Source organism: Excalfactoria chinensis, chromosome 3 (assembly GCF_039878825.1).
Source record: "Excalfactoria chinensis isolate bCotChi1 chromosome 3, bCotChi1.hap2, whole genome shotgun sequence".
Taxonomy (NCBI): domain Eukaryota; kingdom Metazoa; phylum Chordata; class Aves; order Galliformes; family Phasianidae; genus Excalfactoria; species Excalfactoria chinensis.
In genome coordinates this window covers 102,559,073-102,701,618 of record NC_092827.1, presented here as the reverse complement: position 1 = coordinate 102,701,618, position 142,546 = coordinate 102,559,073, and the positions used below count along the sequence as shown (strand labels likewise).

The 142,546-nt window shown below is 40.1% G+C and overlaps 5 protein-coding genes across 21 annotated transcripts; 2 read left to right on the top strand and 3 right to left on the bottom strand.

The window, feature by feature from the left end:
- Positions 1-1,907: 1,907 nt before the first annotated feature.
- Positions 1,908-17,526, bottom strand: CFAP36 (cilia and flagella associated protein 36). 2 transcript variants are annotated; one of them, XM_072332625.1, is made up of 10 exons: positions 17,268-17,526; positions 13,511-13,575; positions 12,513-12,614; positions 11,473-11,587; positions 10,428-10,515; positions 9,213-9,264; positions 8,099-8,228; positions 4,979-5,124; positions 4,448-4,603; positions 1,908-2,411 (listed from the first exon to the last, which is right to left on the bottom strand). In XM_072332625.1, the coding sequence occupies exons 1-10, from the start codon at positions 17,386-17,388 to the stop codon at positions 2,325-2,327; spliced, it is 1,062 nt and encodes a 353-aa protein (XP_072188726.1). In that variant the 5' UTR covers positions 17,389-17,526; the 3' UTR covers positions 1,908-2,324. The 2 variants fall into 2 exon arrangements, with proteins under 2 accessions (XP_072188726.1, XP_072188727.1); XM_072332626.1 differs by lacking the exon at positions 12,513-12,614.
- Positions 17,527-44,710: 27,184 nt separating this feature from the next.
- Positions 44,711-115,995, top strand: CCDC88A (coiled-coil domain containing 88A). 14 transcript variants are annotated; one of them, XM_072333679.1, is made up of 34 exons: positions 45,053-45,566; positions 45,679-45,779; positions 60,915-61,023; positions 69,626-69,695; positions 71,128-71,186; positions 72,741-72,824; positions 73,400-73,540; positions 74,012-74,181; positions 77,640-77,721; positions 78,714-78,872; positions 80,535-80,681; positions 81,628-81,772; positions 82,387-82,574; positions 83,452-83,589; positions 84,961-86,031; positions 86,514-86,641; positions 89,028-89,166; positions 89,786-89,962; positions 90,513-90,674; positions 93,024-93,301; positions 93,489-93,632; positions 94,206-94,392; positions 94,742-94,887; positions 95,527-95,619; positions 95,812-96,026; positions 100,713-100,796; positions 101,816-102,019; positions 102,323-102,394; positions 103,029-103,115; positions 103,463-103,543; positions 104,417-104,679; positions 106,236-106,722; positions 111,948-112,047; positions 112,614-115,995. In XM_072333679.1, the coding sequence occupies exons 1-33, from the start codon at positions 45,504-45,506 to the stop codon at positions 112,010-112,012; spliced, it is 5,739 nt and encodes a 1,912-aa protein (XP_072189780.1). In that variant the 5' UTR covers positions 45,053-45,503; the 3' UTR covers positions 112,013-112,047; positions 112,614-115,995. The 14 variants fall into 14 exon arrangements, with proteins under 14 accessions (XP_072189774.1, XP_072189780.1, XP_072189779.1 ...); XM_072333678.1 differs by having other exon boundaries at positions 104,414-104,679; XM_072333673.1 differs by lacking the exons at positions 111,948-112,047; positions 112,614-115,995 and adding an exon at positions 44,711-44,880 and having other exon boundaries at positions 45,211-45,566; positions 104,414-104,679; positions 106,236-107,308.
- Positions 115,996-116,477: 482 nt separating this feature from the next.
- LOC140250749 (prolyl-tRNA synthetase associated domain-containing protein 1-like) lies at positions 116,478-119,451 on the bottom strand. The gene is made up of 2 exons (XM_072333687.1): positions 119,270-119,451; positions 116,478-118,834 (listed from the first exon to the last, which is right to left on the bottom strand). Exons 1-2 carry the CDS (start codon positions 119,354-119,356, stop codon positions 118,397-118,399), a joined length of 525 nt encoding a protein of 174 aa, XP_072189788.1. The 5' UTR covers positions 119,357-119,451; the 3' UTR covers positions 116,478-118,396.
- Positions 119,452-119,521: 70 nt separating this feature from the next.
- On the top strand, positions 119,522-130,841 carry MTIF2 (mitochondrial translational initiation factor 2). 3 transcript variants are annotated; one of them, XM_072331951.1, is made up of 14 exons: positions 119,522-119,771; positions 121,172-121,403; positions 121,862-121,967; positions 123,127-123,298; positions 123,775-123,935; positions 124,871-125,047; positions 125,574-125,713; positions 126,958-127,082; positions 128,025-128,229; positions 128,646-128,898; positions 129,458-129,598; positions 129,734-129,898; positions 130,073-130,213; positions 130,544-130,840. In XM_072331951.1, the coding sequence occupies exons 2-14, from the start codon at positions 121,179-121,181 to the stop codon at positions 130,711-130,713; spliced, it is 2,181 nt and encodes a 726-aa protein (XP_072188052.1). In that variant the 5' UTR covers positions 119,522-119,771; positions 121,172-121,178; the 3' UTR covers positions 130,714-130,840. The 3 variants fall into 3 exon arrangements, with proteins under 3 accessions (XP_072188052.1, XP_072188053.1, XP_072188054.1); XM_072331952.1 differs by lacking the exon at positions 121,172-121,403 and having other exon boundaries at positions 119,634-119,771; positions 130,544-130,841; XM_072331953.1 differs by lacking the exon at positions 119,522-119,771 and having other exon boundaries at positions 121,181-121,315; positions 130,544-130,841.
- Positions 130,842-131,777: 936 nt separating this feature from the next.
- Positions 131,778-133,648, bottom strand: RPS27A (ribosomal protein S27a). The gene is made up of 5 exons (XM_072332409.1): positions 133,469-133,648; positions 133,205-133,259; positions 133,028-133,113; positions 132,274-132,405; positions 131,778-131,965 (listed from the first exon to the last, which is right to left on the bottom strand). The coding sequence occupies exons 1-5, from the start codon at positions 133,514-133,516 to the stop codon at positions 131,816-131,818; spliced, it is 471 nt and encodes a 156-aa protein (XP_072188510.1). The 5' UTR covers positions 133,517-133,648; the 3' UTR covers positions 131,778-131,815.
- Between the last annotated feature and the right edge of the window lie 8,898 nt (positions 133,649-142,546).

Below are 142,546 nucleotides of genomic sequence, written 5' to 3'. Positions count from 1 at the left end.
GGTTTCTGCCCATGAATCCCTCCTGCTTCTGGGTTTTGGCCCACCAAGGCCCCTTCCTTCTGGGTAACAGCCCAGCAAGACACATTCCACTTGGGATTCGGGACACCAATCCCCCTTCCATCTGTATTTTGGACCAGAAAGCCCCATTCCTTCTTGCACTTTGCCCAGCAAGCCCCATTCCTTCTTACGCTTCACCCAACAATCTCCCTTTCTTCTGGCTTTTGGTCCAGCAAGCACCCTTGTGTTTGCATTTCGCACCAGCTAGCCCACTTCCATTTGGCATAGAGCCCAACAAGCCCCCATCCATCTGGGTTTCAACATATCAAGCCCCCCTCCTTCTGAGTTTCTGTACAGAAGACTTCCTTTTGGGTTTTGGTCCAGCAAGCCTCTTCTGTCTGTGTTTCACACCAGCAAGCTGGCTTCCTTTTCTGTTATGGCCCAGCAATACACCTTCCTTCTGGGTATTGGCCCAGCAAGTGTGCTTCGTTCTGGTTTGCAACCCAGACAGCCCAATTCCTTCTTCATTTCAGCCCAGCAAGCAACTTTCCTTCTGGTTTAGGGTCAGCAATCTCCCTTCCTTCTGGCTTTCTACCCTACAAGACTCCTTCCCTCAGGCTTTTGGCACAGAAGTCCAATTACTTCTGGGTTTTGTACAAGCAAGCCCCCTTTCATCTGGATTTCTGTCCAGCAAGACTCATTCCTTCTCGGTTTCTATCCAGCAATGTCTGTTGCTTATGGATTTCCATGCAGCCAGCTCCATTCCTTCTACATTTCACTCCAGAAAAAATCCCTTCTTTTTGGTTTGTGGCCTAGCAAGCCCCCTTTCTTCTAGTTTTGGACCTAGCAACCGCCCTTCATTTTGCTTTGTGGCACAGCTTGCCTACTTTCTTCAGGGTATGGACCAGCAAGCCCCCTTTCTTACTGGGTTTGGGCACAGGGAGTTACATTCCTTCTGCCTTTGGGCCCAGCAACCCTTCTTCCTTGTTGAGTTCAGCCCGACAACCACCCCTAACTCGAGAACAGTATGGTGATTAGATGTCCACAGAGCAAGCTGGAACCAGTTTGGGGGTGCTCCTCCCACAGGGTTGAAAGTTTACAGCGAGGAAGACGATGAGCCTTCATCCCACAACCACCCCCACGACTCACTACACAAGCGCAAGGGGGAGGAACTGCATGCTAATGGAGTCTCAGGAATGTAATGAATATGTATCCAAATTCCTGCAAACTATTGATTATGTATTAGTTCAGCCTATATCTGTTGCACACTTTCTCCTAACAGTGTGAAAGTGAGGTGGAGCTATCCCCCTTGCACCAGGGTGTATGCGCATCACTCATTAAACATACCTGCTTTATAACTACTTTGTGGTTATGGAGTTTGATTCCGCAAGTCAATGGCACTGCTGGATCCTGGTGGTGACTTTCCCTGCTTTATGCAATTCTTGCCTCTTTCTATCCCTTCTGTCACCCACCTTTCTATCCCTTCTGTCACCCCATCACCCTAAATTGTAATAGCATCCAACCTCCCCTTCCCTTTAGTCTCACACCAGGTATACATATATCAGAGAACCTCCTCTCCCTCCTATGAATTGGAGCAAGACCACAGTGTGCTAAAGACACCCTCTCCTGTGCTCCATTTTAAGTCTGCCGTCTGCCATAGACAAACTGGTAAATTATTTGTTTAAAGACTTGACTCTGGAACCAAATTGCTCTGGTCATGTTCCTAGCTCTTACTTGGCAAGGGAAGCTTTTGTTTTGTTCTTTAATTTATTCATAGCAAACCTGGATTTAAGGAAGGGGAAACTGCCTGGAAGGAGAGTACTGTGGTGTAACCTCCAGCTCTCCTCACTTCATGATCTGTTTCTTCAAATACAAGATGGTCACAGTAGCACGTCCATGTGAACTCAGACTCCATTACAGCCCAAATCAGTAGTTTATTTCTGATATACTAATGAACCAAGTTCTATAATCTTTAGAAAAAGTTAAAGTTTTAGGTTATTCAAATCCGTTCGTTCATATTTTTAGCTATTATTTTAACAGACACGTTTGCTTTTATTGTATTTTTGACTGGCTGAGTTAGTGAAGCCGCCTCACTGTTGAGCACATTCCAGTAAAAATCAGTGACTTTCCAGCACTCTGGAAAATCCATTATTGATGTATTTCAGCATAATTTCAAATATTTTATACCAAGTACAGAATGAGTTGTCTGAAAGCTCTACAAAAACAAATGTGAGATACTTGAAAACAAACCCGTTCCATTCTTGGTTATGTAATTTATTCTAAAAGATGCCTGTGCTCTTGAAAGATCTGCAATGAGCTTCTCAAAACTACCGCTTATTAATAACTTCTTCTTTTAGTTTTTCTGCGAGCACTTTCCTCTTCTGCAGTAATTTTTGCTTCTCTTCTGAAATTTCCTACAAACAAAATGGAAAAAAAGAATACTGCAATAAATAAGCTGCATGACTTCCTAACACCTATTGCGGCTCCTAACACTCACTGCTACCCAGGCAGGTGAGCCACAGCAGGCAGTGCTGGCAGAGAACTTTTCTCCAAACAAAGAACAGCCAAAGAGCATCACTTTCAAACCTGATGCTGCATGCCCACTCCTTCAAACTCGTTTGCAACCCAGAATGACGGAGAAAGTTCCTTCATTTCTTGGGAAGCAGACCCTGCAATGTGGATGACCTTATGTAAGTCTGCCTCCTTTTCCACTGGAAAGAGGCTTAACTTTACTGGTGCTGCTCAGGACTTTACCCATCAACACTATGGGCACATCCTGAGCATATTAAAATGCTTAACAATTACGAAACACTCCTGAGAGAACAAAGTTTCTTACTTTAAGTGGGTTCCCTTTGCTAAGGAGCAGTAATTCACTTTCTAATAGCATTATTTTCTTGTTTAATGTTTTCAACTACCGCTCTTTTCCACACTGAGAGTTTAAGCTTTTCTTCAGACCCTATTGTCTGCAACAAACACATTACATCACATTAGCCATAATAATGATTAACAGAAGGCAGGACTTCTTTTTTTTCTACCCATGTCTGACCTATACCGATAGCTTTATCCTGAGTCTTTATGGCTGTACTTGCTCTCCTTAGTGTAGCTGACTATTTTTCCCAAATGGGATTTTCTATCACAAGGATTTTTGTGATTACAGCACCTTCTTCTGTAAGCTACACTGACAGGTAATTTCCTTGAGTTTATCTCCCTGCACTGCCCAGAAGACTGTGTTTTATACATAGCATTTGCCTAACAGACTGAAAAGCAGCACAAGCTCTTTTTTTTTCTTCTTTTTTTTTTTTCTTTTTTTTCTTCCCTACCGTGCCTGATGGAAGCAGGATTTAATACAAGAGTGGCTCTGTTGTTACCACTGCTGTTTCTCCTTGCACTGAGAACTTACTGTTACTATCACAGGTTTCACCTCCTTGCACTACACTCACATGGACAAAGCCCTCTTTAGGAGAGCTTTGCTGATTATCCAAGTTGTAAGGTCAGCACTGTGATAAATGCTTCAGCCATTACTGCAGATGGAACCAGGATGGTTTGGTAGTGACAGGATGACCTGCTGAAACAGTAGAAACACGCTGCAACCCAACCTGGTGCTGCTGCATTTCAGTTTTAACTAACTAGAATAACAGGATGAGGAGTCCTCTCTTGAGGACACGGTCTCATTATTACAGTCACAATTAAATCTTCCTTCCGAGGTGCAGAACTATCCCAGAGAGCTCTCCTTGCCCTTGATGCATCTGAACAGAGAACACTCTTTATAGCTACCAACCAACATTGTTGGGAGACCGATCACGTTTGTATGTGGGACAAAAACACCACAAAGAATGGAATTACTCTCTCTTGTATCTCTACAAGTTTACCATTCCCTTTCCTATAATTCTTATTCTTCCACAAGTATTTTCTTGTATCAGAGGCAGCTGGATAGATGACAGCAGCATCTATTCCTCAGAGTGCCTTGTTTTTCTAAATTGCATTATCACATCACTTCTACTCCAGTGGCTGACTTGTTAACTGAAGATTTATTTATTTAAAAAAGGAGTAAAACCTCTCTGAGATCAAGAGAAGTAAGTAAGTTTTGCATGTAAAAGTAAGTAGGACTTTGCAAAATAATTTTTTTTTTCCTGTCTTAGCTGGAAAAAAAGTCCCAGAGATCTAAGGAAGCCCAAACAGTTGGTCAAAGGATTAGAAGAAAGCCAGCACTCTCAACAGTTCATAAACGTAATCAAGAGGATTTGATCATACAGAGGTGAAATGTTAACTTAAACATTAAAACCTTTAACTTGTACTCTTCTGCAAAAACAGTGACTTGAAAATAGTTCCGCTGCTCCCACCATACTTTCATACTGCTACAACAATCAACTAAACCTTCACTGAATCTGCCTGACCCTTAGAAAGCAATCAGGATGATTTTAAGTATTTAAGGGTTTTAAGAACCCTTTACCTCTTTAGGAGATGGTTCCTCTTCCTTCTGGTCTGTGCTGAGGGGTGGTATTATATTATTTCTTGACTCTTTCTTTGCAGCTATTAGCATATCTCGTTTTTTCTTAAGGTAGTCCTCCCGTTGTTTCAGCTGCTGCTCATCAAGTTCTGGTGCACTCTGGATGTTTTTGAAGTACATTGGGAAATAATACACACAACAGAATTAATTTATGTATTTGTGAAATAAAAGCCTTTCCATCACCTTTGCCACTAAACTTAGTAGCTTCTTTTAAGAAGCCAAGTGAAAACTTCAAGCCACAGTTGTCTTACTAAGAACTTATCACAAGGTTAAAGGCTGAATGCTAAGTTCTAGGATTCTACTCTTAAAAACAGAGTGCTGATCTTAAATTCATGCAAATTAAAGTGCTGCATTCCATAAACAGTGCTTGCGTTATGAAATGCATTACAATAATAAAAAACAATATTATGACTTTCTGTCATTCTAGTTTATGTTTTGGGGCAGAAGGCATTGCTGGTTGTTTTAAAAACTTACTTGCCCTTCTGTTACAGTTTTCTGTGCTGTGTTTTCTGCACGTTTTCCAGCTGCTCTTTTCTTTGTTTCTTCCTTCCCTTTCGCAGGCTGAAGTAAGCTCTCTGGGCCTCTCTGTAATGGGCGGACTGCAGATTTCTGAGATTCCTCTAAACAGCAATTTCACATTAAAAAACAACAACAACAACAACAAAAAACAACGTCATGCACTATGGTATTTTTCAGTAGTGTTTAGAAATAATTGGCTTGAGTATTGTATGAAGAATTGTATGAAGTATGAACAGTTTCCCTGGCCTCTACCAAAGCATAGTTAGACACGGCATCACCTTGCTTCACTGACACTAGTACAGGGAAAACAGTTGTTCACTCAATTTGTGGGTTCTTTATTGTAGGAGGTTGCTGTTGTTTTAAGTGAAAGCATGGAATAGTTTAGTTCTTCAATACTGCTGCTTTCTTTAGTACAGAAAACAACAATAGCTGAAAAAAACAGCGGGAAAGACAAAGAAGAGAGAATGTTTGAAGTACCGAAAACAAACCAGGAGAGAAATGTAAAATAAAGATGAAGAATTTGTGTTTCAGTGAAATATGTCTACCTTCTTGTGATAAATAAAATTCCTTACAGGTACAGTGAGAGCTAAAAGTGCTAGGAAAAAGACCTCACACCAGGGCTGCCTTCTTTAAAAAGCAGAGGGGGGCGGGGGGGGAAAGACACAAAGAACACACATTGCATGCCAAACACCTACCCCAGAACCAACACCACAAACAAGGAAAACTACTTACCAGGAAGTAGTTCTTTGAAATGTGTTGTGTGTATATGCATTTACGCTGTTGCTGTCCATACTGCAAACACTCGAGCTGGAGATTTTTATATCCTAGCAGTACCTGTAGGATGTGATCATAGGACCCACAGTTTCACTTAACCCATGAACCTGAAGAGATGCTAAGAAGACAAGCGAAGGAGAGTTGACAGCAAATGTGCAAATAGGCAATGTCCCAAAGAATAGTAAGTTACTGGCATATAATCTGTTTTTTCCTTTGAGAATTTGTCTGTATTTACATTCATACTGTGGGTGACTAAGCAACACTGTTCTTGATACAGGCAATTACTTTAGTCTTCTCAAAAGACAAGCACACTGGGCCACTCTAGCAGGTGCTGCATCCTTATCTGTGCTGGGTGAAACACAATTGCAGGTATCAAGAAAGGGAGGTGTTCTTCAGGAATGCTGGAAAGGTCATCTGCACTCCAAGGTGCTGTGTGTAACCATTATTATGAACTTACCTTTCTATATCCTAGCAGTACAAGAAGTTGGGTGGTCAGTGTACAGGATGAATGGTTGTGCAGTCTCTCATTTGTAAACCACTAATGGGGTTCATTAAAGTGAAATCAAGAAAATTAAAGCAACTGCCATTAGCTTCAAATTCTTTATATAGTAGAAAGCTTTTAGAGGGCCACCAAATGAAGTTTTGGATCTTAAAGAGAAACTGCAAAAGATAATGAAAAGGCATGTGTCTTTAAGAAAAGAAACACATGCCTGACAAAAGGGGTGGGCGGAGTGAGGGAGGCTATTTTTCCCTGAGTGAGGACCCTTTCGAGTAAGGGGTCATGTTGCCAAGGCAGTTGATGCTCCCTTGCTATGGGATACCTTCCTCTTCTCAGATAAGAAATGCAAGCTACTCTGTTCTGCAGTGTTGGGTATTGGGTAGGTGGTGCCTGCGTGCACCTGGGGTGGAGTCAGGGAGGTCACAAGTGTCTGACAGGGGCGGTCACCTGGACCACTATATAGGGTTTGTTGCAAGGCATTAAACTTGTACTTTTGGCGTTACGCACTGTGTGTGAGTCCCGTCTGTTCCCCGTGCGCTGAGGCACGGTACTTTCACACGGCAGCCTTAACTTGTCGCCGGATCCTGATATGCAGTAAGGTGACTCTTCAAGTGAGAATACAGCCAGGATCTGAGAGTAGGTCTGGTGGACAGTGAGGGTCTGGGACCAACCACACTGAAGAGAAAACAGAGAGGCACAAAGTGCTGTGCCCTTTCCCAGTGTTGTGTGAATCCACGCAGAAGAGATTCAGGCTAAAGTTATGACCTCATTGTCCAAGATGAAGTTTCAGATGGAACCCCATGCTTTGCAGTTAGGTATTAAGAGACTGACCTGAAAGGCAGTCCTCAGTTCTGTATGAGAATAATCTGGAAGAAGATTAATGGTATGCACTCTCCTTGATTTCTGCTCTCAGTATCCACTTTTCTAAGAGGTTATACTGGAAGGTAAGCTGTGACAAACTTTTATAGTAGCCTCTTGGGACAGATATGTTGTCACATGATGCCAGTTCTACAAAGCAAGAAGATTCTCAAAGAGCTGTTTGTAGACTTGTCTCTTCTTTGGAGTCTAAGGAGCATAGAAATGCGCAGCTTCAGCTGAGTAGACATGTGAACAGCAAATAAGTTTTGACTTCCAGGCTCCAAGATCCCCTGTCTCTCAAATACAGGATTAAGTCCTGCAGATCTGTAATCTAATGGTACCATTGAAGGGTGGCATAACTATGCAAAAATAAGAGGAATCAAATTAGGCCAAGAGAAGTATACAAGCATACCTGCAAGTCTTCTGCATTTTTACAAGAGCAGAAAGTAGAAAATCAGAGTTTAAACAACAGTAACAAAACTTTTCAAGAAGGGCACAAAAGATGAAGGGGGGGGGGGGAAAAAGAGATATTTTAAAAGGTGACACTTTTTTCTTTTACATTTCCTAACATGAAGGACACCAATGCAGTTTTAAATAACTGAGGGTCCTACAATGACATCATGTATTAACAGCAATAAAATGGAAAGAGCCCAAGGATGCCCCACAGGTACTACCAAGGCTAAAAGTATCCAGCTCAAGTGTCTGTGATATGAAAACTTAGTGAGAATGCATACAAAGACAAGGAATGGACTCATGGAAAAATAACTAAGGACAGTGCAGACTTTAAGAAATAAGTTGGAACTATGTTATCGGAGAATATCAAGCTACAAATCTTTCACAAACTCTCTTAAAGAGTAAATCCCACTGAGATACAATGCCTGTTTTTGAGGATCACCTGTGTGTGTATGTTGTACATTTATTATTGAACTTCCTCATAAAATTACCTAATGATAATTTTGGAGTTTCTTCAGAACCATCAGCTCCATCAGTAGACTCCTTAACTTCCACGGTTTCTCTTGAATCTCCTGGAATACTGGTCACAGTTGGTGACTTGCTTTTAGCACGTGCCTTAAACTGAAACAGCAAACAAAACCAAGCCTTACAATTCCTATTGCTGTATTCCAGGTATGAAACTACTGATACACAGGAAACTCCTAAAAACTCCTAATTAAAATGGTGTTGTTTACACTATGTATATTGCATTGTCAAAGTGAAAAAAGCAAACTGCTTGTTTTGTTTTACCTGATAGAAGTGTTTGTGCTAGCTTATACCTATAAACGAGCTTCATTGTTTAGGTTCAAAACTTATTCTCTACTCAACAACCAAAATCAAGAACATTAGATAAATTGACATTTTGTTCCCCAGCTACAAATGGGTAACTTGGGCATTTGGGTTTTTTTTTCCATGCTTTGCTTGCGACTTTCAAACACATTTTCACTGTAGAAGCTACAGCCATTGTAATTGCTGCTGCTTCCTCAGAGAAACCTTACTCAGACTTCAATCTGCTTTTCAGTTGCTTAACAACTGGCAGTTCAGTCAGTCCCCATTTACATTCAGTTACCTGAGTGATGGTTTAAGTTGGAAGGGATTTCTAGTTCCTGGTGATTAAGTTTTGGCAGCGCTGGGCTGACTTAATGAATAACTACACTGTCTATGAAGCAATTCTTAACATTCCTGAAAGATTAGGAATGCTGTAGTCACTAAGAAGCTTACACTTTGAAGTTTCTTTGATCTTGACAAAATTGGTAATTCAGATGTTCTCTAAATCTGAAAGGCTGATAGCCATTGCCAGAATCTTACAATTCAAATACTAAAGGAATACACTGCACCAAATGACTGGTGGATACTGGTATTATACATGGCATTAATGTCAATGATACCATCAAGAAAAATGTAAACAGAACAGACCCTTCAAAATGAAGACCTTATTGACAGCTCTTTTATTTGCTTAGGGTGGCATGTGCTGCCTTGGAGTAACACACCTGATGCCTGGGACAAGAATATTCAAAGTATTTCTCAATCCTCAGCATAAACCATCTAGAAAGATAAGATACTCACTTCTTCTGTCCTTCTCCTTTCTTGCTCTATTTCATATTCTTCCTTAGATTTCCTGTAACACAGGACATAAGTTGAGACTTCTTTGATACCAATGACTTTTATGGAAGTTTAGCACTGCTTAAATAGTTGGGGACTATCAAATCAATTGGTGGATAATGTGAACGTGTTTAAGTGTCCAAAATACACAGGTTGCACTGAAAGCAGAGTCTCCTATTTATTTCCATAGAAATGACAACAGATACAATGGAGCCAAATGACACAATTTGATAGAGTAAATTCTTACCTACAAAACAGTATTTTTCAACACAATCACCATTAACTAAGCATTTTCACTGGAAATGAACAAGATCCTATGTTCAGTGCTCCTAAAAATCTCTGTGGCTGTCTGGAGCAGCTGAAGGTGTGTTGTTAGATTCCTTTATCCTTTATGCTGGAAAAAAAATTGCACCCATTGACATTTGTAGAGTGTTTATGGAGACCAGGCACTGGGTATTAGCACAGTGAGGTGCTTGATGATGTGTTTCAGAAGTGGTGACAGCAGCATGTTCTGGACAGCTAAAGACAAAGTACTTCCAGAACACAGAGGGCAAATATAATTTAATATAACCCAAATGGATTAATATGTTATTATTTATGATTCTTTATACATGGGTGAACTGGGAGTGGAGGAGAATCTATAGAAGTTGTATCAGTTCTCATGCATTTTAGATCACAGTAAGAGTCATTAAAGACAGCTAAGGAGGCAGCTGTGGAAACTAATAAGGACTACTGCAGAAGCAGAGTTTGCCATTCCAAGGTTTTAAAGGACACAGAACAAAGTATGGTATCCTTGTTAAGGAGTAATAAAGCTGCTTCAAGCAGTGTTGGTCGTATATCTTCAGACCTGGGTTTCGGGTGCTCACAGAACAGCTTATAGCTAGTGTGCTTCTGTTGTCCAGAGTCACTGAACACAGTTCTGCCTTGGGATTCAGAGGAGAATGGAACCAGTGGGGCTTTTAAAGTTGAACATCATTCCACAAATCACTAAGATGGTTCCACCATGGCAGAGTGGTAATTCTTATGTCTTCAGATACCCTTGATCACATCCACTGTCTAGCATAATTCATTTTTCTGATACCATCTGAAAGCAGTTTCTTAGAAAAGACTAGAAGCATTAGATCCTACATCCTTTTCTTTTAAAGGAAGGTGGAAAGTAGGACTGGTTTCTTATTTTACCTTAGAACCTCCCTGAGTATTTTCATTTCTTCTTGTTCAATTTCACTGAATACATCAGAACCCTCTGTCAAACAGTCAGGCAACACACCTACCAAAAATATAAAAGTATGCATTACTCTAAAGGATGTTATTTTGTACTCCATTGGCATCAGTCTTCCGCCAAAGATGAGAAATAAATCTTGTTGGTAAAGGAAAGAAAAAAAAAAAAAGAAAAAAAAAAAAAAACTAATTCTTCCTTACTGTAAATTATTTACAAAAAGATTCTAGATCCTCAGCATCAAGTAGAAAAAGGCATAAGTTTCTGAAACAAAAAAGGTTTTGATATCTGAGGGCAAACATTAAGCAAAGTCTGCATTGATTGTTACATGGTATTTCCAGCAGGCTACAAAACAACCATGGTTATTCAAACCATTTTCTAATCTAGGTGTTGCATCAAACTTAAAATTTAAGAATTATTCTCTGGAAAAAACGTGCATGGTAAGACAAAGCAAAGTAATAACAATGAAGACATGGATTAAATGAAGGAGAGGATAAAAATACTTCTAGAAACATCAACAGAGCAGTAGAGTTGGGTGTAAAACATGTTTTCCTAACAGCACTATCTATTACAATGACAGAGACCAAACTTCTGCTCTGTCCATAGATTTTTCACAGTGTGGTAGGCATGACAGACAGTACACCAACACCACTCTGCAAATAGCGCAGCTCAGCTACTGACACTATCACTCCTGATGAGCTGATGCAATTAACACTCAGCAAAATTCTCCAGCAAAAAACAGACCAAGTTTCACACAAAATCTTATAAAGTTCACAATCTGTTACTTTAGAGAGGAGATTGCTGTGTCTGAGAATACAATCCAAAAACTAAATATTGAAATCCTGGTCCCACTAAAACCAGCTCACTGTTCTCCCTTAACTTCAACCAGACCAGCATTTCATTTCTAACTGGATTACACAGTCTTTGAAAAGAAAAAAAAAAGAAAAAAAAAAAAAAAAAGAAAGAAAAAAAAAGAAAGAAAGAAACCTCACATTTACTACTTCTTACCATTTCTTTCTTTCATGACTCTAATGGCTTGCAACTGCATTTCCATATTTTTCTGCACCATCATTTTTTTAAATAGTCTAAAATCTTCTGCTGCCAGTACCATTTGCAAAATGGCCTGTGGGAAGGAAGATACACGCAAATTAATTAAGCTACAGAAATCAAAACCTTCTCAGTCTGCTTGAAATTATATCAAAATTTAAACTTTGTGGAACTTGTTTTTAGTAACTGTATTTCATTATTTTATCTGTCTACTTTTTCTAGCTGTACAAGTAGAGCTTACAGGCAAGAAACGAATTTGAGGGTTTATTTCCTTGCATCATCATGGCTACAACTTTATCACAAAGCCTGGATGTATGTTTACAATCACAATTTGTTAGATTTCTTGAACAAATCTGTAAGCTTGAGCAAGGAATGTGCACTCTGACAAATCTTGCTAAAGGAAATATTTCAACAAAGCAAACTTCACACTGGCAGGAGAAGCTCCCACTTCTCTGCCCCATATACCTGAGACAGTTCCTAAAGATAACTTTCAGCAGGTTAAGCAGTGCAGAATCATGCCTTGTCTTCTCAGGGTAATCTCTGTCTTACAGATTTTACTGGTTTTGTGTTTGTTTGTTTTTTTACAAAATTGGAGGAAAACATCTTTTGCTTTTATGTCTGTTTTTTGTTTTGTTTTTTTTTTTTAATCCTCAAGTTTTTATGCCACTATAAACAGACTGAAGGCTACCATAAAGCTGACAAATCTGCAAATAAAGGTGGCAGGCATACCTTTAAGCTTAGAGGTTTGGTTTAGAAAGTACAAAGCATGGATGACAAATCTCAAAAGAGAGACTCCAAGCAAGTATCTGCTGCTGTTTTAAAGACGCACATTTTGCTGGTCAAAGTTGATAATGTAAACAGATACGTTAGGTTTTAGAACATGAAAGTTTTAAAAAGAAAGCTTTTCAAATGTGTATCTGTTTGCATGTTCAAACATGCATCTGTGGAAAGACAAAGCTAAAAAACTAGATCTGTGCATTCCTTAGCAAAGGAAAATATACCTGAGAAGTGTGAGTCTTTGCAAGGGGAGATGAAAAAGCTTCCTGGAATTTCTCTTCAGTAATGCCAACTTCTGTTAGATAACCTTCTAATAATTTTTCAACCTGTAAGAAATATAAACCTTACTTTCTAAGAGATTTTTCCCTAAGAATCATGGTGTATCTTCTTTCTTGCTGTCATTGTGGTTTTTAAAACTCACAGAGAAATCACTGCAATAACACAACCGATTTCTCCAATACTTCTTTCTGGCTTAATTGCTTTTATAATCCATTCTAAACCAACACTAATTTTTTTTTGCTGACAACTGGTTATTGCTTAACTGAACCTCTCCAGCTTCCAGGGACCCCACCTCTCCACCTTCTCTCCAGACTCCCAGCTGATATTACTCAACATTTGTACTTACTATGTAAAAGGATTTTTTTTATGCCAGTCCGTGTATCCAATATGCTTCAGGATCACAGAAGAAATCACTGCTGGCCTATATTCATTCCACTCATGGTTCCTGACATCAAGTACCACCAAGTTTTGTCATAAGGAAACACTTTAGAAAACTGCATGCATTGATTTATAAGTATTTTCAGCACGCTCCAAAAACATTTTGTATTTTGTTCTGATACTTGAAATAATTCAATAGGTTTACTGGTCTCATAAAGAAACAAGTTTTACATGTTTTCTAACATTGTGCTGTTTGTCACTTTAACTTTCCATAACGTGTGAATACTCTCCAGCTTATAAACACAGTGTTCTAGCTAGCCAGTGCGCTAACATTAAGGAAAAATAGGTAACTGTGTAAGAAAAAATAACGTTACTGCATTTCTGTGCTTAAGCCAAAAATGCAAAAATGACTATGGCTCAAAGGATACCTAAATAATATTTATGGCATGCAACATTAGAAAATTCTGAATAACAAATATAGCACAACTAGAAATTTATCTAAATACTACTTTAACACTGCATATTATTTCTTAGAAATCTACCACTTACAGCGAATAACACTCACCAGCGCTTGGTATTCCTGATAAATTTCTGTGTAGGAGAGCTTGCTTTCTTCTTCATCATCAAAAACTGAAAAACAAACATCTCCAAGTCAGTGTTACAAGTACCAGTACATCAAATACCAGTGCCACAAAATAATTCAGAGTAAAACTGATCTTTAAAAGTTCATACATTTAATCATGTGACAAGGTAAGACATGACCTATAATAAAAACTTATTTTTCACACATTCAGGCTAAGCCACGTACTTGTGGTAATTTTTTAAGACTTCTAATTTAATACTAAAAAATGCATCTTCACAACAGAAGCAATCTCTAAGCAAGCTGAGGATTCAGCAGATAGATGCATTAAGAAGTAAGACTTAATGTAAGAGCTACCATGAGAACTTGCGTGAGGTTGTTCTAATACAGCAGATGACATTGAACTGGGTTATCTGTCTCTGCATACGTTTAAATCAAAGCTGTGCTAATGACTTGAACCTTTATTTTAAATACTGTTTGCTTAACAAGAAGCCAGTGTGATGCAGGAAAGCGAGATCCTGCTTGCAAAACTATTAAGAGAGAGTCACAAGGAAAAGATCTGGTGCTGGTGATTTACTATTATTTGTTAAATTGTTATCTACCCTGCTCCAGACAAAAATGGGAATCCACGCAGCAGACACTATGATTATTCATATGGACTAGCATTAACAACTGGAAATACCAAGCTAACAATCTCTGTACCATAGAATAGAAGCAGCAGAAGGCAAGAGGAAGGCCCAGGAAGACTGGGCGTTTTACACTTATATTTACAATTTGCATTTTTATCATGTCAGCATGAACAGAAGTAATGTAAAACCTAGCAATTAAAGCAGAGGCTTAGGAGCTAAGGCATCATCAGTTCCCTTCAAGATTAGCCACTCCACCTTGGACACTTCCCATTTGCATGCTTTGAAGTCATTTAAAGAATGGGAATTCTGTCTTACAAATTGGTGAACATACAGTATCTGCAGTGGTGGTGGTATTTGTGTGACAGAATTAGTGCAATTCTCTCAAAAATTTAGAGTGACTCTTGGAAAGATTAATTTATTATATTACATTAATTTATTACAACCTACAGCCAACAAAAATCTAAACAGAGAGTTCTGGCCCTCCAAATAACACAAGGAAGCTTGCTTTTCAACAGATAGAATTTGGAAAGCCAACAGTTGCTTTTGTGAGAAAATGCTTGTTCCACAAAAAAAAGTACCATAAATCCTTATATTAAAATAAGCTGTCAGTTTCTATGTTGACCACCATATTACACATGCAGGTGAAGATTCTTAACCACCTCTGTTGTCTTCTGCATGTCTTCCCTCTGGAGATATCTGTGATAGCCTATGTAGGCCTTAACCTTTGTGGCTATGCCTCCCTTCCCTTCTACCCCCTCCTGTTCCTTAACCCGAGTACCCCAGGAGGAGTAACAAAGGGATCTCACTGCTCCTGCCTGTGCTAAAGGGACTGCCTTCAAGTCCTTTTCCTCACACAGTTCCAGGACAACACAGAAATGTAATGGAAAGCAGAATGGAAAGCTTCCACAAACTGCTGTTTTCAGAGTCTGAACAAAAAGGACAAAGCTAAATGTCAAATAAAGTAAGTAAGGGCCAACAACCCCTCTGTGTTAAACTGCATTAAGGAATACTGTGTTTGAATGGGGATCCTGGATTTTCTCCAGTTACGTCTTTTGATCTTTTTCCTCGAGGTTTTGGCTCTGAGCCTTTGGTCATCTAACAGGAGAGACCTGAAGACCACTAAATCACAACAAGACAGGAGACCCAGATGCCCTTGGAGACAAACTCAGCATTTTCCTGCTAAAACTGAAAACCACTGCTAGCAAACTCCTCAAGCAGGGTGACATCTATTTGAGTCTGAGTCTTCCCTGCTGGGACTGAACTGACTAATCTGAACTCACAGACAAGAGCCAGTAAGTATGAGAGCTCTTCTGTTCCTACCCCCAGTCCCATCCCCAAGTGAAGTCACGGTCGCCTGCTGCTTCTTTTTGTACCCTGTCTTTACTCTCCAGTCTTCCACATTATCATCAAACTCATCTATCTACACACAGTATTTCAATTTATACCTTAGAGTAAAACAGAAAAGCCCCCGCCCTTTAAGGCAAGCCCACAGACTGAACTTGAATTCTGCAGCCACAGAAACGGAAATTAATGAAGCCATGAGAAATCAGTCAAGTCCCCAGAAAGAGGGAGAGAGAAAGCAAACCATTAGCAACAGATGCAACAATAGTGGGATCAGTTCTACTAAATGCAATGTAAAATAAATGTGCATAATTTAGTAACATGCAACTAAATATGGAAAATAATAATTGACAGCTAATTGAAATGATGCCTTTTTTTTTTTTTTCAGTCCAAAGGCTTTGAACACATTGAGAACAGAAAAAATTCTGTCCTGACAAAACACTTCCAGTAGCAGTGGTGGAATTAGCACATTTATCAAAAGAAAAAGCAAACAAAAACAGGACTGCAATTAAACGTTTGCATTTTCTTCAGCTGTGCTTCTTAGCAACCCTAATGCTGCAGCAACACTTCCTCAGCCTTTTCTTTTTTCTCAACAGCTGCTGGGAGTTGTCCAATGAAACCCTGGAAGACCACTTGCTCCCATTTCTCTTCTTTGCTCTTCTAATTTCTTACACAGCAACGAACCGGCAGGGGGCCATTATATAAGCCTGCTTCATGCTACATGGAAATTTACAGAGGTTCCATAAATCTTCTTACTGTCAGTAAATTCCACTCAACCTTCTAAGGAGAGATCATTGCTACAAAGAGGAATAATGCACACCCTGATTCCTAAAACAAGAGAGGCAGCTCCCACCTATCCCACTTCCGTGGCAATCAAAACACCTGAATGGCATGAAGTCTGAGCAGATATTGAGGCAAAAACTCCAGCTATGCTTTCTCTGTTGCTCCCTCGTGGCTGACTCTGGTAACTTTACCCAGCCTTCTCATTTACCACTGTACCAGGAAAAGGTGTGAGCTCCTACAGTGATCTTGCTTCAGAGGTCACAAAGAGTGGAAACAACTTCCAGACTCATAGCAGCACGAGCTGCTGCACAGCACAAGGTTACAGTGCCAGGAAGCCTTCGTGTCATAATGTCCATGTTTTAACATTGAAGCACATTGACGAAGGCTTAAATGACTCTCCTTAAAGAAATCACTCCTTTTATTTCACGCTGAATAACTCATGATAGGTGTCTGCTACCAGGTTTTTATTTTATAATATAACTTCAACATCACTGGGGGCTTTCTACACGCGTGCTTGAACAGAGCATGCCCAGCCCTCCCCACCCAGGATGCTGAGGCTTTGGGATGACAAAGAACGGCCCATACAGCTGATCAGCTGCCATCAAGCAGGCTGCTTTCACCCAAACCGCTGACAGCTTTCCCAGCCTCTTACCACTTAAAGCAGCTGCTAATATGTCTTTGTTTTCTTTCATATCGTCCTCCTACATAAAAATGCCCGGTTCTAAGATACAGCTGACTTGAATGAGGGAGTAGCTTAAGCACAGATGCGACCCGGAAGGGCCACATTTTATTCCTCGTACCACAGAATGATGCCTTCAGCCCCTCAGCTGATGAGGCCTCCCTGGTAGGCCGGCCTACCTCAGCAGCGCGATGCTTCCCTGAGCCCACAGCAGACAGCCGCTGCTTTCCGCCCGCACCGAAGCGGGCCGCCCCAGCCCGCCAACCCGGCTCCTTCTCCGCCAGGGAGGGCCTCAGCACCCGCCGCTCACCCTCACACTTCTGCTCCATGAACTCCAGCACGGGGACGGACCAGGCGGGCCCGCGCAGGAACCCGGCGATGCTGTCTACCACCCACTCCACGTCGGCCTCCTCCTCCTCCGCCGCCGCCATGGCCGAGCCGCCTAGCGAGGCGCTGGGGTTGGGGTCGGGCGGGGAGAGCGCGCGCGCCTTGCCACGGCAACCGGCGTCACGGGACCGCCGAGCGCTCCCGAGGAGGGGAGCAGGGCTGGCTGCGGGGGGCAGAGGGCTGCTCTAATGGCCTCTGGCCGTAATCAGATCATGGCTTCAGGGGAGGGGCGCGGCATTAATAGATAGACTGGAAACGAGGCCTGGCGTGAGGTCATCGTTTCACGCAGAGCCGCGATCGCAAAAGGGACTGCGTGTGCGGCGGGGCTGAGGTGAGATGAGATGGGGGACAGAGGGCGGGCGCGGCGCTCGTGGTCCCTGACAGCCTCATCCGGCCTTGCGGGTGAGCGGCTGTAAGCGGGAACCATCTCCGAGTCCGCCTTTTTTCCTTTAACTTAAGTTAGTATCCTCCCCACGACGTGGCTGAAAGGCTGAAGTGCTCTCCTAGCGTTTAAATGTATTCCCCTCCTGATGTTTTGCTGCTTCTGAGTAACTGGGAAGTTGGGTTGCTTTTGCAGGCAAGCAGTTTGTTTTTGTAACCCAAACACCTATTTAAATGTATTTACCCATCATTTTTGTTTTTTTTTGTCCAAGTGAGGAATGAGTACATCCTGGTTGCCTCATGCACTATTCTTGTTCTTTCTTAAGGATATCTCTTGTAGTCCTTAATGAGATTTTACCTGCACATAGAATGCAGCACTGCGTGCCAAGTAATTTAGTATCATCTCAAAGAGAGGTAGCAGTTCTATACTGTCTTCGCTACAGAGCTATACCTGATGTGGTGCACGTAGCTCCTTTAGGTAGCCCACCAGTGCTTCCATTTCTGCAGTCAGTTTGATGGTCTGATACCATCTGTAGCATAAAGGTACTGCTTGCCTCCTGTAGAACAGCCCCTTTAGATTTGATGGTTGCATAATTTGATTACTAACTCAGACTTACATGACTGTACAGTATGTTTGCCTCTTGCACATGCAGTCTGCTATATAGGAACAGCATCATTTTAAGTTTGCTCAGTAGCTGACAGAAGTCACTTATGTTAGACCAACTTATGTTAGCTCTGTTTACACCAGTAGAAAACAATGTCATTTTTCTGCAGTCTTTTTCTAAAGCCCTTTCCACATCTTGCAATGCTGAGCGACTACTGTCTCTAGAAAATAAGTCGCTTTATGAGGAGTGTGTATTGCACCTTTACTGCAGTAATTTCTTCCCTTAGCATCCTCACTAAAGCCATGATGAAGGCAGCCCTTCCAGATGGCTGCATGGGTGCTAGAAGTGTCAGGTAATGGAGAATGTGATGCCACATCCCCCCTCTCGGCTCTTGGAAGCCCTTCTCACCACCCACATGGTGCCGGCAAGTCCCTGTTTGGCGCTTGATGACAACTTTTGCAAGGCAGAGGCAATTCACACCCAACATGAAACAAAACTGGAAAAAATGAATAGAGTAGGGCTCAGACCATAGCCTGGAATTTTATATATTTCTCTTACTTTGAATGATGTATGTTAGAACCCTTAACATAAATGTACACGTGGAAACTCAACAGTATCTAGCATTCAGAAGTGACTTTGTAAAAAGTGCAGTATGTATTTCAAGGCACTTATTGATTTGCCCATCCTATCAGAGAGCTCACAAGTATACCTCATCAGAATTAACTCAAAATCTCATCATCTCTCAAAAAGCCACTGACACAAATTGTAATAGAGATGTCATAAAGCTCAAACACTGTGTGCATCCCTCAGCTGTGCACATATTAGTGCACATGGGTGAGTTGTATCATGTGCCAAAAATGTTTTTTCTCGCTTATGCTAACAGTATACTTGCCTCTACTGGTATCAGCTGAAATGTTTCTAATACACAGTGAGAAAAATCTGCTTATACTTTCAGCACAGATAATCTTATTTTTCACTTTTAATTTGTTGCATAAAATTTAAAGCGTTTCTGAAAATTGCTGGAGTAATTATGAGGGAATTCTGTCCGCTGTAATCTAAATCATTCTCCCTGCCAAATATTATGTTCTGCTTTCAGATCTCAGGGAGCACTTAGTGTTCTGGGGTTTTTTTGTTGATGATAGCATGAAAGGTAGAGGAGGAAATGCTCTCCTGAAACAGCTATTGCTTAATTTTCTGTCTTCTCATTGCTTTGGAAGACATACTCTTGGGTCACTGCATTATATATACACTGATGAACAAATGTGACAAGCCTTTCCAGTCTCTGCATTCCACTGAATTCTTTATGTCAGTGCCCAGTTCTGTTCACTTCCAATAGGTTCCACTCGTATCCATAATGCAGCAAATCACAAAAAGCCCAAAGCATCTTTTCTTCAGTCATTTAGTGGAAGAATTCTTGCACCAGTAGCTACAATTTTATTTACTTTTACTATGAGTATTGGCGAAAAAAACACGCAAATACATAATTTCTATTACTTTATTAATGGCACCTTGAAGTTATTTCTTACCCTAACATGCTAAGTATAAAATTAAGCTTATCAACAATTGTTCTATGTCTATAGAACAAGAATCGTAAATAATCACAGTCAAAATATAGTCCAAATCTGAACATAGTCTGTCAATCCATGAACGTGTTGTTAGATTGCATCTTGTGGGTCTAATTGAAGCATTTTCCTCTGAACAAAAATGGCCTTGAAAAAAGCCTTAAGTCCAGGAGAAAATCAGTTTGGTTAGCAGTTCTGATTGAATCTTGACATACCTATTGCTGTTGGTCTCTTTGCATTACATTTAATGCATTTAAAATGCAGAAAATACTGTAGTGTTCTCCTGTGTTGCTTTTTAGATTTCTCCACAAGAACTTGAGCTCAAACTGTGACTTCTTCTAAGGCTTCTATATTTGTGCCGTTCACAAATACTTAAGCTGTTGTTTTTGCTTTAGAGAAGATGGAGCAGAGCTTATGATGACTGTGAGGCGGCTCTGAAGCATTAGTTTCTAAGGCTATGCTGTATGACTGTTAGCTTGCGCACTCAGATTTTGTGCTTGCATGCACTTCATCTTCTATGTGACCTCTCCAGAGAGAAGCAGCCTGAAGTCAGCCAGAGGATTTAAGAGTAACGCGTTTCTTTTGTCTGAGAACTCAATCAAGACCTGCTTCTTGACCCACCAGCTGCAAGATATTTACAATACAAAGAGAAGAGGCACGGTAGTCTGTTTTATGACAGCAAGCCTGTGCTTCCAAAAAAATTTGTATGTAAAATAAGGGAAAAGCTATCTATGAAGCGCTGTCTTCTCACGTGTTTTGGCTCACTGTGCAAACATTATAGTCTAAAGTTCCGCATCCTGTTTGCCATAGAATCATGGAATCAACAAGGTTGGAACAGTCCAACTGTCCACCTATCACCAATAGTTCTCATTAGACCATGTCCTTCAGCACAACATCTAAATGTTCCTTGAACACCTCCAGGGTCGGTGACTCCACCACCGCACTGGGCAGCCCATACCACTGCCTGACTCTTTCAGAGAAGCAGTGTTTCCTAACATCTGACTTGAATCTCCCCCAGCACAACTTGAGGCTACATACATCGGTCTCATGTTCCTGGCATGTATTTTTTCACGGTCACTGTTATTTTGCCCCAGGAAGAAAGAGTATGTTCTAGCAGACATGGGGGGGTTTGTGTGCATTGTTTAACATGCACTTAGGAAAGTGCTTTGTCTTCATATAAAATGTTTAATTAAGCTGTTTGCCGGTATCATTATGTTCGTACAGTAAATGCCTTTGGTACCTAATTTAGCACATGAACATTCTCATCGTCTCCCCAGCAATATTCTTCAGTGTGATAGGCAGCATTAAATTTTACTTTTGAATAGGAGGTAAAAAAAAGAAAAACCCTAATTGGAGTGGTTTTGTTTTGCAGTTACTTATGGATGAGGTTTCTGACAAACATTGTATACTTTAGTGACTTCACTGTGCTTCAGTTAAAGGTAAAATAGAAGCGAAACTGGTTCTAAGGAAGGCAAAGTAAAAAAATACGCATTAAGGGAAGATGACCTAGGGCAAGGTGAACTCTGTTTTGATTTGAATCTATGTACTTTGTATTCTAATTGTTTCTGGCACCAAGTTCTGCAGCCCTGAAGAAGTTAATGAAATAAATGAATAAATACACTGAAAAAGAAAAATCCCTGTCCTTTTCATTTTGAAGTAGATATTCAACAAGGCAAGAAAGGTAGCATGGGAAGTCCTAACCATGGAGCCTGAAGCAGTGCCAATAAAGGTGCAAGATGCTTAGAAACCCTATGTGCAAAATGGTGAAATTCATTTTCCACTACAGACATAAGCATGTTGGTTGTTCTTCCACTTGGATGTGGCAAAAATGGAAATCCTCTCAAATAACTAGCAAGTTACTATGGTTACTGTGGTTATTATCTGTACAGAAGAAATCTTCTGGTAGGAGGCTACACAGCTAGAGATAACTTAGAGATTGGTAGAACAAAATAAGCCATTTCTCTCATGACCTCTCCCTTCTCTATTTACCATTCCTTCCTGGAAAAGCAATACTGTAAGACAAAAGGGCAAAAGAGCTGGCCTTGGGAAATTGTGCAAGTGACAAAACCTGGCACACGTATACACTCACAAACTTTTGACATGCACCAGCATTGGAAAAGGAAGATCTAAGAAATATAGCTCTTTAAAAAGATTGCTATATTGCTACAGACTTACGTTTTAAAATTGTTCAGAAGAATTCAAGGACCTTCAAAGCAGCTGTTAGATTAAGGTCCTCACTTCAGCTGATACTTGTTTATATGAGGTAAGCCAGTAGGAAGGACCTAGCATAACACAGTCAATGGTCCCACAGTTAGGCTACATGAAACGTGAGACATGGCTGATCAAACTCCCTGCACTAGATTAGGAAAGCTGTTTTCCTACAGCTCTGGACCATGTCGTTACCAGTAAGATAGAATCTCTCACCTGCCTTGACAAAAAATCCCCATCCTAAACCAGAATCCTCTTTTCTGAAGTTATGGGGTTCAAACAAATCGTTATCTTCTGGTTGTTTCTATGGAAGATTAAGAAGTGGTTCTTTAAACTGTCAAAGGCTTCTGACAGAAGCAGGCAGTCATGAGAGTGCAGGGAGAAAGGTGTGGAAGTTGGCAAATGTGCAGTTAAAGCCAGGGCCAAGAATGAAACCAAAGAGTAAATAATTGACCCTGCAGTTGTGACACGGGGCTGTTTTATGAATCAGACAAAATTTCCAACATCAGTGCTCTCACTCCTTTGTACTGTTGCCATATTCCAGTCTAAATATTATACTGTGTGTGATCATGGCCAAGTCTACATCTAAATTCTAGAAAAACACTGTGTTCAAGCTTACTGTGGTAATAGTTCTGTGTGTTTTGAAGCGTTTTACTCTTCTCACGAGCAATTCTTTTGTTCAAAGGTTATTCTTGGACTGTTTTTTCAGCCAACAACTCATTTCAGTCATTAACAAAGCTGGGAAATGTTTTATCATGACTCTCCATTTTTAATTACAAAGAAAGGCATGACCTTCAGTTAGTGTACAGGTGGAAGAGGAGGTCAGAAGTGCCTGTCAGCAGGTTGTTATTGACTGCACAAAGGTTTCTACCTCAACAAACAAAGCCACGTGGCCCAGGACACACTTTTGTGTCATGCAAACAGAAGCATTTTCTGCACCCACTTTAATGTGGTTGGTACAGGTTCATAACATGAAGCAGTGTATCTAGTGGTCTTAAAGGAATTCCTGACATTTACTATTTCTCTCCATGCTTTGAGCTGCTGTAAAATAAAGTAGAACTTCTCAGTAAAATAATACTGTATTTCAGTCTGACCAGCAATTTTGCATAATCAGTATAATTAGATTAAGGTTGATTATTGCGTAATGGGTCAAGGGCTCTGAAGATCGCTCTGACCAGAGTTTTGTCATTTTCCTTGTGAGCTGAAAATAAGCACGCATGTTACCTGTGACTTCAGAATTTTAAACATCAAGTAGGGTGCTTTTCTTCTCATAGGATGCTGTTTCTTTCAGCAAGAACTTGACTGTCCGTTTTTCTCTGCCATAGAAAGGGTAGTCAGAGATCCAGCAGAAAGGCATTCATAGAATCATAGAATCATAGAATTACTCAGGTTGGAAAAGACCTTGAAGATCATCAAGTCCAACCGCAGCCTAACCAGTGGCCTATCTCTAAAACAACAACAACAAACCTCTGCTAAATCATATCCCTGAGTACCACATCCAAATGGCTCTTAAACACATCCAGGGATGGCGATTCAACCACCTCCTTGGGGAGCCCATTCCAGTACCTAACCACCCTTTCTGTAAAGAAGTTCTTCCTAATATCCAACCTAAACTTGCCCTGGCGCAACTTGAGGCCATTTCCCCTCGTCCTGTCACAAGTCAGTAGTGAGAAGAGACCTGCCCCACTCTCACTGTAAGAACCTTTCAGGTACTGGAAGATGGCAATAAGGTCTCCCCTCAGCCTCCTCTTCCTCAGACTAAACAGCCCCAGCTTCCTTAGTCTCTCCTCATAGGGCTGATTCTCCAAGCCCTTAACGAGCCTCGTTGCCCTTCTCTGGACCTGCTCCAATTCGGTAAGAATTGCTTTTTAGAATCCAGGACCTGAAAAATCACAGGTCCATCCCAAATCTAGTAGAAGCAAAATGAGACAGTTCCAGCAAATTCAAACTGTTTTGCTGCTTTTAATGAATAATTAAAATGAAAATCCAGAATGTATGTAGAATGTTTTCTTGATAAAATTTATTCATGGCATCATTTCTCTGCTGTGGTTGATGATTTGACTCAGTTTTGGGAGGAAATATGTTGCACAGTGATCTACAGTCTCTGGATATAGCACAGTGTGTACACATCATACATATTTATACACACACAGATACATGAAACTCAGCAATTTATCATATTCTGTTGATTAAGAAATTTTGGCAGTAGCAAACTGCCTAGTTTAGCAAACTGCAAACAGGTATGTAACCTTATAACTTTAACCTTATAACCTTCAAGTCCAAACATAACACATTCAAACACTTTAACATCCTTTTGCTTGAAGTATAAAACCAAACTGTTGTCCTTGTGTGTTGTAGGACTGTGCCTTGTCAGGTCAGGTCCCTGTCCCCTGTTTATTATATTCCAGAAGCCTTTTAATAATGAAGATGTATTGTGGTTTGTTTTTTTTCCACTCTGATGGGATACATACATGCTCTATGGCTCTTCTCTGATACTTGTATAATGCACATGAATGTGTCTTCTGTGTTGTCTAAGTTCCTCCTGCATAAGGGATTGAAGTATTGTAGTTATGAAGTTAATTTCCAGCAGTTTGTCACAGTTGAACACTGAATATCTTCTTCTTCCTATAAAGTTCCAGAACAATGGCAGTTCCATGGGGTGGCTTTGAACCAATGTGTGAGCTGGTTTAGAGGACCAGCCTAAAGCTACTCTCAGCTACAGTTCTTGAACTTGATATATGGTATTCTCAACACCATTTACTGATTTTATTCTATTCTACTGGATATGTGACAGATACAGCTTTCATTTTGGTCAGAGACTGAACTGTGAATCTTACTGATAACAAAGTAATATTTAAACTCCTTCAAAGCTGAGGGGTATGACTGTCACACAAGATAAACAGAATTACTTCCTTTATATCAAGTGACATTTCTCTTCAGTTGCTTACACTTAGGAACGGTGCACTTTATTTTCTTTCCAGAGCCTCCCTAAAGAAAATACTCAATATTAGCATCACTGAAGTGTTACTTAAGAATATAAGGAGAGTGAAAATTCACAGTAAATCTGAAAGCTGCCCAGCCTTCAAGTTTCATAGTCTGCATAGTGTGAAGAGGCAGTGGTTAGGGACATTAATTTGTCTTGAGCCATTTAGTCTTACTGCAGTTTTCACATGTGTAGGACTTGTAATTTGCTAATTTACTTTGCACATTTCTTCCAATATCTTGTATTGTCTTCTTCAATGACTTGTAACAGGTTCTATAAGATAAGATGGAACCAGTGTCCCTAATTCTACTTCTCCTAGTATTAGTGTTAGGCCTCTCAATTTGCAAGCTGGGAAGCTGCATTGCTATTCTGCTCTGGCAAAGTTTACTCATGAGCCCACATCACCTAATACAAATAAAGGTGACTGAGAAAAAATTACTTGATTCTGGCATCCTTGAAAAAAACTTGTTACCACAAACAGCACTGTGAATAATAACTATGTTATTAGTTATTATTAGTTTAGTTTTTATTATTTAAATTATTTATTAAATATTTTTATTTTATTATTATTATTTATTATATTTTTATTTATTATATTTTTATAATTTTATTAAATAAAATTATTTATTTATTTATTAGTTTATTATTTATTATTAGTTATGTCCAAGCTCAGGATCCACTCTTAAGATGTTAATAATGATTTGACTGTAGTAGCTGTCTCTCTGCAAGGTTTTATGGTCTGCTGCTGATTTGCTTATTACCATTATGGGTTGGCAAGCAGGGTATTGAGACTCATAGGGTGAAGCTAATCCCTGCTTTTGCACTCTTGCAGAAATCTTGGCAGGATTTTAGGCTATGAAGAGAAATAGATGGAGAAGGGTTGGGGAGAGGCTGGAAAGAGCATTTGAGACTCTGCTGTGAGTCTTAATACTGGCAGTTTGTGTTCAGTGCAATAAAGTGCTAAAAGTGCTTGTTTAGGAAAGTGGACAGGAGAACAGAAAGGTAAACTTTGCTGCTACAGATCCAGAGCTCCTTCCTGACACTTTGACTGGATAGGTTTAGCTTACTATTTTAGAGCAAACAAAGCAACATTGTGTTGTAGTGCCAGAGAAGTAATAGAGCGCTTCCTGTACTTAAAAATCAATTCTACATTCCCTGCAGAAATGCACATGGTTTTCTGTGAAATAAATACAGTTCAACATGTTTGGTTTTAATATTGTTGGCTTCTTGCTGTTTGTATGCATTTTTGTGCCAGAATAATTTTATACAAGAAAAACATGTCTTGAAAGCTTTTGTACAGATGAAAAGCAGTACTTTTCACTTGGAAAAGGCCTCCAAAAGGCCTTGTGGGGCATTCTGTGCTGTATCTCAGTCTATAATATGACCTTCCCAAAATATTTAGCTCCTTGGCATACACCCAGTAGGCACCTTCAGTGGGAGAGCTGGCATCCAAGATGCCAAAGGAGGTCTTTGATGGGAAAGAGAAGTCTTTTGAGTGGCAGATTGTGAAGGTGAATCTACATGAAACTAAGTCACTAAGCAAAAAGGTACTATTTACTCCTGAAGATAACAATGATATTTTTTTTATTTATTTACTTTTGACAGGCCTTTGATTCATTCACCACCAAATATATCACAAGTGAGTAGATTTGGCACTAGGAGGTCAGGACAGGGAGCTCATAAAGATAATGTAATACATTGTGACAAGATGAGCACTGTTTGGTAGGTTAGAAGCACATTACTCTAGATATATAGAATAAAGGTGAGTCTAAACAGAACCCTTTGCAGTCACCAATTTTGCACGCCTGATTAGGAAGGGGAGAAAAAAAAAAAAAAAAAAGCTTTTACTGATACCTAACCAATATGTCATTATTGGACATGATTCTTTAAGATATATATTATGTCTTTATTGTGAAGTCTAGCGTTCATGACATACAGGAATGGGTGTGTAACATGTCAAAAAAGATAAATGCAAACAAGCCAAGGTCTCAACTGTAGGTCAGAATGTTTGGGTGTCAAGCTATTGGTATCTGAATCTAGGAAGTCCCACAAGCACAGAAGATGACAGGGCTCTAATCACGACAGTAGATCTCATAAGGAAACCAGATAGTTTTGTGAAAATACAAGACATGTGGGAAGGCACCTGGAAGACTGCGAAGTAATATATCCCTCAGAGGCATCCGCATGAAAGTTAGTACCAGCTTGCTGTGCAGTCAAATCACTACTTTCTAAAAGAAGCACACATGCAACATATCTTGGCTGAGCATCGCTTTGGCGGAGGCTGGCATTCAAGGGTGCTTATTAGTTGTGAAGGTGTTTTAAATTTATTTATTTTTTTTTCCTATTGTCCTAGGTTTTACACTTCATGGCATTGCAAACATTGCAAGTGGGGGGGAAATGATTCTTCTAAGTGTTGCCTGTGTTTCTCTAGTGGTGTCTACACATAGTTATTTGTCAAGGTAATTATAGCTTGAGTATGTATTAGGGAGATGTTGTTTAAATTAGCCTGCTCAGATAGGAGTAGAAATTTAGCTGGAACAGTGTAAGCTGTGCAACATACCGAGGACTCTCAGTAGATGAATCCATAGTCACTGTGGCTGTGCTGCTAACAGCATAACCAGTATACTGGTTTCCAGTCTGGACAGATCTTCTTGAGCTGCAGTCACACTTGGGGTTTGCAGGCAGCTGTGTGTATGCCTGGGGTGAGGTGAGTGTCTCAGCACTAGCAGGCCAAAGTGCAAGGCATATGGAAACTGTAAAGGTATTTTCTTAGAATTCTGAGGTAGCAGAGGTTTCAGTTTGAGCATCTTGGCCACACTAATGGTCCTACAAGCATCATCTTCAATATAACATTGCAGAGTTAGTCCTTTAGGTGGGTTCAACAATGCATGGTGAGGTATTAACAAAACTACAGATTGGTTTGGGAGCAAAAAGGTTTGTTTGTATGTCTTAGCAGAAATATTGTGAATGTGTGCCACTTGCTTGGCTCTTACTTTCAGTTCGCCTTGTGAATGTGTTGTCTACTCCTCTGCACATAAAAGAATCTCCTCCAGAGGGCATCATTGGTTCAAGCACGATGTCCAGGGTGCAGTTTCATCCTCTTTTTTTTCTCCTTTGTAGTCTATTGACAAGAAAGATTAAAAGCCTAATGATTTTCAAATCCAGTTAAAACGCTATAGAAGGTAAAGGATCTTCAATTCTATAATTTTAGTATAAAGTAATACAGCCAGTACTTTAATTTTCACTTAAAATAGGGCCGTCGTAAAACAAAAAGTTCATTCAGAAATTTGCTTGGTTTACCTGTTTCATTGCCACTCTTATTTCTAGCTACTACTTCTAGCAGCTACTATTTGTGTGTGTGTCAAATTTGCATGAGTAAAATTAACTGTCACCATACATCCCATCATGGATTTCCTGCTGTTATGCACTGTGGTACGTAAATTGAGCAGATTCATTCTAAGAGTGACAAATGTGATAATTCTCAGGAGATTCCATCTGGTACTTTACAGAGAGCTTCCTGTCTGCTGCTATCTTCTCAGTTTCCCAAACCCACGATAATTAAATGAACTGCAATTTATCTCTAAACCCGTATACTACTAAATTTCTCTTATTCCTTCTGGAGGAACAGCTGTATTTTTCTATTACTGTACTGTTAATAAGCACTGGGCTAATGATTAGTTCTTCAAAGAGTAGGCATATAAATATGATGATATAACACTGGCATCAGAAAGCAAGCCAAGAAAGAAATGGCAATAAGAAAACAAAGTCACATTTAACCCCCATTTTTACTTTTGTATGATTGTCTTGCTGCAAGAGGATTTAGTAGATAGAACTGAACTACATCCTGGGTCCTGGAGTGAGAAATTCCTTTGAAGAACCAAGCCTTGTATTCCTCACAAAAAGGAATAACAGTCTCTGAATGCCTAATTTCTTAAACATGGTTCATGCGGCTATAATGAAAACTATAGCAATTCTAATACTCCACTGCTGTTTGCTTCCTCAGAGAAGACAGAGGCAGAGAAAGAAAGAACTAGATGGTGCAAAAGATCCGAGACAGAACAGTGCTGAAGTCAAGTCAGCTCATATCATTTGCAGAATTGTACATGCACTTGGTGTAGAAGGATCAGTTCTGAAATGTGAATTAAAAAAATAATACCCTTCAGAAGCCGGAGGCACGTCAGTTATTTCTAATGGAAACTGTGGATAAATTGGATAAAGTATCAAGGGTTCGGGTGCTAATAATTCCTGTGTAAGAGGTTACTTGTTTGCTATTTGCACTATTAGTGCTTGTGCCCTCTGCAACAGCTTCTGCTGTCCTGCCAGCTGCTGTCTGCTCCGTGCTGCACATGCCTGGGGATGGAGCAGAGATCACATCGCAGTCAGACAGAGATATTTTGAGATAATGATTATTATTAGTGCCAACACCCCTTTCAGGGGGACCATCACACTAAACTATTGCACAAAATTGGCCATCCCTATTTGTTAATTAATTTTGTTTGTAAAATACTCCTCTGGGGGAGAGAGAATAAATGTTCCCATTAAGGACTTTAATAGACTTTCAGATGAAATACCACAACCAGCTGCAGGTCAGCAACAAACCATTCTTTGTTAGGTGTTTTCCTTTCACAGAGATACAGACTTAACAAGCTGAATAATCTCATCCTTTTAAGGTAGACTGTTAAGGTGGACTATGTCTGTGATCAAAAATACCCTACAGCTGAGAGCAGCAGAAAGGAACATGCAATAGTTCTTTCCAACCAGACATTATTTTTAGTACTAAATGTTCTGAAAAGAACTGTGCAGAGGGCTACAATATCCTCCTGCTTGTGGTTCATATCTTACACCTCTTTAGCTGCTATTAACATTGTAAAGTAATCTTCAGCAAAAATAAACCCTATCTGGCCCACACAAGAGCACATAAAGTATAATCTTACTCAGGTTATTAAATAAATAAATAAATAAATAAATAAACACAACCAAGTGAACAGAAAACCTTAATACTTGCTAATACTACAAGTATTGTGAAATCAGTAGTGTGTGAAATTGCCTTAGAATAACTCCCCCTACAGCCCCCCCCCCCCCCCCAAAAAAAAAAAAAAAAAAAAAAAAAAAAAAAAATCAGCTTAACACAAGCCTGAAATCTTGAAATTACAAGGAGAAATTACTTTTTGGCCTAACCATCGTCTGACCTTTAAGCCACCAGCACGCCCTGCTATGGCCTTAACCCAGATAACCTCAGGCACTCTGTTAGAGCACTGTTTAAATATCCTTAAGAACCCTAGTACTGCATAAAAACTTACAAAAAATATGGAGAGTTTTGTAGGTATATCAGGCACACAAGAGGAATCTTCATAGGGAAGATGGAAAAATATTTAGACATTGGAAAGGAATATGCAGGAAACAACTGTTGACACAGTGGTTCAGAGAAGTCTGAACAAAATAAGCAAATACATCACCGTAGGTTTACACACACAGAATCACACAGAATGACCCGGGTTGGAAGGGACCTCAAGGATCATGTAGTTCCAACCCCCCTGCCTAGCAGGGCCACCAAACATACGCCTTTACTAGATCAGGTTGCCCAGAGCCCTGTCCAACCTGGTCTTGAACACCTCCAAGGACGGGGCATCCACAACCTCCCTGGGCAGCCTGTTCCAGGACCTCACCACTCTCCTAGTAAAGAACTTCCCCCTAACATCCAACCTAAATCTTCCCTCTTTTAACTTAAAACCATTTCCCCTAGTCCTGCTATTATCAGCCCTTTCGAAGAGTTTACTCCCCTCCTGGGAGTAAGTTCCCTTCAGGTATTGAAAGGCTGCAATGAGGTCACCCCGCAACCTTCTCTTCTCCAGGCTGAACAAACCCAACTCCCTCAGCCTGTCCTCATAGGGGAGGTGCTCCAGCCCCCTGATCATCTTCGTGGCCCTCCTCTGGACCCTTTCCAAAATCTCTATGTCCTTCTTGTACTGAGGGCTCCACACCTGGACACAGTACTCCAGATGGGGCCTCACAAGAGCAGAGTAGAGAGGGACAATCACCTCCCTATCCCTGCTGACCACCCCTCTCCTAATGGAGCCCAGGATCCCATTTGCCTTCCGGGCTGCCAGAGCGCACTGCTGGCTCATGTTAAGTTTCTCATCTATTAGGACCCCTAGGTCTTTCTCTGCCGAGCTGCTCTCAAGGACCACTCCTCCCAGCCTGTACAAGTGCCTGGGGTTCTTCCGGCCCAAGTGCAAAACCTTGCACTTTGCCGTGTTGAACCTCATTAGGTTCACCCGAGCCCAGCTTTCCAGCCTGTCAAGGTCCCTTTGAATGGCATCCGTTCCCTCCACCATATTGACTGCACCACTCAGCTTGGTGTCATCAGCAAACTTGCTGAGGGTACACTCCATTCCCTCATCGATGTCATTAATAAAGATTATAACATTAATAAAGGTTATAGCAGAAGAAAACCAACTCTCATACAAACTACCTGGATACAATTCTTAAACTAAAAAAAAAAATAAATAAATAAAAAATAAAAAAAAAATCAGAAGAGAATATGAAAGGGGAACAGCAATGACATCAGGTTGTTTTTCACATGTGGCAGCAGTTGTGCAATTTTTAATTGCTTCAACTCAACATCATTCTTCTAGTTAGTGTAGTGGCAGAAACTGCACTGATGGCATACATAATAGGAACCTTGGATTTCCCTCTCAAGACAAGCAATAATTTACAGAAGATAACTATACACCATTAGTAGACATAATACAAGAGAAGATATAAATGTGTCATTAATTGTGTGTGACCAAAAACTGCCCCTGCATTTACTGTGATTAACTAAACCTACTCTGAATCGATGATCTAGATTTTTGAGGTGCCTTTACAAACTTTTGTGGTACAACATTTCCCAGACATGGACAGAAATGGGTAAGAATTCCAATTTTGTATTCATCTTCAAATAAATGGAATTCACAATTAAACTGGTGACACAGTACATTGAACTATCTGGATGTAATGAAAACAAAGGGTCCTTGCAGCTAACTATGGCCTCTGAAAGAGGTGTGAATGAGCAGGCTGTTCCCATCCTTGCAAGGAGCTTCATCAGGAATGCTATCTAGTAATTTTATTACCTTTTTTTATTATTATTCAGCAGTAGTTTTCTTGACATTTTAGTTTTTATATTAATTAGCACTAATGTTTTAATATGCCTTTTTAATGTAGCAGTGTAAAAGAATAACTTGTGTTTTCTTATTCCACAAGCACCTTGACAGATTTTTTCCTAAGTCAGAATAGGTATTTCTTAAAAGCTTTTAATTGTCTCATTAGTTGTGGGAGTTGGCAGGAGAAATGCAAACGACCAGACCAGTTATTAACCTGTGATCAGCAAATCTCATTTGTTTGGCTATGTGTACATTTATAATGCAGATAATTAGCTCATACGTAGTGCAAAAGCAGAACTCATCGTTGGTTCCCAATTACATGTCATCCCAAGCATCTTTGCAACTTGTAGTTATCATCCAGATAGCTACTCCCTTTCTGAGTTCCCAAAACCATGGCTAGTTTCTCATCATCATTAGGCATCCCATTGTTCTCATTGTCCTTGCAGGTGGCACGGCTGCTTGGTCAGCTGCACAGTGTCTATGTGACCCTTCTCAGCTAGCCAGTTGTCAATAAAACTCTCCACAATTAGTACCTCATAAAGAGAAAAGCTGTTATCAGAGGTAAATCATTTTACACGTACCCAGGAATACAATCAGATATGAAAATTTTTAGACAGTCCTGAGGAAAGAGCTGAAAGAAGAGATTTGGATGGAGTACAATTCTACTAACAATTAAATTCTTAGCATCATGTATTTTTAGTTCTTATGTGCATAACTAAGCCTGAAAGCAAATGAATCAAACACAAAGTACTCCATCCAATTCGTTATTTACTGACCTTGGGAAGATCCTGCAAACCAGTTTTAGCTGATGAGGAATGCCTCTCTAATGAGACATGCTAACATGAAAGGTGACCCAGGGCGACCCATCTCTCTGAGTGAGATGGAGCTAATAACTTCTGCTGAGCTGATAAATAGGGGTTTCACAGCAGCATTGCCCAAGCTAGTGGGGTCAAGTGATGCTGTGGCTGCAAAAATATGGATGAAAGAAAGGAGGCACCAGCTAGAGTTCAAGGGAAAGGGTGGGGAGGCAGTTACCAGTAACCTGGTGCTGGATGAAGCAAAGTAAAGGGTGTCATAATAAAATGAAACTGAGGTAAATGGATTTTGAAGAGGTAAATAAGTCTTTCACTGGGAGTACAAAACCCCTTCTGTTTTGTTAAGCTGAATGGTGAGAGTGCTCTATATGGAAGGAAAACACTAGAGAAGAAAATCAGCCCAACATTTCTGTGCATTAGGGATCTAAAATGGCATAGCACTATTATAATTACGTTGTCTTGCTTTTCTAGCTATCTATCTGCATATAGTAGCGGTAATTGCCAACAATTATGAGACTGGGCTGCACTTTGCTGCTTCTCAGAGGGGATGCAGAACATGCCCTATAATTCATCTTCCTGACCCAGTTTAGAAGAAGCACTGGCAGGAACTTCTTTGACAGACGGCATGTCAGAAAGAGCTTTTTGCTCTGTCTCACTCCACTAGCCATGACCAAAGCTACTGCCCTTGATAAATGCTGTTCTTGCCATAATGCTTAAGGCTTGAGTTTTTGTTTGTTTTCAAGTATTTTCTAAGGTGAAGAAGATGGATGACATTAGTAGACGTTCTTGTAGTTAGGTAAAAGTCTAAATGTTCACAGATAAAGGTTTTATTGGCTAAACCACAAAAAGACCTGAATTAATATAATTCTATGTTCAACTGAATTTTAAAGTAATTCTAGTTGTACATTCTTAGCTGTCTAAGCCTACTGAAATACCTATGAATGGTAAAGCAATTTTAAAACGCAGAGAGATGTGTTGCTACTTCTGATTGAGGAATTCTGTTTTTTTTTTGACCATGGGACAATTTATTCAGCACCTGGCATGATGGCTGCAGATGGAAGCAGCCTGTCTCCAAGGGATAAGAGGATCCTAGCTGAGGAACTGGCGGGGCTTATTGAAAGGTACTTTATACTAGGTGCGAAGGGGGAAGGGGACAAAAGGAGGGCCACTGAGGCTGAGTGGGTAGTTCAAAACAGAGCTTGATGGGTGAAGAGGGTTGAAGTTCAAAGGGATGGAGAGGGGCAGGGGGATGCTGCTTCCCTAAAGTCTCTGTACACTAATGCGCGCAGCATGGGAAATAAACAGGAAGAGCTGGAGATCTGCATGTGGTCACAAGGCCTTGATCTCATTGCAATCACGGAGATGTGGTGGGACAGCTTGCATGACTGGCAAGGTGGTGTGGTGGAGTTGCTCTTTTTGTGACAGAGCAGCTAGAATGTATTGAACTCCACCTGGGGGAGAGTGATGTAGCAGTGGAGAGCTTGTGGGTGAGAATCAAGGGGAAGGCTGGTAGGGGTGACACAGTTGTAGGTGTGTACTACAGGCCCCCTGATCAGGAGGAGGAGGTTGATGAGGCTTTCCATAAAGCAACTGGAAGTAGCATCACGATCCCAGGTCTGGTGCTTATGGGGGACTTCAATTATCCAGATATTTGCTGGATGAGCAACATGGCCAGGCACGCACAGTCCAGATGGTTCTTGCCGTGTGTTGAAGACAACTTTCTGATGCAGGTGGTGGAGGTGACGAGGTGAAGGGTGTTAATTGGGCCTTATTCTCACTAACAAGGAAGGACTTGTTAAGGAAGTAAAGGTTGGGGGCAGCTTGGGTTGTAGTGACCATGAGACGGTGGAGTTCAAGATCCTGAGTGGAAGAAGCAAAGCAAAAAGTAGGATTGCTACCCTGGACTTTAGGAGAGCCAAGTTTGATCTCTTCCGGGACCTACTTGAAGCTATCCCGTGGGCTTCGGTGTTAGAAGGCAAGGGGGCCTGTGAGAGCTGGTCAGCATTTAAACAGCTCTTCTTCCAAGCTCAGGATCAGTGCATTCTTGTGAGCAAGAAATCAGGAAAAGGTGGCAGGATACCTGTGTGGGTGAGAAAGGAGCTCATGTGCAAACACAAAGGGAAGAAGAAAGTCTGTGAAATGTGGGAAAAGGGTCTGACCACTTGGGAAGTATATAGAAACGTCGTCAGGGCCTGCAGGGATGTAACAAGGAAGGCTAAATCCCACCTGGAATTGAATCTGGCAAAAGTGATAAAGTATAATAAAAAAGGCTTTTTTAAGTATGTTAACAGTAAAAGGAAGACTAGGGAGAATGTGGGTCCCCTACTAAGTGAGGGGGGGTGTTCTGGTAACCGAGGATGCTGAGAAGGCAGAGATACTGAATGCCTTCTTTGCTTCTGTCTTCAGTGGAAAAAGCTCTCCCACAAGAATCTCAGACCCTGGAGGCTAGTCAGAGGGTATGGGGAATGGAAGACTTCCCTTCAGTCAAGGAAGAGGTGGTCTGTGAGCACCTAGGCAACACTAATGTTCATAAATCCATGGGACCCGCTGGAGTGCATCCACGGGTGCTGAGGGAGCTGGCAGAGGTGATTGCTGAGCTGCTCTCTATCATCTTTGAGAGGTCTTAGAGAATGGGGGAGGTGCCTGAAGGCTGGAGGCTTCAGTCTTTGAAAAAGGCAGGAAGGAAGATTCAGGTAATAATAGGCCAGTCAGCCTCACCTCTGTCCCTGGAAAGGTGATGGAACAGCTTGTGCTGAATGCTATCTCCAGACAATTGGAAGAAAAGGAGGTTATCAGGAGTAGTCAGTGTTTGTTCACCGAGGGGAGGATGTGCTTGACCAACCTAGTAGCCTTCTATGATGTTGTCACTGGCTGGGTGGTTGGGGAGAGGGCGGTGGATGTAGACTACCTTGATTTCAACAAGGCATTTGATACTGTCTCCCACAGCATCCTTATAACAAAGCTGAGGAAGTGTGGGATAGATGAGTGGACAGTGAGGAGGGTTGAGAACTGGCCGAGTTCAGTTGGAAACCTTTAACTAGTGGTGTTCCCCAGGGGTCAGTGCTGGGTCCAGTCTTGTTCAACATCTTCATCAATGACCTTGATGAGGGGACAGTTGCCACCCTCAGCAAGTTTGCTGATGACATGAAGTTGGGAAGATTGGCTGACACGCCTGAAGGCTGTGCTGCCATTCAGCAAGACCTGGACAGGCTGGAGAGCTGGGCAGTAAGAAACCGGCTGGAGAGCTGGGCAGTAAGAAACCGGATGAGGTTTAACAAAAGCAAGTGTGGAGTCTTGCACCTAGGGAGGAATAATTGCATACACCAGTACAGGCTGGGTGAAGACCTGCTGGAGGGGAGCTCTGCAGGGAGGGATCTGGGTGTCCAGGTTGGCCATGAGCCAGCAGTGTGCCCTTGTGGCCAAAAAGGCCAATGGTGTTCTGGGGTGCATTAGAAAGAATGTGGCCAGCAGGTCAAGGGACCAAGGACCAAGGGATCATCCCCCTCTACTTTGCCCCTGTAAGGCCACATCTGGAGTACAGTGTCCAGTTGTGGGCTCCCCAGTACAAAAAAGACAGGGATATCAGTCTTTTTTGTGTCCAGTGGAAGGCCACAAAGATGGTGAAGGGCCTGGAGCATCTCCCCTGTGAAGAAAGGTTAAGTGAACTGGGTCTGTTTAGCCTTGAGAAAAGAACACTGAGAGGGGATCTGATCCAGGTCTATAAATATCTAAGGTGTTGGGGACAAAGCGTTGAGACCAGACTCTTTTCAGCAGTGTGTGGAGACAGGACAAGGGGAAATGGCCAGTGGGGTTAGACTTGATAATCTCTGGAGGTCCCTTCCAACCCCTGTGACTCTGTGATTCTGTGATTCTGCAATTCTGTGATCAGACCAGCTGACCTGCCACAGTAACATCCTTCCTGCCAGTCCAACCAAATGAACAGGAACAAAAAAGTCCTATGTGCTTCTCTCTATGGATGAAGAAAAGTATTAAATATAATGCTTCCACCAACTGTTCTGCAGTTTGAATACCAACCTAGCTTAAGTAAATTGATACTTAAAAGGATAAAATAAATAGTCCAGGGTGCCACTCAGTGAGTTAAAGCTGACATTAAATCTGTCTCTGATTTTGCAGTTCTATTCCTGTCAACTTATGGCATTAAATTCTCTTGATTTTCTTTAAATGCAGTGCATTTAAAAAATTCTAATTGTAATTTAGTAAAAAATTATAGATTCGGTATCCACATGACTGAAAGAGAATCAGATTGATCTGGATGTGTTACCTACAGATGTCTGGAAATGGTAAATATCTTTTTTTTTTTTCCAATTAGCATTCTGCCCCATGGGAAGTGTTACACATCCATATTGAGGCTGATGCAGAGGACTGTTCTGTATTGCAGACACCCTTACAAAATGTTCTCTGTATTTTGATACCTACTTCTTACCAGTTGGTACAGTTAGACAAAGTTGTACAATGTCTTTTAAGAAATAAATGAAATGGACAGCAGCCACTCTCCCCGAGTCCCACCTGTTTTATTCTTCAGTTTTCATTCAAAGTACTCTCATTCTGAGGTGACTTGCAGTTCTTCCTCTGAAAGTTCCCTTAAAGTTGACAGGAATATTGGTCACTCAAAGATATGAAATCTTGAACTGTTCTGGAATTTCCACTTTATGTTTCATGCCACAGAGGACTTCCCCTTCTTTTCACTCCTGTGAAACTGAAAGCAACTTAGTCTAGTGTAGATTCTGGGATCTTTGGGAATTCCTAGCCAGACTCAACCCCTTACTCTTCATGGTGTTGTCCCACCTGTTCCAGAAGCCTTGGTTTGATCAGGTAACAGATTTCTCTGAGCACAAGTGTGGGAACCAGCAAGTTGAATGTCCTCGTTACTTTTCAATGTTCAGTGGCCACAGTTCTACTAAATCGGCCCAAGCATCTGACTTGCGGAATCAAACTCTATAATCCAGAGATTGGTTATAAAGCAGGTATGTTTATTCCAGCGTTGCGCAGCACCGGGTGCAAGGGGGATAGCTACTCTAAACTTGCACACCGACTAGTAAAATCATGACACAGATATAGGTACATTTAATGCATAGTCAGTGATTTCTCGGACTTCTAATACATAGTCAATAGTTCTCGGAATTCTGATACATATTCAATAGCTCTTTGGCATACAGACCCCGTCTTGTCTTTAGCATACAGACCCCCTCTTGTCTTATCAGGGGGAATGCAACTCCTCTTCTGGTATTTACAATATCTATTCTCCTCCTTGACTGATGTTCTCCGTGAGGTCTCACTCCTTATCTGCATCCTCCCTGCTCTCCTAGGCCCTTTGTTTCTTTTACTTGTTACCTTTAAGTTTCCTTTACTTATTTCTATAAACTACCTTTAAGTTTCCTTTACTTATTTCTATAAACTACCTTTAAGTTTCCTTTACTTATTTCTATAAACTGCCTATAACTATCCCCCTTTTAGCCCCCCTTTGTTCCAAATTCCTGCTTCACTGTTCACATCCACGCTTGCTTCCTATTTTTACTTAATCTGAAGTTTTGTGAGGTCAGACAAAAGCGTAAAAACCTGGCAGTGCAGATCCATGGGGGAAAGCAGCAGTGAAAGCTCTCTCTGCCTCCTTCCTTTGCTTATGCACGACAGGAAGAGAAAACCACCACATCTTGCTCTGAAGATGAGCATGTTGTTTACATTCTTCTCAAAAAGCAGTCCCCTCCCTTAGCTCCACGTGGGCAGGACCCACCAGAAATCTTTTGACAAACTCTGATAAGGTAAATGAGGCAGTAAGCAGATAGTTATGCTATCATGCAGACTGCCTGCAGGTCTGAGGCCTCGCTTTGTGTTTCTGATGCTCTCTTCTGTTTTTTTTTTTGTTTGTTTGTTTGTTTTTGTTTGTTTGTTTGTTTGTTTGTTTGTTTTCAACAAAATGCATAGGAAATTAAGCTAAAAAAAAAAAGAAAAATCAACACATCCTGAAACAATACTGCAGAATTGGCAGAACTGGGGTCTACATACAGATATTTTTGTAATTTAAGTGTCCTCAGTGTAGAATCTTTGATGTGGTGTCAGAGGAGATGCAGTATAAGTGGGACAGGGATAACTTTACCGGTACAAGAACAAACAGTACACTTCAAGTATAGAGGTTAATCTCTGTTGGATATTGTGTAGGTGGTGCCTGCGTGCACCTGGGGTGGAGTCAGGGAGGTCACGAATGTCTGACTGGGGCGGTCACCTGGACCACTATATAGGGTTTGTTGCGAGGCATTAAACTTGTACTTTCGGCATTACGCACTGTGTGTGAGTCCCGTCTGTTCCCCGTGCGCTGAGGCACGGTACTTTCACACGGCAGCCTTAACTTGTCGCCGGATCGGGAGGCGATAATCGGTGACCCCGATCGTGATGTGGTGAGAATGGTCCGGACCGGTGTGTGTGAGACAGCAACTCCATTATAGTTCTGATTATGGGACAGTGGGTGAGTATGATGTGGGGGATGGCTTCACGGGTGTGGTGTGAAGTGCATGATGAGGACCTCGATCCGCTTATTAAGTGGGTGATGCGGAGAGGTCTGGCTGATGAAGTTTCTCACTGTGTGAGTCGGTCGGCAAGAAAGCAAGCAAGGAGCTTTTTGAGCGAGCTTGTGCAGGGGACGAGGAGGCGCAGAAGCTGCTACCCGCCTTTGGCGCTCTTAGAAAGTTAACTAGATCGGCCAAAGGGGAGCAGGAGCTATGGCGAGCCGTTAACACCTCGTTGGGGCCTATTGATTCCGAGGGGGAGGAGGAGAAGACTCAGCAACAGGAGCTAGGTGATCGAGAGGAGACAAAAGAGGGAGACTCAGTAGAAGAGGTAGAGAAACAAAGGGCCTCAGTAGCTGAGGAGAAAACCCCATTATTAGCCCGGTTACAGATTCCAACAGCCCCCTCCGCTCCCTCCATGGGACATTTGAAGTAGGGGGAGGATGAGTCGGGAGGGCTCTGGGCTATGGGGGGGGTGAGGGTTTATCTATTTTCCGGGGGAGAAACCGCTAGGACTGGTGGAGGACGCGGCTGCCCCTATTCAGCCGCCTGTGTTCCCCGCTATGCCACCCCCGTACCCTCAACAAAAGGTCTCTGAGGAAACAGAGAAGAGAGGGGAAGCAGAACGGCGTGGCGCCGGGGAGTCCTTGACTAGCGAGGAGGAGGCAGACTTTGAAACGGAGTTAACGCAGATAAAAAAGCTGTTAGCCTCAGGTAGTGAGGCATCCTTGGGCTCTCAAAGTAAAGCTGCGAGCGATCGAGATCTGGGGAGGGAAGCAGCCGAGGCTGCTGAACGCTGGACCATCAAGGCACAAGACTGCATTCTGACCGGGTGCGATCTGATTCCTGAGATAAATGCTTGTAGATTGTGTTATTCAGTGCTAGTAGGTCGGGGAACTGGAGGTCTACGGGTCTGCCTACACATTGTGGGTTTGTTGATCCCATATGACCCTGGAGTTTCTGGTGGATACTGCTGCAGACGTTGCCACACTCCCATTGTGATCTTGGCCTGGAGATTGGGGTTGTGGGAATCAAATGTTGTTTCTGCCTTTGGAATAAGATAAGAATATTTTATTTCAAGGTCTCATTATATGAGTGAAGCAATTTGTAGTTATTAGGTAGAAGTCATAGGTACAAAGACTGCAGCTCCTGTCTGTCCAGCTGTCTGAAATAGAAATACTGATTTTTGGTGCTGGACAAATAAGACCTGAGTAATAAAGGATCCAAAGAGGAGAAGTTAAAATAATTAACAATATACCTGTAGAAACTAGCAACAATGTATGTTTTGATGTTTTGTTGTACACATTGCAAAAATATACGAGTCGTGACATACCTAAGAGATATCGAGTACCTGAAGAGATATCGGGAAGGATTGGAATCACCCCCTCCCCCCGGGTTCTTTGTTTAACATAAAGGCCTCTGGGACAGAATGGAAGAAGCTTTGAAGGGAATCAACATATCAATACGATAAGAGTACCGAGACATCTTGGAAACAAAAACAGCAGGATGGCGACTGACTGGCACAAGATAGTACGTGAACTAACAAATTTCAGAATGTAATTAACAAATGCAAACCTCAGGTAAAATTGTAACCTGGAATACCCAACCAAAGGGGAAAGGGGAGGGGAAGACATATGGGAGACAAGGTATAGAAACGGTAACATCGTGTCCGTAGGTGCACTTCTGCTAGCAGGGCTCCCGCCATTGCAATCGCGAATAAAAACTGCTTTTATCAGAGATACCGTCCTGACCAAAAATTACTGAGGATATTTCCAACAGGGTAGTCGGGACAGCGTCCGGGGTTGTGGGGGGGGGGGGGAATCAGCGTGCTGGTGCTGCTTGCTGCATGGCTGCGGTTGGTCTGTGTGCCGCTGCTGAAGTGTCACGTGGGCAGTTCTGTCAGTCGGCGTTGTCACTACACAGCATGTTTCACATTTCAGTTGTTGTTGCACGTGATGTTGTACAGAGTTGCCCAGGTTGCCATTCGGCTAACACGTTTCCTGCAGGGGTGAACCCCAGAGGTTTGAGTTGTCATGGGTGCACCTCAGGAGTTAAAGACTGACAATGGCCCAGGATATAGAAGTGCATGTTTTGGACACTGGTGTACAGCTTGGGACATTAAGCATACCTTTGGTATTCCTGGCAACAGCACCGGCCAGGCTATTGTGGAGCGTGCACATCAGACCTTGAAGGGGTGTCTTCGTGCGCTTAAAGATGGGGTGAGCTGGAGGGGCCTGAGCTGTGCCCAGACGCTCTCCTCCTGTGTGCACTGTTTAGTTTAAATCATCTAGAGAATCGGATGGGAGACCATCAGCTGACTGAATGGACTCCAATAGGTCAGGTCCTGATCAGACCTGACGGAGGGCCATGGCTCCCAAACCCTATGCCACTCCTTGTCATGGGCAGGGGATACGCCTGTGTCGGGACCCCAAGTGGGCCCTGCTGGCTGCTGGCATGTTGGCTTAAGCCGGCACCAAACGACGAGCCATCCTGCACACCGTGAGGATCCGAACATTTCAGCACTGGTTTTGGTCAACATCTCCTTGGTTAATGTTTCCAGTGCAGCCAGTGATCTGACGTCAACACTGGCCAGCAGCTTGCTGGTAATGGCACATGAGACAGCGTTGCTCCCAGTGTGCCTGAAGGTACGAACTGGGAATCTAGCCTTCATCTAGCCGGACTGATAGTTTGTGAGCGGGGGAGACCTTGTTCCTGGATAATCCCCCAGCAGTGGACATTTGGAACGATTCTGCACAACCAATATGTTTGTGTCTTGTTATTTGGTTATGGAGTGTGATATTTATAATGCATGCTGGACTATCTGGAATGCCATGAAGATTCTGTACAATAGTGCTACATTACATTGAACTTGGAAAAAATTGTAACTCCACTGTGTACTGTGCTGTTATCTTGAACTTGAATGCATTGTTCTCTTCAAGTTGACTAAGTGCTGCCATACAGCATTTCAAAAACTGATAGGCAGGTAGCTGTTGTTGTGTGTTTTCAGGTTTGTAGGCACTGCAGCTGCATCTCTTTGGTATGTTATTGTGACGGCTTAATTGTTCTTTGCATATGTTTAATGTTTGATTTGTTTGCGGAATAGCCTTAAATGTGAGAATCACCTTTGGGGTAACAGGGAGTACGCGGGGGAACCTTTACAGGGGTGCCTGCGTGCACCTGGGGTGGAGTCATGGAGGTCACGAGTGTCACACAGGGGTGGTCACCTGTACCACTATATAGGGTGTGTTGTGAGGCATTAAACTTGTACTTTCGGCATTACGCACTGTGTGTGAGTCCCGTCTGTTCCCCGTGCGCTGAGGCACGGTACTTTCACACAGCAGCCTTGACTTGTCGCCGGATCGGGAGGCGACAATCTCTAAGCTTGTTCTTTCAAATGCAGTGGGCCACACACATATTTAAATACTGATGGGTCTGTTTCAGAGGACAGTTGCAGAAACACAAGATTGTTCCCTCTGTGTATGTAAACATACTGTTAAAAATATGAATTTTTACAGTTCCAAGATATTACTGCACACATACTTCTGGAAAGATTAGAACAATTTAATTGTGGTAATTTAGTATTTCTACCTTTTATTCTCTCAAAGTCTAATAATTATTTAAACTATCTTACCAGATCTATTGTAGCCAACATATATTTGACTTGGCAAGGAGAGGATTGAGATGAATTTTCAAACTCAAGTCACTGTAAAGGAGAGCTGTAGACATCCCAGTTAAAGCTGAAAGCTTGGAGCCTAATCTTTATGAGGTGTGCAGCGTTGATAAGGTAGTTTCAAACTTCATGTGGGCTGCTGGTTTGCTGAGGGAGTGGTACAAGTCTGAGTTATGCCACTCTCAGAGCTGCAAATGGGTCAGGCCTGGCTACACCTGTTTGTACAATGAGCATTCCTAACATCCACAGGCATCCTGCAGGTACCCACAGCTAGGCATGCAGGCGATGGACAATGAATGCAAGTGAAGAGCTGCTAACTCATCCAGTTTCTTGTAGCTATTACTATATGGCGAATAGTTCCCCAATCAGCAATTCATTGTGATTGCAGTGTATACCTGAAAATGAGGCAAGTACTCTCATGCTTAGCTTGACAAAATGTAAGCTACAGAAACAATAAAGCTATTGTAACTAAGGGACGTTGTTTTGTGGGAAAATATTGGTTGGACTGAATGGTTAAGGTGTTCTTTTCAAACCATGGTGATTCTATGGTTCTAAGTGAAACGTTCCAAAAGCGTTTAACCAAACCATTACTTCAGTGTGTGTTGTTTGGGAATTCAGGAACCAGCTGGTGTTATTAACATGGGAGCACCATATTGGCTGCAAGCCTCTTCTAGCCAGTCACTAATTTATAGCAACTGCTTTAACCAAAGTCATTAATGACTAATTAGAGCCCACAAGAAACAAACTGATGAGCCAGGGAAGTTCCATGGCATTGCACGCACAAATGCATACCGCAGGCTGCTGCCAGAGACTGGGAACGTAGCAGTTGGGTATTCAGGCTTTTACAGAAATGCTTTTCTAGCTCTTTTTAAGGGCTGGTAGTTTGCTGGCAGTTATTCTACCCATGGATCACCAGGTCCTTGTTCTGATCCAAGTCTGCGGATCTTCCCTTGCTCACTCTTTGTTTCACAGGAGGACTGAGTTTCCTCTGAAGACCTCATTTCTTAGGCGGGGGAGGGGGGAGGGAGAAACACCCCGCCCCGATTGCTGTTGAATACATACACATGAAAATAAAGCCATTCAACTCTGGAAGAAAAAAAAAAAAATGGGGGTGGGATGGGGGTAAGGTCATCCTTGGAATAGAAGATCGCATATATTGACAGCTCAGCTGCCACCGGCAGCCCGCAGCGCAGGACAATGGCTCGGGGCAGCCCGCCGCCTCTCCCCTCCGCATCCCCAGGCGGTGCGGCCGTGTCTGCGCTTCACCTCTCCGTGCAGAATCCCCGTTCCTCCTGCTCCTCCCGAGGAAGCGCTTCATCCCCCGATTTTTCTCCGCAAAGGCGTTCGCGATTCCCCCCCTCCTTTCTTCCCCCCACCGCTTTTTCCTCACAGGCAACTCTCTATCCTCCCCCTCCCGCCGCCGAATCCCCGCCCCTCCTTCCAGCGGCGCGGCCCAGCCGCAAAGGCCGTGCGCGCGCTCCGGAGGCGCGTGCACGTTCCCTGCCGCAGCTGTCCCGCCGCGGCCCCGCCCCTCTTCAAATCGCGCCGCCATCCAGCAGCGACGGCTCGAGGGGCGGCCGGCGAAGGGAAGGGAGCCGAGCGGCGGAGGGATTCATACGCTGGAGCCGCTCAGCGGCAGGGAGGAGGGGGTGGGTGATGCAGCTCGTAGCCGCCGGCTGAGGCGAGGCGGCCGTTATCTGAGAGCGGGGGGAGGGGTCGGCGGCGGGGCAGCGGGGGGAGGGGTCGGCGGCGGGGCAGCGGGGGGCTCGGGGGAAGGGCGAGGCCGCGAGGTGCGGCCGCCGGGCCGGGAGTGACGGCGGCGTCACCGCACTGCGTCACTGCGCGGCCGGAGGGGAACGGGCGGGTTGGGATCGGGAGTCGTGCCGCCCAGTAAGCACGCGGGGCTTCGCCGCCCGAGGAGCGAGGGGTTTGTTCCGCCCGTTGTTTTTGTCTGATGCGAAATCCCGGGCGGTGGGCAGGCTCCCTGCGTGCTTCCCTTCCTGCTTCTCGGATCTTCAGCATGTAGCGGGCGGACGGCGATAGAGGGACCGAGATACGCACGGGCGGCCTTTCAGACACACCGCTGTTGGAAAGAGGAAGGTTAATCCTGGCAGCTGACGCGCGGGGTTCTCGGCGGCATTGGCGCCGCGTTGAGAAAATGGGGCTGGCTGGCTACAGCTGAGTTCCTCCGCTTCTGGGAGCTGCTGCGGCGCAGGGCTTCGATAGTTCTGGCATCAGGGAGCCACGCCGATGTCAGCCTGTCGTATGTAAAATGGAGAACGAAGTCTTCACCCCCCTTTTGAAGAAGTTCACACGCAGCCCTCTCGTCACATGGGTAAGCGTTCATTTTTTTATTATTATTTATTTATTTATTTTTGCTCGCCTAATATTCATCGACTTCCCTGTTGTTGGCATTGTGTCCTGCTCACCCGCTGATTGCATTTCAGGTTCGGACGTTCGGACCCTTAGCAGAAGAGAATGGGACCAGCCTGGAGGAATACATGACGCTGGTGGATGGAGTGTTTCTCAACGAAGTCATGCTGCAGATGTAAGTGTGTGCAGCACTGTCTGCCTCTGTTGCTCTGCTCGTCTGGAATGTTTGGCTTTCTTACCAAAACTGCTTATTTTTCCTGTGGTAGCAGCATGTGTAAATAACTTCTGTCTTTGATGCCTTGAGTAGTCATGTGGTCAGTGGCAGGGGAGACTTTGGAGCAGTTGATGGTGTAACATCCAAGTGATGTGACTCCAGGATGCGTAGTGCAGTATGGGCTGATGAGACAATCTGGAGCTTGCTGGAAAACGAGACTGCTTTAAGTGGTTTCCCAGATTTCCACTGAGAAGCATAACGGTTCATTCCGCTGTCAAGTTATGATCATAAACAACATTTTGCATTAATGCACTTGGGTAATAAGATTCTGGTGCCTATCTTGGTTGGCAATGTACCTCTTGAGGATTTACCAGTCACATCACGTTTGCCAGCAGAGTGGTCTGCTTGTCAATGGCTTCTGCTTCTTTTCCTGCAGTTCAGAATTTAAGTAGATAGCAGTTGTGCAATAAAGCTGAGGCTGAGAGTGTGGAGCATTTTTTGGCCACGAACCACTGAACTTTTTTACATAGTCTTGTCAGTTGTTTATTGAAAGCTGCTTAAGAAAAAAACAACTCCATCGTTATGAGGTGGCATAAAATCACACATGAAGAAATGCATAGTTTGCTATTTAGAAGACACATAGCTCAGAAAGTTCCAGTTAGAGAAATACCGGCATATCCAACTGTGTGTTGTGATTATTATTTTTTGTTAATCATAGTTCTGACTGAAACATTGCCCACTATTGTAATACTGGTGGAGTTGCCATCCCTTGCAGTGTTCGAGAAGCATCTGGGTAGGGAGACAGGAGATACGGTTTAGTGGTTTTCTGTAGGTATGGTAAAGGGAGGATGGTTGGACTAGATGATCTTGTAGGTCCTTTCCAACCTTGTGATTCTGTGACTCTATGACTAGAGTGTGATACTTCTGTGAAGAGCGTAGCAATGTAACTTAAAAATGTTAACAGTGGAAGAAAATACTCAATTTTTTTTCTCATATTTACAGAAGAAGGCAGCAAGCCCATTTGCTTAGGTATGAAAAAATACAGGCTTATGAATGATGAGATAGATACATCTATCTGCATCTATCTCATCATTCATAAGCATGCATCTGCACGAGCAGCTTGTGATAACAGCTGTAGAGCACTGCACTCAGGATGGGCATCCTGTTACTCCACTTAGAGTTTTACTTGTACGCACATACTTTTAAAGCTTTTTCTGTTGGTATTGAGCTCATATGGATAACTTGTATAAAAAAAATTCTACTTGCCACATTTAATTTGAATTATTCTCCTCTTGAAATCAGTGCCTTCTTTGTCACTGCAGCTGATTTATTTTTTCTTGGGTTTCATATACATGAAATAGCTTGTCAATTTTAACTGTGCAGAAGCACATAGAGCTTCTGTTTGATTAGAAATGTTTGGCAGCTGGAGGTAGAAGGCAAATTTGGTACTGGAACAAAGTGATTTTGAAGAATATCACAGTATCACAGTATCGTGTGAGTTGGAAGGGACCTTAAAGATCATCGAGTCCAACTCCTGGGATTCGAGCCCTTTGTGTAGCAGAGCGGCACTTCTACCACTTGCGCCACAGGGGGATTTGAACCCGGGCCTCCGGTGTTGCAAGCTTTCTCGGTAAGTTTTTACAATATTAAGAAAATATAACCCAATTGATGTATATGTCGTGAATGTGTAGAGAGAGAACAATCCTATGCTTGAAGCATCAGCATTGAACTTGGCTTTGACAGCATACTGGGATGGTTGTAATTTACTTGGAAGAGGTTGTATGTATATGTGTAAACAGAGGAGAGAGGTAAAGAAAGTAAGTTTGGCAGTAGGAACAATGGCAAACTACCTTAGAGGAACCTGTAAAAGCACTGATAGTAACGGTAGTTTTCCAAATACATAACTACTCTGGAAGGTGTGTATAATTTAAAATACATTTTTGGGGAGTTGAGATATGTTCAGATTGATGACTACTTAGAAATGGAACTTCTTCCAGAACGGTATTTTTTTTTGGGAAGGGATGAGGGGGAATATGTTTATTTTTCTTCTGCTGGGATCGAAAGAGGGGGGGAAAAAAAAGTGTTTTGTGTTTTGCAGACAGATTCCATCTGGTGAAGTCAGTGGAAACCAGTGTTAACTTCTGGTCCTTTTCAGGATCCACATATTAAGAACTCATCTTCATTTGTGGAAAACATTTAAAGATGTCAACTAGCCATTAAAATCACATTTTCAGCATTTTCCGTTTTATTAGGATTTTTCTTTTTTTCCATTTCGTGTTAACTAACATATATTGAAGAATATGGAGCAGAAAAATCATAGTTTTCTTTGGAATTTTTTACATTTTCTGTTACTTATTTCACATTAGACATAGAGATCCATAGTTACGGGCTATGATACACTTAGTAATTCTAAAGGAGTGTTGCTCTTGCAGGAGTGACCAGGAGTGCCATGCCTAGAAATGCATAGAAAGCACCTCTAGAAGTTGCTATTGACATGAGTTATGTCATTTGGTACTTGCTGCTTACGTTGTTTAGAGACACATGGGGATGCTGGTGAGGATGTGAGGATACAGCTACCAAGCATCTGCTGGGTAAGGACTTTGTGGTGTGTTGTTACTGTAGATTGGATTAGGTGCTTTAAAGGAAGTTAAGGACATGAACAAGCGGAGGCTGCTGAGGTGTTGTGGTCTTGCTGCTCTTATACTTGAGAACATATTTTAGTTTTGTCAAATGTTGTGTGGGGGGGAGGGAAGTTATAGCCTAACAGTGAGGGTTAGGCATGTTTTAAGCAATTATACATTAAAAAAAAAAACAACTATTTCATTACATAGTATAATTTTTTTATTCTTGCTAGTTGTGCTGAGATAGCTGGGTCAGTTGGTTGTTAGTTTTTCTACTGGAATTGACTTTATTAGTATCTAATGCATCAAAAAGAGAAAAACTAATTCATTACACTCCTTGTATGTCTTTTGCTGTTGACTTTTTGAATGTTTTAGTACATAAGAAAATTGCATGGATTCCATTTGGTATCTGATTGGGTCTGGAGAGCACTTCTTTTACTGGAGATGCTACAGGCAAGCTGTTCTTGTTTTATTTTATTTTCCTGTTTTTTAAGGTGAGTTCCAGTCATAGAATATTAGCTCCTGACTAGAGAGAATGTCTCATTTCCTGTTTAAATTTAGGTCAGTTTCTTCAAAAGTATTCAGTTACCAACCTTCTGCTAGGAGCAATCTGTGTCTGATGCATGGATGGAAACCCATCTGTCTTTCTAAATCTGGGCCTTCATCTTTGTGTTCTTTGATACAGAAAGAGGTTATGTATCTTGGAAGTAAATTGTAATGCAGGGGGATCACCTCAGTGGGCTTCTGCCATAGCAGAGAGGTGGAGGAGCCGACCCACAGTAATTCATAGCTTTACATGCTTTGATGTCAGAATGCTTCTAGTGTTGGGAAGTGGGCAGGTGCTTAAGTGACGTACATTTTGTGTGCTGCTAAAATGAAGCAATGGAATTCAGCAGATGAGCCATCCCTTGCACATCTAGTAAATAATACCTGTAGGGATGTATGAGTTGCTCTTCTCAAGCAACTTGTGAGACTTTGCAGTTGTGTACTTTTATTCAAGTAATCACAAGATTGGGAATTCTTTTCCATCTAGTAGCACCATTAAATATTTGTTTAAGAAAAAAAAAAAAAAAAGATTCAAACTGTAGCTTAATTTTCCTGGTTTTATTTTACTCTGCTTTGCATTTGTGGCAATGGATCTGTTTCAGTGCAACTGCTGGATGAATAGCATTTTCAGAATGAGTGATGTGTAGAACCAAACTCTGGAACGGAGTTAGCACAGTCTGGAGTACCTGTCTGTTTTTGTGTCCATGTTCCATTGCTAGCTGTTGCATTAATTTAACACATTCATTGATACTACCCGCATTAGTTACTGCATCAAAACATGTTGAGAACTATTTCAAGGGAAGGAGTATTTTGTTTTTCCTTCATCTTTCTGTTCAGCCGCAGTTTTTCTCTGTCTGGATCCACATGCAGACCTTCCACACCCATAGAATTTTCCAGGTGGACTGGCTGACAGTTTTCTTCCACTTCTGTGATGGTGTGTGCCTTGAGAGTGTAGACTGCTTCAGTGAGTCATTTTCTGCGCTCTCAGTCTTCAGTTGTAAGCTTTTTTTCCCCCCAAGCAGTTGAGCTTGTCAGCCCATACTTCTGGCTTGTTTATATCTTTTTCTGAAAACTGGACTCCATCTCCAATGCTTCAACCAGCTGCCTGGCTCTGTGAAAGAGTGCAGGGATGTGCGCTCCAATCCAATTAACTCTTTTATGTGAAGGCCAAACAGCAAGAGGCGGCTTCAGTCAGGTTTTGACTGGGCAAAGGGATGGGAAAAAATGATTTAGGGGAAATTAAATCGGCAAGTTTGGCAGCAAAAATACAAGCACGTGATATTTTAGACAAATGGCAAATAAAATGAAGTCTGTACCATTCTCATTTGTTGAAGTGGATGGATTTGATTCACGTTTCTCAACCTCACTCTGCCAGGCTTCTATGATGCGCATAGATGTCGCTAGCAGTTGAGAGCTGTTGCTCTCAAAAGTGGTTTTGCAGAAATATCAGTGGCTCACTCTAGAACTTTGAAGGTTAGGAAGCAAATGGCCTAATCTTCCCCTGCATATGTACTTGTGCTTCTCAGCTCTTCATGTATTGTATGAAGTATCCTGTGCTTGTGGCTGCTTATTTCTTCTGTTGTTTTACTTCCTACTGTGTACTCGGTGTGGCTGGTAGCTGAGGCCGAGGTCTAAAAGCCAAGTTTATCTGTGTCTTTCACAAATGGCAGTTTTATCTGAAAGATCTAAGATCAAAATAGCTTGTTTCAAGCATTGAAACTGTCCTGGCAAGGAAACAGTTTATATCCACTATGGCTTTTTAGTTTTACTTTCAGAGTGTTTTTCATTTAGCTCATATTCTGTGTCCTGTTTGAAAGCACTATATAAAGAAGTTAGCAATTGCTGTGTAAGCGTATAATTTGTCTCCTGATTGCCAGGAAAGGTAAAAGTATACCGACACTCCATCTCCTCCTATTGCATAGTTCAGTTAGGGCTGTTTTGTGAAGGCTTCAGGGCAGAGATCCCTGAGCAAGTTGATGGAGGAGATGCATCCACAGAGCACAGTGTAGCAATACTGCATAGAACTGTCCTTATGCGCGGCAAAGTTGGCTTTAACTTGAAGTCACACAACAGTGCCACAGGTGTGGTTTTGTCCAGAGGAATACTTGCTCAGGTTTTGCACTAGTGGCTGTGCTGTATGTTTTAGTGGTTCCGATTTAGATGGATGAGAGGTTCCAGTTCCAGCTGTGGCTGCCCATATTACTGACTGTGGGGGCTGACTTTGCTTTTCCTGTGTCACTTCTCCTGTGCTGCCAGTGCTGTTGCTCTCCATGTAGTAAGGAAGGGCAATACACAAGCTTGTTTTGCTGTGATTTCTGTGGCGTGAAGAGCTTGCTTATGTTGTCAGGGTGCCTTGAGCAGCTCTCCAGTGTTATGGCAGTGTGGCAACAATGAATGCCAAAGTTATAGTTCAGTCAGAAATGTCTTACCTGGGCTGACTGGCTGCCATCTTTCTCTGGCAAGGCTGTGTTGCTTCTGGTTCCATGGCTTGTGTGGGGATCTGTACACTGCAAGCCTTTATGAAATATTGCCATGCTCTGATTTTTCTTTTAAAAACGAATCTGGTTAGCTGACAAGTTGGTTGCAAAATCAAGCATCTTCTCATCCTACGTTTAATTTGAGAATTTGTTTCTTCTGTTAGGAAAGGCTTATTTATTTATTTATTAAGCTTACTGTTGTATTGTATGGTCCATTTATTTATTTATTTATTTTTTTGTTCCTCTTATTTCTGAACTAAGTGCTTTTTATTTTTTTCTCTTCCTTGTCTTTTCATACTGTACTACTTTTCCCTACGTAAATAGTTACTTAGGGATCAAGATGTTTTTCATAATGCTGCTTTGTTAGAACACGTGACTTCAGTGGTCAGAGATTATTTGGTAATAGCTATGTGGAAGCCACTGGTTTTGTTTTGTTTTAAAGAGCCCTATGCTTGTGGCTTGAGATGCTCCAAAGAGGCATGGCCCTTATTTGCATGCCTCTTTGGTAGTTGTTACTAAGCAGGGTTAACAAAATGCTCCCCCTTTGTTTCATTGGAGTAATTGCTGCTTAAGCAGTGAATTGAAGCAACAGTACAGCTTGACCTAAACTTGGTTAGCCTGCTTTCCCATTGGTTCACTCCAAGGAAAAAGTGAGAATTATCTTAAGTTGTATTTTTGGATTGGGATATAGCAAGGGATGAACTCATAGGCAGCTTGTATTATTCCTGGCTTTTTCTGAATCTTTGGATCTGTGTTGTGTGTTTGGATAGACTTCAAGTTTTGCTTCCTTTTATGCAGCAGGGGAAGCAGAAGTCACTTAGGTTTATTGTAGAGGTTTATCTTATTTTAAGCTAAGGGAGAAAATTGCTCATTTTTTTTGTTTATGTGGTATTTTTGTTTTTCTTAAGCAAATCCTTCAGCAAAAAAAAATGTCTGGTGTAATTTCCTGGTACCTTGGGAAGATGCTTGCTGTATGCTTAGGGCATTGTGTATCCCAAACAAAAATAAATTACACACGTTAGCTGATGTATTATAAACTATAGACAAATGTCATACTTACAAATGTTGGTTTGCATCTTAGCAAGGATATTAATATTAGGGTTTTAAGATGAAAAGAATGCAGTTCTTTTACAGACCCTTTATATATATATATATATATATATATATATATATGCCAATCTTGTAGCTTTGTGTGGGTAACGGGTAAGGTCCTTCGTGGACTGCTCTATTTATATCTAAATCAGTCGGGGATTGTGCATTTATTGATGTGCACGGAAAACTGACTGTGTGTCTCAGTTAATGAGACAAAGCAGGGAAGTTGCTGACATCGTCCAAATCCTTACAAAAAACGTAATGTACTTTCTTGGGAAATCCCCATGCATCCAAGAAAGAGCCTTGCACTTGAATTTATTCCCTTCCCTGGGAGAGTCAGCACAAAGGACATCAGTTGGTAGTCAAAAATTCAGTATAAAGAAAGGTAGGGATCTCATATTGCATAGGAGTATTCCTTGCAGATGTTGTTTTTTTTTTTTTTGAGAGGAGAAGCAGCTCAACTTGCTATGTTCTGCATTTCTGTGGCAGAACATAGAACTGTTCTTTGTTCCTTTTTTTTCTTTTTTAAACTTAAATCTGAGTAATCTAAATGCAGACATGGAATTAAATATTTACCCTACTGAAATCATTCAAAAAGCATAACTAAAATCTTAGCCAGGGATCCATGTTAGGTACATTTGGATCTTTATCCCAAGCAAAGCTGTGTTTATCTGAATAAAGCTCTACATTCTTCACAGACGTATATTTTATTGTTATTAGTTTACTCATAAAACGGTCATTATACTTCTTCAGAGTAAAGGGAGTTTTAAGAGTCATGGTGATCTAATTGGAAGTGTGTAACTGGAAACAGCAGATACTGCTGTTGTCATAGGATTGTCATGGATGTGAATGCTTGTGGTGTTTTTAATGGTCACTTCTATTAAGTGTTAATCAGAAAGTTGGGTAATTTTCAGCATTATTCACTTGAATAGTTCTTAACATTTGAACTCATTTGAGAGAAGGTAAAACCTGTTGACCCTTACCTAAAAAATAATACACACTGCTCAAAATTGGAAAGTGAAAATTTGTTATTTGTTATCACAAGATCTTTGTTTCACTCCTGTGCACAGTCTTTATTCATGCTTGCTAGTTCTAGTCTGTGTTCTTGTAGCCCGTGCTACCTTCTTATCTTGGGTATTCTATTTGCATATACTTTGAGCCTTTTTAACAGATCTCTCAGATTTGTTTGTTTCTTGTAGGCTGTTGGGCAGTTGGTTATGGGAAGGTGAATGATAAGTCGTTAGCAGAGTGCTCTGAGAAGAATACAGAGAGATAGAGGCGGACCTGTAGATTTTCTTCTTTCCTGAGGTGACCTCTACTGCAGGCCTGTGTTTGTTAGGCTTTCTGGTTCTCATCTGTTTGCTCAAAGGAGGCTTTGTCTGTATTGTTCCTTTTAGAAGTCTGCAATCATTTAATACCTAGGAGTGTTCATTTTGTGCGACAGTATTAAGTCTTCTGTGATGCTCTGAGCCATAGTGATTTTCCTCTCCTTTAGTGGAGCCGAGATGTGTTGGAGGCCAGCTGAGTAGGGACAGGCAGCTCCAGCTGCGTGTTGTAGAGATTTGCTCATCTGAATTGCTGGCTCAAAGCTGCTTTGTTCGCTTGTTTTAAACATAGTAACTTTTTAGTGTGATAAGAGAAGACTATATCTGATGGTTATGTTGGATCAGAAGTGCTAAAGCTGTTTCCTCTTGTGTGATAAAGACATCTGTTGCTCTGTAAGGTTGACAGCTATTTTTTTTTTTTTTTTTTTTTTTTTTTTTTTTGCAGAGATGTTAATGCAGTCCTATAGGTATTCCTAGTGAATGATAGGTAAACTGTTTTATTTCCTCAGCTTTCTTTGCCTACACTTTGGTTACCTACATGCATCTTTACTATTAATGAGAAGAGGATAGAGAATCAGTCTGTGTGTTATGGGTTTCCCCCCCCGCCCCATGAGTGATGTTTTCAAGCACTTGAAATAACAGAACAGACACTGAATGGGAGTAACAGTTAGAGAATGGGAGTGTACTTTCTGAACACTTGTTGAAGATCTTTAACTAATGCAAATATTTTTATACTTGGCCCCAGCTACACAGTGATACTGTTCTGATCTTTCATCATCTGTTCCTGCAGTAAATGGTCAGAATACCACTGAGCATTGGTTGTCCTTTAATCCTCTGAGTTTAACTGGGTGGATATCCTCCTTAATGTCTCTGGCTGCTTTTTTGATCTTAATTTTTTTTTAAATCTTAATTGTTCCTTAATGAAGATGATTCAGAATGGCTATCTGTTGTCTTACTGTGATGCTATGTTAATGAAGACAGTTCAGAATGGTTATCATCACAGAAGCACAGAGCATCTTCCATCACAGTGAGTAACAGGAAGGAATTGCCTGCGCTGTTTTTCAAAGTTGGTGCCAAAGGTACTTTCTGATTACTAACTTCCTTTTATTTCTATACAGTCTTTTTAAAATATTATTGCCTCAAAAGGTGGGAAAAATTAAATGTCAGACATCCGATCTCTTGGATACACAATGATTTTGTTTGGCTGCTTGCATGTGAACATGTAAACCTAGGAAAATATGGGTATGAGGGGATGCCTCGTCATGCAAATGATACCACTGCTCTGAGATGGTGAGGCTGGCAGGTTCATTTTCATGGAGGAAAGAGATACTGGGCTGCTCTGCACAAAGGCTTGTGGCAGGGCTTCAGGTGCAGTTATTCTAATGTATTTCCACCTTGAGTAATTAGGCAGCTCCTCTGCTGTGAGCTTAAGCACTGTGCAGCTGCCTTGTGAGTAGTTCAACCTGTTCAGATGCTGCAGAGCTCAGGCTAGGAGGAGGGAAGTGATATACGCTTAATTTTGTCTGTGTCTGCTCTTGGCAGTATTTATCCCTGGGATACCCACCAACTAGTTGATTGGTTGTAGGCCACTTGGTTGTGTTTTTTAAAGCAAAAGCTTTGAAGCTTCAGCATCCTAATAGTTTATGACGTTGGACATATGCCTAGGAGATGGAGTTTTGTGCAAGGAGCAAAACACTTTTGATACTAGACCTGTGATGTTGGCATGAGGCAAAAAAAAACTTTAATACAGCTGGTGGAAATTTGGGTGCATATATTCAGTCTTTGCTAAATGTAGAGTTAGCAAAGCAGTCTTATACCGGGGTACTGATAGTCACCTTGTTTTGTGGTAAAGGATAACTTGGTATTTGTAGTAATATCTGACAGTGTTTGAGTATATGTCTGGAGGACTACACAAGCATTTTGCAATGCCACTGATTGATGCCTAAAAAGTATTGTCTTGAGGGTAGAAATGCAGATGCTTGGCAAGAGATGGATTGTAATAGCCTCTCACTAAAAAGGCAGAGAGGAGTGGTTAGTGCTTGGTTACTAGGCACTAACTAGGATTTCAGCTTCCTTTTACTGGATTCCACGAAAGTGCACAAAGCTAAGCAGGATTCAAAAGTGAAATTTCAGCAGCTCCAGAACATACACACCTTGTTTCTTTAGCAAGTCGCACTGCAAATGTTTAGTTGCAGTAGTCATATTGCCGATATTATAAATACATTGCAGCCTAAGCAACGTTTACATGTAAAAATGAATACTACACTGCAGTACCCTAGAACTCTATTAGTAGAGTAACAGTCAATATTTATTACCCTTCAAGATGTGTAACAATTATATTCATTCAGTGACAAATTTAAAATTAGGGTGTGCCATAATACTTAATCATAAAATACCAACAAGGAACAGATGGTGAGAGAGGACGCAACTGATTTGCAGCTTGCAAAGGTTTAACCATGAGGCCATTAAATTATCACATTCCCTTTTCTGATAGGCTTTGGTCAATGAAAAATTAAAGACAATCCTTGACTATATGAGGTCTCAAGCTGTAATTTGTGGCACTGGTAATATTTCAGAAACACTGAAGTTCTTTCTGTATTCATTAGTTTTCAACTGATGCGTTATTGGGGTAGATGCTCTTGTCCTCTTGTCTGTTTTTATTGCTATTGAGATTAATATATCTTGTCATAAGTAGGTTGCTCTTAAATATAAAAGTGCTTAAGGGTATCTTTTACTGCTCTGTTTCCTATTGATTTCTTGACAGATTTGCCCTATTTTGCTGGGCTATTTGCCACTGAAGCAGTTCAGTCACTCCACTTAATAAAAGAACCAGTTCAGAGCATGTGTTGTGTTAAAAACACTCCCAGAGTTAACAGCATGGCAGCCACAAGAGCCTTCTGTCTTTTAAAAACTGGTTTTTAATGTTCATCTTTATAAAAGATCAATTTTAGAAATGATTTATTTAAAAAATTATTTTATTGCTTATTGCATTCCCAACAGCACATCTTATTTCACTGGCACTGAACCAAGTGCATTCGAATAAGTGTTAGTATTTAGTATTATTAAAAATCATCTTTTTCTTAGCTTTAGCAGTTATTTAACAGAGGCATAAATAACTTTTTGTAACTGTAATAAATTGCAACGAAATATAAACAGATTTGAAGATGTGTGTTCTTGAAAGCAATGCAAGTTCTGGGATATATGTTTAGAATGTAAGCTTTCTGCTTGTAAAGTTTTGCAAATTTTATTTAATTAGCCTCCCAGTTATTTGAAAATGCTTGCAACTCTTTCTGGCATGCAGCAGTCTGACAAAATACATCTGTACTAACAGTATGTAATAGAAAGCCAAAGTAACATCGTGCTATGTTTTTGTGCTTTGAAAGGAACAAGTAAAAGAACTAATACTCCAGCTGCCCTTCTGAGAAGGATGACTATATTGACTAAATGAAGATGGTGTAAAATAGTGTTTTGTAGTTCAGGCAGATTAGTGAGTGTTAAAGTTGGTCTGGGTTGTTGGTAATGGGAAGGGGATTTAGTTTGTTTTTGAAAATAGTGAAGCTTCTTTTGAGGGGCCTCATCAGTTCTTCTGGTAACAATGTGTAGTGCAAATAGTGATCTGTCAAGCCTGTTGTTGGGTGTCCACTGTGCTTTGAAACTCACCACTGACAGTTCAGGCATGTTCTGAAAGCCAGAATTTTCCTTGCATGTAATGCTGTGGATTTGAAGAACAGTAACTGACACTTCTTGACCTTAAATTGTATTTTATTTTTTTTTAATCAAAGAAGAAGCCAGGTATTTTCATAAAATGTAAGGAACATCAGCCATTAAGTTGGTGTTGAGAGATGAAGGTGTGCATCATTTAAATGAGAGGGATATATGGGGTGATTTGTTGGCAACAAATCCAAAGGAATGCTGCTTTGCTTTCAACAGCAATGTTAAGTGAACAAGTCAGAAAATCTTTGGCACTCAGTGACATTAACTTCGACACAAGATTAACTCCGTGGAATTTCTGATCATCTTTGTCCAGGCTTAACTTGTCAGAGTTGATCCATACATTGTTGGATTTGTAACGATTAAGGTGGAGAAGATGAAACGTAAGAATGATTTTGTTGTAGTACTGCTGACAAGGTATCTGCTGATACCGTGAGGATATCGTGTGAGGGATGAGCAGGTATTTTTGTGCTGTGAGGAGAAACACTGGTATTCAGGAGCTGGAGACGGGTATAATGGCTCTGTAGGTCTTGATTGTGCCTAAGTGTTATGACTCCTGATTTCAAAAGTGTCTTCATATCATCCAATAAAGCATAAAGCACATGCGATATGTGTGTAAATCCCAGCAGTGAAATACTATGCTTCAAAACAATAAGATATCAGGGTTGATGCAGGCTACATCCTAAGAAAGCTTTGGCCTATATTTGCTTGTGTTTGTCATCCTCCCCACAAATAGCCATGGTACTGATTTTTTTATTTGTTTACTTATTTTCTTCTGCTGTTCAGGAATTTGTTTGCGCGTTCATTTCCCATTGTATTTCTGGGATAGATGTAATTAATTTGCTTTACAAGTGTGTAAAGATTGGAGTTTGTATAACAGCCTCAGCTCTTGACATCTATGTTTTGAATTTGTGTAACTGCACATGAATTTTAGCGGTGGTACTAAAGATTGTGATATTATCATATCCAGGGAACACTGGTTCCCTCTGCTGTGGATTTTCTAAAGGGAGACTCAGTTAAAATGTGTGGCATTAGGAGTGCAGCTGAAGATGATGATAAAGCTTGGAGGTAATCTGATAGTCTTTAAGATTAAAGGTGAAGATTAAAGAGCCAAATCGGCCTTTTGAAGATATGAATGCAGGAATAGGAGATTCCAGTTGATCCCTGTATTCCATCAGGCCATTAAGATTTATCCTGGATTTTCTCTTCTGGTTTTAACAAGTCTGAATGAATTCAGTTTAGAAGGGAGTTCAGTTCTGCACATCCATAAAGCGTAATCTTTTTTAGCCCATTTCTTGGTAGCTTGAGATTGACTCAATAAATTCAGAGTGACACAGTTGCGTAGTAGCATAGTTTTGGTAGTATATTCTATGGCATATTTTATTTATAGCCTTCTTTGGAGTGTGGCAGTGAGCATTTAGTAGCGAAACAGTTACCCCTGTGAAAATCCATGTCTTAATTTTTGTAGATTCCTATATACAAGAAAATAGCAGTCTATGTAGTGTTGTCTTACAAGTGACTGTGTTTCAGAGGTGTTTTTTAAATAAGATCCAACTTGCTTTTTGCAGCAATATTGTTACGTTTTACTTCTGCTCATGCTTACAAGTTCAGCTATTCACCTATTACACCTATTGCCTAACAGTGTGCCCAAGGAACTGGGGAAGGGAGGCAGGTGATGAGTAGCATCTTGGCTGCTCCTCAGAAACCAGGGGTTGTGTAGGGATTGTTCAGTCTGGATGAGTCTCTGGGGAGACCTATTGCTCTATAATGTATTGAAAGGAGGCTATGGTGAGGTGGAGGTTGGCCTCTGCTCCTAGGTAATTAGTGTTAGGATGAGAGGTGATAACCTTATGCTGCACTGGGGGGAAGTTGGATACTAGGAAAAACTGCCCTTCAGAAAGAGTAATGAGGTGATGGGATGGGCTGCACAGGGAGTGGTGGGGTCACCATCCCTGGATGTGTTTGAGAAACATGGAGATGTGGCACTGAGGGACATGGTCAGTGGCACGGTGGGGTGGGCTGGTGGTTGGACTGGATGATCTTAAAGGTCTTTCCTCATTTTGTTTTTTGTATTCCTTTACCTGTGTGTAAAATGACTTCCTCTTTTGTAGACAGCACTTGTCTTTAAAGAAGTAAAGAATCTGTTTCTTCTAGTATTTGGCTGTACTCCCTACAGTATTCAGCTAATTTCCCTTTTAGAGAAGGTTACTCTTCTTTTGCTTTTGACTCCTGAATGTAACCCTTTGCCTGTGCATTTATTGAATGTTGTTTCGTTGCTGTCTGACCACTTTTGCACTTTCTCAGGATGGTGCTCAATTATCATAGTGTTCTTTGAATTACTATTATTATTTATTAATTTATTTTTGTTCATCCCAGTTTTTGCCAATGGCAGTTCTGGTATTCCATTGTCTAAATCATTAATGACTGTTGAACAACAGCAGACCCAGCAGGCACATGGCACTGCAGGAGCCTCCATGAGAAGCTGGTGGGTTGGTTGTGTGCAGTATTGCAGCTAGGTGCATGCTTGCCTTATGGTAATATTATTGAACAGTGTAGTAATAGCATTAAATAACAGAAGATGTGTTGTGTAGCTGCATCGAGTGAAGTGTAACTTTTTCAGATACATTGGCCCATCTCTGAGCATTTTTTGAAGCCTTTTGCAGGGAGTTGTGGGCACGTTGCACTGATTCTGCATTGTTTTCCTTGGAAACATCACAATGACCGTTGGTTACGCTCTTTTGTATGTGGTTAATAACATGGTGTGTTATGAGGTACAGAGAAAGAATGACTCATCTGCATTTCCTCACACCCTTAAAACTTTAGGAAGGAAAAAGGGATTGATTTCCTCTCAGAAGCAGAGATAAACCAGAGAAAAATCTGGCAGTATGTGAGAATACAAGACAAAAACTCTCATTAATATCCCTTTGTTGACAGATTTCAGCTATCTGTAAATACGTTTAAAGTAATTTAGTGTGTGATTCTGTGCCTTACGGTAGTAAAATAACATTGTATAGCTTTTTAGTGTATTCATTAATGAAGCTAGTCTGAATTCTGTTATTCATAATTCTCTGCACAATCAAGAATAATTACTAATGTCTGCAGTGTGTGCTGGAATATTTACATTATATACATTATAGCCCTGTTCTGCTTTCTGTATTCCATAGGGATGGGGCTGCTTATAAAGAAGTGCAAATCTGTGACTGTCAATCACAATAACGTTTATATTCATTCTCTTGTCATTGAGAGCATCTCTTGCAGTTATTAGCTGCATTTAAAGATAAATTTTCATTGTGTTTAATTTTTTGTAATTTTTATTTCTTGCAGTAATCCAAAGTCCACTAATCGGAATGTGAACAAAAGAGTCAACAACGATGAATCATTAAGGATTCAGAACTTATGTATTTTGGTGAAGAAAATAAAATATTTCTACCAGGTCAGTAGTTGTTTCTTACAATACCTTTTGCCTATAGCTCTTTCTGAACTATTTATTTGCCTCTAACTTCATCACTGTAGTAGCTGTACTGTTGTAAACTTTTTCTGATGTGTATGCACACACACACTTTGTTCTTAAAAACTCCAAAATATAGTGAGAATTCCCAGCTGATGCTTACTGCAGTGATACATGGCAGCTACTACACGTGGGGGTAGGTGCTGCTGGCTTTTACTCAGGCATTTCCATTTCCTGATGGTAGTTGTTTGTAGACAGTTATTAGTGCTTCAGGTAACAGGTACAACAGAAGACACACCAGTGACAGAAATTATCTTTACCTGAAAACAAAGAAATCCTTGTGCTTCTTGTGTAAGGTACTGTTCCACCAGATGCATAAGGCCAAACTGCTTCCATTTCAGTGTGATTCAGGATTTTGAATGCTAATTCAAGCCTTTGTCCTAGAAATAACTTACAGTAGATTTTTTTTGTTTTTGTTTTTTGTTTTTGTCTTTTTCATAAAGTATTCTTCAGTAAATGTTTGATTCGGTCATGATGACTTTAATGGTTCAACTCCTCCTGTATAAGTGCAAGCTATATAGAACATCTTGCACCTTTTTTTTTTTCCCCTTTTGCTTGCCAGTCTTTCACATGTCTGATCTTGTGAGATGCCAGCTCCTGCATACAGTACAAGTGAGAGAACTTGTAAACATCGAAGGTCTGGCATTTTAGTAGGGAGTAAAGGTATTTAGTAGCCAAATCAGATATTTGTTCAAATTTATTTGTTTTACTCTGGTTGGTTGGTGTGGAGGGAAATGTTAGAAGATGGGTTGTAGGTTGATCATTTCTGTTCATCTGCTTCCTAGTTTGATGCTGCAGCATGGAAACCTTGCAGAGGCCCCTTATCTACTCCCCCTTGCAGGATCCGGAGGCACCGATCATACTGATCTTTAATTGAATGTGGCACTTAGCAGTATGGCTGCTTCCAGCAGTGTGCCAGCCCTACCTGCCTCCTTTGTGGTCATTCTCTGATTTGCCAGCTTTGCTGGACTTTATAGTGAATGAAGGGCTGATCTGTTATATTGTTAAAATTATAAGAGTAGTTGAGCATGAACATTGGGAACTATGTGGGGCCATTAGTTAAGGGTGGAGTTTGGGGCATGGAATATTGTAATGAAATTCTAGAATTAAGAGTAATAGCCACTCCTTGTACCATGAATATGAACGTATTCTGTCTATAAATAGGGCAGGTACATTACAGGTACAGGGACTCATAAGATTTGAGGAGACATCCTACGCGGTGTTGAAGGAGCTAGAGTGCTCCCCCTGAGAGTGGATTCACAGGTATAGGTTGGGTGATCACAATCAATGTGGGAGCACACCCCCTGGGAGGTATACCAGGTTCCATTACCCAGCAATGGGTACTTTATAAACGGCTGCTATATAGTGTGAATGTTACATACTGGGTCCAAGGTGTGAATAGTATTATTGTATGATATGAGAGTAACTGGATGCTTGTTCCACCTTGAAAATAATTGCAACCCTGTATTTGTTGTTAGATGCCTGACCTGTCCAGGAATTACAGTGAACATAGGAGACTGGGGTTTGAGCTGGGATTTAAAGAACACATATCAGGTTTAACTGATATACTGGCTATAACAAATTTATAAGATTTAATACAGGAAGAGCACAGAGAAAGGAGGTTCCCAGGCAAACCCCACTTGGATGCTTGCAATTAATTCATTAATTGAGGATTCTATAAGATTAGCAAAACAATTAGATCAATTTCTAGGGCCTGATTTCTATCTTTATCATGGGTATGTTGTTTACTAGAGAAGGAAGAGGTGTGATTAGGTGGTCAGCTGTGCAAGTGTGAGAAACGATTACAGAGGGAAGTTTGGGCCCTGGAGGGAGGCAGTGAGAGGAAGTATCCAGAGGATAAATTATACTGATTATTGTCACTGTCTTTGTGATTGTTGAATGTTTATGTTGTGAAAGTGATACCAAAGAGGCTGCTATGGGACAAGGGTGTCTAAAAACATAATGTGGAAACCCACTGGGTTGTATTTTGGCTCACTGGAGAAACATTGCTGGTGAGCCAGAGGGAATATTGAATAAGAAACCAGGAACATAACGGGAGTAATGGGACCAATTTTTTAACTGAGTACCCTAATAGTGAGACCAAGTGCTGGGTGTTTGTGGAAGGTGAAGAATTGTATTGTTTGATTTGTGGATTTTGAAGGGAGTAGGTTGTTTTGATGGTATGTGGAAGTTCAGTTGTTAATGGGATAATGGAAGTTTAATTGAGGGTACAAATAGTGGAATTGTGGGGGGCCGGGGGGAAACAACAAACGGTAAGAGGTTAAGGAAAACAGTGAGTTTGGGACATCATGGGAGTTTGTGCTGGCATGAGTATACATCCCCTGCACTACCCTCCCTCCAACTCAGAGTGAGAGAGAGAGCTAGGGGGCAGAGACTCCCCCGTAACTGTAAAGTGCATATTACTTGTGAATGGGGGTAGGATGAGACACTGGAAGTGAGAATAGCCCTCATGCGCAGAGATCGAAGGAAACCCAATATCCCAGTGCTAGTACTGGAAGCCTGGGGAGGAGAGGGGGGTGAAACTGAAATATAATGTTGTTAATTTCTGTAATGATGAAAGTTTGGAAAGTGAAAAGGGTTTGGGAAGGACGCAGGCTGAAGAATGCAAAGTTGAACAAGGTGTAACAGGGATGTCCTTACAGAGAAGAGAGGTGAGGGATCTGGAAAAATTAATTGAGAAACAGAGATAGCAAGGAAGTAAGGGAATTGGGAAGAATTGCAGCTGTCAATGTTGCTGCACCAGAACAGGGCCTGAGGACCCAGAGATTCCCTCAGGGAAGAGTTAGGGGGCAGCCTGGAAGGGCTCAGGGTGAGTTCCACCCCCCACTGGACCAAAAGCAGCTGGGGAAGCAGGATAAAGAGGTTCTGCTACAGTTGTCTCTTATTCTGTGCTACATCAAGAATTATTATTACCTGTAGATGATTTTTGTAATAGTTGTAGAAGCTACTTGCAAGAGAAGCTGACTTTTTGTGGACCAATTAAATACAGGCTAGGAGAACAAGTAAGAATACAGAAATTCTTGTACATGCCGTGTTCTCCGAAACCATTCCTTGGGCATGACGTGTTAGAACAGTTGAATGTAGAGATGAAATTTTGTAAAGAAAATTGATCAAGCATGGCCAATTGACTGAAAGTTTTAAGTCTGGCTTTAACACAAACAGGGAAAAGCAATGTTGTACCCCCAGAAGTTAAAAAAATCATAAATCAGGTGTTCTCAGGAGTGCGGGCATCAGGGATGCCTGGCAGAGCCAAAAATGCAGCCCAATAGAAGTTAAGTTAAAGATGGGAGCCAGCTTGGTCAGGGTAAAGCGATGTCCTTTGAGGATGTGAGATTGTAGGAGGATAAAAGAAATAGTAAATAACTTTTTGGATTTTGGATTATTAATTGGATAGGAATCCGATTACAGCACCCCAATCATGCCAATGAAAATTGCATGGCAAGAGCTATAGCTTGATACAAGATTTGAGGGCAATTAATGGAGTTGTTGAAGATATACAACCCATGGTGGCAAATCCATACACTTTATTAACCATGTTAAGGAGTGAGTAGATGGGGCTTGCTGATTGTAGGACACCTTTTTCTGCCTGGTTTTGCCAAAGAAAGTCTAAAATTGTTTGCCTTTGAATAGGAAGGCCCCAATACAGGGAGAAAAAGGGAGAAAAAAAACCCTAAACAAAATAAATTCAGTTAACCTGGACAGTGTTACCCAGGGTTGTGAGAACAGCCCAATGATTTTTGAGAACTGGTTGGCTTATGAGCTTGAGACCTGGGTTCCTCCATCCCAAGGTGAAACTTTGCTGTGGCATCCGCGTACTGCAGTAACAAAAGAGGATTGTGTACAATGTACTGTCAGTTTGCTGAATGTCTTCATTTCAGTGGTTATCAAGTTTCTCAACAGAAAACACAGCTGATCAAAGGGAGGGAAGGAAGCAATTTGCCAAGCAGTCAGGACAGTGATGCAGAGCTACCTCCAAACCAGCAGTGTATGACTGCGTGGAGTCTATCTGTGCCAGCAAGACCTACAGGAAGAACCATTGGATGATGTGGAAGATTCTTGGAATCATTGACAGAAGCAGGTTTTTTTGTGAGACAAGGAATAACAGGATATGCTACATGCCGTGTTACGGCATGTAACTGCTACTGACCAGGTAGTTGAAGAGAAACTATTACCTATGGAGACTTCCACTCAGAAGGCTGAAATAACTGCCTTGACAAGAACCATAAAAATATGGACAGATGCTAAATATACTTTTGGGGTGGTACCCACTCATGGTACCATCTGGAAAGAGTGAAGATTGCCTACACATAAGGAAAACATTCAGCATGATGTAAATCTACCAAAGAGCATGGCTGTTCTACACTGTAAGGGACATCAGAAGAGTGACGCTGTACAGGAAACTGGAAGTATGATGGTGGATCAGGTGGCAAAACAGGCAGCTGAAGGAAAAGAAATTGGTGAACTGACCTTAATTCCAGATGGTAAACTTACAATCTCTGAACCGGAGTCAGAACCTATAAGGTATTCTATAGAGGACAATGATCTAATTAATGACTTAAAGGGAAGAGAGCAAGCTGACAGATAGGTGCATACTCAGATGGACACATTGTTGCGTCCTTTAGTATTTTATGGCAATTGGTTCTAAGGGGCAAAGTAATTATATGATCCTAGTACCAGGAACAGGGTACTAGTGCGGTCTGTTGGAAAAGGGAACCTTCCAGGGCAACAATAGCAAATTGATTTTTTGGAACTGTCAGGAAAAAGGAGGGTTTTGTTGTGCCAGTTCTAATGAATATCATTTCAGAATGGCCAGAGGCTTTTTCTTACGGGACCAACAAAACATGGGAAGTAACTACAGTATTGTTACAGGAGATAGTTCCAAGATTTGGGGTTCCAGCAACTATTTCCTCTGATCCTCGCTTTGTAGCTAATGTAGTAGCACAAGGAGGTCAACTATTAGGGATTGACTGGCAATTACATACACTCTGTTGGCCACAGTCAGGTGATAATTGGAGAAAATGAATCATCTGATCTAATTGCAGGTTGTTAAGCTAGGACAGGATGCTGGGGTGACTTGGCCCCAAGCATTACCACTGGCTTTATTGAGAATAAGAACCAAACCTCAAGTGAAGAAAGGACTAAGCCCATTCGAAATATTATATGGTAGGCTGTATATGATTCAGAATTGCACCTCGAATTAAGTAGGTGAAGAGACCTTGACAAGACACTTAAAAGGCCTGCAACAGCAGTTAAAAGAAAGATCAGCTTTGGGTGTAAGGGCAATAAGATTGGATGGACCTGTTCATAATGTTAAACCTGGAGATTATGTATATGTCAAGTCCCTCTCAGACTCACCATTTGAGCCCAAGTGGGAAGGACTGTTTTTGGTAATATTAACATCATAGACAGCGATCAAGGTGAAAGAACAGGTGTCATAGATTCATCATCCTCGAGTCAAGAAGGCGATGAAACCACTGTGGAGTGTTGAAGAACACCTTAAGCTTAAACTCATGAAGGCAACGTGTATATTTACTTTTCCTTGGGATATTTGTATGTTGTATGCTATGTTGTTTCACGTGGATGTGTAAACAAACAGCTGATAACTAATAACAGAATAATTTAGCAAAAAAAAAGGGGGGGGGGAATTGAATGAAAGGCTAATCTGTTATATTATTAAAATTGTAAGAGTAGTTGAGCACAAACAATGGGAACAATATGGGGCCATTAGTTAGGGGTGGAGTTCAGGGCGTATAATAGGCATGGAATATTGCAGTGAATTTCTGGGATTAATTGTAATAACCACTCCTCGCACTATGAATATACGCGTATTCCCTCTATAAATAGGGAAGTTTACCTGCATTCGGTGTGCAGGTTAGGAAGGAGTTTTCCCCCCTGCACCTGACCAACCAAATAAAATGTACCTGCTCTACAACTACTGCATGCTCATAGAGTTTGTCCCACAAGTCAATGGAAGCCTGGCTTTCCTATTTCCCAGTCTCTGCAGGTCTGTTCCTTGGAAGGACTGACTGTCCAGGTCCTTTCCTCTTAATGTAGAGCAGGCTTCTCAGAAACAGGTTATTTTTGTGTGGTATTTCTTTGCTGATTTCTTAAAAGATTGGGGGATTTGTCAAGGTGGTGTGATAAGGGACAGTAAGAGTCATTGTGTTGTGCTGTGTACCAGCAAATTTCCTTCCTGTCTGTCCCAGCTCTGAGTAGCCTACTCAGGATTTAATTCCTGAAGAGATGTTCTGTAGTGGTCCTATGCTTCTCTTCCTTCATTACTCTCCTGAGTAGACGTGTCACATCCCAGGCAATGGCTTGAGGTCTAAGCTCATGGGTAAATGCTGCTTTCCTTTCCCCTTAAGGACTGGCATATATTCATGCACAACTTCTGGGAAGGGGATGAACAGGTTTGTTAGCCCTGTGACTTCAGTGTAGGCCACATTTGTGCAGGGTGTCCTAGTATAAGGGTAGCAGGCTGTTGTGCAGTACACGTGGTGCAGATGTCAGGGAAAGGTCAGAAATGACCCATGAAGGAAAGCAAGCTAAATGAACTGCTGACTGTGTAGCTCCACCAACCGTAGTGCAGCACAGTGAGATAAGCAGTTAAGTTTCTCTTTCACTTGGCACAAACGGTTGTTAATGAAAGTTGGTGTTTTTTCTGAATTAAAAGTATCACTTGAGTTTAAAAAAAAAAACAAAACTGCTTTTTTTTTTTTTTTTAATCCCTTATTCTTTTCTAGTTCATATCTAAAGATAACCATATGTTTAGCTAGTTGCTTGAAGTTTCTGTTCAGTGTAGCATTTGGGCCTAGACTGCTTGTGTTTTTATTTACCATTGATAGCTGGGCACAGAATGGGAGCAGTGACAGCCTAGAGAACCTTTCAAGTTATCCCCCTTTCTTCGTTAGTCTCATCTTCTGTTCTTGCTCATACAACAAGCAGTTCCTTTTAAGTGTGTGTAAATTGAACAAATTGTTTGATTTATACAAAGCTGAAACAAAGCTTAAATTATAAAATAATGCTGTCTATTAAGATATCTAGGTTACAGCTTTCCAGTCTGGGTATCACTGGGGTGTCAATAGGCGTTGCTGTGGGCTGCAGCAGGAATCACAATATCTCAAACCCCATCTGCGTATATCCACACAGATCATTTATAAAGCTTCCTGTATCTGAGGTCATGAGGATAATTCCAGAAAGAGGGTTGTTTAATGCCTGGATTTGTTTGGGATTTGAAGACTGTTGGTTTTGTTCCCACTCCAGCCTCTAGTGCAGCATAGCAGCTGGTGTTTTCCTGCATCCTTGTGTGCGGGTTAGCAAGGCAGCATAGCAAATTGCTTCAAGAAAAAGGGGGGAGGGGGTACTTCAATTCCTGTCACCTGGGAAATTACTTCTCATCTGGGTGGTTCAGGCAGCCCTCTGAACAGGCACTGTGTTTGGTATATGTTCTGAATGGAATGCCTTGGAGTTGGGAGTAATGGAAAATAATCACTGCATTGGCATACAGTAATGTATATTACGTGGGAATAAGATACGGATAATAATCATTATTATTTTAGTTTTTAGCTTCAGGTTATTATAACTCCAAGAACTTTTTGTTGTGAAATTGTGTTAGTTTATTGTGTGTGGTTTTTATAAAATATGAGATGCATTCTCTTGATATAGCACATAATTGCATTGAGGTGTTGCTAATGTATTTGTCCAAAAAACAGCACTGATAAAACAGAACATTCAGTGTAAGTTTTACATTAGATTATAAGGACTCTTATTTCCTGTTTCATTTAGTTCTGATTTATAATTTCAACCGTATCTTCTCAGTTGTTTTACTGTGGAAGAAACAAAAAGCATGATTCCAGAGCTGCTGATGTGACTGCATCTGTAAATAAACATTTGGGAATTGGAGGAAGACTATTCTGCTTGGGACGAATTAGGCTCTGTCTAGACTGGGGATTTGACCTGATTACAGCCATTGCTGGCTGACAGTAACTATCCATGGATACAATATATGGCAAAGCTGCTGCGTGAGTGTGGGACTTACCAAACTAAAACTCTGCTTGATAAGACAAATAGGATTTTCTGTCTTTGTATTCAGGATTGTCACAGCATAAATGCATCAGAAAAGCTGTAATTTCTGTATTTAGGTTTTAAGGCTGTGATCATAAATTGAGGGAAATTCATCTTCTGTTGTTTAATTGAAACATTAATAATTACAAGGAATTTTGCTATATTCTAAGTCACAAAACCGATAAGCTACCTCCTTACCACAAGGGGATTTGACTATGTTGGGGTGATCTTGCAAACCAACAAAACAAGGCTTGTGTAGCAGAAAGTCACAGTTGTAAGCTTTCTACTTAGAGTACAAATAAGTATGTATTGCATATGTGTATGTATTAAGAGGCGTGTAATTTAGAACTACTTGTGTAATACTGATTTCATCTTAGTGCTGGTTACTATTTGATATTTTTGTTCAATACTTGCAACATTGAAAATATTTTAACTTTTATAGGAATGCTTGCAGCAGCTGATCATGATGGCTTTGCCAAATGTATTAATAATCGGCAGAAATCCTCTTTCTGGTAAGTTTATTTTTAACAAAGGTGAAAATTGATAGAAGCATAATCTGTTATCTCACTGGAAATATTTTTCATATATAAATAGCTGCTGTTGCAGGCTATTTTATTAAGTAACACTTTCTTTGTTCACACCAAGGGTTCATATTTGACAAAAATGTGTTCATTCCAAACCTCAGCACTGAATTCACATCAAAGTATGCTTTCCAGCAACCAGTGAGCCACTGATATAACAAAATATACATTTTGTGTGTTCCCAGCTAGTATGTTTTCAGCTAACCCCCTCTTGAGAAAATCGATGGTTTGGTGCATCTCACTTGATCCAAAACCTAATCCTTGTGTTTTGGTTTTTTTTTGTTTGTTTGTTTGTTTGTTTGTTTTTCCTTTCCCCAAACTCTGTTGCACTGTTGCCTGAAAAATGCTGCAGTTGCCTTCTTACTCTCTCCCCTGAACTGACACTGTCTTCTCCATGCTTCCACCTTCTTTGCTTCCAGCTCTGAGAGTTGAAATTTTCAGACTGAGAGAATTAGCTTGTGTGGACCCAGCTGACTATCCACAGCTACTTGTGAATGTCTGCACCATGCTCTCAGTTCCAGAAGCACAGAGCAGATACACCTGGCCTGCATGGAGCCATTATGGATTGGGCAGAATTAATTTACTTGGGTCTAGTGCGTCCCAGGTGTTCTACTTCTGATGTTCTAGTACCTCAACAGAGAGGTTAGGATCTACTCTAACAGGCTATGTAGCTTCCCCTGGCTTTTCTTCTTCTTTTTATTATTGTTTTTTTTGTGTTGTTGTTTTTTGGTCTTACATGCCATGCATCAGTATATATGAGACAAGATTTTTCTCATTAGCAAAAAGAACCATCTGTGTTAGCTCTCATCTCAATTCCAGGGCTCATAACCCTGATACTTTCCATATCTTACATGCATATATACCATTTATGTAGATATTTTGATTTAATTTTCTTGACTTTTACTTTCGGCTCTTGATTGTTGCTGCTTTTGCTTCTGAGGTTGTGGCATTTTTATATGTGTAAGTACTGTAATCTGTCACATGCACTACTAGGTGTGAATGTGGCCTCTTTTGTTCCAACCTTGTGTTTTTAGGCTTTGATTCCAGACATTCCTAAGGTTTTTAAAAGAATCCATGAATTTGCTTAAAAATCAGATTTAGTGGGAAAGCAGGTTTAAAAAACTAAACAGGTTTTGCTCTGTGAAGACCTGAAATGTTGCTTTTTCTATCATGCATGTTAAACTATTTGTAAGCAGTAAATCGGTAGTTAAATGGCAAAAAAGGTCAAAGTTGAAAGCTGGAAAGATGGGGTTTTCTTTGGCTTTGTTTTCTAAGTTGGGATAATGAAATTTATAAGAAAATAGTAAGAAAAGCTCATGTTTTCTGAGCTTCAGTTTACCATTTTTTTTTTCTTTCTACTTAGAGCCAGGTACTATTGAAATAAATAAAATACTCCTGCTTCTACTTGGTTGTGCTGTTCAGGTAAGCTTCAAAAATGATGTTTGTTTGTATGGAATAGTTTGTGTTAACGTTTTCTTATCCTATTACTTTAATACCTGAGGTTGCATGTAACTGTAGCCTACATTTCTCTAATGATGGTATTACTTCCTTTGACAATCAGGATGTTCTGACAGCTGAAGTGGCTACAACTCTGCATCTCCTATGTCTTATTGTATATGGCAACTTTGTAAGATTTGGAATGGTTCATTAATTGTAGTTGTACTCACCTTCGGTACTGTAAAGAAAGGAAGAAACTGATAAATAAAGTAGTGAAGAGTTGCCTTACAGTTATATCTTGCTGCATTCAGTCTTTCTACTCTGTTTATTTTTCATTAATTTGTAAACTAAGCTGAGTGAGGGAATGGCTTTGCATTAGATCTAGATCTAGAATAGATTAGAATAGATCTAGAATATTCTAGCAGGGTTAACTGTTGCTTTGTACTGGTTTTAAACATGGTGGACTAAAACCAAAATTGGGGGGGGCCCACTTAGTCTTTGGAAGTGAGTTCTGAGTCTGTAGCAGTGAACTTCAACTGTAGTTATTTGTGCCTGCTTAGGATTTAAAAAAGAAGAGGCCTGAAATATCAAACCAAAACAGTCCTTTCAAGTTGTTACTCATATTATTAGTTCTCTTAGGTGGGGAGATGATGTATGCAGGTGTGTGTGATCTTTATTGCACGAGGGCACATTGTATCAACTGTGTGTGAAGACATTCAGTTACACTTACTCAGATGTGTCTTGTCAAGCAAGAATGTGTCAATCTTTTTAGCACTGTCTCCCTTTGCACTGTTTTGTTATTGAAGTTGTTACAGGTTGTAACTGTAGCCTTTATCTTCTAGAATGTGCTAACCCAAACTCTGAAGATTGGTTCTCCCTGAGGGTCTGTGCTGTATGTTTAGTAGGCTCAGCAGTGAGTGGTCTACAAGGCACATGAGATATAAATTTGTATCAAGTTAGTTATCTCCTGGTAGTTCTTGGTTCGTGGAGATAGGTTAGGTCCCTCACATAGAGAACACCTGCTTTGTGCACTGAGATGAGTATGAGTAATGACAGTGCAGGACAGATGACAAGGTGGAAATATTTCTAAGATATGCTGCTCCTATGATCACACATTCAGTAGACTCTTCTAATGGACTGCAGTTCTTATTAAGAAGGCTTGCACCATTCAGCTAATTAAGCTGAAAAAATAGATTAATCATGTATTTTTAACAACTTAGGTAAGCGATGTGTTAAAAAGAGGACACTAAGAAAGTGATTGTGGAACAAATAGCTATTTTAAGAAACTTCTTCCTTGCCCCCATAGCAGTGGGTGTTCTTTTTCTTTATCATTTTGTTCATGTTGAAAGTTATTGTAATTATTACAGCATAGCATAAACCAAATACTTACTGATCAAGAAAATTATTGGATAATAATTTAGTGATGTGATTACTGGAATTTCAGCTTCATTACTCTTCGTTCTTAAAAATTCAAAGGAGGAATCAAAATACTTAGGATTTTATATAAATGGGCTTTAATGTATATAAATATTTTTTTAGTGTCAGAAAAAGGAAGAATTCATTGAAAGAATCCAACATCTGGATTTTGACACAAGAGCAGCTGTTGCAGCCCATATTCAAGAGGTATATTGTTATTTTTATGCTTTTCATTTTTTTAGAGGTGGCATATGTTGTAAGAGTGCTTATTATGCTTGTTCAGAAACAGGAAAATCAAATAGAACATTTGTCTGTCTGCTGTTTTTAGTGAGCAAAAAATGTCTTTATATTTCAGCTTGCTTCAGAAAAAGATCTGTGATCAAATTCCTGTGGGTTATGTGTTTAGAGCTGTACTTAGGCGCAAGTATGTCGCTCCAAGAGATTTTTAGATGTCTGACAAACTGAGCTTAATGAGAATGTCACATGGAAATTACTAAATAAAAAATGAATCTCCTATGTGGCAGTATCTCATAGACACTTTTTGCTTTTTATTTTGCCAGAAATGCAAGTTACTACTTTCAGGTAGATAAGAAGCTATTCCAGGGCATACAACCTAATGTATTTTAAACATTTGTCTTTTTTTTTCTATGTCTTGCTTGAGAATTTAGCCCGTATAGTTTCAGCTTTGTTTTTTTTTGTTGTTTTTTTGTTTGTTTGTTTGTTTTTAAACTGGTACAATTGGAAAGGTGTGCCTTCTTTTTCTCCTGTTTCATTCTTTGTAGGTAACTCAGAACCAGGAAAATGTGTTTGATTTGCAGTGGATGGATGTTATTGTATTTACACAAGACTCTGTTGAACCTCTTTTGAAAAATATGACATTACATTTGAGAAGACTTGTAGATGAAAGAGATGAGCACTTAGAGGTACAGATGTGCTTTATTGCTTAAGAGAAACATAAGAAAAGATTTTTGAAAATGGAGAGGATTACTGTTTTTAGAACACTTTAATATCTGTTCCATTAGTGTACAAAAGCAAGGACTCCTTGCTGCCAAGATGTTGCTTTAAGTAGTTACCATCTGCATACTTTTTGTTGAATATTGTGACAAAGCTGAGGAGAAAGTAGCAGCTGATCTTTATCATATCGTCAGTTTACATGAATGTTAGAGCGCTTTTACAGTTACAAGCAGAAAAGCCAGAGCTGCATCTGTAAAGTTGCCAGGAATCAGTGACCCATCAGTGTGCATGGCAGTCACTAAAAGGTTACTGCTGTATTTGATGAGTTTTACAATAGCTAATCAATACTGTTAAGTATCTGTGACTATTCATAATTTGCTTTACATATAGAGGTGTGTAAAGGGCTTATAGCTTTTTTTTTCCTATACTTTATTTTTTAGACTATCATAGAACTATCAGAAGATCGGGACACTCTCCATTTGCTACCTCAGGCATCAGCAGCACAATCACCTTGTGGATCTCCTGGCTTGAAACACACAGAAAGCAAACAGCACCTGTCAGTTGAGCTAGCAGATGCCAAAGCAAAGATAAGAAGGCTTAGGCAAGAGATGTGAGTACCTGTAGGCTGCAGTTATGTGCTGAAAGTTGTTAATTTTTAATCATTTTTGATGTCACATGATAGTAGTACTCTACCCCGGTGGCGCAATGGTAGAATTGCTGCTTGCAACACCGGTGGCCTGGGGTTCGAATCTCCCCTGTGGCACAAGGGGTAGAAGTGCCGCTTCACTACACAGAGGGCTCGAAACCCGGGAGTTGGACTCGATGATCTCTAAGGTCCCTTCCAACTCGCACGATACTGTGATACTGTGATACATGCATATTCTTTCTTTCAGATGTTAGAATGAAGTTTAAAATGCCTTTTTTGTTGTACCCCAGGGGGCATATTTCTAGCACATAAACATGTTTGTGCACAAACAGCTGTGTGTTTTAATATTGCACAGCCTATCTAACGCTGCACTGCCTTTTTCTTTTACACACCGTGTCTGTAGTGTAATTTCTGAGGCAAGGTCCATTTATGCTTCCTCTGTTGTTCTTGAGATATAATCTATGCTTGAGTGTGGCTTTAATGTGTGTGTGTTCATGTGTGTTTTTGAGACAGTAATGTGACATGCTTAAAATTGCCTCAGCTGCAGTTGCAACTCAATTACTGGAGGATTAGTGGCAAAACTTCACATTCACAAGGAGACAGGGAATCACTGCAGTGCTATCTGTTGCATAATTAATTCATTCTTTTTAGAAATACAGTAAGAAATGGTTATTTGTGATTTATTCTTTGTTTATGTCACCATGACAGTTTATGAAACATGTAGTTTGTTGGAGATTAGAAGAATCATTCATTAGAATTTCGTTGTGTGTGTTTGTCTGCACAGCATTTGTTTGCTCACACCTCTTAGAACTCTTCCTTATTCTTGTTTGCGTTGCCAGTCTGTAGAGGAAATAAAACAAACCAAATTCCAGTAAGTCTCTTTACCTGTTGGAAACCTGGATGCAGTTCACTGGCAGGAGGTGTTTGTGGCTATGGAAGATGTAATTTGTAATATGAACAGAATGTTTCAGGTTGAGTCAATAAAGATTATTAGGTTCCAAGTTGTTACCTTCATCTAGTTGGGGATTGCTGCCTTCTCCCCCTAGTGGTGGTTCTAGAGCTGGAGGGTAAATTCCCCTTCACCTAGTCCAAGTGATGTTAAAAAAAAAAATAAATAAATAAAAAAAAAATAAAAAAAAATCAATCCAACTGTAGCAAAGATCTGTTGTCTTTTTCATGAAGGACAACTGCTTTAGTACTTATCAAGATATACTTACTGTCCTTAGAATCGAGGAACAAGTGGAACAAAGCTGAGTAGTAGTGATGTTCCCTAAGCAGAAAAACAGCAGGCCAGGGGGAGAATCTGATTCTGTATAACAGTGTATTTTTGTGGAATTAAACACATGCAGTTTGAACTTAAAATTACAGATGTTAAATTTGTAGAGATTTAATATGTGTAGTAGGTAATTTGCATCTAATGGAAACAGCATAATTAGAGATTTTTAATCTCACACATCAAGTGGAGAGAGGAGACAGGTAAAATTAAATAGAGTTGAAAGTAACATAAGTCGAAATTACAGCTCACTGTTCTGCTTTTACTGGAGTTTGTTGATCAGATTATCTCTAGTTGGCTGGTTTAAGTATCTAGTTGATTTATGCAGAGAATCCCCTTCCCCCCACCACATCTCAGCTTTCATGGAGAACAGAGGACAAAAAGATGTGGCTCTTTTTTCTTTCTGATGTCTGTGTTATTATGTGCCTAGTGAAACGAGCCCGCCCAATATATTCTATAAACAGCTGCACCAAGAAAATTAGTGAAAAAATTGCTGTTATTAGTTTGATTGACGGTTAATAGATAGTCTAAACAGTGAACACTGGTATGTTCTGTATAATTTAGTACAATCCTCTCTAGCCTGTAGCTGAAGCATGCAATTAGGACAATGGTGATGGCTGAGAATATTTCACATTTTGCACTCCAATTCAGTTCCTCAAGAAATTTCCTTTACAAGTAGCAGGACATCTAAAAGACTAGACTTTGATAAATTGACTTCAATCTATAGCATTTGTTGTTAAACGCTGCTGATAAGCTTAAAACTAGATTTATTCCAGGGTTGAAAATAGTAAGCTTTGAATTTATTTATAACCCGGTTTTGGCAGTAAACCTGGTTTAATATACACTGTAGCAAATAGAATTTCATGTGAGAGATCTGTTAAGCTTATTTTCCTCTGCAGTACCATATACCAACATTTGAATCCAAAGAGTGATTTGAGGCATGTGATCTAGAATCTCCAGAATTGAATTGAATTGAATTGAAACACCTAATTTTCCATATTTCCATGTTGAACAATAACACCAGGAATATGAATGTTGATAGTAAAGTTACAGTAACCCAACATAATATGGAATACATTTATACTTCCGTGTGGTTTCTGAACATGTATGTCAGTGGGAAAACTTTGATATCCAGTGTTGCAGCAAGCTGTATAAAATGAACCCCTGCCTATCCAAAGGCTGCTAAAGACCTTGAAATTGTATGGTTGCAAAAAGGTCATTCATTGTGAGATTTACTTATTTTTACAAGCAAGCATTATAGTTCTTTTAAAAACAAAAGTGAGAATTCTTTCCAAAATTATTTGTAGACTGTGCTATATCTTCCTTTATTTCCCAATTTAATACTTCTGTTTCATATTTGAATTCCAAAATGCTTAATGATATAGCTACACATTTGAATATGCAGTATACCTTTAACTATAGGCAGTTTTGGAAATGGCTTTTTTTTTTTTTTTTTTTTTTGTAATTTTTTCAATAGCGAACGCTGTTGGTCTTGACAGAAACGAATATTGAACGTTATGTATTCTGTGTCCCTAAGAAAATGAGATTTCTCTTTTAATTACTCACTGCTCGAAGAACTCATTTCCTGAGCACTGAGAATTGTTAGCTGGAAGTTAAGGATATGAGTCCTATAAGAAAAGGAGTATTCTAAATCAAACTGTTTTTATTATGAGCTTCTGAATAAACTAAGGCCAGCACTGCATTGTCTCCATGGAACTAAAAGTCATTATGCAGGAGGCTGATTTTCATAATGCCAGATTATTAAGTAGTAACTTTTTTAGTGAGTAATGGCATACTAAAACCTCAGTTCTTATTTGCACAAAAATGTGCACTATCTTTTCCCACTTTTTTTTTTCTTAAACAAAAATGCTTGTTATGGGAATTCTATATCCTTTAATCTTTCTGCCCTGCATGAATGAGAGATCTTAGTGAACAAGGTTATTAAGGATGATAAAAAGCCTGTCTAAATTAAAAAGATTAAATACACTCTAAATGCTGGAGAATACCAGAAGCATGGTGGCGTACCAAAGTTTTACACACTGATGTGTTCATGAGATCCTGGATTCAATAATGGAAATATCAGTAAAGAGTGATGGCTATTAAGCTCTTCAGTCATCTTTCACTGTGTTTTGTGTTTTATCTTTTGAAGTGAGGAAAAGAATGAGCAATTTCTTGACTATAAACAAGAACTTGAACGGGTAGAAACTGAACTAAGGAGGCTTCAGCAGGAGGTATGGGCTTTGTCAATCTATTGCCTTGTTTAAACTCCACTCTGAACACGAATAGTTTGCTTCTTTGTTGAGTCTGGTGTGCTGGTAAAAGATTCTGCATTAGGTTACCATTTCTTCTCTGATGTTTTTTCACTTCAGTGTTCAAGATATTTGCAACTAATATGTCCTGTAAGAGTGCCTGTGCTGGATTTCTGATGTTTTGTTTTTTTTTCCCTCAAAAACAGTACATTCAAATTTTGACTGTTTTTCTTTATACCTTGGACCTACGTTGATAGTGAAGGAAAGCATACAATTCCTTTGTTCTTAAAATCTGAGTTGATGTGATTATTGAGGACCATTTGATAATATTAGCTTAGTGGTCAAGGAAGTGTTCTGAAAATTAGAAAAGCTTGAAAAAGGCCAGCACATTTCTCTTGGAAATACGTTATGCTGCTCACATAGCTATGATAAATGTGTGAAGTAGCAAAGCTTACAAGTTTGTTTCTCCTTCTGAGGTACTTATTCTGAAACAGACATAAACTTTGGAGAGTTTATATAAAAAGTGAACGTTTGACAAATGTTTTTGCTATTGCCTCTACTGTGAATTGTCTATATTAAATACCAGATATATCTTTTTCAATGAATTGGATAAGCAGTCTACAGTTGTTTATTTTTATTTATTAAATTGTTATTATTTTATATTTTTGGCAAATAAATATTGATCTAGTTCAGTGCTAGACATTAATTACTCACAACCATAGATTAGAATTTATCCATTTAGGAACGCGAGATTTGAACACAGAAGTGGTCATTTTCCTTTCAAATCTAGGAGCATTTGTGAAAGTATTCTGTGACTGAATTCCTAAATTGTGTACAAATTATAAATAACAAATGGCCTCACTGGCATACCAGCCAACATCAGCTTGGAAGCGAATCTTATGAATCAATGTGTAGGGGGGGAAAAAAAAAAGTTTGTGTCCTATTGTACTGCATGTCATTTCTGTTTTTTCTAGAATAAGAATTTATTCTCAGATGCACGTTCTGCCAGAGTTTATAGAGATGAATTAGATATTCTTCGTGAGAAGGCAATTCGAGTTGACAAGCTCGAAAGTGAAGTCAGCCGGTACAAAGAGAGGCTGCACGATATGGAATTCTACAAAGCTAGAGTGGAGGTATGTTATGTTGCGAAAATACTGACTAGCCATCATTATTTTGTTTGCTATAACTCTTTAAAAGTTGTTTTGATCACTTAAATGTTGAGATGTGGAACAGTCTTGTAGCTTTTAGCTCTGGGATATGTAGTAGTCAGTCTTATATGGTAAAGTACAGTTCTTATGTGAGAGTCCCTGTGTCTAATCCCACACATTTTCATTATGGCCATAAGTTGTGCCAGGGGAGATTCTGTTTGGATGTTAGGAACTTTGATTCTGTGACTTTTATGATTCTGTGATTTGAAGTCAGCAGTATTCACCATAGCTTTAAACTCACAAGACCAATAGGAGAGACTATTTACATATTAGCTGTTGAGAAACTAAGTCGAGGTGCTGATTAAACAGTATATTAAAAATGTAGTAAATTTTTTCTCCTCCGTACATCTCCAAAGAGAAGGTAAGTGTTAAGTGCCGAAGAAATACTGGTGGCACAGCAAACATTAAATGAGTATGCAATGACAAGATCCCATGGATACAATGCACTGAAAAAGATTCATTGACACTGTGCTGGAGGTACTTACCCCCCTAGGAAGAATTAGTTTAGAAATCAAATAATTGTAGCAAATTTATCGGGCAAATACAAAGGTGGCAGAATTTTTTAATGGAACAATCATTTGTGGGAGTCAAAACTTAAAATTTCAAGGTGGGCATTAAAAAACTTGACTCTTAGGAAAGAAGGAAGAACTAAATGGAAGTGAAGATTTGTTTATTTGGAAAAAGTAACATTTGGATACTAGTTTAAAATCTTTCTTTAAGGTAAAAATGACTGAAAAGCCAAACAGATATTAGGTAAAACTACATAGTTGCACAATATTGTTCAAGATTAGTTCTTCATTTAATGTAGACTCTTAAAATTACAGAACTAGATGGGAATCTCAGGATCACATTCAGCCCCACTTTAAACATCCTGAGTATTTCTTACATTTCCATACCACTCCAAACAAAGGTTTGGTGTTCATCTGTTCTTTAAGCCCTCATAAGTAAAGTGTCCACAGCCTTTTGTAGCAGTCTTTTGCTTCTTTGAAGTCTGTGACATATCACATGTTCTGTCACAGTTCTATGTGTTTTAACACCTGACAGCATTCTGCCTTACAAGGTATTTTTTTCCATTCTCTGGGTTCTGTGCTCATTCATATCTTTCTTAAAATTAGAGTCCTAAAACTAAACCTCATCATGCACAAGTAGGAACAGTAAGAATTCCATTTTCATATGCGGTTTGAGTTAATAAAAAAACTAAAATTTGTTTACATGTTCTGTAGCCTGTAATCTGTCTGATTTTTTTTTTTTTAATTTTTATTTTTTCAGGCATACTTGGATAGAGACAGTTGTTAATTAGTTAGGTTTGCTCCATAATAAGCTAATATTTTTGTAGGTAGGAGTTCAAAGGTTAGCATTTATTATCTTCAGTGATCTGTCTTTCAGATTTAGTAGGTGATTGCACGCTTAACTTTGAAATATTGTCTGTCATTCACAGTTATGTGTAATTGCTGTTAATCTGTTTTTAAAGGGTCTGTTACAGCTCTCAAATGAATATTCAGCAGTAAAACATTTCTAAAACTAGGTGTGATGTGTGTCAATTTTATATTAATAACAGTAATTTTATTCTGTTTGTTTTTCATGTAGGAGTTAATGGAAGACAATCAAGTGATGCTAGAAACAAAGAGAATGTTTGAGGATCAAGTGAAGGCGTTGCAATGCCGTTCTGATAAACTACATGTGGTAGAAAAAGAGAACCTACAATTAAAAGCTAAACTACATGAAATGGAGATGGTAAGTGTAACTGGACAATGAAAAAGAACTACTAAAAACCTTAGAGTTTTATTTATAATTTTTAATAAAAGGTGTTCTTGTCACAATGGTGTGGGAGAAGAGTAAGCTATGTCGTGATTTACTAATCTTTTTCTGATCAGGTTTGCTACAGTAGTCATGATTCTGCGTAGGGAAATGAAAATTGCAAAGAGCAGTGCTCTTCCAAAATGTTTAATCAGCTTAAATTACGCTGATGAGACTCATTAGTAAGAGGATAGGATCAGTGTTTTTTGGATGATATGGTATGTTTTTGTCACTTAAATACCTAGATGAGTTTGCAGTTCATGTTTCCAATTCTAGTATTAATAATGTGACTTATTTTCCAGTAGGTTTTTCTCGGAAAAAAAAATAAAAAATCAAGCATTCTGTTTATCATTTCTTCCCTGAAAAAAAAAATAAATGAAAGTTTTCAGAAATTGATAGTGAGTTATAGCTGCGGTTTATTTTCTTACAAGAGTAGAATGTGCTGAAAAGGGGACTGTTGAGATTCTTACATTATGGACCTGTTCCTGCTGCAGCTTTTTTTGCATGGAAGCAGTCTTATAAGAGAAACAAGTGTTGATCTTTAGACTGTCCTTTTGTTAATTGTGAGTGCCACCAAGCTGTGCTTATTGCGTATGCTTCCTTTCCTGATATTCTGAGAGAAGTGAGCTTTAAAAAACAATAAATGGAGTCTTTGCCATAGGTTATGTTGAGAAAAGATTATTCTCTGCATATTTGTCTTTGCTGTTTGTCCACACTCCTGTTCTATGCCCTCCATAATTTTGTCTGGTCCTTCTTGTCTCACTGCGTGTCAGCAAATCAGAAAAGGGACTGTGCTTCTCTCTGTTGCATACTTAATAATAAATAATTTCATGTATGTTGAGATGTAACTTTTTCTGAAGTTACTCATGAAATAATTTTTAAGGAGCGTGATATGGACAGAAAGAAGATTGAGGAACTTATGGAGGAAAATATGGCTCTAGAAATGGCTCAGAAACAAAGTATGGATGAATCACTACATCTCGGCTGGGAACTTGAGCAGATAAATAGGTTTACTGACCATTCTGAAGGTAAGTTCAGTTATTGTTTCTTTTTTTGTGTGGTTGTTGTCTGTTTTCAAATTTAACTCAGGCCTCTATATTCATGCAGAGGTGACCATGTATTAAAAGGGTGTAAAACCCAGAAATACCTTGTAGTTAAATGGTATTTGTATTCAAACATCTGTATTCTGCCTCAGTACTCTGAAAGTTAGGAAAGATTTACTAAGGTTTCTTAATAATTGCAAAAATTCTTGCAGCAAAAATATTGATTCTTCTGTTATAGAATGCTCGGTCATGTTGCTGGATCACATACAAAGGATTTGAGGAGATCTTGGGGAAATATCTATCATGATTATGAACTATAGATTCTGTAGGATGTTTATTGTTTGCATCTGTAATGTTCTCTGGTAAGGAAAATGAGTCAGTAATGCTGTCTATTCAGCTAGAAGGCACTGCAGGATCATCATAGGCTTCTAGATCCATTAAGTCTAAAAATGCCAAGTCTTTTCTTGAATGACTCCAGGTAATGACAAGTTACCTTGTCTCCTTTTTTTTTTTTGTTTGTTTTTTGTTTTTTTTGTTTTTTTTTTTTTGTTTTTTTTTTTAATATTTTTTCTTTTTTTTTTTTTTTTTTTCTGTCACAGTGTCACATAAATCACTTGGTCTTGAGGTAACTGAACTGACATCAAGTAGATTGCTGAAATTGGAAAAGGAAAACCAAAGCTTGCTAAAAACAGTGGAAGAGCTACAAAGTACAATGGGTGATTCTGTAGGAGGCAATAGTTCAAGGATTCTGAAAATGGAAAAAGAAAACCAAAGACTAAACAAAAAGGTAGTCACCGGTCTGTTCTGAGTTGTGTATGAATTGCCTAATTTTACTTGCTATTTTCTGAGGCATAACATAATAAACACTTTAAAGCAACCCATTACTACAGAGTCTTACAAAGACCAGGTAGACAGAGGGATTGTGTCAACCCCACTCATGCTGCCCAGTTTGCACAGACCTGCTGAGAGTACTGGGCAGGCTATGGATAAATTTGTTTCCCAGATGGTGTCTGACTGTGTTCCTGTCGAGGTGATCAAGCCAGTTAACTCTGTGTTGCAAAGTGCCAATATCCTCATAAAACAATACACTGCTCTGCTAACGTAGGGGTCAGGCAATCTTAATCTCAGAAGGAAAATAAACAGAAGACTGGTCAACTATTAGTGTTCTCACCCGAAGTCGAAGTATAATTCATTTCTGACAATCAATGCCATGCTTTTTGCATATTTTCAATCACTAAATTACTTTGTAGAACAGAATTTGTTATTCCGTAGTCTTCTGTGATTGTTTTATTCCTTGCTATTTTTAACAGCAAGTTAGGGTATAATTCAGGTAATTGGCTTCTAAAAGTATTTCTACTGAAGTCTGAGTTGAAGAAGTGATGGAGGTACAGTAGAAACTCCACTTAAAAAAAATATAAAATAAAAATGGATGCTTGGGGGGATATCTAAAGCCATTACCAATACTTTCTATGAAAAAGTAGTTTGTAGGTCATTTTCTCTGCTAATGTAGAAGAATGTCTTGTCTGCCTGAAGTCATTCAGGAGTAGATTGAAATGAATTGTTCCAGATGCAAAACAGAAGGTTACTCTAACTTACCTTATTCATATAAATCAGAGTAAAGGCAAGCCAGCTTTTTCTGAGAGAAAAACTTTCTTTTTTTCTAGATTGAGGGACTGGAAAAGGAAATTGTCCAAGAGAAACAGAGTCTTCAGAACAATCAAAATTTAACTAAGGATTTGATGAAAGAGAAAGAACAACTTGAAATGAAAGTTGAAACAGTTCGAGAAAACTTAGAACGACAAGTGAGTAACAGAATTAAAAGTCTTTATTCTTTTTAATTTTAATATTTTTAATTTTTTTTTAATCTTTTTAATTAAAAGTCTTTTATTGTTCTCTTTTTTTTAATTTCTCTGTAAGCATAAAGGAGTTGTAAATGTAGCTATACCTGCAGTGTGATAACTTGTTTTAGTCCTGCAGCCAGTCATAGTTACGACTACTTTTTAGCTGTCTTTACTGTTAATATTAGGACTTGTTAGTGTTTTCATGGGCTGTGTATTTGCTATAGCTAATTAGAGGGTGTAGCTTAGCCAAAATAGGAAATTGGTAGCTTTGGAGTTAGGCCAAACATCTCTCAGCGGAGAAAAACAGGATTCAGGTGGCTGGTCACTTTCGAGTAATGTTGGAGTAGAAACTGAGAATTGTAGCAGCTGCTTCTTGCAGGGTCCTGTATCTGAGCAGGTCTGCTTCTGAGTCTGTGTCACTTACCTTCGTACTTATCTGGATACAACAGATCCTAAACATCCCTTGCACCAGAACTACCAGCTAGTCAAAGCTCAAAAATGATGGCAGAATTTATTATTTTGCTTGCTAGAAATTGGAATCTGTGTCTTAATGAAAGATGGGGGCTGTATTTGGGAAGGTACTGATATTATCATATGGGTGCAGGCCCTGTTAGAGCTTTTGCAGTTCTTTGCTGAGCAATTCAGAAGACTGGTAGAAAACAGCTAGTAGGAGACAAGTTATGGATACTTCTGGAAATTGTTGTTAGTAGTAATCAAGTCCTTCAAAATTAGAACTGTGGTTATCTTTTATTAATTTCACAACTTCTTGATGATATTTCTTCTGAAGATATGATCGATTGTAAAGAGGACACCCTCATATCCCGAAGATCAGTTCTGCTTTTTCCAAGTGAAATAAAGACACTCGTGTTTATCCCACTTCCTACCATCTCAAGTTTGGTTTAGAACCTGACTGCAGTTTTATTCTTTGTTTCTATGTTTCTAGTAAAAGCTCTCTGGAAATCACAGATTTTAAGGAAAATACAAACTAGATTTGATTAAGCACAAATGAGAAGGAAATGAAGCTAAGATAAAATACAACTTTTGTGTGGTTTTGGGTGCTTTATTTTTGTGTTGTCTGAAATCTAAGAAATCTAAGAGGAAAATATTTGAGGAGTCTCATTGATTTACAGCTTTTTTTGTCAAGCTGTCACCTGTGTACATATGGACTGTCTGTAAGGCTGCAAATAAATAATCAGTAAAGTCTTATTTAAAATCCTGCCAAAAAAAGGCAGTAGGGTGCAGTCCTAGTATCTTAGCAGTGTTCAGTTTATGTATGGGGATAATTATTTGTCGACATGTTGCTTATGAAAGTCTGTTTTTCCCTTAAATTAGATAAGACTGTTAGAACAAGAAAACGAACGTTCAAATCAAACCATAGCTTCTTTAAGACAACGCTCACAAATCGGTGCTGAAGCACAAATGAAAGAAATTGAAAAGGAAAACAAAATTCTTTATGAGTCTATTAAGGAAACCAGCAGTAAGTTAAATAAGCTTGAATTTGAAATAAAACAAGTCAAGAAAGAAATGGAACTCTATAAAGAGAAAGCAGAGAGAGCAGAAGAACTTGAGAATGAGCTACATCGTCTGGAGAAGGAAAATGAATTATTACAGAAAAAAATTGCTAACTTAAATATCACTTGTGAGAAGATAGAGGCCTTAGAAAAAGAGAACTCGGACCTGGACATAGAAAACAGAAAGCTGAAAAAAACTTTGGATAGTCTGAAAAACCTGTCGTTTCAACTGGAGTCCTTAGAAAAGGAAAACTCACAACTTGATGAAGAAAATTTAGAGTTAAGAAGAAGAATTGAATCTTCCAAGTGTACAAGCATTAAAATGGCGCAGTTACAATTAGAAAATAAGGAGCTGGAGAGTGAAAAGGAGCAGCTTAAAAAGAGCCTTGAACTCATGAAAGCATCATTTAAGAAAAGCGAACGCTTAGAAGTCAGCTACCAAGGTCTAGACACAGAAAACCAAAGGCTGCAGAAAGCCCTTGAAAACAGCAATAAGAAAATTCAGCAATTGGAAAGTGAATTAGAAGATTTAGAGTCTGAAAATCAAACTCTGCAGAAAAACTTAGAAGAGCTGGTAATTTCTAGTAAGCAACTAGAGCAACTAGAAAAAGAGAATAAGTTGTTAGAGCAGGAGACTTCTCAACTGGAAAAAGATAAGAAACAGCTAGAAAAAGAAAATAAGAGACTTCGACAACAAGCAGAAATTAAAGACAGTACTTTAGAAGAAAACAATGTCAAAATTAACCATTTGGAGAAGGAAAATAAGTCTTTGTTTAAACAAATAGCTGTCTATAAGGAGTCATGTGTACGCCTGAAAGAACTAGAAATGGAAAATAAAGAACTTGTGAAAAGAGCTAGCATTGATAAGAAAACCCTTGTCACTTTACGAGAGGTAAATAGAAAGTAGTTACCATTCTTGTAATCTGTTTTACAGTATAGAGGACTTGTATCTATGTTTTGGGGGGAAAAAAAGAATGCTTCAATCTGTAAACTGTTAGCATATTTTAGGGGTTGCAGTAGGGACATAGTTGCATAACAATAATAAATGCAGTCATATTTACACTGAAACCTATAAGGGTGCTTATAGACATCTATGGAGCCTTTGTTAAATGAACGTTGATCAGATCCTTCATCTTGGTGTTTGTTTGGACTGATGCATCAACCCCCTTGATTTTGATGTTGAAGATCAATTTAGAAAGGGATTGAATGAAATCCTAATTTTGGTTGAATTGGAATGCCTGATACAATTAACTGGAAGGAAGGGAAAGTTAGTGACACAGACAGATTTTAGATGGTGATAGAAGATTTGTCCCTAGACAGAACTAAGACTCTATTATTTTATTTGTATGATAACACTATCTTTTTCTGTGTAAGGACTTGGTGAATGAAAAACTGAAGACCCAACAAATGAATAATAATCTAGAGAAGCTCTCCCACGAACTTGAAAAAATAGGCTTAAACAAAGAGCGTCTCTTGTGTGATGAGCAGAGTAGTGATGACAGGTAAGAAGTGAAAGAGAGAGTAAAACATGGTACACTCATTGTAATTTTCTTAAAATCTGTGGAAAAAAAAGAAATTGCTTGCTTTCCTTGTTTGCTAAGAGATTTCTAATTCTCGAATGTCTGCATGTCAGCAAAACTTCATACAAGAGCTCTGTCACTCTTCCATGCCTGCCAGCATAAAGCAGCTGCTACCTGACATCTGTTTCAGTTTCCTCTACGATATGTTGTATTCTGTCTTGTCCTGCATGGATTTAGGGAAAACTTGTGACAGAAGAAAAGCAGGCAGATATGGGATTCTGGCTGATCTTTCCAGTCTTTCTTCCAAGATGCTGTTCTTTTCTTATAAACAAAACAAAAAAACCCAACAGAAGCAGGGGGTGAATAGTAGCAGGTGTTGTCGTGATCATCTGTTATTGCCAGTGATTGTCATGAACATGTAGATTGCTTTAGGGCCTTTAGTATTGAAAGACAACCAAATGACGTTTCTTTTTCTTTAGTTTCCTTTTCTTGCTGCCAGAGCTGATTTAGTGGGGTGGTGCCGTAGAACCATTGCCATCTCTTGTTTTCTGCTGGTGTCCTTTATCTTCTTCTCTCAGCTTACAAAATAAGGAGTTGTGTCAAGAACAGTCCCTAGAAATTTGTCTATGAGAAAGTGGAAGCAGATTTAGGTTTATTTTTCACGTAGTACAACTTCCAAAAACACCTATACAGAGTAACATTCTTTCCCGTTTGAGATAGCTCTACATTCTTGAATGAGAAGTATTTTTAAAAACAGCTTGAAAAGTGGGAAGTTTAGTTGGAAATCGTGCTTTTCAACTGTCCTTCCCTTTATTTTGCAAAGTAAAAGCACTTTTTTTTTTTCCCCCTCACTTAGAGAAAAATCTTTCTATCTGGGGCTAAGCTGATCCCATTCGATAAATTAGCTTTGAATTCTTTCCCACTTTCCTTTGTCTTACCTTTCAAATGACAGCTGTCTTTAGGCAAACATTTGTAGATTCAGACATTTAATCTGAAATACCCAAATGTCAGTGAGAACAGAAATTTGTACCATTTCTTGTTAAGTATTCAAAGGGATGCTAGAGATTAAGTCTCTTTTAATAGTCTTTTTCCTTCTTTTTTTGTGTTAGTGTATAACTTTCTAATAACAGAATGTATTTGTAGCTGAATACATGCTTCAGCTCACAAAGATGAAATGCTATCAGTTCTACTTTTTCATAAACTGCCTGTTTCTTGTACCTTAGAATCTAGAATTCTCATCCTACTATATAATGTTTTTGGACAGCTTTCTACTTCCTAATTCTCTGCCCATTGGTCTTCTGCTCCAGTTCCTGATTAGATCTAATGCTGTTGTCAATTTAGGAGTCTCTTGCAATCTCTTCACTCCAAGAGATTTTTCAGCAGTTGAGATTAAGAAGGAAAGAGTTTATGACTGCTTCTATTTTATCCTACTGCTGGCTAAAGCGGGATATCTTCCAAATTCTGAACACATGTACAGTGGCAGTACAGTTCACAGAATCACAGTATTGTGTGAGTTGGAAGGAACCTTAGAGATCATCGAGTCCAACTCCTGGGATTCGAGCCTTTCTGTGTAGCAGAGCAGCATTTCTGCCACTTGCGCCACAGGGGGGATTCGAACCCTGGGCCTCCGGTATTGCAAGCAGCACCTCATACCACTGCGCCACTGGAGGCACACAGTTGAAAACTGATTGAATGTGGCCTTCTAAAATCCTCTTTTCTAAAAGGTCTAATAATGTATTAGAATATGCTGTGCTGACAGTTTCTGGAAATACTGTTACAAAGCAATGTATCCTATGTTACAAAGCAATATATCTCATGTTATAAAGCAATATATCTTAAATCTGGTCACTTCTCTCCAAAATTTGTAGTTGTTTCTTTATGTGCCGTACAATATTGTAAATACAGCAAAAAAAAAAAACAAAAACCAAAGGATTCTTCACATGTCAGGAGTGGTAACAGTCTTAAAATAGCAGCAACTGGGCTGAGTGAGCAATTCACACTCGTACATCAAATGAGTATGCACCTGCAAAGAACCGTTCTCCATCTCTAATGCCTCCTCTATTTGAGCAGGCAGGAAATGGGAATTGATGAAAATCTTGCTCTCCAAATACTTCACATTTGAATTCAGTTGCTGTCCCTGCTGGATTTGCTGGAGTGGAGCCAGAAAGAAGGGTGCTGTCAGCACACCCACACACTAATTCTCCCAGTAAAGTCAGCACCCTACTGTTGTGGCTGAGTATTGCTTATGTATATCTGTTGCCCTTGAGCCTACTGCTTCAGAACGTTGTGAATATTTAAAGAACCTGAAATAATTGTTGAAATAAAAGCATATATATGTATATATTTTTTGTGGCATGCTTTTGAATAGGTACAAACTTTTGGAGTCAAAATTGGAATCCACTCTTAAGAAATCTCTTGAAATAAAAGAAGAAAAAATTGCTGCTTTGGAGGCTCGTTTAGAAGAATCGACAAATTTAAACCAGCAGCTCCGTCAGGAGCTTAAAACAGTAAGGAGAATGTCTTCTTTTGCGTAAGGTTAAATGAATCATATTCCAGCTACTGTTGCTTCTACTCTTTGCTTGGTATTTTTGTTTAAGACAGCAAAAAAGATGAGTAACCTTGGGGTAGCATAAAGCAGAGCAAAGGTGTAATTGCTTTTTAAAGCTACAATAGTACAGGTCCAGAATTAAAATCATATGAAAAGAAGTTGAAGATCATTGAATATGTCAAGTAGAGAAAAATTCTGAAGTCTGTTTGACTTGGGATGCCAAAAAAAGTCAATTTTTGTTAAGTTATGTTTCCTGAACTACTTTGAGCCTGAATGACTTATTAAAAAAAGAAATAGTCTCTTTGGTTGTTGGACTTCATTATGAAAGCTGAGAGATACAACTGAAAGCTCTAAAATAAAACAGTCTCCTGCTGGTTTGTAGTCATACTTGTCTGTTTATTATGGTTGAGCTATTGGTATCCATACATCATTTTTGCAATATCTCATCAAACGTACGCAGAAATACAGTGGTATAGAGCATTTTTTGTACTCTGGAAAGTGGTACGGTTGTATAATATTATATGATATAGGAAATGGAAAACTGTAAACTGAATGCAAATTGTCCTAAATAATTTCAGGTGAAGAAGAACTATGAAGCTCTCAAACAAAGACAAGAAGAGGAAAGAATGGTTCAGAATCCTCCTCCGAGAAAGGGAGAAGAAAATCAGCCAGTCAATAAGTGGGAGAAAGAAAACCAGGAGACTACTAGAGAGTTACTGAAAGTTAAAGACAGATTAATTGAAGTGGAAAGGAATGTAAGATGTGCTTTTTCTGCTATTCTCATTTGAAATGTTTGTCATGAGCTGTTCTAGTAATTTGAATAAGGATATTCTTAAAGAAGTGTGCAGTGTATCACCTAATTTACAGAGTGTGTTGTTGTGCATAGCACAGCTGGGTCTTGTGATGCTGTAAAGCACTTGACAGGCATTTAAAAGGGAAAAAAATATATATACCTGAATTTTCCCCTTTTGAATCTGCAGATATCTCACAAATCCCTCATATAATCTTCACATACACATCACTGGGAGTTCCTTACCGTTTCTCCATTGGTAAAATAATAGTTAGCCATTATTTCAATCTTCAACTGTAGCAATATCATTGTATGTTACTTTTGTAATATAAGGTGATACAGTTTTATTCCACTCTGTAAATATTTATGAATGTTGAAAATCTCTTCCTTGCTGCCGAAGTACAAAGGATCATAGTTGTGTAAATCAGGCTGTTTTATTTGATTTAGAGGAAGTGTTGTTTCTAAAGTTGCATAAAAACCTGTGAACTCAGTTTCTTTTTTGTTGTTGCTCAAAGAATGCTACGCTTCAAGCAGAGAAGCAAGCGCTGAAAACACAATTAAAGCAGCTGGAGACACAGAATAACAATCTTCAGACTCAGATTCTTGCACTTCAGAGGCAGACTGTCTCTCTACAGGAGCAAAACACAACTCTACAAACCCAAAATGCCAAGCTTCAGGTAATATTTTCCTATTTTCTTTTTAGGAATAAATTCAATTCAGAATAGCAATGATGTAAGTTATGTTTTGCTTCTGGTGCACATATGGAAGAGAAAGGAATGTGCAAATAATATGCACTAAGCACAATCAAATGATATTTAGTGATGATGGAGAACAAAATTTCTAGGAGCTGCTTTTATTCCCTTGTGTTTCTCCTATTTAAACTTGTGGCTTTATAATCAGGAGTAGAGTAGGTTCTCTTAATCTGTCTTTTAATATATATCTATATTTTTAAAATTATTATTTCTTTTTTAATTCTAAATTAGGTCAAGGAAGTAGATGGTGTGTCCACAGAGACTACTAAGTTATTCTATTTTTATAACTGGAATTTAAAAATAAATAAAAAAAATCATACCTAAAAGAAAAAGCGAGGTGTTAGTTATCAAATACATAGTTTAGGGCTTTTTTTATCCTCTGATAAATAAAATACAGTTCTTAATGAATTGAGTATGTTTTGGAGCTCTAAAAATCAAAACTACTCAATGGGAAAATTAATAAAGTCTGCAGTTCAGCACAGATAGATGCCAAAAAATGATGAAAAGTGGGCAGAAATCAATGAGTGAAGGAATCCTTATGTGTGTGAACAAATAATGTATTTTGTGAATGCCTTGAGTCATCTTTCTGTCTTCTGCTGTTGTACCCCAGATGCACTTTCCATCTACCACATTGAAATCTAATTAGCGCACAGTGCTCCCCATTGTGGCAGGCAAGCCTGTGTACAAAACAGAGTCTTTGTGCATATGGTCTGTCTCATCTAGTTTTTAAAATATTAGTGGGCACGGGTGTAGAAATATCTTTTGAGTATCAGACAAATGGGGATATATATGTGGGATTCAGGACTTTTGCTATTTTGTAATAACATTTGTCAAAATAACAAGAATAGCTTACACGGTTCCTTTTTGCCTCATGGGAAAAATCACCACAAGCCTTTCTTATCTGATAAGCAAGGGTAATAACTGTAGATAAGTTCAAGTACTGCAGCAATGAGTTGAAAGAGGAAGTACTTTTTGCTTCTAATGTTGCTGTGAGCCTTACCAAGCAGTGTGGTGTTATTAGATGGGAATGACAGGAGAATGAGAAAAGAGTTCCTCTTCTTCCTTGAGGATTCAGCTGTTTTGCTCATATCTGTTGGTGATCAAATAAACCTAAATTAAAAAAAAAAAGCTGAAGTATGCTCGAGAAAATTAAAGTACCTGTTAACCTGAAATGCGAACTAGGCTGGTCTTTGTTGACTACCTTGAAGCTGTTCCTGAGCAACTGTAAATCTAGTATTCCTCCTGTTACCCCTAAAGAACATATCAGAAAAATGGTATGTCAAAGAATAACTGGGAATTCTGAACTCAGTCAAACTTTGAATTCAGTCTGTGAAGTTTTATAGCACGTATGTGCTGTCAGATGTTACTTCATTTCCACTAAAGGCTCAGCTTTTTCTGCAGCAGAGAATGCTTCCATTCTGACAGAAGGGGATTTGTTCCCTACTAACAGTGTGTTCTGCAGCGATAGACTTTCTTGGTTTCTTTTTAACCATAACAGATAACTTGAGGATATAAGAAGTCTCAGGCAGTTAGTGAGTGTTTTTGTTTGCTTTTGTTTTTGATTAAGAAAGAGGAGGAGACAAGCATATTACAGCTCTGATAACAAGTATGTTAGATATGTTTAATACATCTAAGATTAGGTTATTTTTTATAGGCAAAGTAAAGATTTCTATGTCTTATGTTGAATACTTAAATGTATAATGGATATTAATACTGTTCTGACATAGCTTTTAAAAAATGGTATTCTTCACAGGAGTGCTTTCTGTCAGATCCTACAACATGCACATAAGGTGATCAGCTGCTGCCGTTTACAGTAGTGGAAAATGAACAGTAACTGGTAGCTTCTCAAATAGAATCTGGCTAGTTCTCTCTGTTAAACGGATGGTAATGTTTTAAGACTAATGGTGAAGTCTACATGGGTAGAGCAAGGATTTTGTGGGGACAGTAGAGATTTGTGGATAGAGATTCTGTACAGGAAAGAGTTATACCAAAATAAAAGGAACTTGCATATTAGAAATGTCACAGACTGGATTTACATAAGTAGAGGATCGTTGATGATCCAAAATATTCTTAAGGGTGTACAAATTTGAGTTAATGAGATAGAAGAAGAAAAGTATTGTCATTAAAGGTCGTCAGGTAATTGAGTAAATAGATGGTCACAGTTAAACACTCAAAGTTGAACACTCAAGAAACCCCTTAATTAGGAGGCTTCAGACAAGATGACTCAGTCTAAGAAATTAATTTGCTTCTATTGTCAAATATTTATGGCTGCAGGTTGAAAATTCTACTCTTAATTCTCAAAGTACATCTCTAATGAATCAGAATGCACAACTGTTGATTCAACAGTCTGCTTTAGAAAATGAAAAGGAAGGTGTGCTCAAGGAGCTTGAGGATCTGAAGTCACTGTACGATTCACTTCTCAAAGACCACGAAAAACTGGAGCACCTACATGAGCACCAAGCATCTGAGTATGAGTCTCTGATTGCTAAACATGGAAGTCTTAAATCTGCACACAAAAATCTGGAGGTGGAGCATAAGGACTTGGAAGACAGGTAAATTCTAACATGAATGTTAAGATTAGAAGACTGGTTTATCAGCAAAAAATGCTGTATACTTTCTTAGTATGATTTCCATTACTCAAAGATATAAGATCTTCAGAATTTGAAAGATCACCATTTCAAGAAAATTTCTGTGTTTTCTTATTATTCTGTAGAAAAGAAATATGATTTTTGTTTGCAGGTACAATCAGTTGCTTAAACAGAAAGTGCAGCTGGAAGAATTGGAGAAAGTGCTCAAAACAGAACAGGAGAAAATGCTGCAGCAAAACGAAAAACATGAGACTGTAGCAACAGAGTATAAGAAACTTCGTGATGAAAATGATAGGTAAAACAGAAATCTGATGTGTTTGCTAGTGGAGCTCTGAGTGCTCACCAGCATGGTCTAAACAAGCATTGCATCCACTCATGTTTCTTAATACCTGATGCCATGCACCAGAACATAGAAGACCCATACCTTACAGAAACTCTGCTCTGTAATAGGAAGGCTGAATCGGGGGGGAAAAAAAAAAGCACAAAGAATGGTAATTTTATCCTGACTACACTGAATTTTTCTTTACAGCACAAGAATGTCAGGCAAAGTGCTGTGTAGTGTGGATGGGGGGCTGTAGAGAGAGCAACCCACAGTGAGTTGCTCAAGGGGTGGGATGACAGGTTGATGCTGATAGGGGAAGTATGATGCTGATAGGGGAAATGTATTGATGTGGGCAGTGAAGGTCTGCACAACACATACCTGTGGGAAATTAGATTTAGAGAGAACTTGCTAAGGAAATTTTATACCTATTCTGAGAGGGTAGCATCAAGCCCTGGAAGCACAGTGTTTTGAGGTAGCGTGGGTTACTGAATACATTTCCTGAAATCAAAATTCCATGTATTCTTTTATGTTACCTTTTAATTCCAGGCTTGCTCATGCACACGATCAACTCTTGAGAGAGAATGAAGTTCTGCAAACTGACCATAAGAATTTGAAGACGTTATTGAACAATTCCAAACTGGGACAAACACAATTAGAAGCCGAATTCTCTAAACTCAGAGAAGAGTACCAACTGCTGGATATTAAATCTACAAAAATAAGTAATCAATGTGAGGTATGTGAAAATCACTGTATTTTTAAGACCAGTATCATCGCAATGTTATGTATAAATTCATAAAATATGAGGTGCTTGAAAATTGATCACTTGTTTATAGATAATGAAGTGGATCTGAAGGTAAATGAATTTGCCTGCTGTATAGGAAATCATAAAAATGGGCTTGTGCTGCGTAAAGCTGTATTGAGTTAAAGTGTTAAAATTCTTATCAGTTGAATCATGATTCAGTTTTCTGTTTGACTGTTGAAGTGAATGCATTGTAGACCTCTCTAAGTTTTCTTGATAATCTCATCTGTGTATAAAATAGGCTCATATATGTATGCACATACCATTTCATTTATTTTAACAGCTGCTTAGCCAGCTTAAAGGAAACATGGAGGAGGAAAACAGACATCTACTAGATCAAATTCAGACATTAATGCTACAGAATAGAGCATTACTTGAGCAGAATATGGAAAGCAAGGATCTCTTCCATGTAGAGCAAAGGCAGTACATGTGAGTTTTGAAAACAACGAAATTACTGTGATAAGAGCAGTTACAATTAAAAAAAAAAAAAAATCTTGTTGTATATGGAAATGAACATCTGATAAATAGCATGTTTCTCTTTTAAAAAGCAAAACCTTAAGTCATGCAAGAACAGCAGCTGAGTAATACTAAGAACATTGTTTTTTAACTAAAAGATGAGTGAGACTGCTTTCGTTCTTAGAGATTAAATCATGTCTAATTAAAATGTTGTTTATTCCTCATTTAAAGATCCTAGACTGTCTGCAAACCGCAGCCTTTTTAATGAATTTGATAGAAGAGGATAAATTTGTGTAAATGATCCTGGCATGACCTACATAAACCTTTTGGGGGGAGTGGTATTACAAGGGCTGATGTTCTTTTCATACTGAAGGCTGCTTGTTTTCTTTATTTCACTGTCTTGAGATATATATCTATATATCTGTATATATCTATATCTATCTATATATATATATATATATCTAACACTATATATAGTGTTAGATAAGAATTTCCCATGAAAACTGTCAGCTTTCAGATAGCTGATGTCCAGAGGAACATACTAATTGTGTGCTACATATTCATTAAATATTCATTTTCCAAGCATACACTATAATTAATTTCTGTTCACAGTGACAAGCTAAATGAATTAAGGCGACAGAAGGAGAAATTGGAGGAGAAGATAATGGATCAGTATAAATTTTATGAGCCATCTCCACCTAGAAGGTAGGGAACAATATGGTGTACAAATAGATATCTGCAACACAACTTTCCCATTCTGTTCCAATTGAAAGATGAGATTTTTTTGAACTTCAGAGGAACAGAATGATTTCTGTATTCTTTCATACATAGGACAAATATGAAGACCAAAGTAATGCATTACAAATGCAAATAAACGTACTGTATTATTTTTAACAGAAGGGGCAACTGGATTACACTGAAGATGAGGAAACTGATGAAATCCAAGAAAGATGTTAATCGAGAACGTCAGAAGTCTGCAAGTCTTACACCTACCCGTTCAGAATCCAGTGAAGGATTTCTTCAGCTGCCCCACCAGGACAGTCAGGATAGTTCCTCAGTGGGCTCAAACTCTCTTGAAGATGGCCAGGTCCTGGGAGCCAAAAAGAGTACTAGTGAGTACTACGAAACCTCTCTTTGGTGTATTTAAAAATGAAGAGGTTGTCAGTTTAAACCTATGCATTTAGAGGATTTTTTACAGATAATTCTTAAAGTCTTTAAGAAATTAACCTGAATTTTTTCATTAATTATTATTATTGTGTGTTTTGTTTTGTTTTTTTTTAAAGATTTCATGCAGATCTTTTTAGTGGGCAGATGGTATGTTTAGCTTTTCTGTGGCTCTAAATGAAGTTGTTCAGAGGAAAGATTTAAGTGAGTTTGGGTCAGGAAAGCAGAATTTCAGGTAGAATGTTAGATAACATCGCAGGGGACCGTGTTTTGTTGCTCGCTTTTGTCCTAGCATGAATCCTTCTCATCTTAGCGCTTTGCAAGCTGTGGCCGTGCTTATCTGTAGTTGCAAAATAGATCTACTGTTTGGAGTTGTTCCTCCAGCATCTCACAGAATTCAGTGGTGAAGATTTCTGACAATTGAATATGCAGTGGAAAGCATTATATAGGGACATGACTTGTTTTTAACAAGCAAACAAAACAACAAAACAACAAAACTAAACCACTTGTAACTCATCTGAAGGATTAAAATTAAGAGATTTAAGAGGGAAATTGAAGAGCATCACAAAAGTGTGGGAGGATCAGATATTTCAGATTACATTGAAAGAGCTTGCTACCCTCCATTTTAGGATGCCCGCCATATAAACGATCAGGTTCCGTGTCTGATATATCAGTATCTTCTGTCATCCACTAATGGCATGAATCACAAACTGTCCACTTTCTAACATCTTCAGAGATAATATTGCAGACAAGTTTTCAAGTTGCAGTGATTATGGTTAATAATTAGAAATCAAAAGCATTTTTGGCCATGCATTTTAAAAGCATCAGAATACATGTTTAATAACGATCATTTTTACATTTTAAATAAGTTCTTTGTCTTAGGTTTCAAAATGCATCAGATGGATATTCTGCTTTCATGGCAGCTGTGAATTTTATGTGTTTAAAATAAGCTGCTTTGGTGGGATTTTTTTGAGCTTACTACATAAACTTAGCTAAGGTTGAAAACATCTAAGAGCTCTATTTCATGGAAGATTTAAATTAGATACATCATTCTTTTTTAAATAGTAAAATATTAAACTTGAGGGTAGACTTCATTGCTTTGGTTGCCAACTTGACGGTTTGGGGAGTTCATATTTTTCAATGTTAAGAGTGTCTAAAGATTCAAAACAGGTAACTATGCATTTAAAAAAATTATGCGTTTTTAGAATGTAAACTCAAAGTCTTACAGAGTTCAGGTCTGAGTGAAGCTATAGTGGATGTGTTTACATGTGGGGTTGAATCAAGCATGCATACTTTGGTTCAGACTGGGTGCATCAATAATTCTGTGTTCTGGAAGGGCATTTTCTTTGTGTTCATACTTGAGACCTTGTGGTGTGAACACGCCTCTGCAGCACTCCCGATGAAGCCTTAAAAGAGGATTGGGATTATTTAGACCCTGTTAGCTTTCTGTCCATGCATCTTGTTCATATTGCTTTTAGTGGCAGTGTATTTATCCACACGCTGGAAGGGCTGATCTAATTCTGAATCCTTACTTTCCTCGATTACATGTCACCCTGGCATCCATAGTTTTCTATAGTATTTGGATAAACTGGATGCCAGATTGGTGCTGACAATCTCACTGGGACAGCCTGTTTCTCACAAAATTAAGATCAGAATATGTCAGTGAGAAGTACCAGTAGTGGTGCATATTTTGGTAGACTGCAAAACAACTTCTGCGTCTCCTACCTGTTCTCAAAGAAGTGACTGCAGTAATGGCTTTCACTAAAAGAAGATAACGGGAGAAAAAAATCTCTACATTGTCTTCTATCTATGCATGGTGTTGTAGCTTTTCACACCAATGGAAGGCCATTTGTGGAACAGAACTTGTCTCTTCCCTGGCTCCACCAATCTCCTATGCCTGTAAAAGGAGGTGGTCCCAGGGGGAGATGAAACCCCCCCCCCCATGTATCCTTCAGAAGATAAGAGAAGCCAATTTCCATTCCCCAAATTGCTGCCATTGGCACAAATCAGTGATGCACTCAAGGGTTTCTCAGTGTCCTCCAGTGATCCTTAAGATGTGTGGGCTTCCATATCCTCTGTCAGCGAAACAGAAATAATAATTCCAAAATGAATTATTTTGCTACTGCTACTGATGGAAAATTTTCTGTGTGACAAGAAAAACAGCAGCTGGGATGATTTGCATTGCTTTCAGAGAGCCTGAAGCCCTTGTTTGGTTTCAGAGGCCTTGACTGGGGGTGTGCCTTTATGGCTGAATGTTTGCAGCACAGGGTTACATCCTGTAGGCACCGTTTGCTCTGACTGCAGTTTGACCTTCATTTTTCATGTCTGTACTCAGTGGTTGAGTCTGGAGAGTACCATTGATACATGGTTTGTGTGGATACCATTCTGAACTTTTGTGTTGAAAACTTTTGGACTGTTTTTTTCTCTATAAGGGGGAAAAAAAAAATACTTCTGTTAGCTTCCACTTCAGACATATCAGATTGTCAACAGCATCCACAGAATAAGGAATATTACTAAGCTGCCATCTTTAAGTAGTAGATCCAGTAATATATCTATTACACTATCATAGAAGTAACAGAAATATATTGTGCTCCATTCTGAAGATGTCTGCCAAGTGTTTTCCTTTATGCACAAACAAAACGTGGGGACTGTTATGTTATCATTACTGAATTCACCATGTTGCTTTTAGCAAATGGCAGTGGGATGACAAACTGAGGGTTTTGGGTTTGATGCATGGGAGGTATTCATTTTCATCTCCGGAAGTAAGATCATGCTCATAGAATCTCAAAAGAGAAAGAAATCTTCTAATGCTTATGACTAGAGTTATAGTTTGTATATAAAAGATTACTAAGATTAAGATAGCCCTCCTACCAGTTTTATGGAGGTTTTTGGAATAAATATGCGAGGAGCTAAAGCTGCCTTAAGCTGAACTTTTCTGTGGTTTTCTATCTGCTTTTGCTGTAGCTCTGCTGTTCCAGAATTTTTGCAGGACCTTTCTTTCAGGCTAAACAAGTGGGCACCAAGGAACTTACTTGCAAAGGACTTTACAGAAGATACTAATTGTGGGAGACAGCAAGTAAATGATCTAAAGTGTTCTGTAGAAGGGGTTACAAATAGGTCTTAACTGCATTGTGTCCCATGTAGCCTTTTCAGTTTACATTTGCTTTCTTTTATTTTGTTAGAAACAGTCTTTTTACTGCAATCGCTTTACCCTATGTACATACTACCTGGGTTAGTATTGCTCTTGGTCTACGATTTGGGCTGCTGGGAGATGTTTGAAGGCAGCAGAGCATTCTGCTCTAAATGCAAACACCAAATAACACAATAGAAAGATTGATTGATTGATTGATTTCAGGCTAATTCTTGTGCACTTGTAAATGTATATGTATATACATACACGTAAAATATGAATGAAATATATGTATATGTGTACATATGAAATAGAATGGATGTATAACGAGCTACTGGCTTAGTAGAAAAACAAGGCAAATGACAATGCATGTGTCTCAAAAAGTCACTCTGGAGAGGTAAAAGAAGCAGATCTTGGGTTAGACTGAATGTTCTGCACTGCTTTCACATCTGCATAAATAAGAACATTCAGTGATTCCATTATGTTTCTTTCTGGATCTTGATATCTAGTTGTTTGCATGTGGCTCCTGTATGCTTTGCAGTCAGCTGACACATTTATCTGCTGCTTTAAGTTGAATTAATCAGTGAATAGTAATCAGTTACTAAAGGAGAAGAGCTGAATCTAAGGATGAGCAATTTTCCCCCTCCCCATCTTTAAATACCACTTGTAATTTTAACTGTTTCCTGGTATATTATATTAACTTTCTTTTACTCCTCCTCAAATATTGCAGCATCACTCACGTTTGTACTTTCTTCTGCTATTTTATTTGTTTATTGAATCTTTGGGGTTTTTTCAGCCAAAAGATTCATTATTTACTGTTCCAGCCAGTAAATACTGACTTCATTTTTCTAACTACAGATGCATCTTAATTACAGACAATTCAGTAAGGTATTAAAAGCACTGTATGTGTAAATGTAGCTTCTTCAATATAAGGTCCAATATTATTTCTAGCATACAGGATGTAATCATAATTAATAGTGAGCAAAAAATATTAACAAGGATTGTTTTATACCACAGGCATCGGGCAAAAGTTACTGTTTTCAAAAGATAAGAACATACTTCAAAGTAGACATTATACTTAATTACTTTCATTTAAAACGTTTCTGCTTCACGTTTTTGTTTATGTTCAATAAATGTGTTTTTCACATTCATAAGAAAAAGTATTATCACCAGTTTTTATAACCATCTCCAAAGAAGTTCCATGTAGTTTTCCAGGAGATGGCAGTTAGAGCTTTCAAACTGTGATACACTCCTCACCATTGTTTTCAGTGCGTTTCTGAGTATCTTAAGGTTTTCACAGTGTAGTTTCCATATTTTGGTGTAGCTTTCATATTTCATTATCACACAGAAGCATAAGAGTGATAGTTTGTAGCGTAGCTTACATAGCTTAAACTCAGACATTCATTTCTGTCCTTAGTTTCAACATTTAACTTCCATCTGTTCTTCTCCCTTTTTTTTCTTTCATTTCCCTGTTTCCGTTTTTCCTCATGCTATGACATAAAAGTGGTTGCACTGAAAAGACTGCCCTTTTTGAGGAACAGACCGAAGGAAAAAGACAAAATGAAGGCCTTCTATCGTCGCTCCATGTGTAAGACTTTATGACAGTTCAGCTTCTTTAAATGGCTACACTGGCTTCCATTACTAATTTTTCACTAACCTCTCCCTGGACTGCGCTGTATTTTTCCTCCAATTTTGCAATGTGCAAGTCCTGCTACTATACAAGGAGCTGGAGTCTTTTCTCTTTCCTTTTTTTTAAACCTGAGCACTGAATACCTTATATATGTCCACATGTGCACACACACATTCACATGCACATGCATATATATATAGATATATATACATATATATATTCAGTGCATTGCAATTACATGCATTTGTATACATATTTGTATATATACACATTTTTGCATGTGTATATAAGTTTACAGTGCACTGTGTAAGCGTAAGTAGTTCTAAATTACACATTTCATAAGCCTTTTATTAAGAAATCGCTGCAATTTTTTGCTTGAAGAGAGTATAGAAAAAGTAGTGCAAGGTTGTATGGTGGTCTGTCACTCTTCGATTGTTGTTGCCAAAATTTTGTATTGATTTATTTTCCTTTTTCATGAGGAGTGGAGAAGTTTCTCTGTCTTTGCGAAACAAAGGTGAATGTCATCAGAAGTCATCATTTTCAGATCCTTTTTTTATGTGAAGTACAGTATGCCTGCAGTAACCTGCACTGTACGAGGATCCTGTGTCATTGTTGACCTTATATTGTGTTAGCACCTTGCCTGTGTATTATTTGTTCCATTTTTATCATTGAAAATAGTGTATCAAAGCTTCTAATATAAATACATATTACACATCATTGCAGCACAAGCATGGTGATTATAGCTAATAAAATCAGATTTAAGAACCATACAGAACTCGGAGAAGTGTCTGACTTTCAGTACTTCTCAATCATTGAGCTGATTGCATGTCATAACATGGATGATCTTGTGTTTGTACCTTCTGGTATTCAATGCACTTTAATGCTTAGAGAACTGTCGTACATTTTGCAGTATATAAAATAAGAACAAAAGCAAATACATTGACCATGCTGATCATTTGCTTTCATTTGCATCCCAGCCATGAATGACCTGGTGCAGTCCATGGTCCTAGCAGGAGGACAATGGACAGGTAGTTCTGAGCATCTGGAGGGTCCTGATGATATATCTGCGGGTAAAAGGAGGAAAGAATTGGGAGCTATGGCCTTCTCTACTACAGCTATCAACTTTGCAACTGCCAACTCTTCTACAGGCTTCAGATCCAAGCAGTTGCTAAATAATAAAGGTATAGGTAGAAGCTCTTTGCACCATGATGTGTCTATGTGTAGCAGCAATTTTATGTATATATTTTTTTGTATTTATATTATTTATATTTTTTTTCAGCAAAAAGCAACCTGAATAAGTGACTTATGGTGATATGACAGTGAACAGTTATAATAACTATAATTAGAAAATGTCAGGATTGTGCGTACATAATGTTACATAAGTAAAACTCGATTGATTTGAACATTATTAATGGAACTTACAGATGATAAGTGCATCTATAATCTTCATTTTATTTCACATCTTCTTTTGTCTCTGTGTATAGATGCTATGTCGTTTGAAGATGTAAGTCCACAAGGTATTAGTGATGATTCTAGCACAGGATCAAGAGTTCATGGTAAGATGTAGATTGAAATTAAATTACTGAAGGATGTATTATGTGAATGTTAACAATGTTTGAGGGGGTGAAAAAAGACCAAAACACAACACCGCACCCCCAAAACAGTGAATGGCTCGGTTACAAGTGAGCATGCTTTCTGTTATTTGCATACCTCTTGATTGCATAAGTATCTGTGTTGCTTCTTCTGGTTATCCTTTTCTTCAAATACTATCAGATAAAATATTCTCTTTCTCTAGTAGAAAACATGAAGTGCATCTGAACAGGATCAGAATCTTTTGCCCTTAAAACCTGTGTTTGGAGTTAATTGCAAAATAGAAGAAACTGTTATGATCTCAATCCTGAGAAGAGAAAAAAGAAAACACACACACAAAAAAACCCAAACAAGAAAAATCACAAATGAACAACAAAACCTGGTCAGATTTGCCAGTATTTCTTGTTCAGTGAGATGTAAATGTGTTCTGTATGTATCTTATAAAAAATCATTATGGGTTTCTTCAAGCAAAGGCATGAATTGAAAGCTGTGAGAAATTATTTAGAAGGGGAATTTGTAACCCCTCTGAAAATACTTACAGTTAGTGTGAACTTGTTTGAAGCTAATAAAATAACAGTGCATTTCCCTTGTATTGGATAGGAGTACAGGATATTAACTGTGCAGATGCTCTTGCTCCTCCTGTTCGTGGCATTTCAACAATGTGCAAGGTTCCCTGTCAAATCTGTTGTAAGTGACCTAATCACGAGCAACTTCCTGCATGCCACTCCTCTCATCTTAAAATCCTGGTTTCCCACTAACCGCTCTGTTCCACTTCTAAACATGCACTCTATTTCTCTCTTCCTCTCCCTTGTACTTCACTATTCCTGTAGTGCCCTTTTCTAAAGTGTCCTCTTGGACTGCCTGGAAATCCCTTCGCTTTCTGGTCTGTAAGAAACCAATTTGTTAACAGTGGGCATGCTAAGCCTGTGAAGTGCATGATTCCTGCCTCAGAGCATTCTGTGATCAGAATGTAAAGGTACCCTGTCATCTGCTAAAATTTTGTTCATCATGCTATCTCCTCATTTTCCAATTAGCTTCCAGACCAGCCAGCCTTGATAGTGGCAGAACATCCACTAGTAATAGCAATAACAATGCTTCACTCCATGAAGTCAAAGGTATGCTGTAGGTGAATTTACATTCCTGCTTCTTTGCCATTATTTTCTCTGTAGGAATTTTTGCTTGAATTGAAAACTAAACCAAAACAAAACGAGCAATGTAGCATGCTTTTCTGTAGCTATGTTTGTACCCCTCAGCCTTTGTTCCCCAAATTAGAGAAAGATTCAAGTATCGATAGAATTTGTTTTTAATAGATTTTTAAGTGGTGATACTAATGTGTGGGTTTCAAAGTATTTCAAACCAAATCTTAACCATTTAATGATCTTGCAAAATAAATATTCCCCCAAAATTATATTAAAATCATGTATTTTTTTAACAGATATTTGAGTTACTCTGCTATTTTTCCTGTAGCATCCAACCATCTGCTTCCTGCTGCTGTAATGCTATATAGCGTACAACACAAAACAGACAAATTGGTATATGTGCTATATGCCTGGAGAAGTAGCGTTCCAAAATTCTTGTTTCTGAACTATTTTGGAGAAAATATTTTCTTTCCATTCCATCTCTAATATTCTGTATAATGTAAAACTCATTTATAGTGCATTGAAACGTGTGCTTTGCAGACAAGAACTGAGGCATATCTTTAGTCTCAGAATACAGCATTAAGTAGAGGTGCAAATGATAAGTGAAGGGTGGCTTTTAATTCAAAAGCTATTGTACCACATTTAAAAAGCTATGAGAGGTAAGTCAGGGGAGTGAAATTGTACTGTATTTATTTTGAGCCCTTTAGGGTAACTATGTGTTTCAGTATTCTAAATGGGATTATTGTGAATTGAATGTGAAAGTGTTCCAGTTTGAATAAGGTTGCAGTGCTTTAACAGCTTTCATATATTTTGTGACGGAGTATTTAATACTGTTTACCCCAAAAGCAGGTGTGGTTAACAATCAAAGCAGGCCTCAGAGTCACAGCAGTGGAGAGTTCAGTTTGCTACACGAACACGATGCTTGGTCAAGCAGCAGCAGCAGTCCTATTCAGTATTTGAAAGGCCATACAAGGTCTAGTCCTGTGCTTCCGCAAAGAACACCTGAAATACTGGATCGATGCGGAAAACAGATCAAAACTGATTCTCCTGGAAGTGAAGTTGTTACCCTGCAGCAGTTCTTGGAAGAAAGCAACAAAAGTACCTCAAGCGAGGTTAGTGCAAAACATATTTTAACTATGTTATTACATCATAACATTTACTCTAATTGATAGACTTAATAGAATATTTATCACAAGAATTGCTCTAGAACTTTGTGGAAACTCTGCATTTAGTAGTGTGGGCTGTCTCCTGGTAAACCATACTTGCTGTATTTTGCAGTTTGACTCTAGGATGCTGAGGTAGATAAAAAAGCGTCAGTCTCTACTGCACACGATTATCTGGTGCACTGATGCGTGGTACGCTCATCAGGATTTAGCTGGAAGACCACAAACTCAAAGAAAGCTTGCTGTGCATCTTCCAGTTCAGCTCTTGTCTTCAGTGGGAGCTGTTGTCTTACATCTGGTGGTTTCATGTTTACTTACTTATTTAACACCACTGGGCAAAACACCTAGCCTTGGAGCTCACTGAAATCTAGGAGAGAATGTTATTTAAAATCAGTGCCAGTTTGTTGAAGCACAGAATCACTCTTGTCTCTGCTGCTGTTCTAATTCCTTTGTCACTCAAGTAGATCTGTTGGAAGCCTAGGAGTGCTCTAGACTGTAAGGAGAGGCATTTACTCTGGATAGGGCCTAAGGGTAAGGATCAGCTTCCACCTATTTTTAGTTACACAGTTATAACGGAAACATACAGATTCACATCTGAATTGATTGGGATAGTCTGTGCCTTGAATCCCTGAATTTTTTGTTAGCTACTTAAAAATGATGTAGCACCTGTGATCTCTCTGGCAAGATGTTTGTGGTAATTAAGTTTTTTGTTTGTTTGTTTTTCATCTGTTTAAAACATTAAATAATATTCTGGAAACAGAACTAAGGGACCACCTGAGTTATCAAATCTAATCCACTGCTGCTCAGGAATCAAAGAATCCATTTCATAGAACCACTGAATAATTCAGGCTGGAAGGGTCTTCAGAAGTTCTCCCTTCAGCCTTCTGCGAGAGCCTTTCCTGAAAGCATTTATCTTAAAGATTTATTCCAAATTATTTCCTTCATCGTTTCAAAAAGTGATGAAGTCTTTAAGTCTGTAAATAGAATATGCTGTTGTTTCTTTTTTTTCTATTTCTGAATTCTTCTACAAAAATAACTTTTTGAAACCCATCCAGATTCAGCCACCGAAGCTCTGTATGCTTTGTATTGTTTTCTGAGGTTGTCTTTTATTGTTTGAGTGTGCAGAGATTGTAAGCTTTTAGCTCCGTATTGTCAGTGTAAGTTAGAATGGTAGCTCATTTGAAATTGCTTAGCAAAGTAGTGATGGGTGGTGGCAGACAGCAAGTGGGTGAGAAGATGAGCTTGAAGTTCTCAGCTTTTGCACTATTTGGTGCTATGGGTGCTAACTCCAAGTAGCTGTGATTGCTGTGGTAACCTAGTTTTTAACTTGCTTGTAAGTAACCTGTGTGGAAAACTCATAAGCATTTAGATATAATACCACTTTCAGTTCTAAGATTTTATATTTTAAGACATTTTGAGAATTTTTCTGTGTCCTCAAAGATTAATGAAGGAAAAAGTAAAAATTACAAGCTGTACATTTGCAATACGTTTGGTATTTTTGACAGATGAAATCTGGGAGTGAAGAGAATCTTTTAGATGAAGTAATGAGAAGTTTATCTGAGTCATCTGAGCTGACAGGAAAGGAAAAGCTAAGAAAGGCATCTTCTGGTTGTGGAATTGTGAGGTCATCGAGCGTAAAAAATCCGGTTCATTTCTCAGATGGACGATCCATTAAACCAGAACAGCTCGTGAGACCCAGCCTTCGTAAAACAGAAGATGCCTATTTTACTAGCTCTCCAATAAAATTTACATCAGGCACTCAAGGGAAGGCCAAATCAGTGAAAGAAAAGATGCAAACATCTGTATCACAGCAACAATCAAGGGACTGCAATCCTTATGCCACCTTACCTCGTGCAAGCAGTGTGATTTCTACAGCAGAAGGAACTACTCGAAGGACAAGCATTCATGATTTTTTGTCTAAGGACATTAGGCAACCTGTTTCTAGTGATCCAGCAACATCCACCGCTGACAGAAGTGTTCCAGCAACATCTAGTGAGTACTCAGCACACCAGTTATCCTCTCATTTTTTTCACTGTGTGGCTTACAGAGTAGATTGTGTTCCACAAAGCAGTGCAACTAATACAGTTAAACCACATAACTTAGTCTGCAACTCTGATATGCCTAAGACTTCAAGGATGGAAAGGTCCAATTTTTGTGAGAAAGCTTTTTTAAGTACAAATATGTATGATGATCAAGTCAGTCTGTCTGGTAATGAGAGCGCAGGATCTTTTACTGTGTTGCAGCCATTTTTATCCCTTAACACTGAATTAGTTAGTAACATAAGTGGATTGCCTCCAAGGTCTCCGTCAAAAGCTGATCAGGCAAACCTGTCAAAGTTTGTACCAAAAAATCAGGAAGAGCCTTTTACCAATCAGAACTCTGCTAATAGGGACCTGTGGTCAGCTCTGAGTAGTGAATTTGTTCCTACCAGCTGTGTGAACACACATGAGGCAGAGTCCCTGCTTCTTGATTCTGAAGATACTAAAACTGTGTGGTATGAGTATGGTTGTGTATGATAAGAAAATTGTATTACTAAATATATAATTATATAGGACACGTAGGTGCTCTGTTGAATGTCTGCTGGACTTAGAATTTCACTACAATGAAAAAGTAACTTCATTTAAATCTGTGGGTTATTTTTTTTGCCTAGGAACAGTGGCACACAGCTCAGTTGTGTGCTCAAGCATGTGTTCGAATGTAAAATTGTAACCTCGTCCAAGTTTGCATGAAACATTAATTGCGCTGTATATATTTTGCATGTTTTCAAAACCTTTATAATGCAAGCTATATTTTAATTGTTGTCCATTATATTTTGTTTTTGTTTTTTTTTTTTTCCTGTACGTAACTGAATGCATGTTAAAAGCAATCGCATGCTGTGTAGCCAGAAATTGCACAGTGAACTACAGCATTGTCAGTGCAAAGACTGTGTCTTTCAGTTGCGCTTATGCTTCCAGTTGATCAGTAACGTGTTGACTCTGCGTTTGGAGTACAAATACCTTTTCCCTGTACCAGTGAAAAGAAGCATTTAGGGAGATTTAGAGAGATTTCCCTTGCTCTGTTCCTTGCTCTTAACATTTATACCACCTCCCGTGTGTCACTCTGCTCAAGAAACAACTTATAATCCAGTAACTCAGTGAGTTTGTCTTGCACAAAAATGATTCACGTTTCATATTAATGTTTAAATATTTTGGTAAGTAATTAGAATTACCATTCATAATTCTAAACTTAAAATAATGATCTTTTTTTTTTCTTTTTTTTTTTTTTTAAGAGGTGACAATGGAACAACATGTAGCACTCACAGTGAAAAAATGACCGTTTCCACCTTTTCCCATTCATATATGTTGTCTTTCCACATCTGGTGTACAAATGTGGTGCAGTATGCTGTTTCACTAGGAGTCAAATAACACCCTTATCTGAGAATCCATGTGTTGTATGGTAATAAACTTGTATTGATTATGTTGGAAATTCATTTTTTCTTCTTAATATAAATAACACTCGTGTAATAGGAACCAAGATGTATAGCAGAGTAACAAAAACTGTTAAATATTAGTGCTGCAGGAGGCAAGTAATTCAGAACTTGCTTATGAATTCAAGTGTATAACTCATTAAATTCTGGGCAACCAGCTGAACAGTAATGTTGGAAAGTGATGTCTTAAACCATGGTTTCAAGCAATTTCTTGAAACTTTGCAATGATAAATATTTATAACATATATATATATATATATACACTCATATATACATGTGAAATAATGAAAAACCTATTCAGAATTTTCCAATTGAATTTATTTTGTCAGCAGTTCTGTTGCAGTCGTGCTGCTGCTGTGGGTGATGGACTTAAATTCCCCAGTGTTTAACTAAGGAGGAGTAGAAGTGATGCAAAAAAACAGTTCCTTCAGAGAAAGCAGCAGACGTCCTTTGTGTTGTTGGTCTCTAAAGTCTCCATTTAATACACGAGAACTGTTAATTAAATGTGGAGGTAGCTCTTCCAAAGACCCATACGGGTTAGAAGGGACCTCTGAAGATCCCCCAGGTCAAACCTCCTGCTAAAGCAGGTTCCCTGCAGAAGGTCTCAAGGAAAGTGTCCATACAGGTTTTGATTTTCTCCAGGGAAGGTCACTGCCACCTCTCAGGGCAGCCTCTTTCTCATGTTCAAGCAGAATTTCCTGTTCCAGTTTGTGCCTGTTCCCCCTTGTTCTGTCACTGGGCACCACCAAAAGAGCTTGCCTGGCCTCATCTGCTTGACACCTGCCCTTTCAGTATTAATGAGTGTTGATAAGATCCTCTCTCCACCTTATCTCCACACTGAGCAGTCCTAGGTCTCTCACCCTTTCCTTATGAGGAAGAGATGCTTCATGCCTCTAATGATTTTTGTGGCCTTCTGCTGGACTCTCTGCAGAAGATTTCTGTCTAAACTGGGGAGCCCAGAACTGGACAGTATTCTAAATGTGGCTTCACCAGAGCAGAGTTGAGGGGGATCACCTCCCTCGACCTGCTGTTCAACAGTCTTTGTAATGCACTCCAGGATCCCATTGGCCGCCTTGGCCACCAGGGCAAACTGCTGGCTCATGGCCACCAGGACCCACAGGTCCTTTTCTGCAGTGCTCCTTTCCAGCAGGTCATCCTCTAACCTGTATTGATATGTGTGGTTATTTCTCTCTGGATGTAGGACTCTACGCTTGCCCTTGTTGACCTCAGGTTCCTGTGAGCCCAGTTCTTCAGCCTTTCCAGGTCTTGCTGAATGGCAGTACAGCTTTCTGGTATCACTGGTCAGCTACTCCTCACAGCTTCAGATCATCAACAATCTTGCTAAGGGTTGACTCTGTCCATTCTTCCAGGGTGTTGATGAAGATATTGAATGAGATCAGACCCAGTATCAGCCCCCGGGGAATACCATTAGCTATTGATCTCCAACCAGACTCTGGACTGCTGATCACAACCCTCCCCTCATCTACCCAGCTAGTCATGACAGAAGGCTACCAGATTGGTCAAGCATGATTTCCCTTTGCTGAACTCATGTTGGCTATTCCTTTCTTCTACTTCTTTGGAGATGACCTCCAGAATAAGTTGTTTCATCACTTTCCAGGAACAGAAGTGAGGCTGACTGGCCTGTAGCTTTGCATGACCTCTTTTGCCCCTTTTGAAGATTGGGGTGACACTGGCTGTCCTTCAGTCTTCAAGCAGCCTCTCCTGTTCTCCCTGACCCTCCATAGGTGATAGAGTGGTTTTGGCAGTCGCTTCTGCCAGCTCCCTCTGCACATGTGGGTGCATCTAGACCTTCAATTACTTTTTGAGATGAGGAAAAGGAGTAGGAGGAGGGGAAAAAAAAGGATTTATTGAAGGCATTCTGTAGAGCAGAAAATTGTTTCAAAAAATAAAATAGCCATCTTTTACCATGCTTGCAGGCATCTATTATTATTGGGCTGATGATTTTTCATGTGTTTTTCACAGTGCGCTGTGCTCATCGTTGCCATATTTCCCCTTCAAATTTTCACCCTTTAAAACAGAAATAACAACACGGCCTCAAATCTGAAGAAGAGTTAATTTCAGTCTTTGTAGCATTACCAGTACTTTGTGTGAACTCATTCTGTGCCTCCAGTATGTTTTTCCTACCTGACTGCAAGGTTGTTTCTCTTAGCAAAGATCCTTAATGATCAGGACAAGGTCTGTAGCTAGAGACAGTATCTTCTATTTAGATCCAGTTGTCATTGTTTGAGGAATTCTTCAGGTTTCAGACATGCTGTTAGCTCTTGTGTGGAAGCCTTACCTTGCTTAGGTCCTTTAGACTGTTACAATAGTGAAAAATAGCAGTATTGTCTCCAGATATATGCCTATTATGAACTTTCCTGCACAAGCACTAGTCCCTAATTGTAATGAGTGATTGTAATGAGGGAAGCCAGCCTAAAGAGAAATCCTAGGGGTTCTCCCCCTGTGGAGTGTAGTTAAGCTTGCTTTCAGTGGAACAAAAGAAGCATTTTTCCAGCCACAGCTTGTGGGGTGCTTCAGTTTGCATTGCTTCGTTTATTTCCACAGCAATAAACTTTCACATACAAAACAATTCTGATAGTGTTTATACCTGATGCTTGATGCTTGTAGCCTGTGTTTTGCATTATTCCCAAGAGGAGGGAGCACTAATACAGCTGCTTTCACTAAGACAAAAGGCTTCAGAATAGCTGAATGTTATGCTGGTATCTGTATCCTCTTACAGATGAGGAGTTCTGACAAATCTTGTCCTACCCAAGCTACTGGTTTGCATTATTTTATAAACTCGTGATTTAAACTTCAGTTCTGAAGATGATGATTATTTTGCTCCTGTTCTTGCTCCACTCGGTTCACTGCAGCAGGAAAAGCACGCTCCTAGTTTATGAAAGAAAATGAATGCTTTTGTGTGTAATAGGAACTGTTTAGTAAACTTAATTTACTTGGCTATTTCTTGGTCTTTATGTGCTAGTAACACGTATGTCGTGAGTGTCTCTGTTGGTCTGTGTATAAGAAGTGGAAGAATCTATGAGATTCATTACAGATCCAGTCACTGCTGCTCCTTGGCCATCCATCGAGGTGGCTGACTGTCAAACGCACAGCGCACTTGCTCGTTCCCTGGTCCCTGCTGCCTTTAAAATAGGATGGTAGAACTCTGCATGGTAATTATAGACACTAAATAGTAGCTGCTAGCCTAAAAGGGGTGGTTGCTCAGGTTCCATGATTTGCTTGCCATTAAGTGTTTGCTTGATGCTTTGCTTTGAGTGAATAGTGAACTCAGATACTGCATTTTGCATGTTCAAGCTGTTGCATGCAAAGATAATTTTCTGCTTAGCAGAATTACATGTGAACGTTTCTGTAAATATGAACAAGGTTAAACAAAAATAAAGGAAAAGTTGAGTAAAGTTCTCAACTAGGTTGTCAGCCTTGATAAAATATGATATTGTTTTCTAATCATACAGGCAGAGTTATAGGTTTAGTGTATATAAAAGTTGAACATATCTGATTGTGGCTTTGAAAAGTGTACCTTATTATTCTGAATGCTAAGATGAACTTTAATGACTGTCATTGAGTAGGCACTTCCATAAGTTTCTTCTGTCCCTCTTTTCTGTCCTCTCCAAAAGCCCTAAATGTTTGTATATCCTTTTGCTCTACCGATAAGTAGAATGAATGTATGCATAAGGGTTTTTTTCTTGTCCTGATCAATGTGATAAATAATATGAAATGCTTTTCTCTGCAGATGTGGAAGCTATCCCAGAAAGCAGAAATTCAAAATGCAGGTCTAGGGAGCAACAAAGCTCCTAAATCTATTACCCACTACATGAGATGTGGGCCAAGTGGTGAGTTTTCTTCCCAAAATGTAAATGAGCTTAATTTCATTTACAACAAACTAACAGCATTACACGTAAGAATGAGCGCACATGGCATTAACCAGATGTAAATACTGCTTGCTTAACTGGCTTTATCTTGCTTGTTAGTTAAGCCAGAATGTGTTGTTTTAGTGCAGTTGTTTTGCCTGTGCAGGTAGGGAACTTTGTCCCATTGAGCCTTTCTTTTGCCGGTAAAGATGCCATTTTTTTTTCAGTTTTCAAATTTATCTTGAAGAAGAAAGTACAACAAAGGCAAATGAAGCACTAATAGTGAAGTCAGTTCTTAGAAAGGGACAGATAAGTCCAAAAGAACAGTTAAAACAATTTTGTTTTGCAAAATATTCCATCGTATAAGAAAGCGGCCTTTTGATAAAGCTTGTCTTTGGCATTCTGTCCTCCTTTTGATGTGATTAAAACATCCTTGATGTGTGCTGTTAGTGCTGTTAGTTCTGTTAGTGACTTAACTCTGTATTTTATACCTCTGCGCTTCAGCTTTTCTTACGTTCTTTTCTCTACCTTTCTGCCTTTCAACACAGAGAGAAAAGTGTCCTTCCGTGTCTCAATATGAAGCCTTTATTTCTGAAGTAAACAAGACAGCAACTGTAGGAATCATTAATAAATATTAAGGGAATTTTTTACATCCTTCGTGACTAGAGCAGGCAAGAAATAAAAAGCTACCTACCTTACTTCCTTCCTTCCTTGAATCAAGGAGCTCTACTGGAGTCTGCTGCCGAAAATTGGTAGATGATCATAGGAATTATTGCACATTGCACTGTTAAGATCTGAATAAAGGACAGTTTTCATCTCCCTAAGGACCAAGGATTTTAAGGTCTCAAGAATTACTCCAGGAAAAAAACAAACAAACTTCTTTCACCTTCTGTTTATGAAATTAGCCACTGATTTGCTTAAGCTTCTGCTAATACTTAGTCAAAAAAAAAAACCCAACCCGTAACTCGCAGTTTATATTAACTTCTGTAAATTTACAATAAATGCTGTAGTATTTTGTTGAAAGCGACTGTATATACAAAAACCTCCCGGCTTACTGGCACTTTCCTGCCTTATTGGTTAGCATAATCTGCATGGAACAGCTCTTTATAAGGTTTATGTTAATTTCTTCTTGTTGCGTACTGCGGGAACAAAAAATTGTTTACATACATGGAAATATTTGATAACTAACAAATGTGGGGGCTTGTGGGATAATCGTGTAATATAGAAAATGTTTGTTACTTGCGTTTTTCTCATTCCCAAGTTATTCTGCATATCCATGTTCAGATGCCTTTGGCGGGAAATTGTCAGGTCTGATTTTCTGTAACTTTTACTTTAGCATAAGGCTGTTTTCAACAAATGGCATTTCCAGAAGAAGGCTGTTATACCGTGTTTTTGTGCTGACTGATTTCTTCTTGTATTGTTGGCCTTCTGACATGAGTTTGATTGCAGCTTAGGTGGTTTCTTGACAGCAAAAAGAAAACAACACAGGAAATAACATGTATGCATTTTACAATCAATTCCTCTTAAGGTTTTATTGTAAGATACATTTTCTTGCTTATTGACTTATATTAAAGTCAACAAGTGTAATTGGTACATTCGGTGGTTGTTTTGGAAGCATTTGCAGTAAGCTCAAAGGAAGTGTACCTGAACTAACAAGCAGGTCTGACATTACTGTAATCCTTTTTTATTTCAACACAGTAGGGCACGTTCATGTTTCTGTTCTTCAGGGTCACATTAGCTGTGTAACCTCCTTGTGTCTGATCTCCCACTGCAACTGTGTTCAGAGTAAAGTAAATTAAGCATGGCTCAGGACTGGGGTTGCAGCGTGTTTGTAAAAGGGTCACACTGCTGTTCAGACTGTGATACGGCAACTGCAGCTCCTTTCATTTCATCTTTTTTTCTCAAGGTTTCCAGGTTTTGCCATTTATCAAGCTTTCAGGGATAATTTTTTATCCCTGAAATAATTTTTGACTGGAGAGAGAACTCAGTCCTGCAGATTTAAAAGCGTACTGGCAAGTTGTCTCTTATTTTACTGAAATTTTGTCAAAAAAGGAAGAGGAAGAAAACAAACAAAAGTAAGTCCAATAAGCTTTAGAACTGGAAATTTTATTTTCCTGAAAGTGACTTCCTTCTGAAATACTTCTTTATGATCGAACATGTTACAAGGTCTCCATCAAATGGATTATTTTGTCTTGGCAATACAAATGCCTGGTTCTGCCTGAGTGTTTTTTCCATGGAGAGTTTAAACTTTTTTTTCCCCCTGAAACTTGGACAAACTTTGCAGCTCTACACCTTAGAGGAGTTTGATTTTTTTTTTTTTTTTATTTTTCCTCTAATGACGTTTCTGGTATTTATATTCATCAGCTGAATTTCAGCACAAACTCATGCAAGTGCCTCATTCTGGTCCCCTTATTCTTGGTGCCAAGATTTTCCTTGCTTTCAGAGGCAGCATCCTGAGTTTTGCAGAATATTGCCATAGTTCAATGATCCCAGGAGCGACCTGAAGCCCAGAGCATTCCTGACATCCAGTTCCAGAACGTTTTTGCGGGCAGTCTGAGGTCATCTGCACATGGAATAACTTCCTGTGCTGTAATTGATAGCGAAGGACTCAGGGTGCTCCAGGCTGCAGTGACAGCTTCCAGGTGTCACATGCTGTATTGCAGGTACTGCTGTGTCCCTGTGTGCAGTCAGAGCTCAGGTATTACCAAGGTTCTTCCTCAGTACAGAGTGAGCCAGACAGAGCCCTGGTGTGCTCTCAGAGTAAAATTACTGTAAGCAATAAAAACATGCTGTCAGACCAGCTTTCTCTGCCATTCCCGTGCATAGCCATAGGGACCGAAGGAAAACTTGCCTTACAGAGTTTCATCAACATGTGATCATGTCAGTAGCCCTCACTAAAGTCATAGCTGTTAGGAAAGATAATTTAGATAAGTAAATACTAGGAAACTAATTCTTAATTTTGCTACTTTCAGGTTTGTTTCAGGGCCCGAGTGTTGGTGCATTCTTCCAGTACCTCTCCTTGGCAACAGAGGACTGATGCACTTGAAACTTTTAAACCCTAACCAATTTGTAGTGTCACTGTTTCTAGGGCTCACGTGTCTTGAATTAACCCATAGTGCCAAACACTGTTTTATTGCAGTATCTGTGCAGCTGTGTGCGCCCTGGCTTGCTGCATACTCAAAGACCTGGGAATATTGCCATGGCTGATGTGTGTCATGTTGCCAGGCACACTGCAGCCTTCTGCCCTCACTACACGTGGCTGTGTCATTCCTTCACGGGGACTCCTCTGGCCTTTCATTTTTTTGTCTCTTCTGTATTCATTAAGTTGTCCAGAGTGTTCCATCATGGCTGGGATGCTTAGTCACAAATGTGAAAGTTATTGGTCAACTAATTCTATGTATTGAAAGTGAAAAGCCTTTGTCCAAAAACCTAAGTGCATTTCCCTTGTTTGAGAGCATCAACAGGAATGTGGGGATGTGGCAGCAGAGTTCATCCCACTAACACAGGTCAGAGCTGTGTGCCGGGAGTGCTGGCTGGTGTCCCCTGCACCGTTCTTGGTAGGGTTTGAGCTGCTGGGCCAGCATCAGCACAGAGGGAGAGCGAGGGATTTTGGTTTGTATTCGCCAAGTTACACTAAAGTAGCACCAGGGATACATTTTCATTGAGATCAGACCCTAAGAATCCTCATGCTTTTGTGAAGGCAGGAATGCATACAGGAAGTGCTCTGCACTGTGATACAGATCTCTTTCCAAACTGGTGGTAAGGCACCTCATCTTTCCACACAACTATAAACCAAACACTCAGTGTAATTTGGGAACCACCAAGGGGTTCTGTGAAACACGGCCTCCCAGGGGAGCAGCACAGTGGCTGTGGGGCAGCCTACAAGAAGAGCACATCACTGTTAGCAGCAAAAGTTGAGTTGCCAAACGTGTCACTGTTAATTCAAGTTTACAGACTTTGTTTTAATACTGTACAATGTAGAATTTCCATTTGCTTTGCTGATAGTCTGCTGTTATTTAGCAACGTTCCCAACTTTGTCCAAGATGTGGTGCGGCCTCAACAGAGTTCACAGATGATTCCTAGAGGTAGATGATAACGTATATGTAAATAATGCTTTGATATTAATAAAACTGCCTTAAAGGAATGTACGTAGGTGTGAAACAAAACTTAAGAAGCTCTTATTTAAAACAGTAATTTCCTTCACATATTGATTTTTTTTTTTTATGTTTGCCATTGTATACATTTATTAATGATGTTATTAAAATACCAAACCAAATAATTTTTATCCTTATTTTGTGTACATACATTGATAACACACGTGTTCTGGAAACTGCTGTTACTGAAAGGATATTGGTGTTAAGTGGTGGTTGTGCTCGGTTGGTGATGTGTTCAGTATTTCTTCTGAAAGGAAACCTATAAAACTGTAGCAGAAATACTCTGGGCGCTGCGTAGTTTGTTCCGTGCTGTTTGTTTGTAAAGACTTGTGTACTTATTGCAGTATTATTTTTAAGATACACGAATAATTTCATAGTAAATACATTAAGAATTCCTGGCAGATCTGCCAAATGCAGGATCTGGAGCTTTCGTTTTGCTTGATGATTGTTTCTGCTGAAACAAGGCTCAGAAGTTCTGATAGTAAAAGTAGTTTTAAGTTGTGCAGATCTATGGACTGGTGAAGTGTAGGTATCTGCTATTGTGCACATCTTTTCAACTTACTATCTATTTAAAGCTTTCTGCTTTAAATAAAAAAGTTTTTTACTCCCCCGTCTGGAAGTGAGAACTCATGAGTGCCCCAAGGGATAAAGGGAAGGCAGAGTGGCAGTCAGAGGGTACAACAAACCTCACTGTCTGCCTGTGTTAGAAGCATGTTTGTCAGGTTGGAGTTTGTGAGGCCGTTCATTGATCAGTGAGGGGAAATAACTCTGGATGTTGTTCCTCAGCTCACTGAGCTGTTTTGGCCTTACCTAATGAAACTGAGTCAAACTGGCTGATGTTTCCTTGTTTGTTTAAAACGTCCCTCTTTGCCATTGTTAGTATTGCATCCTGTAGCAAGATGCAGTAGCAAATGCTAATAAGCACCACAAGTGCTTATTATTGTGGTTTTCTTCGCTCTTCTTTTTTTCCTCATCCGTTTCCACCTGTGCTCATCCTGCTGCTTGCCTTTGGGCATTTTTCTTCAACCACAGCCATGTTCATTGGGCAGTATTTAAAAGCCCTTTTACCTCTCATCTCCAAAATGTTGTTCCTGTCTCTGGGGTCTAACGTGGGTATTTGTGACCAGTTCAGCTGCTGGACTCCATGGACTTTCTGCTTCTGTCTTTAGTACAAAGGAAGTGTTTGAAAGGGGTTTTACTCATATAGAAAGGAGAGTGGAGAAATAATTTCACTAGGAATTCAATGTTGAGAATGCGTTGGCCTCATCCCTGTGGTGGTGTATACTTTTCTGTACTAAATATATCATCCTAAGCCAATTCAGCCTCCCCACAGCCTTCTGAACATTTAGACACTCATATGGTCGGTTCCCCATCTCCTGAAGGGAGAAACTCAAGTCTATCTGCTGTCACACCATTCTTTTCGCTTATACGGTACTGGTTTTAAGGATAGATGTTGATGAAGCAGCAGGAATTGTGCACAGAAGCTAACAGCGTATCAGGTGGGATTTAATTTCCTCCCAGGAACCACCAGGAAATGCCGCAGCCCTGCAGGAAACTGTCATTCCTTAAAGCTCTTCTCCTGGGTATTCAAACTCCTCCCTGTCTGCTCTTAGTTCTCCTTCATGTTCTGCCATTTTTGTGGAGGCACACTGTCCTAACAGGCCAATTACCAGAAGGCTCCTCCCTTTGGAAAAGGGAAAAGAAAATGCAACTGAAAATGTAGATAATTGAGTGCATTTTCTGTAGTGCAACTAATTTTCTAGGTGAAAATTAAGAAAAAAAAAAAAAAAAAGAAAGAAACAGAGCAGGAGAGAAATGGGTACAGGTAAAAAAAAGCAAAGCAAAACAGCCCTAGACACGTCTGTACTGCACGCTGATAAACAGTTTAGACCATTTAAGTTAACTTGTTATTTCTAAACTACGTTTAGTCCTTCAAGCCCGGTACCACACAAAGTTCCACAGATGCATTTTATTAACGTTATTCATATAATGCCTTTTCATCTTGCTGGATGCTGGCAGATTGCAAACATCTTCTCAGGAATATTCTGTTGAGTATTTTTTCCCCCCACTGAATATTACAGTGCACAAAAGAGCAGGCCTGTTCTTCCAAGCTGCATTTATCGTGAGACTCCTCGCACCAGTTTTATGCTATAGAATCAATGCCGAGCCACGTGAACCTATTGAATGTCTTCACTGAAATGTACAATGATGGGATCGTGTCCCGTCGATTTCACAAACTTCAGGAAGTCCTCAGGGCTTAAGCCCATGGTTGCACAGTTTGTCATTGGATGAAAATACACCTTTTTGTGGCCGCCCTCCAGAAAGCCAGCATCCAGCACAAAGCTCACGTCTCCATGGTCGCAGAACAGAGCCAGCGGTGTGGCACAGCCTTGGCCCACCTGCAGCTTCTCCAGCATGGCGTTCTCATCGGCAAATCTGAGGTTTCCGCTTCCAAGGCCAAGTTTTTTTGCCAGGTGGTTTAAATCCACCTGCCTGTCATGCAGTACAGTCACCAGCCAGAACCCTTTCTTCTTTTTGTCTTTAAGGAAAAGGTTCTTACTGTGCCCTCCTTTCATGTGTCCGACGTGGGCCATCATCTCTTCAACCGTGAACACCTGGAAAACACAGTAAGCAGAGCATGAGGCTGCATCCCGTGGGACTCCCGTTGTGTATTGCCAGCTGTCTGTAGTTAAACACTTAGAAAATACTGAATGCGATACTCAGCCTCAAAACCGAACCCCTTTATGAAGAAATTTTAAAAGAATCACAGAATTGTAGGGGTTGGAAGGGACCTCTAGAGATCATCGAGTCCAACCCCCAAATTTGCGTTCTTTGCAAAAGAACGCAAATAAAACGCCACATACTGTTTCTGCTTCCCCTCTCGGTCGCTCTGTACACGCAGCGGGTGGGTTGGAAGGGACCCCAAAGGCCCACCCGTGCTGCGGGCCGGCTGCCTCCCCCCTTACGCAGCCCAGAGCTCATCCGCGGCCTCGGGCAAGGCCGCCCGCAGCTCTGGGCAGCACAGCCACGGCCTCGCCGCACGGCCCCACCTCCGGGTGCTCCGCGGTGGTGACGGTGATGCCCAAATCCCGCAGCCGCTGCTCCAGCGCCTCTCGCAGCCCCGGTTCCGCCGCCATGCCAAGACCTTCCCGTCCCCCACGCGCGGAGCAGCGGTGAGGCGCAGCGCGGTGCACCCGCCTGCAGGGCGGAAATCGGCGCCGTGAGGCGAAGCCCCGCCCCACGCTCTGATTGGCCGCGAGAGTGGAGGGCGCTGCGCCTGCGCAGTGTTCCCGTCACGCGGCGCATGCGCAGGGCCGTTCGGCTGGAGTGAGGCGGTGGTGTGTGCTTGCTGCGTTCCTCAGTGCCGGCGGGGCGGTGGAGACGGTGCTCGGCTGCGCTCGGCGGTGCTGCTTGGGGCAGCTCGGCCCTCTCACCGCCCTTGGCTGCGGGGTGAGGCGGTTCTTGAGTTCCTGACTGGCCCTCAGGCGTTGTGAGAGCTGTGCGCTTTGGAGGAGGATGGTCCGGAGCCACCTGTGAGAGAAGATAGCCGAGGTACTGAGAGAGGCACCTGCGGGTGCGGATAGGTGCCTCGAAGTGGCGAACTGAGTGGGAAGAGTGGATAAATAGGAGAATTACAGGGGATGGTTAGCAAAATGGATGACGGGGGGTGGTCTGACAGAGGCATTTACCTGTCATCTACCAGGACTTGTGCAGGGCCTCTGACATGTTCCCACGCCTCATCCTTATTTCTGAGCTGGGGAGAGATGAGTTCAAAGAGTGGGCCGTTTGGTAGATAAAGAAGTGGTAGGATGGTCGCAGCCAGAGGCTCTGTGTCCAGGGGAGGCAGCAAGGAGTGGTGTCCTGAAGGGGTCTGCCTTGGAGCCAGTGCTCTGCAGCATCCTTAGCAATGACACAGTGTCAGAGTGCCCCCTCAGCAAGTGTGCTGATGTCACCAAGCTGAGTGGTGTAGTTGATACAGCAGGGGAAGGGATGGCATCCAGGGCACCTGGACAGCCTTGAGAAGTGGGCTTATGCAAACGAAATGAGGTTAAACAAATCCAAATGCAGTGTTTTGCACTTAGATGAGGGCAATCCCAGGCATGAGTACAGACTGAGAGAAGAACTGACTGAGAGCAGCCCTGCAGAGAAGGACTTCAGTCAAGGGGGAATGGCTTTAATCTGAAAGAGGGCAGATTTAGGTTTAATGTTAGGATGACATTTTATTCACAGGGCTGTGAGGTCCTGGCACTGCTGCCCAGAGAACTGTGGGTGCCTCATCCATGGAGGTGCCTGAGTCCAGATTGGATGGATCCCAGGGCAGCCAGCCCATGGCGGGGGGGGGGGGTGGAACTGGATGATCTTCAAGGTTCCTTCCAACCCAAGACATCATATGATTCTATAATCTTGAAACGTTCACTTACTAGACCACGGCTTAGCCTTGAAAGATGCCCCTGTGCACGTAACAACACTGATACCGTGACAGGGCTGCAGTAGTGGTACAGCTAATGTAAGTGGCACTTTGCAGATTGCTTTTACAGATGTGGAGAGTTAGGTTGCAGCAGGGAAGCTGTTAGTGCAGCACAGAGAGCACAGACATTCCTTCTTTTTTAGGTCATGTCATGGAACCTGGAGTAATGATTTTAGTAGTTTATGTTAAAGTTCAGTAGAGATGGATGGAAGGCTTCTAAGTTTTTTTTAACTTATTTTAACAGATCCATGTTTGAGATGGGATAGTGAAAGGGCCAGAAGGTAAAGCAAAAAATGAACAGTGTTACAAAGTAGTTCAACTTTGTCAGTATCCAAAAGCCTGGTTTCAAGCTTTAGCAGTTGTACTTGATGATCTTTAAGGTCTTTTCCAACCTGAGAAATTCTACAATTATGATGTTTGTGTGTTGTGTTCCTTTGAGTATTATCCTGGCAGAGAGCAACTTTGTGTCCTTTTGCATTTTCAGTGAGGAAATGAATCAAAGGCTGATACTGAAGTTTGAAAATCTGATCCGTTTCCATGGTGCCTGCAGTCAGTTGCACACTCTTGTCTGCAGGAGAGTTTGCAGAGCACAGTGGAAGCCTGTACAGTCACCTGTGCATCCCACAAGGTCTGTTCATCCATATCCACAGTGCTGGGAGAAAGACAAGTTGATCAGAGTTGCCTCATCACCATGCAGATATTTAGCTACAAAGGAGGTAATTAATGAAACCCAGTAATCTCTGGTTGTATGTTAAATTTCAAATGGCAAGAAATCAATCCGAGCATTTAATGACTAAAAAAAAAGAAAAAGAGGAAGTTTTACTAATGAATATACAGAAGCTATTCTAAATTTTAAGGCTGTATTGTGACTCCTTCTCAAGTATTGACTTGAAGTGCTTTTACCAGCAGCATCGTGAATCTTTCAAAGGCAGGAGAAAATGATTTGTTTTCCTTGTTTTGGAGAAGTGAAAATTCAAAACAATTGAAGGCAGTGTGTGTATACATGTTAAGTGTTCAGTAGGGTGTTTTAAATCATTTGTTTATCTTAGTGTTGTAGACAGAAAGATGTTTTTGCAACATGCAGCTTGAGACCGCTGTCTTTTTAATGTTGTTTTTATTATATGTTAGTTTATGCCAGTTCTGTGTTCCTATATGCATGTCTAATTCCATGCAGGAGAAGAAAAAGAACAGGAGGAAATTACTGATGACCAAAGGGGAAGTGGAGATAAGGCAGCAGATGACTGTTGAGGAACTTGCAAGAGCAATGGGTAAAGACGTAGGTGAGAGCTTCTCTGTTGTTCAAGATAAATGTAACTGTGGTGTGTCTATCAGTTGTACCACTTCCATGAATGGTGAAGTCAAAGATATTCTAAGGGGGTGTTAGTGGTTACCAATTCATCCCTTTGCAATGTAGGCCCATACCAAATAACTTGTTTCATCAGATTTATTTAACCAGAGAAGAGGAAGATGTTGATAGGCACGATGCCAGGTTGAAGAAGAAAAGATGCCAGGCCATGCAAACTGTCAGGGAGGACATTTAAGTGTAAGGAAGCCAGATCTCTCCAGCAGATGGGCTTCAGATCCAGGTAGGCTGCTCTCTGGTTGTGTTCCCAGAGGGCTAAATTATATTGTGGGAAGAGAAACATTGCATCCTGCTTTGTTGAAGATGGATCCCTGTGAGCACAGAGTTCAGGGCTAAGGAGAGAAGGCACAGAAGAGCAGCTGCCTGCAGTCCAGTCCTTGGATAAGTTTGATTCAGGAGCAACTTGTCTTACATTAAAGCAGTCATTTGAAGAACTGGGAGAGCATGGTGTCACCTTCCTCTTCAGGTGATTCCCTAAAACTGCATTGCAGAAGTAGGCTTGTTTCCTGTAATCCCATGAACCATTCCTGGTTGTACAGTGGCTCAGTTTAATCATTTTTCAAGGGTGTTCTAACCAGTTATTAACATGCTTTGATCATTGACATTTGGAATAATTACACGCCTTCCTAATTGCAATTCCTAATCTATTTTATCCAGTACTTTTCTGGAAACTTCTCTCTTAGAAACAAAAAGAGAAACAAGAGTGTGCTTCATCTCAGTGCGTTTCAGAGAGATTTGTAATGATGCTGAAGTCCGTGTTTAACAATTCTTGATTACTGCAGTATGGTCCTTATTTCCTCTACCGGAGAGAGTGGCATATGAGCAGATCGATCAGATTTCCTTCTTCCTTATATCACATGAGGTGGTCACTTTTCATAGGCTTTTTGGATAGAAGTTATTCCTTGTAGGTGTGTGGCGTAACAGGAACTTTTAGATAAATCTGCCTAAAGCAAGAATGCTTTGTGAATGAAACTTGTTGGAACAATCTGAGCTACTAACAGACAAATTATGTTTGTGCATTTCAATCCCATGTGCTTTTTTGATGGGATTATTAAATGTCTTTATCTTCTTTTCAGGTCATGTTTATGAAGCCCTGCTGTACACAGATATTGATGTCAATTCCCTTGAACCAGATTCCATTTTATATGAAGAATCTATCAAGCTAATTGTTAAAAAATCAGGAATGAAGTATAAGTCAGCAAAACTGAGGGAAGAAAAAGAAAGAGAAAACAAAGATGCAGTGAAACGGTGAACTATGAACCATTCCTTGTTCTTTTTAGCTTATTTGCTCATCCAAGTGTTGTTTGTGTAGTGTGTTTTCTTTCAGCAGTGTGCAGATGATACCTGATGTGATCAGAGTCAAGAACTACACACTATAGATAACAAACTGTATGTTGTAAATACTGTTTTGTTTCTTTACCTGTTACACTGATGTTCAGGTTTGATTAGTTTTAGGTGAGTTTTGTCTAAGTGGTTCTCTGAGGTAAAGCCAGCTCTTCTTCAGTGCACTGAATTGCTGCATTAAGTGATGCAGCAGGAAGAATGAATGCTTGGGGGGGAGCAACTGTGATGTATCTAGGGTTTGTGCTTATGGTGGGGAGAAGCTAGGCTTACTTCTGCCTCACAGGGTACTGGCAAATGGCAGTTTGTTAGCCATAGTGGTCATGGTGGTGGCATGGTGAACTGTTTTGATGCTTACCAAAGGTATTTTGTCTTGCTTGTAGACCTCCTGCAGACCCGGCATTCTTAACTCCACGACCCCCAGTTGTTACTATAATGGGCCACGTTGATCATGGGAAAACAACTTTACTTGACAGTCTGCGGAAAACTCAAGTGGCAGCCATGGAAGCAGGGGGCATCACACAACACATTGGTGCTTTTCTTGGTATGGTCCAGGTGTACTTGTGTGTGTGTAAAATGATTATCTTACATAAAGAGAAACATTGAGAAAAGAAGGCAATGGGGTGACCAAATTGCAGCCTTTCAGTACCTGAAGGGAGCCTATAAACAGGAGGGGAGTAAACTCTTTGAAAGTGTGGATACAGCAGGACAAGGGGGAATGGTTTTAAGTTAAAGGAGGGAAGATCTAGGTTGGATGTCAGGGGAAGTTCTTTACTATGAGAGTGGTGAAGTTTTGGAACAGGCTGCCCAGGAGAGGTTGTGCATGCCCCATCCCTGGATGTGTCCAAGGCCAGGTTGGATGGGGCCGTGGGCAACCTGATCTGGTACTAAATGTGGAGGTTGGAGATTCATGATCCTTGAGGTCCGTTCCAACCCCAGCCATTCTGCGATTCTGTGACAACAAGCTGACTTGCTGATAGGTCACTAGGTAAAACGATGCAGCATACCCAGTTTATATGCAAGCAGTGAAAAAGGAAAGCACAACATGTGGTAACTGGAATAGAATAGTTCAGTTGGAAGAGACCTACAGAGCTCCAACTGCCTGGCCACTTAAGGGCTAGTCAGAAGTCAAAGCATGTTACTAAGGTCATCATCCAAGTGCCTCTTGAGCACTGACACACCTGGGTCATCAGCCACCTGTCTTAGGAGCCTACCCAGTGTTTGACTACCCTCACAATGAGGATGTTTTTCCTAACACCCAGTCTGGACGCTTTGTGCCATTCCTGTGCATCCTGTTGTTGGTTAGCAGTGAAAAGAGACCAGAGCTTCCCTCTCCGTTTACTCTGCTCAGGAAATTGTAGGGAGCAACCAGATTACGTGTTGGTCTGCTTTTCTCTCAACAGGACAAATCCATGTAACTATGTGGGTGGAACTTTTAAGTGATTTATGTGTGAAGTTGAGTGTATCATTTATTCACAGTGCATCTGCCTTCTGGGGAAAAGATCACTTTTCTTGATACTCCTGGGCATGCAGCTTTCTCAGCCATGCGGGCAAGAGGTACATATGTGACTGACATCGTCATCCTGGTTGTAGCAGCAGAGGATGGAGTGATGCAGCAAACTATAGAATCCATTGAACATGCAAAAAATGCAGGAGGTACTGTGTTCAGCTTGTTAATATTACTTGTATAAATGAGTGGCAAGCCATGTGGTTAATATACAACGTGTGTGTTGTCATGTAGCTCTGTATTGAGTGCTTTGCACACATTTCTTCACCTTTCAAAGGAAACTGCTTGAATTTAAATCCACAACGCTTGTAAGGAAACTGCCCTCATCCTGCTGCCTCCTCCATGGGGAAGGTATCTGAAGATATGCTGAATGTTACAATATCACCTAAATATATTGAAAGATTTGTTTCAGGATTTGAAGATTTACCAGAAAAACACATGTAGTTTGTAGGTAGCTTTGTTTTCTTTCTTTTTTCCCCTCTCTACAGTAGTTCCTCCAAGCTTCTACTTAAGGTAGCTCAGTTCCCTTTGGTTTCCTAAGGTTGTGTAGGGAGTAGGTGCAAAGTGAGCTGATTTGTTCTAAGTAGTCACAATCTGTTCTAACCTCTTATTGCAACTGTACAGGTAGCAGTGAGTTTTTGTTAGGTTAGTGATGGGTTTGTTCTCCCATTTTAGTTCCTCTCATCCTTGCCATAAACAAGTGTGACAAACCTGAAGCTGATCCTGAAAGAGTGAAGAAGGAATTGCTGGCTCATGATGTGGTCTGTGAGGAGTTTGGAGGTGATGTTCAGGCTGTAAATATTTCTGCACTCAAGGTAAAGTTTTGGTCAAACAAACAGTCACATTCATGGATGTCTAACATGTGCATCCATACGTATTTTTATTTGACAGTTGGAAGATGAGTGCTTAACTTTCTGGTACTGGACATGTTACCATGAGCTGTTACCTCTTATCAGAATTATTTTGAACCTCAGATCCTCAGTGATCACTGTTGATTCATTTTTCCTTGGGAAATGTAATGAATGTTTTTCATGTCCTCTTATTTTTGCTGGTAGTGTAATATTTGTGCAAAATCAAGGTCAGTGATAATGCTATGAATGAAGGGAAAAAATTCAAAAGCAGATGAATAAATATTGTTGTAACACATACTTTATTACAGTAACTTAGTATTGCAGTGTACTTACAGGGATAAGACAGGCAATTGTGTGATCAGCTGATAGCTAAAGATTAACATAACAGAATCATGGAATCATTCTGGTTGGAAAAGACCTCTTCCTTCAGTGCCACATCCCCACAGCTCTGGGACACCTCCAGGATGGTGACTCCACCACTGCCTCACTGGTCTTTAGCAGAAGGAAGTGTTCCTAATAGCCAGCCTGAACCTCCCCTGGCAAAACGTGAGGCCATCCCCTCTCGTCCCATGGCTGTTCCCTGGGGGCAGAGGCCGACCCCACCTCACACAGCCTCCTTTCAGGTTGTTGCGGAGAGCCATGAGGTCTCCCCTGAGCCTCCTCTCCACACTGAACAGCCCCAGTTCCCTCAGCCACTCCCCATCACACCTGTGCACCAGACCCCTCACAGCTCCGCTGCCCTTCTCAATGTGTGTCTTATAACAAGGGGTCCAATATCAGTGCTTCAGTCCTTGCTAGTCCTTTAATTTTGGCCAAACTGATGCAGCAGAGTTTTAGGCTTACCACTGTCTTTCTAAGTGCATCACAGGTCATCTCCTTTGAATTTGTTTCCTTATGCTTTTTCAAAGTAGGCATCCATAAAGATGGTTTCTTCATTCCCATCTCTAGCAGAATTTTGCAAGGTCGTCTTCTGCATCCTTAACTCTGATGCTATGAACAGAGACAGAAGGAAACTGTCCTTACTAATGTGTCTTGTGTAATGGACCAGCCATCCTAACCGTCTGTCACGTTGTTTATTGCCTTCCTATGCTGTTGGTCTTGTATTGCTAGAAGTTCTGAATTGAATGGCAGATCTTAGTGCTGATTTCAACTTCTGATGTTTTTAATTTGTGCATTACTACACTCTTGTTTTGCTTTGTTCCATACAGGGTGACAACCTGATGGTTTTGGCAGAAGCAACTGTTGTTTTGGCAGAGATGTTGGAACTGAAGGCAGATTACACAGGTCTGGTAGAGGGTACCATCATTGAGTCTCGCAAAGACAAAGGGAAAGGGTAAGTTATCTGTGTTCCTTGCAACTGTAATGAAGATGTTTGTAACAGTGCAGCAGTACAGTGCAGGTGATCAATTTTTAGGTTTAAAGTTGTATTTAAATTAGAAAAAAAAAGGCACGTAGAACTGAAACAGTTTGTTTGCAGTGCTTGTAGCTAAGCATTAAACTATCATTCTACAGCATCATGTACAGAAAAGGCAATCATAAAGTGCTAGTGCACAAAGTGTAGTATTACTAAAATGAAATCCTGTCAGTTCAGGAAAAAAAAATACATCTGTTGTAGCATTTCAGCATCACTGAAAAGCAGAGCTGACGAAGTTCATGGTCATAATGTAGTAAATACGCCACCATTTGCAACAAAAATGTCTGACATTTTACTCTTCCAGCTATTGTCATCCTTTTGCATATTCTCTTTTATGAAGGTGTGTTCTCCCCTCTTTAAAAATAAACTGAAGGCTGAGAAGTTGGGTTTGCTTTTGTGTGGTGTGAGGTGTTTTTTTTTTGAGTGAGGAGGAGCAGGGATTCACTTCATGCAAAGTCATTCTGTTACTGAAAAGAAGATTGAAGATGTCAAATCTTGCATTAATCTGCAGAAATGAGGAGTGCAGCCTGGGTTTGGTTACTATTACAAGTCACTTTAAATTTTCCTTAGCTTGCTAATAGGATTGTCATGGTTTTGTGCTGTCAATATTCTACATCATGACATCATGTGCGGTATGAATCATTAACTGAGGGTACAAATAGTGGTAAACTATGTCATGATGTAGAATATTGACAGCACAAAACCATGACAAGGATGTATCACAGGAATATTCTGCCTGTGATTGATCACCAAAACATTGTTTTTTTTCACATTAACTGACCTGAAAATGGTTACTTTTGTTAATGGAGTGTTGCTTGAATTTGGTCTGTTCTTTTTTTTCTTCCCCCTGCTTTTTGCTAGTCCAGTTACTACAGCCATCATCCAAAGAGGAACTCTGAGGAAAGGCTGTGTTCTGGTTGCAGGGAAGACCTGGGCAAAAGTGCGTTTGATGTTTGATGAGAATGGCAAAGCTGTAGATGCAGCTTCTCCCAGCATCCCAGTGGAAATCATGGGCTGGAAGGAAGTCCCTTCAGCAGGAGATGAAATCCTTGAAGTGGAATCTGAGGTACAGAAAGAACTGTTTAATGGCATAGTCATACTCAGTAAGATGGGAAGCAAGAACATAAGGGTTTTCTTTGTTTATAAGTAGAATATACATATTTGGAAAATATATATGTATTCTAAATACCCAGCATAAAGTGGTGAAAGATGGGTATTAAAGGCCTGAGTCAGGCTGTTTCAGAGTTAACCTGGGATATGTTTTAGACTCTCTGCTTTCAGAAAGATGGTTTTCTCTTTTCTGTGACTATGCTGTGACCTTACCTGGAGAACAATCTGGTGCTTAACAGTATCTGTGTTGTAATTTTATGAGAGACGGTTTCTGACAGAAGAAACAAAAGGATAAAATGGGGTTAAGGTGGATATTTTCTGTGCAGTGATTTGAAAGATGAAAGATGTTTATATATTTTTTTTCATGCCCAGCAAAGAGCACATGAAGTTGTGGCCTGGAGAACCTACGTTGAACAACAAGAGAAGATGAAAAAGGATGGAGAAGTTATTGAAGCAAAGCAAAAGGAACATAGAATGGAATATGAGAAGAAGCAACAGAATTTAGCCCATTTGACCTGGAGACAGAGAAAGGCAGCCCTGTACAAGGCCGGCAAGCATCTAATGCTCTTAAAACCAAAGGAGAGAGCAGAAGTAGACAAAAATGTGCTGTCAATAATCATTAAAGGTGCTTTCCTGTTTTATTTACTACCATATCAATTCTGTGTTTCTCAGATGCTCAGTCTGCAGCATAGCTGTAAAGCATTAGCAAAATTTTAGTTACCAGAAGTTTGATCAGTTTAAACCTGAACAGAATATTGAACATCCATCAGTAAGGAAGGGAGAGGGTCACTGGAAGTGCATGTGGGTGCACGTGTGTGTGTGTGTATGCAAGCTGTTAGGAGCAGCAGTACTGCATTAGCAGACCAGAGGAAAAGAACAGCTACATATTAGTCAATTTGACCACATGTTCAGTACTGTATGTGCATTAAAAATAATACCTGAGAAACTACACAAATGTGACCTGAAAATAGCAGTAAGTGTGAAGCTTCTAGTTGTATTACATCTATCCATTTCACTTTTGTAATGAAAAGGCTTTTCAGATGTGTTTTAATGTACTGCAGGAAATATAAAGAGAGTATTAAGTAGATGAAAATCTGGATTATTTTGCACAGTGTGGAGTTGCCTTAATTCTTCAGTATCGCGTTAATTAATGAAGTCAACAGCACTGCCATTTCCATATACAGGTGATGTGGATGGATCTGTGGAAGCTATTCTGAATGTTCTGGACAGCTATGATGCAGATGATGAGTGCAAATTGGAGGTCATTCATTTTGGAATGGGAGATATCAGTGAAACAGATCTAAGTCTTGCTGAAACATTTAATGGTAAGTGTATGTTTAAACTTCTAGTTAGTAGAAACTGAACTGCTGCAAGTCTGACATTACAGAAGCTGGCAAATGCTTTTGCTCACTTTAAAAAGTCATTACTGGCTATCAGTTGCTGATGGTTATATTTGACAGGCATTGTTTATGGATTCAGCGTGAAAGCCAATGAAACTGTTAAAAAGATGGCTGCTAAGAAGGGAATAAAAATTAAACTTCACAACATCATCTACAAACTCATTGAGGATTTGAAAGATGAGTTGAGTAGCAGACTACCCCCATCCGTGGTGGAAAATACAGTCGGTGAGTTTTCAGTGAGTGTTAAATTAGATTTTTACAGCCTTACATTTATTCTCTGTTAAAGTGTTCTTGCTGTATCAGATATTTCATACTTCTCTGTTTCTGCTTTCCTATTTTGTTAAAGAGCTTGGTAAATGGAAGCTTGGTTTTACTTAGTTTGTTTATTATTATTTTTAGGGGAAGCTTCCGTTCTTGACACCTTCTCTGTAACAGTGGGAAAAAACAAAGTTCCAGTAGCTGGGTGCAGAGTACAGAAAGGGCAGCTGGACAAGAAGATGAAATTTAAGTTAATCCGTAAAGGGAACATTATTTGGAAAGGTAAGTGTAATGGCTACAAAACTAGCCTGGTCCAGCAGTCAGAAGTCCTGTGAAATTGGTGTCAAATGAATTTAGTCACAGTGCAGTCAGATGTGTTATTCAGAACAGAATTCAGAACCACCCCACCTGATAGAAAAGCAGCAGCACAGATTCACCCACTAAAAAGCACTGATGCCTGACCTCCATTAGCTGCACATGCTCATCATCCCAAGGCTCACTTGCTTTAATTTTGTAGCCACATCTAAAATCTTAACAAAGTAAGACAAGGAAAGCAAAGCATCTCTGTGCCCTGATGCTGTTAGTGGACTCTGCCTCTTCTTTTCTCTGTAGGATCTTTATCATCACTGAAACATCATAAAGATGATGTCCAGGTAATAAAAACAGGTATGGATTGTGGATTAAGTTTGGACAAGCATATAGAATTCAATATTGGAGATGAAATCATCTGTTACGAAGAAAAAGAAATGCAACAGACAACTTCCTGGAATACAGGGTTTTAGAACATGGTTGGATACCTAACACTATAGAGGTTGTGCCCCTTTTAATATTAAATGAACCTACTTACGAAAAAGCTCTTCTGTGTCCCTGTACCTACTGCTTCTGTATTATTCCACTCTCAAACCTCATCCAACAGCCAACTTCCAACAAGCACTTAATGTTTATGAAACAGAGCACATGTTCTTCCAGACCATCTTCTTCCCCCCACAATGGTACTGTTCTTCAGGTGCTGGTTTTCCTGATGGGGACTGCAATAGTACTGCCTTCTCGTATCTAAACAGAACACTTCTAAGTGTTTGTGTGTCCATCATCACTACCTCCACCCCCCCTGTCCCCCCCCCCCCCCCCCCCCCCCCTTATAAAATGCAGTCACTCTGCCTGTACATAAACATTTCCAGGACTAATTTACTCACATTTTGCTGCACTATGAAAAGCAGGTCAAAGATTACTGTCCTCTCTGACCAAGAATGAGGAAAGAATACTTTAACCTTAGGAGTATTTCTAGAACGTGATTTCACGCACTGAATTATTAGCAGTAGGTAAGCCTCACAAGTAAAGCTAGACAGGACTTCAGCCACTGAGGTCTGCAGGATTTCATCTCATTTTTGGAAGAAACTAATCTTAAGAGGGTACAAAATTAAATTTAAACAAAAACCAGATCTCTGCTCTTTTAAAAAGAGCAAGTATTTTCACACTGATGAATATATTCCATGCAGCAGGTACTATATAACAATCTTAAATAGGGGTTAAAAAAATGCAACAAGTTTAACCTGAGCAAAGCACCACCTTTAGTTAATAAGTAGCCTAGAATTTATATTAGGCATTACATCTTCTCCAGTCACTAGTATCACTCAATGACTTAGCTGGGAAAATCTATCTGGAAGACAGCATTATAATATTGCTGCATTCTAGAGCTACAAAGAATGTCTTCATCAAAGGCACTCTTGAAGTTGGTGCTTCAGTTCTAGAGTGAAACAACTTTCACTGGGGCTGGCAGTCATGTTCTAATTTAAAACCCTTTTAGCTCCTCAGAGGAGTGAAAACACCATGCAGAAATAAATCCTCACACGGTACAGAACTTGAGATTTTTATTGTCTAGTACATTTACTTGTCTTCAGGTTTATTGAAGCAGTATGTCAGACAGCACTTGCCACAGTAGTGTCTGTCGAAGTGGCTAGCCATGAAGACTCCTGCCCCACACTCCTCAGAGGGGCACTCACGGCGCAGACGACTGATCTTGCCGTTCTCATCCACCTGCCAAGGACAAAGAGGGAATATCTCATCTCTACTTGCCACTTTTAGCGCTGATTATTTTCAAGCACTTTTCTCCTACAAAGTATTTTCTGTAAATGTTCCTGCATCTGAATTACCAAAGCAAAGTTCAACGGGGCCTGATGGTAGCAGTCAAATATATCTTATTTATCAGATGAGATACTTGCAAAGAGGATTTTAAATACATCTGATGACATGCAGGCTAATTACAGGCTTCACATGCTGTAACCAGTCCCTCTGCAGCGAGGCCTAATCTTTGCCAACCTTCCTCAAGAGGTAGCTCTACATACCTTGTAGTACTTCAGCACGGCAAGTTTAACCTTCTTCCTCTTGTGCTTGTTCTTCTTGGGGGTGGTGTATGACTTCTTCTTTCTTTTCTTAGCACCACCACGCAGTCTCAGCACAAGGTGAAGAGTTGATTCCTATTTGTGAAATACACAGAACAAACTCAAAATGCTTTCTCAAGCAGAGTAGTATTTAAGCAGGTCTTTTTCTTTTACCTTCAGGGTATTTAAGCAGCAGGATTTCAAGTTCCAGCTATGAAAGTTCTAAAAGGATTTTTTGCCGTTTAGTCTGCAAGTGAGCCTGTTCCACAGAACCGTGTGCTGCTGTACTCCAAAGCCCATAAGAGATAAACACTGAATCTGTTGTGTCTACATTCCTCAGTTTTATCTGAAACTTCGGAATAGTTTCATGATGTAACCTAACTCGCTGCTGAAAATGGTGCACTGTTCTTCCACTTCTTAGTGGCACCACTACTCACCTGGCCTCACAGTGAAGTTAACCTGGCAAGAGCATGCAGCACTTCAAAGTCACTCACTTGCCACACAGCACCAAGAGTCAGGGCTGATAGAGCAGAAGCAATGGAAGCTACTGAAAATGTTTTGTTTCTGACCAGCAGCTAAGAGTTGTGTGGCAGCAGCCGTTAGCCTCAGCACCAAGCTTGGAGTGCCACCTAGGCTGGCTGGGCTCAGTCTAGATGGAGCACTTCAGTTCAGCAGACACAGCCTGTTCTGCCGGCTCAGCTCAGTGCTTCCTACTCACTTTCTGGATGTTGTAGTCGGACAGCGTGCGGCCATCTTCCAGCTGCTTCCCAGCGAAAATCAGTCGCTGCTGATCAGGAGGAATCCCTAACAGTGAGACACAGTGAGATGGGATAAGCAATGCAAACCACACGTGGATCTAACTGAGATTAGGATACGAGAACCGTCTTGAACTGACCTTCCTTATCCTGAATCTTAGCTTTCACATTTTCTATAGTATCAGAAGGCTCAACCTGCGGTGAAACAAAGCAATGGGGAAAACAAAATAAAACAAAAAACGCAACAACCCCGCAACAAACCGAGCACGGAGCCCGCCGGCAAACAGCTCGACCCGCATCGCTCGGCCTGCCGCGTGCACTACAGCCCCGCACCGCCCGGGCCGCGGTGAGGCCTTCCCGGGCCGCCTCCCGCCCTCACCCAGCACAGCGCGATGGGGCCTCACCTCGAGGGTGATGGTCTTCCCCGTGAGGGTCTTCACGAAGATCTGCATGTCGAGGCCGGCGGCCGGTCCGGAGCCACGCGCGGCAGCGGAGAGCAGCTCAGGCACGTCCCGCCCGCGTAATGGCGGCGCACGGAAAGAGCGGCGCGGCTGCACGCACGGGGTTTCAGCAGCGCCGGCGGAAGGGCGGGAGGAGGGCGGCATGGCGGGCGGGGCCGGGAGCCATGAGGGCTGCTGGGAGATGGAGTTTGTGAGCGAGCGCCGGTGCATTCACATTCTCATTTCTTGCTTTCTTACTTGAAAAAGGGAACTGTACGACTTACAGATTCGAATCCCGTGCCTTCAGTTCTCAGCAATCTTAATTCCAAGTGATTAACGCGGCATCTAATATGACTTAACCTCAGAGAAGATTCAGTAAGAATTATGTCAGTGGTTTTTGGCAAAATAAGGCTAAGGCTTAGGTAGCCTTAAATAGTAAAAGTTACTTCTCCGAGTGTTCAGCCAATGACTTCAGCTGTCGTAAAGGAAGAAATCTGTCTTGGCTGAAGTATTCTGACGCTCACAGACTGTAAGCACGGCATGGCTACGGACGGGTGCTGCAGTGACCCACAGCAGCCAGCAGATGGCGTCCTAGGCACAATCCTTGTCGCTCGCTGTATGAATTGCGGCATACACACCAAGCGTGCAGAAAAGAGTGCTGAGAATTCCTTTACCATCAAGTATGGGTCACCGGTCCCTTTTAGTACACGTACATGAGAATGTCTACGTGTCAGCATTTTGCTTAAGTGAAAATGTATTCTCAGTATGGAAGGAAATTGCCATATGATGCTCAGGAGTGGTACATGGTAATAGCACACATTCCTCCATGCCGTTCCCAGCTTCTGTGTGTTATGTCTGTGCTTTAGTATAGCGCTAGAGGGAGGTACTGCTCAGGGTTTAGCATTGGTTTGGGTAAGGGAAACTGGTGCAAGTGCATCATTACTCTGAAGGTTCTGAATCAGAGGGCCTTGTGCAGTGTAGGCACGCCCCAATGCTTTGGTCTTTGTGTTGTTGTTTTAATGGTGGGTCAGAAGGGTCACTGTTGCTAGTGAGGTTATCGTGATCATCTAACAAACTCTTCCAACATGTGAAGCTATACTTCGGCTATCCAACTGCTCCTTGGATTCCTGTGGGAAGTGAGTGATATGAGGACCATCTTGCACACTAAAAACCAGTCCTGGAAGTCTTATCCTGGACTGACTGCCAGCTGATTCACTGGGAGCATGTTGGCAGGGCTTGCTTCTATTAGATACAGGAAGAATACTGAATGTCATCTGCTGTTGTCACTGTGCTGTGTGTTCCCAAAGAATGGCTGTCTCTATATTAAGCTAGATGATAGAACTACTGCTGGGTTTTTCTTTTTTTCTTTTTTCTTTTTTTTTTTTTGTGTGTGTGTGTGTGTGTGTGTGTGATGTTTCAGCCTACAGGGCCTGAAAATGTAAGAGGTGTGGGTGAGGAACAGAATGGCATCCAGTTCCCATTTTCAGCATATAGAATAATATTTCTTCCAAATATGAACCTTAAGTTAGATATCTAAACACGTAATTCCTGGTTTAAATTAGCATTAAGCCTTTATTAGTACTGCATGCCCCTTAGTAGTGTTTCCAAATACTTGTGACCTGTAACTGCTCTGAAGAACTTGTGGTTTAGATAAGTTTCATTAGAGATATGCTGTTTATGATGAAGCTTAGAACTTTTTCTGTCTTTGATACATTCGAACCCTAATGCTAACCTTAGCTGGCTGGTACTGCAGTACTGTAGGAAAAACATCAGCTCTGTGTTCCCAGGAAGCAGGACCTTGCCAGGATGCCTTTGCAGTTGTATCAACTGACCGTGTATTTTTCTAGGTAGGATTCATTCAACTTAAGCTAATATTGTGCTTTCTGTAGCCCACCTGCTGTGCGATGAATGGATTTCAGTTGATGTTGAATGCCAAAAGGCATTTAATAAAATTCTGTTTGAAGGCAAGGGGGAAGCAGGAGGTGGTAGTGGTAAAAGAAAGTGAGGAATCAAGTGTTTGAAAACACTGGTTATGGTCGCTGTTCTGTGAACACAGTCATGAATAAATGACTTACATGATGCATACTCTACTTAACATTGCAGCAGGATTTTGATTAAAACTCTCCCTTTCCCTGCCCTTTCCCTCAATTACTGCCAGTGAATTGCTAATAATTAAGAAGCTAGATTTTCCCTTTACTGCTTTTTGCTGTCCATGCCATTGAGATCAATGTAATCCCATATATATATATACTGATGTAAATGCTCCAAGAGCAACCCAGTGAAAAGGTCAGAACTGGTGGCTTCTGTGGGATTCCTCAACACAAATGTCCAGATTAGAGCTCTGAGCAAGCACTAATGACTGCAAGTATTGCAGTCTGCAGATGCAGAGCAACATACTGTGGGGACCACGTGGTTTTATGAGACCTGCAGGGCGCACAAAATGCTTGTTTTCCATATCCAAGTTGTTTTTGTGACAGAACCAAAGCGTTTGTTACTGACACCTGGTGTTTTTTCTTAGCTCAGCTTAGTACCCCCAGAGTGACCACGTGCTTCTACACATTCTGATTGTGAGATTATTAGGAGAGGTGCAGGGGTAATTTGTAGCTAGGATACGTGACCACATGGCAGGCCTGAGGTGTGTGCTCCTTTAATTGCCTTGTTCACTTGCTGCTTTGTATTAAGCATTCTCTGGAAGTTTTAGAAATGACACTACATATGAAAAACAAGCATGGAATTAAATGTGTACAGTAGAGCAAATTAAACCCGTACTGTGGAGAATTGTACTGGTGTTGCATTCTATGCTTTGTTTTTCTTCAAAGAAACTTTTTCTGTCCCATAGTCCGCTGCTCAATTAATCATATATTTGGATTTAAAGTGATTTAGATCTATGTGGTTTATTCAGCAAAATTCTCAGTTACCTCATTGTTTTTGGGGAGGAAAAACCACTGCTGCTGCTGATTACCAAGCTCTGACATGCTGACTTAATCACATCCCCAGTTGATTTGTGTGCTGCATTTCCCTCCTCCAAATGCAAACCTCCCATGGGTCAGCCATAGATATATATATCAGTTTAATGATGAAATTAGGCTCTTTCAGGAGAAGAGCCACGTTTTTTTTTTTGTTGTTTTTTTTGTTTGGGGGGGGAGGGTTTCTTGCTTGCTTGTTTTTGTTCCCCCCTGTGTAAAAGAGGATTTCAAATTACAGATGCAAGAATAAGAGGAAATGTTATGAATTCAGTTACATAGCCTAGCACCCAGGATACTTACTGGAAGGAGGAAATGATAAGCCATACTTTCTGCCTTATTGAAATCTCTTTTGCTAAAAGTTCATTGGAGAAATACAAAGCTTATCCAAGATCCACTTCCCAGGTGAGTGCCCTTACTGCAAAATAAAACTCCATTAAGAACTTTTGTGAGGGTTTAAAGAAGAGATAATACAATTTCTGTTGCGTTTTTGTCTTTGTGAGATGATCTTTTCTGATATTTCTCCAGCAAGTTTTATGGAGATGAGGAGATGGCTAAAAATGAAGGTAAGTTTTTTTTGTGTGTGTGCTTTAATGACAAAATCAGATGTCTCTTGAGGTTAACAAAAGCAGTACAAAACGTTGTGGTACAACTTTCCCCAAAGGCAGATCACAGGTGGAGTGTTGTAAGTATAAATGGGTTTATACTGATGAACAGGTGAATGATGAAGACACTGATAAGAGTCATTCACTGATATTTGTAGGACCTTTTAAGGGAAGTTGAATATTTTATTTAAATATTTTATTATTATGCAAAATACTTTATTTAAATCTTTTAGAAGTTGTATCTTTAGGATCTTCCCATTATTTCATGTTTTTTCTTCTTGCTTGTATCCCCTTAACCCAAATATCCTCATACCTCTAATCACAGAATGGTAGGGAAGATCCTGTGCTGGCAGAAGATGAATGATATTAGCATGGTCACTTAATATGGTGAATAACATCTATTTCCATCCTGCTGCAGTCCCACTGGAACCTCTGAGTCACGATATGAATGCTTGGCCTTATACCTCCTCCTTCACTAAATTTTATGACAGTGAGTCTCCCTTCTGTGTTTCAGAGCTGTCCAACCAGTTTCCCAATTTGCATAATGACTGAAGCCTTTAGTAAGAAACAGCCATTGGAATGGCAGCCAACTGGAACTTAACTAGCCACCAAACTGAGCTCTCCCAGGCACGATTACTTAGGTCCTGGGTGTGTTAACATTGCTTTGACAGATGGATTCAAAACTTCTAGAGACACTCAGATCTTAAACATTCTATTCCAAATTAACTGATAGAATCTACCTGGACTAAGTAGATTTTGAATGAATCTTGCAGTGATATAAAAGATCACATCATTTTTCAGTATCTCACCATTAACCCCTGATGTAAGTAGAACTTCTAACTGTGTTTATGCTGCACTGTCTCTTTTATTACTGCTACTTCTGGAGTGCCACAGTAGCTACAGTCATTTAGGCCTGATGTTTTTTGTTCGCTATGCGTAGTTCTAGTGATTGTTAAGAAGCATCAGTGCAGATAGTGCAGTGTTCTGTGCTCAAGGTGACACCTAGCAAAGTGCAGGAGGGGCTGCACACCTTTCCTTCTTGCAGTCAGCAGAGCTGCAAGCAGATGATTACTGTTGTTTTGATAATAAACCATCCTGGGAGCAGGGAGGCAACTCCTGGTGTTGCACATACTGTAGGAACACAAGACCTTATCAAAATGATGCTTTTTTAAAAAAAAGTAAAAGGAATTTCTTCAATAAAACAGCACTAGAAAAGAAATCTCTGCGGAGTGTCTTGCAAAGATTATTTCTTGTATTTGTGGTAGCACTGTGACCACATTCTCATTTTACCAGATATTGCTCAAATACCAGGAGACAGATAGCAGAGATGAAAAGAAAACAAAGTATGTGTATTCAAGGGATGTGGAAAGGTCATTGATAGATGTTTTTTTTTGATCTGGTTACTGATCTGAATTCTAAACTAAAGAAAAATAAACAAAGGGAAAGTGATGTGTTGATATCAGTTGAAACACTTAGAGGGGAGTATTCTGATTCTAGAGATTAATTACCAGTTCATAGAAGGGATCTTAAAGCCCCCCGTGGCCCCAGCTGCTGTGGGCTGGATTACCCTCACTAGCTCAGGCTGCCCAGGGCCAATCCAACCTGGCCTTTAGCACCTCCAGGGATGGGGTACCCACCGCTCTCTGGGCAGCACTGCCAGGGCCTCATCTCCTTTGAGTAAAGAATTCCCCCCTAACATCTAACCTATGTCTTCTTTTTGTTATTTAATGCCATTTCCCTTGCCCTATTGCTATCAGACTGTGTAAAAAGTTGTTCCCCATCCTGCTTATAAGCTCCCTTCAGGTACAGGAAGGCCACAGTGAGCCTTCTCTTCTCCAGGTTGAACAAGCCCACCTCCTTCAACCCTTCTTCATAGGAGTGGTGGGTGCTCCATCCCTCTGAGCATCTTCATGGCCTTCCTCTGCATGTAGGGCAGTTGACCACAACCCTCTGGCTGTGACCATCCAATCGGTAGTTTATCCACCAAACAGGAGAAACAAATCCATTTCTTTCCAATTTAGAGATAAGGATATGGTGTGTGACCATATCCTTGCATGACCCTGTAGAAGTCCTGGTAGACCATCTCAGTCCCTCCTTGACTTCATTCGTTCTGCTAGGACTGGAATTAAAGAGCAAGAAAGATGGCTGTTGGGTGAATGCAGTCCAGGTTTGTGGTAAGCTAAGCAGCTACTCATTTGGCAATCTTACTTTTTGGGCTATTTTACTTATGCTAAACAAAAATGTAAGGTGGCTACTAGGTGCCCAGCACCTTGTAAGGAGGGCACACCCAGCTCGAGGCACATTAACTCAGCTCAACTGTTAATTTCCTGTGCCTGCTGCTGTTGCTATCACCAGGGCTAGAATGCAGTACTATTGCAGACAGTCCACTGCTGAGTGAGAGCTCTTTTCTCCTCAGCTGCAGTTGCTCAGGCAACAAGCTCTATCAGGCACAGAAAGAAACTGTGGGAGTGGGAGGGGATTTCCCAGGGATGTAGAAAAGGTGAAGGACAGAGGAGAGGGAAGACAAAAGGGATTGGAGAAAGTCTATGCAATAATAATGGCAAATACAGTTGAGAAAGAGAGGGTATCAGAGGTTGCTTCAAAACACCTCAATTGAGCTGATTTCTACATCTCCCATTTGGAATATTTTCTTTCTCTCTCCTGGGTTTTGCAGGAGATGTCAGAATTTTCCCCTATATTTGTTCTTAACAAGTCATTTAGTTACCTTTACCTGGGGAACTTAGTATGAATCATCTGATCTAGTCACATGCAAGCTGAGGTTTATGTTGGGCTGACAGCAAGGCTGTTCTGGTGTACCCTTGCATCCTTCAGGGGGAATGATACGACATGGGGGAGCAGCTGTTGGCACCTGAAGCGCCTTACAGCTCTTGTCATATGAAGGCTATTGGGAACTGACTCATTAGGTAGGGAAAGGTGATGCCTGTAATCATCCCTTAGGAGCAGAGAAAATAATAACTAAACAGCATAACTAAAGAACACCCTTTCTAGTTTCTACAAAGGCATTTGCAGTATTGATATAATTATCAAAGCTGTTAAATGGGGAGAGTCATTACTTAAATGTTTTTAAACTTAACACCAGTGAAGAATAAATATTTCTTTACTTTTAAACATTCCTCTTCACTAGCATTTTTAATAGTTATTTTTATTCCATTGCTAGACAAACACGAACACAAGGCAGGCCTCACTGCATTGTCTTTGCGATTCTGATTTTCAATGAATTGATGCCAGTCTAACAAAGTCCATTTGCCAAAAAAAAGTGTTTTATTTTATTCAGGTTGCATTGTGATCAGAGTTCCTGTCTGGATCGCTCTTCTTGTTTTCAATGCATGGTATTGTTCAGGTCAACCTTCTTGCTTTCATAGTAGTTTCATGAAAGTTTTGATGTTAGAGTGTTACAGGAAGGACAGGAGGTGAGAGCTGGTAAGAAGGAGGCAATTACTTGTGTGTTTCATTTGGAGCTGCTGTTGGCATGGCAAATGTGTAGAAGAAAGGAGTCCTGGTTGTTGTTGTTGTGGGGGGTTTTAAAGTGTATTTCCTTTTTCTATGTGTTTTTTTAGTAAAATGAGGTATGTATACCCAAAGAATGAGTGGAATTATTTACAGTCATATCAGTGTCAGGAGAAAAATAAATGACACTGATTATGTAGAGATATTTCTTAAGAGTGAATGTGGGGAAAGCATTGTCCATGGGATACTGTTATTTTGTCTTCTGGGGAAATATGTAACTGAGATGGGTAGAAGACCAGAAATGTGACTGGTGATATGCTGAGAGTCTTGGATGTGTGAGCATGGGTGGTGCAGAACCACCGTGCTGCATGATGCACTGCAGAACCATTGCGTTGCCATGAAAGCATTGCTTTCCCTGCATTTGCAGTGGGTCCGTATCTTAAATTAGGCTCAGAGAAAAGTAATGTTGTGTGTATTTGAATCCAAGCAGTTGCATTTCAGGCTGGAATCTGCTGTGCAATCAGGATCTGACAGCTGCTTGTGAAATGTCTGAATGGAGAGGTTATATTCAGAATTATCCTTCAGCACCAAGTATGGGCATAAGTATTCTTGTGCATAAGGATTTATATATCTCTTATTAGCTGCACACACATGAATCCTCTTTACCCTGAGATACATGCAGTGCTGGTTTTAGTTATTCTTGGAGTCAATCCTTTGGTAAAAACATATTTGGGAGGCTATAATCCCACAATAGTTGTACACGTGCTGCTGCTACACCCAGCTATTAAAAATACTTCTAATTTCCATTCAGTGAGTATACTTGACTTGTCTTCATAGCTGTGGTTGTGGGAACGTGCTTGTATTTTTCATTAGCTAGTGTTTCCAAACTGAGTATTGTGTCATTGGCAGAGAATTTCAGAGCTGAATTTCTTCCTCATTCCAGGGCCTGCATGTGGCAGAAGTTCTATTTGAAGAAGGCCAAGCTAAGTGGTCTTCCTGTTCAAAAATGGCTGGTCAGAACTTAGAGGCATTTTCACCATCAAGACCAAACCGTTTTGATCTGAGCGTTTAACATCTTATATCATCTTATATATCATAAAATATTACAATAATTAATAAGGACCGGCAGATGGCGCCCAAGAATGCCGAGAGCAGAGCCCTATCATTTGCTTTCCTGAACGCTTTTTCGATGCATCTTAGAAGAATCTCTGCACAACATGTCTTCCTAAATTAATTTGTAGAGTAGCAAGGTCCAATTGATAACAGTGACTGCTATGTGTAAGAAATGAAACTGGTTCTGAGGAGAAATGGCTTTGCAGTAATGCCGGATTCCAGAGGGAATGTCCATGGCAGTGAGAAAAGAAGTCCCTTCCTCATTCCAGATGAGGCTTTGCTTCTCTAAAACAGAATGTGAATAGCAAACAAAGCCCTTATAAAGCTTTGCAGAAGACCAGTTAATTACAAATAATGTCTTGGGTGGGTCTAACTGAAATGGTATGCCAGGAATGAGTTTCCTTGCTTAGTCATGCTTTACAACACGTGTTCAAACATTCTCTTTTACCCTCATAAATATAGGAGAGCATAAAATATCCTGTCTTATCCCTTGCCTCTCTTGTTCTCAGCACTCAAATGAAACATACAGAGAGATTAAAAATGGATTAAATAAGCGCTCCGGGGGGAGCAGAGAACTCTGGGAATAGTGCTTTGGCCTACTAATTGTGAAGGATGTGGAAGAAGAACAGCCCAGCCCTTTTCCACATTTGGATTGGCACAGTATTTGCAATGTCTTTTTGCCTGAATTAGAGCTTTCTTTTTGTTCCTTTTCCCCCCTTTCTTTCCATCTGGTTCAATTATCTCCCTAGTCCTATGCAGACATCCTTCCCTGATGTATGTATGATGCCTTACAATGTCAGTAGGACTGGAAATAAAACCGTGACTGATAAAACCATGTTTAAACCTTTGTGCAGTTCCAACCTATCACAATACAATGTTTGAGATTCAAGCAA

Excerpts from the sequence above, each read along its gene's own strand:
- CCDC88A (XM_072333673.1), top strand. The coding sequence starts at position 45,504 with ATGGAGAACGAAGTCTTCACCCCCCTTTTGAAGAAGTTCACACGCAGC. Across the intron at positions 61,024-69,625 it reads AAATAAAATATTTCTACCAG|GAATGCTTGCAGCAGCTGAT; the intron begins GTCAGTAGTTGT and ends TAACTTTTATAG. Across the intron at positions 86,032-86,513 it reads CCCTTGTCACTTTACGAGAG|GACTTGGTGAATGAAAAACT; the intron begins GTAAATAGAAAG and ends TTTCTGTGTAAG.
- MTIF2 (XM_072331951.1), top strand. The coding sequence starts at position 121,179 with ATGAATCAAAGGCTGATACTGAAGTTTGAAAATCTGATCCGTTTCCAT. Across the intron at positions 123,936-124,870 it reads ACACATTGGTGCTTTTCTTG|TGCATCTGCCTTCTGGGGAA; the intron begins GTATGGTCCAGG and ends ATTTATTCACAG. Across the intron at positions 129,899-130,072 it reads CGTGGTGGAAAATACAGTCG|GGGAAGCTTCCGTTCTTGAC; the intron begins GTGAGTTTTCAG and ends TATTATTTTTAG.
- CFAP36 (XM_072332625.1), bottom strand. The coding sequence starts at position 17,388 with ATGGCGGCGGCGGAGGAGGAGGAGGCCGACGTGGAGTGGGTGGTAGAC. Across the intron at positions 13,576-17,267 it reads CATGGAGCAGAAGTGTGAGG|TTTTTGATGATGAAGAAGAA; the intron begins GTGAGCGGCGGG and ends TTTGTTTTTCAG. Across the intron at positions 11,588-12,512 it reads CAAAGACTCACACTTCTCAG|GCCATTTTGCAAATGGTACT; the intron begins GTATATTTTCCT and ends TCCTTCCCACAG.
- RPS27A (XM_072332409.1), bottom strand. The coding sequence starts at position 133,516 with ATGCAGATCTTCGTGAAGACCCTCACGGGGAAGACCATCACCCTCGAG. Across the intron at positions 133,260-133,468 it reads GGAAGACCATCACCCTCGAG|GTTGAGCCTTCTGATACTAT; the intron begins GTGAGGCCCCAT and ends GTTTCACCGCAG. Across the intron at positions 133,114-133,204 it reads TAAGATTCAGGATAAGGAAG|GGATTCCTCCTGATCAGCAG; the intron begins GTCAGTTCAAGA and ends TCTCACTGTTAG.
- LOC140250749 (XM_072333687.1), bottom strand. The coding sequence starts at position 119,356 with ATGGCGGCGGAACCGGGGCTGCGAGAGGCGCTGGAGCAGCGGCTGCGG. Across the intron at positions 118,835-119,269 it reads CCACCGCGGAGCACCCGGAG|GTGTTCACGGTTGAAGAGAT; the intron begins GTGGGGCCGTGC and ends TGTGTTTTCCAG.